The sequence below is a fragment of the Saccostrea echinata genome, unplaced genomic scaffold (assembly GCF_033153115.1).
Source record: "Saccostrea echinata isolate AGI-Se365-2 ecotype Australia unplaced genomic scaffold, CSIRO_AGI_Sech_v1 ptg000086l, whole genome shotgun sequence".
In the NCBI taxonomy this organism is placed as follows: Eukaryota; Metazoa; Mollusca; class Bivalvia; order Ostreida; family Ostreidae; genus Saccostrea; species Saccostrea echinata.
Window position 1 is genome coordinate 3,134,600 of NW_026889835.1, and position 137,837 is coordinate 3,272,436.

Below are 137,837 nucleotides of genomic sequence, written 5' to 3' on the forward strand. Positions count from 1 at the left end.
GGTCAATTCTGCACGGTGATATTTCATTCGAATTAAACTCTCCGTGTGAACAGGGCATTACTTCGCATTAATTTACTGCGAATTATACTTTCCGTGTGAACAGGGCATTAGAATGTTTGAACATGATTTTTGTACCAAGGCTCCAAAATTTTGAAATCAAAATTAATAATTATTTAATTTATTAAAGGGCTTCAACATAAGGGAAAAAGAAGAAAATTGTACAGGTGTTTGGCAATTTAGTGCACTTAAACTGAAAACTGAATCCCGCAAACTGCATACAAATATCATACCCCGTTAAGTTATATTGGTCATCTGCAATTTGTAATTACTCCGAAGTGAGGAAGGATAAGAAAACTTTATATGATAAAGAGTTATTGAACACATCACATGTCTTTTTTCAATGATAATTAAAAACTTCTGAAATCTATTTAATGCAGTCGAGTTTTTTAATTGTTGTTATGTGCGGCCTCGACTCGATTTACCGGTACCCTTTTCCAACACAAATTTTACCTTGAAATTAAATATACATTACATGAAAACACTTCATATATTTAAAGGGAGTATAGATGAAGTGTAATGCTAGATAATTTTATCTTAAAAAAAAAAAAAAAAAAAAAAAAAAAAAAACATTCAGCTGACTGATATCAGTGCGTCTCTGTTTGGCGGAAATACAAATTTGCTGTTTATTAAATAAAACATGATAATTTATGAAAGAAATGATAAAAATTTTATTTTGAATGATCTTCAGTCGATATGTTCACCTTCTTCTATGAAGATCAAAATTTTAAGTAAACAACACTTGAACAGTGATGCTCGCTGCGATGATTGGTTTGCTTTAAGTAAAATTTTAAAAATATTAATTTACAAGGTAAATTCTATATGGCTCGTATTTAATCAAAACATACATTGATTTAATGAATGTAGTGAAAGGTGTTTTGTACAATACCATGGATTTAAAAATAAGACGAGTAATTTTGTTTTTTCATAAGGTCTGTTAAATAAAGAATTAAATGGCCCCTACAGATAAAGTGCAGCTTTCAGGTCCCTAGTAACCTTTTTCAAAGTGGGGGAAGGGGGGGGGGGGCGTAGTGCGGGTCTGGCTTTTAATATGAGATCAATTCAAGAAGAAAATTCGACAGATTTTGTTGGCATCCGTCTTTCTCAAAAGTTTTAATCCTTAGCAAGTTCATAATCATAACTAGAAAACTTCTCTGTCTTTTGACCAGTTATTGCACATCTTGCCAGTTGGTGATACTAGTAGTTACCGAACAAAAATTATTATTCAATTTTTGAGGCGGACCCCCAACTTCGTCTTGGAGATTTTGCACGATTTAATCATTTTCAATCTTTATTAAACTTTACTATATTTTGATATACACCATATATACTTACTTTATACCACAGAATTTTTTATGCATTAAATATTTGTCTTTTTTGCACTTTTTCGATATATATATTCTCTTTTGAATTTCTATTCAGTTTTTCTGTTTGTTTGCACTCTTTCAGATTTTCCCGCTTATTTTTGTATTATATAGATATATATATATACTGAGTTATACACCTGTTTATATTTGTTATGTTGAGAACTTTTGTGTGTGATATGGACAATGGAAATTATATAATAAATACTTACTTTCAGATCTATTACGAACAAGACTGCAAAAGCTGCAACACAGCATGTCAGCCATACAGGGTAGAACGATTAATTTGTTCTGTGTGTGGAAGTAAAGATTGCAGGTGCACGAAGGAAGAAAAAAAGGCCAGACACATCGACCCAAACAAGCCACATAGATCAGACTTGTGTCACAAGTGCCGGTCTGGGTTCCCATGCCAATAATCTAACTTTCAGATGAACATCCCAGTGTAACTCAGTAGATCACATGGCTTTGGAATCAGCTTCCTTCCTCCTTTCTTTTACTGGGCATGATACGTCAACTATGTTTTTTTATATAATAATAACTAATAAGATATTTGGATAGTTACTAATATAACGATTTTGACTTTTTCCATTGAATTGATTGTTGATGTTAAACCTATGATCATTTTATTTTATTTTTTTCTACTGTTAATTTAATTGTATAAATGTGATTTTGTCAAACTTTTGATAAATTTAAATTATATATTTATATAACTAGAGAGTGTTTTTTTTTTTTATATATATATATGAAAGTGTACTGTTCATTGTGCAGATCATTTCTATTGTTTGATAAACCACAACAGGACTCTGTTTAGCTGTTAAGATGATAAATGTGAAGAACTTTATCAATACATATATTTTAAATTAGGCATTAAGCTATGTGGTACTAACATGTAGGTACAGATTTACAGCTATGTGGTACTGTGTGTTTCTTGACATTATTTTCACAATGTCAAAATAACACTTTTATTAACTTGACATTGTGAAATTCAAAACAAAATTTATTTGACAAATAAATTCCAGTACATATTTCACTGTGAAAATGTGATAAACAGAAGGTATCACATGATTGATAACTGTAATTTTTGTTGTTAATGTCGAGGGAAAAGGTAATGACCCTGGCCTGATTTTTTTTTGACCAATCCACCCTCATACAAGTACACATTAATAGTCCCTATATGCATAAAGCTGGTGAAATAATCATGGAAACACATTTCCACTGTCCCTGATACAAGTACACAGGATAATGGTCTTTGATAAAGTTATGTGAAATAATTATGGCAAGATATGATGACTGAAATGCCATAATGACAACAATTTAACCTTCTCCTCTGTCATCTCTTTGCATAACATTTCACTGTGTTTAAAATATTTTACTAACATCTAGACTCCAACCACTCCCCCCCCCCCCCCTTCCTGTAAGCAACAACATCTGAGACAAAGTCAAAAGAGTCAATATTTGACATTGATGAATTCATATAAATATTTCACTATTCAAAAACCACAGATAAAAAGTCCAGTAAAACAGATGTTGAGGGGACCAATCCAAAAACTTTGATACTGGACAGGATACCAGTCCAACATTAAAACAAGAGGCCCACATGCCACAATGCTCACCTGAGTCAATGTGGCACTGCTGTTCTTCATCAGCAGATTTTTCTATTATATATTCCTATGTGAAAATTTTATCCCTATTGTGACCCCACCCTATCTCCCAGTGTCATGATTTTTATAGATGTAGCCTCAACCTACCCCTCAGGGTCATGATTTGATTTGAACAAACTTGAATCTACACTACTTCAAGATACTTCCATACCCATGTGACTACACATGGCCTCGCTATTCTTGAGAAAAAAAAATTTGAGAATTTTTTCGTGTACATCCATATGTTAAACTCTGATAGTGCATTGTATCAGTAGCCCCACACCCTACCCCAGGGGTTCATCATTTGAACAAACTTGAATCTACACTACCTGAGGATGCTTCCATATCAGTTTGACTTATCATGGCTTTGTGTTCTTAAGAAAAAGATTTTTGAAGATTTTTTACCTAATATTCCAAAGTAAAACTTTGATCCCCCATTGTGGCCCCACCCTATCCATGGGGGTCATGATTTTAACAAACTTGAATCTACACTATCTGAGGATGCTTCCATATCAATATGACTAATCAAGGCTTTGTTGTTCTTGAGAAGAAGATTTTTTCATTTTTTCTAGATATTTCTATGTTTAACTTTCATCCCCCATTGTGCCCCCACCCTACCCTGGGGTCATCATTTGAACAAACTTGAATCTACACTACCTGAGGATGCTTTTATATTAATATGACTAATCATGACTTTGCTGTTCTTGATAAGATTTTTAAAAGATTTTTTTCTACATATTTCTAAATAAAACTAAGATCACCCAATGTAGCCCCACCCTAACCCTGGGGGTCATGATTTAAACAAATTTGAATCCACACTTTGTAAAGAAGGTTTTATATAAGTTTCAACTTTTTTGGCCCAGTGGTTCTTGAGTAGTAGATTTTTTGAAAGATACAACTAATTTTTCACTAATTCTTAATTATCTCCCCTTGAAAGAGGGTGTGGCCCTTCATTTCACCCAAGGATGCTTTGTGGTAGCAAGTTTGGATGAAATTGGCCAAGTGGTTCTGGAGAAGAAGTCGAAAATGAGAAAAGTTTACAGATGGACAGACACTCTGACAACAGACAAAATGTGATCAGAAAAGCTCACTTGAGCTTTCAGCTCAGGTGAGCTAATTATTGGACCACTTATTATTGTCACATCTAATATTAGAAGCAACTAATTTCTGCCATTAACTAAGTACCTAGTAAAAATGTGCACAAGTTGTCATTTCATATAAAGATGCCTTCCCTATTTCTAAATGCATTTGTTGGATCCTCTCATAAAATGTTAGCCTCAACCTTTAGATTTGTTCAACTTTTTTCTATTGGTTCAGTAAATCATACATTGCCCTTATAGTCAGCATTAACATGGAGTAATATTTTCACTCCAAAATATGATGTACAATAATAATATTTTCAAATTCTGCTTATATGATATTCTTTTTAGAAGTTCAATGTTTTGCAGGGTTCAAAATATTAAATGTCAGCTGAGGATTCATCACTTTTAAAGTGTGATAAACACAATACATGTAAATGATTTATTTATCCTCTCTCTTAATTAGCATCAAAAACATTTTTGCACTGCTTAGCTTACCGTATATACTCGCCTATAAGTCGGTCCGCCTATAAGTCGGTTGTATTTTTTAAGCTTAAATTAGAGGGATTGACCTGCTAAAATACCAATCTTTTTATAACTCGCATATAAGTCGGATAAAGAGTTTTGGACCAAAGTTTAACTCCCAAAAAACCGACTTATAGGCGAGTATATACGGTACTTAGGAATTTTACATCTTGGTAAACAGGATAGGACAAATTACATGCATGTATATTAAAAGAGCAAACAAGTTGAAAAAATGGGATGATAAACTTACATGGACAAAAGTACAAATCATAATGAAACTTTACATTGTTAATAAGTATTGTCTATCTTTGTTTGTTTAACTTGCAGTGTTGGTATTTGCCCTTGACTGTACATAATTTCTATATAAAATACTGATATAAATAGCCAACAAAAGGAGTACAAATATATCATCTAGAAATCCCAAAATTCCAAACACAGCTTCTGGGATAATGTCTAAAGGTGAAATAAAGTAGAATAATGCTGCTAGGAAAATCGCTATAATGCGCAAACGGAACATACATATTAGACCTCCAACAGAGAAGAATTCCCTTAAGGCATGACGTAACAGCGTAGGTAAATCTCGTAGATAATCCAGCAACTGATTAGAGAAAAAGAATAATTAATTAAAATTTCATATCATTATGAAATTTCATTTCATTACTCAATCAGTTTACCTACCAGCCATATATGAATTAATATAATTATTAAATGTAAGTATATCGTACATAATTTGAAAGGGCAGAGTAAAAACCATAACACTGGATATTTAATCCAATTTCCTCCTTTAGTTATATTGTCTACTGTAAAATGAATTGCCCTTTTGCCCCCATAATCAAAGATTTGGAGCCATATAGTTTTTATTAGCTCACCTGAGCCGAAGGCTCAAGTGAGCTTTTCTGATCACATTTTGTCTGTATCCGTCTGTATCCGTCTGTCCGTCTGTCTGTCTGTCTGTAAACTTTTCACATTTTTGACTTCTTCTCCAGAACCACTGGGCCAATTTCAACCAAACTTGCCACAAAGTATCCTTGGGTAAAGGGGATTCAAGTTTTTTTCAAATGAAGGCCCACGCCTTCTTCCAAGGGGAGATAATAATGAATTCATGAAAAATTAATGGCATCATTAAAAAATCTTCTTCTCAAGAACCACTGTGCTTGAAAATATGAAACTTATGCGAAAGCATCCTCAGGTAGTGTAGATTCAAATTTGTTCAAATCATGACCCCTGGGGGTCGGGTGGGGCCACAATGGGCGATCAAATTTTTTACATAGGAATATATAGGAAAAATCTTTAAAAATCTTCTTTTCAAGAACAGGATAGCCATGACTGGTCATATTTACATGGAAGCATCTTCAGGTAGTGTAGATTCAAGTTTGTTCAAATCATGACCCCCAGGGGTTGGGTGGGGCCACAATGGACAATCAAAGTTTTACATTGGAATATATAGGAAAAATCTTTAAAAATCTTCTTCTTAAGAACATCAAAGCCATGATTGGTCATATTTACATGGAAGCATCCTCAGATAGTGTACATTCACGTTTGTTCAAATCATGACCCCCAGGGGTTGGGTGGGGCCACAATGGGTGATCAAAGTTTTACATAGGAATACATAATAAAAATCTTTAAAAAACTCTATTTCTTAAGAACAGCAAAATCATGATTGGTCATATTTATATGGAAGCATTCTCAGATAGTGTAGATTCAAGTTTGTTCAAATATGACCCCCGGAGGTAAGGTTGAGGCCACAATGGGTGATCAAAGTTTTACATAGGAATATATAGGGAAAATCTTTAAAAATCTTCTACTCAAGAACAGCAAAGCCATGATTGGTCATATTTAAATTGAAGCATCCTCAGGTAATGTAGATTCAAATTTGTGCAATTCATGCCCCCCCCCCCTCCCCGAACCACTTTTATTTTTAAACTTTTCAACCTTTCAAGACTGAACTGATTTCTGCTTTTTCCTAGCCATAGTGCTCAGGTGAGCGATGTGGCCCCTGGGCCTCTTGTTCACTCTGATTCCCAAAGGAGGAATTTAAGAGCCTTCTATACACTAAAGACTTCTGATTTTGTGGTATTTTTATGCAGATAGATATCTGCCCTTAAATGTAGAAAAAAAAATAAATTGAAATGTACAGTTTATTACTTAAAATATGTGATCAAATCAAGCATTCATAACATTTTAATAAGTCAAGATGAATAGAATGAACAATTCATTTTCAGGTATTTTGCCTACTTAGATAAACAACAGCGATTTCTGTTCATCAGTACTTTGCTGTCTTTGAACATTTACCTTAAAACTTGTGAACATAACTCAAAATATTTTCCATGAGGATTTATGACTCAACAAATGAGAAAGTTTATTGACTTTCTGGAATTCTGAGGACTTGCTCATAAAACTTGGCTAGAATTCTTTGGGATGATATTATAGTATTTACCATCTCAAAGTTTTAATCAAGAAAATTTCACATCAGTTTGAATTGATTTGCCTCAGTATACTGTATATTAAAAATGAAATCATTGACCTTAATTTGATGTGTATTTACGGAATTTCATTTATGTAAATGCTCGTCAGGAAAAGAAGGTTAATATATAAGCATTGTGGCCATAAACCTTTTGTAATTTATTTATTTATTTTTTTTGAATTGTGGCAGTACATGCTCTCGTTTTTTTTTTTTTTTACAAGGAGGAATAAAACAAGAAGCTCAAGAAGCTGAGTATAATGCAACCCTGTAAAGGATCTATAAAATAGCAATTTAATAAGAATATAATAAAACAAGAGGCCCAGGGGCCACATCGCTCACCTGAGCACTCTGGCTAGGAAAAAGCAGAAATCAGTTCAGTCTTGAAAAGTTTAAATATAAAAGTGGTTCAGGGTGGGGGGGTTGGGGGTTGGGGGGGGGTTGATTTGAACTAACTTGAATCTATACTTCATAGGGATGCTCTTGAATTAATATGACAAACAATGGCTTAGTCTTGTTAAGAAGAAAATTTTTATTGATACACATGTATATCCTTTGTATTCCTTTGTATAACTATGATACCCTGTTATGGCCCCTTTATTCTCCTGAGGGGTCATGATTTGAACAAATTTGAATCTACATTACCTGAGGATGCTTCCATTTAAATATGACTAATCATGGCTTTGCTGTTCTTGAGAAGAAGATTTTTAAAGATTTTTCCTATATACTCCTATGTAAAACTTTGATCGCCCATTGTGGCCCCACACTATCCCCAGGGGTCATGATTTGAACAAACTTAAATCTACACTACCTGAGGATGCTTCCATATAAGTTGCGTATTTTCAAGCATAGTGGTTCTAGAGAAGAAGATTTTTAAATGACGCCATTAATTTTTCACGAATTCATAATTATCTCCCCTTGGAAGAAGGCGTGGCCCTTCATTTGAACAAATTTGAATCCCTTTTACCCAAGGATATTTTGTAGCAAGTTTGGTTCAAATTGGCCTGGTGGTTCTTGAGAAGAAGATGAAATTGTGAAAAGTTAACGACGACACCAACAAGGACAGACAACAGACAAATTTTGATCAGAAAAGCTCACTTGAGCCTTAGGCTCAGGTGAGCTAACAAAAACTGATAGATGAACATATGTTGCCCAAACAGAGAATTAGTACAATCAGGGATCAAGAAAATACAAATGTGCATTGAAGTGGTAAATGTTTTTGCTTGATGAAACATTTTGAGTTAATTTTCTTCTGAACATTGGTTGTTACATAACGACATGTTCATTTCTTTAGAAAGGAGAAAACAGCTATTGTAGATGTTAGTGTGAGGAGAAATGTTGGTCTGCACTGAGAGAGAGCCTTCAATTGTCGAAAATTATTTCCCATGCTTCATTCAAATAACTGTAGAACAGGTATTCTATAAATACAATAGCCGATCAGATTGGAAGTCTGCATAAACACTGGGTAAATATGTGTTTGGTCGATACACATGTGATAAATTCAATAGGCATGACAAATATATACATGTAATTATGTTACTAATGTACATGTACATATATTCATCGTAATACAAGAGTTTTACAGAAATGGGAGTCTCTCACTCTTAACTAATCATTTATGTAATGTAATATTATTTCTATATGTTTCAGGTATCAGTCATCCTTAGTTAATTAAAGAGTTACTCATTGGATGATGGTTATTATTTATGACTGATACCAGTTCTACACAATTTGACAATTTTGGTACAAAAGACGATCTATACTCCCCAACATGCCAACGTTAGAGTGTCCTGTATTTGGATGTGAGTGGCAGTCTCAGGACCTGGATGCAGCTTTTGCCGCAGCGATGACGGCAGCCCTCCAGATCCACGATAGAACTGTTCACCAGCCACAGGCCCAGCCAGCAGCTGCCGCAGCTCCCAAACTGAAGTTGGACTCACCCACCATAGCTGCTGGATGTGACCCAGACCAGTGGTCAGCGTTCACTCGACAATGGGAGATGTACAAGGTGGGTATGGCCATTGCCCAAAACGTCATACCCACTGCTCTGTTCTACTGCTGTGACTCAGACCTTCGGACCGACGTCATGCGTGACCAACGAGGTAACATCACAGACATGCCAGAGGCAGACCTGATGAATGTCATTAAACGGCTTGCTGTGAAGGATGAGAGCACATTGGTACAACGCATTAAGCTCAGTAAGATGACATTAGCACCTGGTACCAGCATCAGAACGTTTTTAGCCAGTCTCCGAGGTCAGGCGTCTCTCTGTCAGTACAAGGCCACATGCAAGGAGGAAGGGTGTAACCACATTTACGACTACAGTGATGAGATCATAAAGGACAATCTGGTTAGAGGAATTGCAGACCCTGAAATTTTGTCTGACCTGCTTGGTGATCCTAAGACAGACAGAACCTTGGAAGAGACTGTTTCCTTCATAGCACAGAAGGAACAAGGCAAAGTTACACGGAGTGCAGTTGGAGATTCAGCCGGTGCGATGTCGACAACGACCCATAGCCAAACATCAGTACAAGGACCTGGAGGCAAGTGCTGGGCATGTGGTGGACCTGCCCACGGACAAAGAAACGATCGTCGAGCCAGACAAAGAAGTTGCGAGGCCTGGACATCTACATGTGCCAAGTGTAAAGTTAAGGGTCATTATACCAAGTCATGCAGCAAGTGTTCAACGTGTGGTGCCTGGGGACATCGTGATTCATCGTCAAGGGCTTGTACACAGGGACGAGGACAGAAACTCCGCAATCAGGGACCATCACAGGAACCGACGAAAGATGCTGACGACAAGGTTGGTTATGTCTACGACCAGCTATGTACCACATCAGAACAATATCAGAATACAGCACGTCTTGAACATCACATCTTCGAAGGAAAATGGATAGCTAGGCCGTCCAAACCTCATCCGATGCTACTGGTTAATATGACACCTTTGGCCGAGGACCATGCGTCATTTGGACATCCAATCAAAGATGTTACAAGGTTCAAAACGATACAACTGACCATGGTAGCTGACACCGGATGCCAGAGTACGATAATCCCATTACAGACAGCCAACAACCTGGGAATTACCAGAAAGGACCTAATTCCAGTAAAACTCGTTATGCGAGGTGCCATCAAAGAAAACCTTGGGGTTATTGGAGCGGTTGCAGTTGATGTGAGGGTCAGAGATGGTTCCAAATCTACACGCATATTATGTTATGTATCTGATGTCATGGAAAAAGCTTTCATCTGCAGGGAGGCACTGGTTTCTCTTGGAATAATTCATGCAGACTTCCCAAACCATCCCGTAGACACATCAGAGAGTTTTGCTTCTGTAGAAGATGAGACTACCTGCTCCTGTCCCAGACGTCAGCCTAATCCACCTCCACTACCAACAACACTACCACCAGGCTTGGACGCTACTGAAGAAAATGTGGATGCATTAAAGGAATGGCTACTTGATTACTACAGTGCTACAACTTTTAACGTATGTGAACATCAACCTTTACCGCTGATGAACTGTGAGCCCCTAAAGCTTCACATAGATCCTGATGCCAGACCAGTTGCTGTTCACAAGCCAGCACTGGTACCCATCCATTGGCAGGATAAAGTCTATGCTGACCTGGAGAGAGACGTAAGGATTGGAGTCTTGGAGAAAGTTAGCCAGAATACCCCTACAACATGGTGTTCCAGGATGGTAGTTACAGGTAAAGCTGATGGTACGCCCAGAAGGATGGTAGATCTTCAACCACAAAACCGTCACTCCGTACGCCAGACCCATCATGTACCGAGTCCGTTTCATCTAGCAGACAGGGTACCTCAAGGTATGAAGAAGACCGTTACTGACGCTTGGAATGGATACCACTCTGTACCTATTCGAGAGGAGGACCGTCACTTTACCACTTTTATCACACCATGCGGACGGTACAGATACAAGGTAGCTCCACAGGGATTTATGGCCAGCGGAGATGCTTACAACCAACGATTTGATGCTGTCATTACGGACTTCAAGAACAAGGTCAAATGCGTGGATGACACTTGTATGTGGGCAGATTCTGTTAAAGCAGCATTCTTCCAGACGTGCGAATGGTTAGACCTCTGTGCTCGGAATGGTATTACCCTCAACCCGAAGAAGTTCCAGTTTGCTAAGATATTGTAGATTTTGCTGGACTCACAATTACTCCTACAAATATACGACCAAGCACAAAGTTCCTAGATGCAATCAGCAACTTTCCCACACCATCCGACATTACCGGTGCAAGAGCATGGTTTGGATTGGTCAACCAAGGTGCCTACGCGTTTGCCATGACTAAACAGATGAAACCGTTCCGAGCTCTATTGAAACCATCTACACCGTTCCATTGGACGGATGAGCTAGATGAACTATTTACAAAGTCCAAAGAGGTTATTATCCAGGAGATGAAGGAAGGTGTTCGTCTGTTTGACCCAGCACGCATGACCTGTCTAGCCACAGACTGGTCCATTGATGGTATTGGCTTCTTCATGATGCAGAAGTATTGCAGCTGTGCCAGTAAGACCCCAGCATGCTGTAATGACGGATGGAAGCTTTGTTTGGTCGGCAGTAGATTCACCCACCCAGCAGAAAGTAGATACGCTCCAATCGAAGGCGAAGCCTTGGCTGTTGTGTACGCACTCCACCAGACAAGATACTATGTGCTCGGATGCGAAGATCTCATTGTCGCCACTGACCATAAACCACTACTCCAGATATTGAACGACCGATCACTCACTGAGATAGATAACAGACGTCTCCTTAACCTGAAAGAAAAGACCCTTGGATACAAGTTTACGGTGGTTCATGTACCTGGGAAGAAGAACCTTGGTCCGGATGCAGCTTCCAGACATCCAGCTTGCCCCCCAGATCGACTGGTATTACCTGGTGATGCCACAGTAGACAAGTCCCTTGACAGTTGCTCTGCCAGTTGTCGTGATACACCCACCAGTTTCGGCCTATCTACTGAGGATCGAGATCAAGCTGATGATACCTCCACAGTTGCTGCCGCTACAACTGCATTAAATGCCAACATCATGGTTGTAACTTGGGATATGGTACGTGAAGCCACAGCATCAGATCCTACGTATATTAGCCTGCTTCAGCAGATAGAAGAAGGGTTCCCAGAGGATTATAGGGATTTGCCACTGGAGTTGCACCCATTTCATCGTTTTTCTGGCAGTCTATGCTCTGTTGATGGTGTGGTTCTCTTGGGACAGCGTATAGTCATTCCACCTGCCTTACGTAAACCAGTACTCAATGCACTTCATGCAGCACACCAAGGAGTCTCGTCGATGCGTGCCAGAGCCATGGACTCGGTGTATTGGCCAGATATCACGGTGGATATTGCCAGGACGAGGGACCAGTGTGGACATTGTCACCAGATAGCTAAGTCAAACCCCATGCAGCCACCTACTGATATAGTTCCTCCTGAATATCCTTTCCAGAAGATCTGCAGCGACTACTTCACCTACAACAGTAAGGATTATGTTGTCGTTGTGGACAGGTACTCCAACTGGCCCATGGTATACAGATCGAAGTCTGGAGCGGATGGACTGGTGAAGCGCCTTCGTGAGACGTTTGTCACATTTGGTATCCCAGAGGAATTAACATCAGATGGAGGTCCTCAGTATACAGCTGGAAAGACACAGGAATTCCTGAAAGCATGGGGAGTCAGACATAGAATCTCATCAGTTGCAAATCCACATGCCAACTGCAGAGCTGAAGTTGCAGTGAAGATGGTAAAACATATGCTTGCGGACAACATCACAGCCAATGGTTCCTTAGACGTGGATAAGTTTCAGAGGGCTTTACTTATATACAGGAACTCCATTGATCCAGAGACGAAGGCATCCCCAGCCTTGATCCTGTTTGGTCGTCCGATCAGAGATGCCGTACCAATCGTAATGGGTAGATATTCGCCTCATGATACATGGAAGGAACTGATGTCGAGTAGAGAGTTAGCTCTTGCCAAACGCCACTCAAGAGAGCATGAAAGATGGAATGAGCATACCCATCAGCTACCACCACTGCAGGATGGAGACCATGTGTATATCCAAAACTTAATGGGCAACCACCCAAGGAGATGGGAACGCACTGGAGTTGTTGTTGAGGTCCACCAATACCACCAGTATGTGGTACGTGTAGATGGCACAGGAAGGGTTACGCTAAGAAATCGCCAGCATCTGAGGAAATTAACCCTGTTTAACAGCAATTCACCCAGTGCGATTGAAACGATGCCGAGAATGCCACAGCCTTCAGAAAAGACTGTTACAGATGGTTCATCCTCGACTCAGAAAACATTGACTCTAAATCCATTGAAATGTAGCACACCACAACCTTCGCATTTGACTCCCAGGGTGGATGGCCCTTCTGTTCCACCACCTGTTAACCATGATTCACCTGCTACATCTGGAGAGGTCTCACCTGCAGTCGTGACCCCAAAATCAACCGCTAAGTCGCGTTTATCGCCAAGACGACTATTGACGGACAAGGACGAAGTCGCTCCTCCGACAGAACATGAAGACAAACCGAAGGTCACACGTTTACCCCGCGCTCTGGCTCGTCTTCAGCCGCACAATGCACCTGGAAAGAAAGAGTTGTTGACGCCTGGAAGACCACGCCGCAATACTAGACAGGATTCCATGGATTCTGCAGAGAATAACTGATTATTGGACAGTTCAATTGATCTTTAATTACTAGTGACTGAAGTACAGTTGTGATATGAAACATTCCGTAATTTGATATTTGATTTATACAGACCTTTTAAGTTTTATTAATGCCTAAAAAACTTGTCCCCGGGGTAGGAGATAACTAATCATTTATGTAATGTAATATTATTTCTATATGTTTCAGGTATCAGTCATCCTTAGTTAATTAAAGAGTTACTCATTGGATGATGGTTATCATTTAACTCTCTCTCCTAACTTCATAAAATTTCAGCAAAACTCAGGTTGCTAGTCTCAGAGAATGGGCTGTCTTTAAGACATTGCGACAAATATATAATGGTTTCTCAATTCTAAAGAAATGGGCATGCCATTATGTAACTATTGACGTTTGATAAGAAAGCCCAAACATTCCATTCAAATGAAAAATTTTACCACTTCAATTCGCATCATTGTAGCACATGATACACCCATCAGATATTGTTTATTTATCATGAACAGATGAGTTGTGTATGGAACAAAATCATGTTAACCTTGGTAAGAAGATTTCAATGATTTCTCTATTTCTAATGTTTGATGAACATCTCTTATGCTGCAGTTATTAATTAGAAAAAAATAGAATATAAATCCTCAAATGTTATAATACAAATGCCCAATCTGCATTCCAGTATACTGTTTATGAAAGATGAACATTATCACGGCCTAATAAAACATTCATTTATAATTAAACTGACAAAACTTTTGCATTCATCTGTCATCTTAGTGAAACACATGACACTCGACAATTTTGTTGTTGGGATTTTAAAAAAAAAGATATTACTGTAGATTCCTTATTTTACGATAGTACTTAATATTGTGAAATGGCTTTTTTTACGTCAAATCAATAAGAACAATAATCCACAAGCAAACGGTTGATCAAGACATTTGACATGGATTTCAACACCATAATAATAAAAACGAGTAATTTTATTTCGCGAGTGGTGCTTCTTGTGAAAATACTTATTAATTCCTGTGTTTATTTAGGAATCTACAGTATACAATTTCAAATTAATCTTTTACATACTTTATACCAAATTAATTTTGAAAAAAAGTCCGTAAACCAACTATTATTCATGTCAACTTTTATTCGCGATTAGTCAGGTTGAAATCAATCTGCGACGATTAATTTTCGTGACTGAGGAATTATCATATACAAATACAAAGCAAAATAAATGGTTCACGGCGATTAATATTCATGAGTTAAAGTAGGTCGCGAAACTCACGAATATTTCTCGCACACGAATAAAAGTTGGTTTACAGTATTTTAATTTGACAAATTACTCTTTCTTTTGTGTGATAAACAAGTTAAGTCTTAGCATATTTGTAGTACATGTACAATATTATTAGATATTTATGTCATTATTGTAAGAAACAAATGAATTGTTATAAAAAATATTGTATAGCTTTATATCATGAAAAAATAAACATTTTTGATGTAATATTCAACATTACTCTTACATTACTTGTAAGGATTACCTCCCCTAAAATTTATCATCTTTCTTAATCATTTTGATTAAAGGTCACCATGTCCATGACCTTATAGTAGGGCAAACCACATCTTCTACTTAAGATGCATTATGTGTCCAAGTTTTGACAATTCTAGGCCAAATAATTTTCCAGTTATGAGCTTAACAGGGTTTTGCCATATTTGGCTATATGATCATGATTAAAAGTCACAGTGATCTAACTTTTAAGTGAGACATACCCTCTACCCAAAATGCATGATCAGCTAACAAAGTCTGATGATTCTAGGCCTTGTAGTATTTAAAGTTATGAGCTGTATACAAAAAACCTAACAGAAAGACAGACAGACAGGCAGATCTGGACATCTGGATGGACATGATTACCATAATCATAATACTTTTATGTCCCATGATAGACGAGCACATAAACAGTTGTCTATAAATCAAACTGATGATAATGCTATACAAAGGTTTATATATACAGAATAAAGATATATACATTGTATATATATATACAAGAAAATAATAAGAAAATTAAAGCTTATTAATGACGTCATAGTCATCAAAATGCAGAAATAAGAATTTCCTGTAGGAAAAACCACCATGTTATTGAAACATCCTATTTAAAAACTTATAATACATGCTTCTTCATTACAAATAGGTAGATACCCTTTACAGATAAATATCAGTGAGGTTTGTTGACTTTATCTTCGTGTTTATGTGAACTAGCAATTATAAGACAGCTAACTGATGAATAATAATTAAGAATTCAAATTACATGTATCAATTTCCTATCCTTCTTAAGAAAGAACAGTGTAGTATTTAAAAAACAAGAGACCCATGGGCCACAATGCTCACCTGAGTCAGTATGGCCCTCCTATTCTTCAATTTTTTCCTCTATATATTCCTGTGTAAAACTTGGATCACATATTGTGGCCCGTAGGAAGAGAGTGTGGTCTACATTTGAACAAACTTGTATCCCCTTGATACTCTGTGCCAAGTTTGGATAGTGGTTCCGGAGAAGAGGATGAAAATTTGAAAAGTTTACGATGATGATTGCAACAACAACAATGACAATGATGGACAACTGACAAATTTTGATAAGAAAAGCTCACTTTAGCCTTCAGCTAAGCTGAGCTAAAAAAGAACAAGAGGCTATTTTCCATAATAGATTTCCATAGACAATTGTCCTAGGTCATTAATTTCCCAATGATGATATAAAAGTTTAGGAATACAGTGTATATTCAACTTGAGATAATCAAGTAATTGATGCATTAATTACCCTTTACAATATTGCAGGCTGATTCTATCGAAGATGTATTTAAATGATCAATAAAATTTATTTTCGTAAGTACACTCTTCACGTCTCTTAGACATTCAAGAAGGGTTTCATTTCATTGTCCTTGATTCTAGATCCAATCATATTAAACTATTAAAAGTACTTTTTGTATTATACATTAATAATGCTTGTTTATTTCTTTTATACCTTACTCAAAACGAAATAATTTAAAAGATCTATAAGATAAGAAAGTAGTGAAAGATATCAGGGGATTGCTAGTAAATAAAACGGGGATAATTCCAGCACTGTTCTAATTAAAATTTATTATTTTTTTGTGAAATCTGAAAGACACCGAATATTTAAATCTCAAATTCATATTCGAATATCAACACATCGAATGAATATTGGAATGTTCGAATATTTGTCGACATAAATTGGGGATGTTGAATATTTGTCGACAAAAATTGGGGATGTCGACGAATATTTGAACATTCAAACTAATCACTGACTTCAAACCGGAACATTCAAATATTCGTCGACATCCCCAATTTTTTCCAATCCCATGAATAATTTTGACTCCATATTATGACCTCATTCTAGTCCCAAGAGGGTAGGGCTGGGACGATTCAGGGTTCAATCGATTCGGTTCGATTTCGTTAAGAACGATACGGTTCGGTTTTTTTCGATTCGGTTCGTTTTAACCTAAAACAGTCTAAATATTTTTCATCATAAATGAAAAATGATAACCTCTGCTTTAAAAACTGATTAAAATCCTTTACTCCAGTCTTCACAAAAACTTTTCTGAGACACTAACAAGTGAGGCTAGTGAATTTGACATTTTTACTAGCTAAAGTAAAGTTAAGACTACTAGCTCATAAAAATAACAAAATTTGAAACCTTTGGTTGTATTATTATATTCCATTTCATATTGAATTACTCTTCTTTTCATATTTCTTCTGCTTATTTTCTCATTTTGTATTTTTCTTCTGAGTAAATGATAAATAAATTAATCAATTATTGTGATATCTACATGTATTTTCCATAAAATCGGAATGGAGGAAATTCGGATTAGTAGAAAAAAAGTCGACCGTTTTCATGGTTTTTCGAAATAAATAAATAATATAGAAGTGCTAAAAGAATTAGATAGAAGAGATATGAACAAGAGAACCACACTTCTTTGATTTTTTTTATTGGTTGGGGATTTAAAAGCAAAACTTGGAAAATACCTGCTACATGTACTTTTTCACTAGCCCGTCGGGCTATTTACTAGCCCATAGCAATTTAGACTAACCTCTGTTGTCAAAGTAAAGGGTGTTTGTGGGGAAAAAAAACTAATCACTGACTTCAAACCGGCACAATCATTATAACAAGAGGCCCATGGGCCACATCGCTCACCTGAGCACATTGGCAAGGCAAAAGCACAAATCAGTTCAGTATTGAAAAGATTGGGGGGGGGGTTGAATTTTAAACTACCTGATGATGCTTCCATGTCAATATAACAAATGGCTTTGTTGTACTTGAGAAGATTTTAAAAAAAAAATTCTCATATATTCCTTTGTAAAATTTTATCCTCCATTGTGGCTCCTCCCTATCCCAGGGGTCATCATTTGAACAAACTTGAATCTACACTACCTGAGGATGCCTCCATATCAATATGACTAAACATAGCTTTTCTGTTCTTGAGAAGAAATTTTTTTTCTATATGTTCTTATGTAAAACTTTCAATCCCCCTATTGGGCCCCACCCTACCCTCGGGGGTCATCATTTGAACAAAATTGAATTTACACTACCTGAGGATGCTTCCATATCAAAATGACTAATCATGATTTTCAGTTCTTGAGAAGAAGATATTTTCCTATATGTTCCTATGTAAAATTTTCGATCCCCCATTATAGCCCATCCCTATCCCCTGGGGTCATCATTTTAACAAACTTGAATCTACACTACCTGAGGATGCTTCCATATCAAAATGACTAATCATGGATTTGCAGTTCTTCACCAGAAGATATCTTCCTATATATTTCTATTTCAGACTTTTATCCTCCATTGTGGCCCCACCCTACCCCCGGGGGTCATGATTTGAACAAATTTGAATCTACACTACCTGAGGATACTTCCACATAAATATGATCAATCAGGGCTTTGCTGTTCCTGAGAAGAAGATTTTTAAAGATTTTTCCTATATATTTCTATGTAAAACTTTGATCCTCCATTGTGGCCCCACCCTACCCCCAGGGGGTTAGGATTTGAACAAACTTGAATCTACACTACCTGAGGATGCTTCCATATAAATATGACCAATTAGGGCTTTGCTGTTATTGAGAAGAAGATTTTTAAAGATTTTTTCTACATATTTCTATGTAAAACTTTGATCCTCCATTGTGGCCCCACCCTACCCTCAGAGGTCATGATTTGAACAAACTTGAATCTACACTACCTGAGGATGCTTCCATATAAATATGACTCATCATGGCTTTGCTGTTCTTGAGAAGAAGATTTTTAAAGGTTTTTCCTATACATTTCTATGTAAAACTTTGATCCTCCAATGTGGCCCCACCCTACCCCCGGGGGTCATGATTTGAACAAACTTGAATCTACACTACCTGAGGATGCTTCCATATAAATATGACTCATCATGGCTTTGCTGTTCTTGATAAGAATATTTTTAAAGGTTTTTCCTATATATTTCTATGTAAAACTTTGACCCTCCAATGTGGCCCCGCCCTATCCCAGGGGGTCATGATTTGAACAAACTTGAATCTACACTACCTGAGGATGCCTCCATATCAATATGACTAAACATAGCTTTTCTGTTCTTGAGAAGAAATTTTTTTTCTATATGTTCTTATGTAAAACTTTCAATCCCCCTATTGGGCCCCACCCTACCCTCGGGGTCATCATTTGAACAAAATTGAATTTACACTACCTGAGGATACTTCCACATAAATATGATCAATCAGGGCTTTGCTGTTCCTGAGAAGAAGATATTTTCCTATATGTTCCTATGTAAAATTTTCGACCCCCCATTATGGCCCATCCCTATCCCCTGGGGTCATCATTTTAACAAACTTGAATCTACACTACCTGAGGATGCTTCCATATCAAAATGACTAATCATGGATTTGCAGTTCTTCACCAGAAGATATCTTCCTATATATTTCTATTTCAAACTTTGACCCTCCAATGTGGCCCCGCCCTACCCCCGGGGGTCATGATTTGAACAAACTTGAATCTACACTACCTGAGGATGCTTCCATATAAATATGATCAATCAGGGCTTTGCTGTTCCTGAGAAGAAGATTTTTAAAGATTTTTCCTATATATTTCTATGTAAAACTTTGATCCTCCATTGTGGCCCCACCCTACCCCCGGGGGGTTAGGATTTGAACAAACTTGAATCTACACTACCTGAGGATGCTTCCATATAAATATGACCAATTAGGGCTTTGCTGTTCTTGAGAAGAAGATTTTTAAAGATTTTTTCTACATATTTCTATGTAAAACTTTGATCCTCCATTGTGGCCCCGCCCTACCCTCGGAGGTCATGATTTGAACAAACTTGAATCTACACTACCTGAGGATGCTTCCATATAAATATGCCTCATCATGGCTTTGCTGTTCTTGAGAAGAAGATTTTTAAAGATTTTTCCTATATATTTCTATGTAAAACTTGTGATCCTCCATTGTGGCCCCACCCTACCCCCGGGGGTCATGATTTGAACAAACTTGAATCTACACTACCTGAGGATGCTTCCATATAAATATGACTCATCATGGCTTTGCTGTTCTTGAGAAGAAGATTTTTAAAGGTTTTTCCTATACATTTCTATGTAAAACTTTGATCCTCCAATGTGGCCCCACCCTACCCCCGGGGGTCATGATTTGAACAAACTTGAATCTACACTACCTGAGGATGCTTCCATATAAATATGACTCATCATGGCTTTGCTGTTCTTGAGAAGAAGATTTTTAAAGGTTTTTCCTATATATTTCTATGTAAAACTTTGACCCTTCAATGTGGCCCCGCCCTACCCCCGGGGGTCATGATTTGAACAAACTTGAATCTACACTACCTGAGGATGCTTCCATATAAATATGACTCATCATGGCTTTGCTGTTCTTGAGAAGAAGATTTTTAAAGGTTTTTCCTATATATTTCTATGTAAAACTTTGACCCTCCAATGTGGCCCCGCCCTACCCCCGGGGGTCATGATTTGAACAAACTTAAATCTACACTACCTGAGGATGTTTCCACATGAGTTTCATCTTCCCTGGCTTTGTGGTTCTTGAGAAGAAGATTTTTAAAAGATGATATTAATTTTTCACTAATTCTTTATTATCTCCCCTTGAAAGAGGGCGTGGCCCTTCATTTGAACAAACTTGAATCCCCTTCACCCAAGGATACTTTGTGGCAAGTTTGGTTGAAATTGGCCCAGTGGTTCTTGAGAAGAAGTCGAAAATGTGAAAAGTTTACAGACGGACGGACGGACAGACAGACAGACGGACAGACGGACAGACGGACTACAGACAAAATTTGATCAGAAAAGCTCACTTGAGCCTTCGGCTCAGGTGAGCTAAAAAGTATTAAAATCATGAAAACAAGCAATTCTGATCTCCAATTGGCGGCCATTTTTGATTATACGTGTTATGTAAATTTTGAACCGAACCGAACCGAATTCCGGAATTCTGGATCGGTGCACCGAATCGAACTGTATGAACCGCGGTGCACCGAAATTTTCGGTGCACCGCACAGCCCTACAAGTGGGTCATGACTTTACCTATATATTCCATTTATGCATTTGATCCCTTAACGTTGCCCAGTCTTGGGATGTTAAGATTAACTACCTTCACAATCTGTGAATATTGTTTTATGACAACTGAAGTTTTTTAGTTTCACTTACAGGTCTGGGCTCCCCAGAGAAGCGTCGATTATAGTCTGCAATCTTGTTTAGAATCTCTGTCTTCTCTGGACTTGTTTGGAGATGTTCTTCTTCAGTGAAATGAATGAGTAGAAGAGTTACCTAAATTGGATAAAACGTAATCACTTTTTTCTCCAAAGGTATGCCTAAAGTTTGCAATGCAACTGGGAAAAAAGGGATAAGGGCACACTTAAAAATGATGTTTTCTTGTGCCTTAAATTTTTTCCATGCAGTCAATGATATGTTGATTCCTTCTACTTTATCAGTTTTTGACTTCACTAATTTTAATTTTTATTCCAGACTAAGTAAAATTAAGTCAGCAACATTTTCTGCTCAATATTGCTGGTACATTAACATATTTGTTCATTTTGGAAAATGTAATATGTTACATGTATACCCTTAATGTTCATCAACCCTCTAAATTCACTCTTAGGCCATCTTTATAATATTGTCTGTCTGCTCTCTCCCAACCTACTAAAAATGGCCTGATTCAACATTTTTGGAATCTCCAGAAAACATAATTTAATTTATTCCTGAATTTCTCATCCTGTCAACAAGTATTCTAATTTTATTAATACCTTTGATTTTATTAGATTTTGAAAATTAAGAATTGATATTAAAAATTTCAGGAAAAATTATTTTTTCCCTTCTTACCAACCTACCCAATTTTTTAACACTGAGTTGGGAGAGGGCAAGCAAACATTTTATTAAAAGATGACCTTGTATAAAATTTTGCTTAAATACTAATGATTTTCCTAAAGGAAAAATTGAATCTATAATCAAAATGCACACAATTTCAGCATACTTTATATGGGAAATTTGACAGATCAAGAAATGGCCTTTTAACTTGACAATTTCTTAAAAGGAATACTGTGAAATCATTCATTTTTGTGCAGTTTTCGTGGTATGAAACGATACACAAATTCATATCCCCCTCGAAATGTGAAAACTGTACACTGCAGTATAATGTTTCTCCCTTAATCATAAAATTTAATCCCCTTGATCTAGTAACTTTTTCTCAAACCATGAACTTCAAAATTTGACATATGATTTTACAGTTATACATGTAGTCATTTATTTCTTTGAGAGTAACCTCTCTTATCAGAGAGTCAATGAACCCTTCCTTCCTTATATAGGGGAAAAATTATTATTTAGAGTACCTATTGACAATATGTAATCTAGTTATCAGCAGGTATTCACAATTTTCAACAATTTAAAATATATTATAAATTGTATTTCATCTAAGCCAACTTTACTTAAACTTAATCACCGGTACTTATACAGATGATACTCATAGATTGTATCTTGCAAATAAATACAGGTTTGTTACCTTGTAAAAATGAATTCATTCAAAATATATTAAGTGATAATAATGTAATGTTTATTACCTGTTGTCTACACACTGGACACCTAACAGCTCCTAACCATGTGCCGTGCTGCCAGTAAGTGGTGATACAGGTACCTGAAAAAAGTTTGATGTTACAATATTCTGTTGATACAGCCCACAAAAGATATTTAAAGCCATGACACACACACACACACACACATATACGTGTATGACGTGCCGACTGAACACCTTAACTTCCCACATGCAAATGAACACTTTTTGTAAAAGAGAGTTAGAAGGAAGAAATGTTAATTTTTATACTAAAAATAACAACTAAACATCGTATCAGACCTAATATGTATCAAAAAGGGTCTATTTCATTCCTTGATTTTTCACTTACCAAGTGAACACTAAACTGATACACAACCAATTGAACACTTTCATTTACACACTATCAACTGAACACTTCCAAAGCACACAGTCAACTGAGCACGTCTGACACACACTGTCATCTAAACACGTATAATACACACAGCCAACTAAGCACATTTAGCACACACACTATCAACTGAACACTTCTAAAGCACACAGTCAACTGAACACGTCTGACACACATTGTCATCTAAACACGTATAATTCACACAGCCAACTACGAATGCTCACAGTTAATTAAGTACGTTCAACACACAGCCAACTAATCACTTTCTTAAAGACATGGTTAAATGTGTACCTCCAACACACAGTCAACTGACACACACAATCAAATAACCACATCAGATGCACGCAGTCAACTAATTAAAACATAATTAAAAGCATACGATCAACAATACCATCTCCAGATAAAACAATTTAACAAGATAGAAATATTAAGTTGATCTGCCTCGTTAACATAGTCAGGTATAAGTATACGTATTCTTTATGGACAAGATTTAACACATCATGATCACCGATCAACCGAATCGCACAAAAAAGTGCATGCCCACTTATCTGTTTTGATTTCTCATAGTGAGAACACTTACAGTGGAAAACGTTTAATTTTATCAATTGAAGCACAATAATATCAATAGAAATGAATCTTTTTTGAGAATTTACTTTGAAAATGTCCATAAATTTATTTTATTCTTAATTTCAGCACAGCCAAGAATTGTAAATAAACATAATTTGAAATATATAGATATATTAGACACGTTTTACTTTCCCATTTTTCCGTTTGCCCATCTTTCATTCACCGTGCGTTCAACGTCGGCTCACCATGAGCTAATCATCCGCTGTCGGGTTCACCGTACATAAAGCATTGTTTTGAACATATTTTATTGAGTACATCAAAAGGATTGGAAACAAGTTCTTATAACTTACTAGTTCCTCTCCATATATATATTACAATACAGTATGTCATGTAAATTAAGAAAAATAAAACAATTGATATAAGTGAAAAAGCAATCAAATAACATATCAACTAGAGAATCTACATGTTTCGTCAATAAAATTTATGAACAGTAGCAAAAATACTATTATTTATCTGTAAAGGCAAATTAACATCACCACATAATAAAAGATTTAAATCAATAATGACCAATTCAAGCATGGACAAGCGATTGAAAAGATTACTTCTTGCAATAGAATAATTTTGTTACACATGTTACACATCTTCATGTTTTCCTCATGAATATGAAGGACTATTAATAATTTCGTTTATACGGATCATCGTTTAGTATACAGTACTGTCATAGCTTAGTATGAATGGTATTGGTATCTCGCTTACCGAAAGAAAAGTACATTCGTTTGGTGGATTTTTAATTTTTTTGTTATCAAGTTTTTGTTCGAAATGTATTGATTGAGATGGCTTTTCTGACCTCAATTTTAAATTAATCCCATTGTTTTGCAGTATCAGATACGACGGAATTTTTAAATAATTCTAATCTACATCCTGTAACTATATAATCTTAATTGTTTGTCACGGGTATTGTATATGGATACATGAACACGCTTATTGGGAACACTGTTGTGCAAATATTCAGGTACTCATCCCTTGTGAATTTGAACATACATGTAGTAGTCATTTTTGCAATATATCGAATTTTAAAGTTTCCCAACCACTTTCAGAATAAAGTGCTTCTCTAGACACAAGAATAGTCCTGCTACTACTCTAGGGGTGGTAAGTTGTACTTTATCAAGCTTTTCAGAATCTTGTTTAGAGCAGCCATCCCAAACAACTGAAGCATATGCAAGCATAGGTCTGATAAATTTAAAATACAACTTTGATAATAAGTTTTTCCAACCCAATTTGAACTTCAATTTTTTTCAAAGGCCAAGTTTTTTTTTATTAGCACTGCATACAACACCAACAAAAATAAAATCAGACCTAATATGTAAAAAAAAAAGTTATTTCATTCCTTGACTTTCCAAACACCTAGTGTACAGTTTACTGATACACAAACAATATAAAACTTTCATTTACAAACTATCACCTGAATACTTCTAAAGCACACAATCAACTGAGTACGTCTGACACATACTGTCTATAATACACACAGTCAACAAAGCACATATAGCACACACACTATCAACTGAACACTACTGATACACACGATCAACTGAGCACGTCTGACACACACTGTCATCTAAACACGTATAATACACACAGTCAACTAAGCACATTTAGCACACACACAGTCAACTCATCACTGCTGATACACACGATCAACTGAGCAAGTCTGGCACACACTGTCATCTAAACACGTATAACAGATATATTAGGAAATGTTCTACTTTCCCAGTTTCCGTTAACCCACCGTTTACAGTGTGTTCAACGTCCGCTCACCATCAGATCATCATGCGTTCAATGTTCACAGTTTTGCGGTCAGCGATCACCATCCACTCGCGTTAACTGTTCACAAAGCACTGTTTTGAACAATGAGTACATCAAAAGGATCGGAAACAAGTTCTTATAACTTACTAGTTCCTCTCCATATATTACAATACAGTGTGTCATGCAAATTAAAGACGACGGACCTAATTCGAAATTTTGCGCCACTGCGCAGAAAACGGCGCATTTGCCTTGAATCAAATTGACTTAGTCATGTATTGCAAAAGATAAAAAATATACCTTTTTAATTCTTTTAAAGATATTCAAACGTTTCCTCTCATTTAAAAATATCGTAAATAGTTCGATTAATATTCATTTGTTAATAATACAAATAAATGATTTATTTGGCCAAGGTATTTTCATTGAAAATTTCCTCAAAAATGTGTCCTACACCTGAGTTTTATATGCCCCCTGAAAAATCAAAGCCGATGAACCATTTATTTTTGGGCATAATTTGCTGGTAAGTTGTCTTGTTAACATTCTCCTTTAATATGAATAAAAATTCTATTGCAGAATTTTTTTCAATGATCACTCTAATACCCTACACTGGCAATTTCCCATTACTTCCTATAGTTAGTATCGATTTCCATCGCCATCTTTTGAAACGCTCCCTATTAAAAATCTACATCGATGACCATATGATTTTTTTTTATTGATTTTAACTCAACAAAAGTCAATTTACCTCATATCAAAATTTGAATAAAAATCTATTGCAGAAATTAATTAGGTCTGTCGTCGTTAAGAGAAATAATACAATTGATATAAGTGAAAAGCGATTATTTAAATAACATAACAACTAAGAGTATATATATCTAAATGTTTCGTCAATAAAATTTATGAACAGCAGCGAATATTTAAGGAATCACTGTCTAGTTAGTAGAGTATGCCAGGGCATCAACGATAGTTGGAAACGTGGGATAATTTGCATAACGGGCGAAGCCCGTTATGCATAAATTATCCCACGTTTCCAACTATCATTGATGTCCCTGGCATACTCTACTAACTAGACAGTGATTCCTTATATCTCCATTTCATTTTGAAATAAAAATGTAAATTTAGATTTTAAAAATGTAGACTAACAGATTTAAATTACACACACATGTCACATGTCAATTTCAATAGTTCCCGCCCACTGACGTCAAACAAAAGACAGCCGCACGAGAATTACATGCATATTAGGCCTTCTTAGCTCCTGACCTTTCGCTTGGCGAAATTTGCATTCCTTTAGAATGATCAGGAAATTAACTTTCCTAACTTTCAAAGAGTTATCACAGAGAAAACAAATAGAAATGGAAATATACTGTTATTTATCTGTAAAGGCAAATTAACATCACCACATAATATTAGATTTATATCATTAGTGACCACGTCAAGCATGAACAAGGGATTAAAAAGATTACTTCTCGCATTAGAATAATTTTTGCATGCAAAGAAATGGTACACATCACAAGATAATGACACAGGTCTATAATCGGAAACCACAAAAGCGCCATCCTTTTTAAAAAGAGGAATAAAATTCATGAGCTAATTTCCAAAAAGTTGGAAAAACCTTTTCTAACGAAGACTTTCTAAATACCATGTAGTACGTGGATTAACAACAGTAAAAAGTGCAATCAGGACCAATAGCTCTGTTCACGGAAAGTATTGATATATTATCTAATACTTCTTGTTCATCAATGATAATATTGCATAATGCATCATTACACACATACATATTTGGCAGTGTTTCATTAGAATCATCATTAGAGGAACTATATGAAAAATATGAATTTAATGCTTCAGTCTTGTCAAAGTCTGAATAAGCTACCTGTCCTAAACTTTGATCAGTAAATATTTGTACTGCATGGTGGTATTTCGTTAGATAATTTCATATTAAATGAATCTTTCATCAACTTCCAATATAACTTATTGTTATATTACTTGAATCTTCCAAGTAGGTTTCTATATTGTTGTAATAATTTGATATCGCATTTTTTTCATATTGTTAACTAAATTTCGGACCTTTCTATTTGCGAACCAATCGGAACCCTTTTTAGTTTTTTAGCGCTTTGTTACGAAGACGGTTTTTAATTCTTATTGTTTCACGTGGCGCTGAATCAAACCATGGCTTGTCACGAGGACAAACGGTTATAGTTTGTTCATGTATACATTAATGAACACAGGAAAGGAATTCCGATGTAAAATTTTCAGCTGCAAGGTCTTTAATTTCAGCTTCGTTGGTGCTTTTAGTCCAATCACAATTTTCGATTAATAATAAGAGAATTTTGTTTTTGAAATCTGAATTGTTATAAGCCCACACTTTATACTTGTATGAACGATTATAATTTATACTGTAAGAAAGCGAAATATAAGTTGCTCCATAGTCACTAATAGAAACTTCTATTGTTGGAGAGCCCGATTCGCATACTTGAATGTCAACAGATAAAAGAATTGGATCAAGAAGCGTGCTCGACGTGTGTGAAGTTCTAGTCGGTTCAATGTTAACAAGATTGTGTGTTGAAACAATTTCACGAATTATGTTTGTTTGTGGAACATTAAGAAGATCTACATTCACCTACTAATAATATTTGAAGTTCGCCTACTTTGTCAATGCACCATGTGAGTTTAGTCCAAAAACTTCTATGATAATCCCAGTTTAGAGGACGACATATGCAACATAAAAAGTATTTACAAGTATGTAAATGTTCTTTGTATATTTAATTCGAACGGTGCTGAAAGATTAAATTAAAATACATGTACGACAATACGCAGAGATTTCAATTGTTGCGACATTTTAATTGTTATTATTTCATAGACGACAAATTATTGATAGAGAAAAGATGATCTCTATCGATTAATTAGCCACTTGTAGCATAATTACGAAAATATCCATTTCTAACATGCTTTTCAGTTACTTTAGAAATACATGTAAGAACTAGTTCTGAGAATTATAGACAACGTTATGGATTAAATGTTACGATGTGAGTGTACGTATATTAATAGTATGGTTAATAAGGGGAATCAGCTCTTCTACTTTATTTATAGTCTATGGTTATAGCGATAAAAGTTCCCTGCTACATTGAACCAATATATTTGCCGTTCAATCAACTCATTTTCTGAATCATCCATCATGTTATAGTATTTACAATATACTAGTAATTTAAGTAACATTAAAAAAAAAGTCAATGAGTTTTATGAAATAAAAGGTCTTTATCTAAGAAAGATTTTTCTATGTTATTTGGCAATCATAGTTCGAAATACACATGCGGTGGTGAAAGTGTTGATATTGTCGAAAAATCATGCGTTTACCACACCTTCAATTCAAGCGTCATGATCATACCAAGTGTTTATTTCCCATGTATTTTTTGATAAATAGTTAGATCTGATAGAGAATTGACCAAGAAAAAGGTGTCAAACTGGATATACTTTGGCTTGACGAGACTTTCACAGAAACACAGTACTAGTGTCAAGTGATTTCGATTGACAAACCTAGCACGTGGACTTAGTACATGAACTTTAACCAGGAAAAAAATACAAATAGGTTGTGACGGTCAAACAGTTATTAAAAATGAGTGGGACTTATATTTTAAATAATTAAAACTTAATAACATTTGTTTGATACACATAAATGCATTGGAAAGGGGGGGGGGGGGGGGACAGAATCTCTCTCACACATATAAACTACTACGTGCCTCTTAATGAATTCTTTTTGGATATTTGACATTTCAGTTTCATTTATAATAACGTTAAAAAAAAAAATACGGAATATAAATCTCAGTGATCACACGAAAATCCATAGCCATATAATTTGTCTGTTTTTATAAAACTATGACAGCATATTACTTGAATATCAATTTCTTAAAATTTGAATCTATAATAAAATAATATAGATGCCTATTTGTATAATCTTCTTCGAATATCAATCACGGGGAGGGGGTGTCGATGTCCAAAGGTATATATCTGCTTAAAAATAATCGTGGATAATAGAAAATTATGTATAATTTCTGTGACACATCCACAGACTTATGAAAAAATATTTCTGATTGAGACTCTTTTTCATCATTTCACACCGAATCGCCTTTGAACAGAAATGTGCTTGTAATTCATCTAGTAAATCGGCCATCTACTGTTCTGAAAGCGATGTAATGATTTTATGGACCAAAAAGAATAACTATGTCTATTTTACAGACTAATTCAGTAACTGACAGAGTTCGATATTTGTGACTATGTTTCACGGGGATCATTTTTCTGTAACTAAATAGCCTAATTTATTAATTATATCTGTGTAGAAATATTGTGAAACATAAATATACTACAATATAATAATAATATAATGTAAAATGTATCATGTAATAATATTCTACAATACAGTTCGGATTATAAATACCTTGGCGTACTATTCCATGAAAAACTTGGTTTCCAAAATAATGCCGATACTTTGTCAAAAGCAGGTGGACGTGCTTTCGGGGGGATGGTTTCCAAAATTCGTTCATATAAAGATATAGGGATTTCAACTTTCGAAAAACTTTTTTGAATTCTGTAGCACCAGTTTAAGACTCTTGTAGTGAAATATGGGGCTTTCGAAACTGTCACTGCATTGAGATGGTACAGATCGAATCGCTGTACGATACCTGAACCGTTTACTGACAATGGAGGACAACCGTATAACAAAACATGTTTTCTTTTGGGAATTAAATCAATGTAATAAATATAAATGGACGTCGCAAATTAAACTTCTGTTTGAATCAGTGAATTCTGAACATGTTTATAATAGGTTATTACTGTTTGACATTGTTGAATTTGAACGAAAATTGTTTTTAAATTATGAGAGTGAATGGCTAGTAAAGATAAAACAACTACCTAAATTACGTTTGTATAAAGATTTCAAAAGACACTTTAATACTGAAAACTACCTTGAAATGAATGTTCCAAAATTTCAAAGATCTATTCTTGCTCAATTTTGATGTGGAATTTTACCAATTAGAGTTGAAACTGGAAGATATAAAAGAGAATCATTTGAAGATGTTAGTTTTGTTCTAAACATGAAGTAGAAGACGCGTGCCACTTTTTATTACATTGTACTAAATATTCGAATTTCAGAACATATTTATTTTTTAGCATAAAATGCAACCCCACTTTGTCTATGTCAGATCTAGAAAGTGTAATTTTCCTTTTAACAAAATTTCCTAGGCAGACCTCAAATATTTTTATCCATTATACATGCACAGGCAATCTTTGTTGTACAAAAAACACTATGCGTAATATTTGTGTATATATATATTTCATTTATTTTTGTTTAAAGTGACATGTAGATCAGATGGGCCGCGGGTGTTTGAATATTTAATTGTTTTTAATGTGTCTCATTGTACTGTATAATGCATGTCACTATAATAAATGGTTTACTTACTTACTTATACATATATAATGTACTTTTTTTGTTTAGTACCTAACAAAAGAATACAATGGAATTCTTACATGGCAAGGAAAACGTCCGAGAAATTCCGAATAAATCGTTCATCTTTCGTTCACTTTGACCTCGGAAATGGAATACTCGTAAGTCTCTGGATTTATCCTACATTTATAACCCCAACCGGAAGTCTTTGTATCCCATTCAAAGTCTTATTTTGTAACGAGGTGATTTTCGTGGAAGAGATGAGTGGTTTACAATAAAGAGGCTCGACCAGAGACGTCCGAAACGATTAATTTGACAAGGAAAAAGTCTTTCGAATCGAACGATGTCATTTTAAAGTAGGTTAATGATTGATATATAAACAAAATACGAGCTTGAAGCGGGGGTGCCTGAAATTGAGTTAGGTACCTTGCGGTAAAAATAGGTAGGGGTGCCTACGAAACAAGTGCCTGTGTCTGGTACTGAAACCCCAAAAAAAAAATAATAAGAGATGAGAAATATTCTGACTGTGAAATTTCGTAACATTTACTGTGGCTAAAACTTTATTGTCGACAAAGAATTAATCAAGTAACATCGTTCGTGTAGCGTGCATAGTCTTGTATGTATTCCAATTTTAACTTTGTTTATTAAGGAATTTTAAAGTAGAATAGCCAAGGTAGAGTCCCCAAGACGAATATAATATATACTCTTTGTGATGATATTTCGATAAAAAGATTAACTAGAGGTACCGTGGGCACTGAGCTCACAAATGACCCCCCCCCCCCCTCGCGACAAAGCCTTGCATATATGATAGCACAAAGTCCTTTTTTAGTTGAGGGAAACCCCAGATATCTGTCAATCAGAACATGAAAAAGGAGGTGCACAATGGTACAGTGTATACGTAATAAAAAAGATTCTGTGAAAGTCTCATTAAATTTTATTCAGTGGTATAGGAGGAATTGCAGAAAAGAGATGGGAGCCCCCAAGTGATACTGACATACACCCCTATCACTATTGTCGCTGCCTTTCAAGCGGGGGGGGGGGGGATCTAAATATTATAGCTGTACATTTTTAAGGATCATCAGAAAACATGAAATCTTGCATTTTTATTGAAATATACGTATATAGTTTTTATCTGCAGAGTTTTACTGTTTTTTTTTTCATGCAAATAGCGAGCTCACAATGGAACCTGTCTGCAAACCTGTCTAATAACCCTAATATGATTCTAGTCAAGTGAGGTATGACGTATATAATGAAAACACTAAATGTTCCTTGACTTATGGAGAGAACGATTATAGGCATTATGCCTGCTGTTCAATCCATTTCATTTGTAATGAATAAATATATCTTAAACTAAACTAATACTAAATGTGAGAGTCCGAAAAAAGGTAGGTATACAGCAGTACATGTTCTGTTAGAGCTCTTTATACATAAGGCCTCAACGGAGCTTACGCAAGTTGGTACAAATGTATATGAACTGGTTTGAGTTTGGAATGGATTTTCCTGTTTTGTTTGTATGTTGTTTAACGTCCCTCTCGAGAATTTTTCACTCATATGGATACGCCACCACTTGCAGGTGGAGAGCTGCAAATTTTGTCCTATACTCGGCACTTACGGCCATTGAGCAGTGAGGGATCTTTTTCGTGCCAGCACCTACTGCGACACGGGACCTCGGTTTATACGATATCATCCGAAGGACCGGTCTCCACGTCCCACAGTGGGATTCGAACCCGCGACGTAAGGATCAACTCCTTACTTCGCGACTCTAGAGCAGACGCTCTAACCACTGCGCCACGCGGGCGACTGGATTTTCCTGAGGCAGAATAGTCTGAATTAAAAAGATTTGTTTAAATAATAACAATCGATTTTATTTCCGATTTATTTATTTTTGCGAACAATAATTATATCTTGTACATTGTTGAGATCAACCAGAACTGTTGAACAGATCATGCTGATGTGCGCAACAAATACGTTACAGAGAGCAAAAGTTAATTAAATTTGATTTTCGATTGCAAGAATTTACGAAAGCCTATTAGGATCAAACTACGGTAAAAAAAAAAATTAAAAGGCGTTATAACGCCTTTTCAAAAGGCGTTATAACGCGGAAAAAGGCGTAATAACGCAAATAAAGGCGTATTTACGCCTTTCCAAAAGGCGTTATAACGCGAAAAAAGGCGTTATTACGCCTTTCCAAAAGGCGTTATTACGCCTTTCCAAAAGGCGTTATTACGCCTTTCCAAAAGGCGTTATAACGCGAAAAAAGACGTTATTACGCCTTTCCAAAAGGCGATATTACGCCTTTCCAAAAGGCGTTATTACGCCTTTCCAAAAGGCGTTATTACGCCTTTCCAAAAGGCGTTATAACGCCTTTCTAAAAGGCGTTATTACGCCTTTCCAAAAGGTGTTATTACGCCTTTTTAAAAGGCGTTATTACGCCTTTCCAAAAGGTATTATTACGCCTTTCCAAAAGGTTTTATTACGCCTTTCCCAAAGGCGTTATTACGCCTCTTTTTTTTCAATACATGACTTACTTAGCCCACGCTGGGGGCTGATTATAATTAGATTTCTAGGAAAAAAGATTTTTAAATGTGTAAAATATTTTCAGTGTTAAACCAACTTAGTCCTTCTCTGATGCCAGACGCTTCTACCAAGGTGTATGGATTTCAGAAATTTTGTTGAAGGCTAATTGCTCATTATACCTATGCAAATACTTTGCCTGTTTTTTACCAAGAGGAGAGAAAAATATTTCAAATTTGACATGAATTTTTAATACGTGGCTAGCAAAGCCCAAAGCTGGTTCTGCCTATATCCTCAAAAGTAGAGTGTTGACTTCTCTTAATATGCATGCAAAATGCAAACAACTGTCTGCGAGATGTGCAGGAATATAGAAAATACTATAATTTATAATATAATTTATAATATTAAAACTATAATCTAAATATTGCATAAATAAAGATGGCTTTGGTTCAATCTTTCATATATTTACTATTTTAAAATAACGCCTTTCCATTTTTGGATACAACTCGATCCTTTTCAAACAGGCCGGTAGTACGAATGGGAGTGGGGGGGGGGGGGGGGTCCCCACCCCACTTTTTGGGAGAATAGTCTTGCTATAGTTTAAATATAAAAAATCATTAATTGATTGCTTGGTCCCTTAACATTTTGTTGCAGTATGGTTAAACTCGGGCAAGTCATTGCATTTAAAAAAAGTTTTACCGAAAAATTAGATAAAGTTTCCCTTCAAGTTTAGGCAGTTTATTTTTTTTCGGGGGGGGGGGGGGGGTTCTTGTTTTTTTTTATGCTTGTCAATTTTATGGGACCCCCCCCCCCACTTTAAAAGCACGGGCCTGTCAAAGACATAATAATGGCCCTTCAAAAGGCATAATAACGCCTTTTTGAAATGCGTATTAATGCCTTTTAAAAAGGCGTAATAACGCCTTTTAAAAGGCGTAATAACGCCTTTTAAAAGGCGTAATAACGCCTTTTGGAAAGGCGTTATAACGCCTTTTGGAAAGGCGTAATAACGCCTTTTGGAAAGGCATAATAACGCCTTTTGGAAAGGCGTTATAACGCCTTTTGGAAAGGCGTAATAACGCCTTTTTTCGCGTTATAACACCTTTTGGAAAGGCGTTATTATGCCTTTATTTGCGTTATTACGCCTTTTTCCGCGTTATAACGCCTTTTCAAAAGGCGTTATTACGCCTTTTTTCGCGTTATAACGCCTTTTGAAAAGGCGTTAGAACGCCTTTTAATTTTTTTTACCGTAGTTTGATCCTAATAGGCTTTCGTAAGAATTAAATTAATGTCGCAATAATTGAATTGATATCTTGAAATAATACTGATCATATTTTCATGTAAATTGGGTTAATTTGTTGAATTTGATTCGTGGAGTCACATTTGTTAAAAAGCACTATTACCATCTGAATGATGATCCCCCCCCCCCCCCCCAGTATGGTATAGAACTTAGCAACAGTCACCATAAGTTATGCACGTAGCATCGTTTTTGAAAATGGGAGACAGCCGGGGAAAAAAAATGACAGCTTCTTTGACCAAAAAAGGAAACTTGTCCAAACTCGAATATCACCTTTCGTGATGATGGTGATGGGGTGGGAGGATTAGGGGGTAGTTTCCAAGATTTTAAATAACATTCGCAACGGAGGATTTACAACGAAAAGTGGGGAGGGAGACCACTAAGTCGATGAACTTTTTCATACTATATTATCAGTTTAAAAAGGGGGCAGACCCCCCTCCTACCCCCCCCCCTCACGATGCATGCTACGTACCTGTTATTTGACAACGGGTGATTTAAAAAAAAATGATGCGTGGAATTACTACGCGTAAGGTTCACCGTTACCCGTTCACCGTTAGATGTATTTGTATAAAATATTTACTATAATTAAATGTTATAAATATTGCATGTAGTTGAAGGGTAACATTGAAAATTTTCACCCCAAGTTCAACCTCGCCTGCGCCTCGGTTGGCAATGGTTTTCTTGCGGTGAAAATTTTCGATGTTTCCCTCAACTACATGCAATATTTATGCAATATTGCGGCAGTGTGTGATGTAAAGATGGTTAACACGGTTTCTAGGGTTAACACATTAACTCGATTAGTAGAGGATTGGACGAACAAGATGTCCCGGGTTTAATCCCAAGCACAAACGGATTTCTGTTACATTTGATGCCCAGCGTTGTGACTGTGTACTCTTTATCGGGTGAATGTGATTGCTCCCGGCTCCGGAACTACCCTACATGTTTTAGCACTCCTTTAGAAATGAGGACATACCTATCTTTGGAGGGGTGCAGTTTTGTATTGTGCGATACACTGATTCCTAAAAGCTTGGGCTAGTGGCTCCATTCCTTGGTTCGATTGATAGAGTATTGGACTGGCATGTTAAAGATTAATTCTGGGTTCAATCCCAAGTGCAGGCACAAATTGTTTTTTTTTTCTTTTTTGTTTGTTCTTTCTTTTTTTTTTAACAATATCTTCAATGAGCTCCATATTTCATCCCTGCAAACGTGCTTGGAACTTTCTATATTTCGGTGTTCAGTAAATTATAATACACGAGGAATTATCAGTACATGTCACTCTGGCAAGACTACAACGAGACTACCAATTAGATAAGTTGAATAAGCCGATTAGATAAATTATTCACGGGAGTTATCTTGTAGCTAGAGAGTAGTATTTTAATGACTAGCAATTGATGACTTGTGAACAGAAGATTATTTTGTTTCAGTTTTCACCATTTTTCAAAACCACCTGAATATTCTGAATATCTTTTTGGACTTCTTCAATCAGTTATTTACAAGTTTGTCCCTGATCAGTAATTGTGTTTTCACTTTCAATTACAATGTATCTATCATAATATTAATGATTGTTTAAAAAAAAAAAACTTTTTAGAAATACATGTACTTACATACGTAGTTTCAAGACAATAAGCATTATAAATTACAAGAAAAAGATCATATAGCGATATTCTGTTTACTGTAGAGTTTCTTGTGGAAACTGGTTATAATCTACATGTATAACATTTGAATGGGCCAAGAGAGACCTGTAGTGGCACATGTTGTTGCCTCTGCATATATTGTAGCTGGCGACATTATATGAAGAATTGAGTTGTGGCACATATTGTCGCCCATCGGTACAAATAGAATATAATAAAGAACTACGCTCTTTGTTTAAGAAATAAATCTTTGGAAAAAAAAATCAAATTTCAGTATCATCATTCCGGATGATTAACATCAGTGTCAGTGTCTTTTGCAGAGTCCGGAACGCATTAATTGTTTCATAAGGCCATCTTTAAAAAAAAAAAATGTTTGTTTGCCCTCTTCCGGCCGACAGGCTAAACATGGCCCGACTCAAAACTTTTTTCAACCTCCAGGAAACGATATTTTTTTTTTCCTTTTTTTTTTTTATTTCTGAATTGTCTCATCCCTTCAACGTGTATGTTGAAATTTTCTGGGGGGGAAACATTTTCCCCACCTACCTACCGACACAGTTTTTTTTTTTTTACTCTGAGTTATAAAAGGGAAAACAACAATTATTCTAAACCTGACCTAATCCTTTTTTATTCCAGTCAAGTTACTATATTCTTCATCATTTAGGGATTCATTGTCGAGATCCTCTGATGTACTTTCTGATTTTAACAAAATATTTCTTCAGTGAGATAAATAATTCTCACTCCAAGACATTTTAACACCCTATTTTATCAGTCAGATGGAAATTTTCAATAATATCTATATCTCTAATCAAACATTCATCGGACATGTGAGAGGAGCACGTACGTGCATTGTCGTGCAATATCACACTATGCTTCAAAAATACATGTACCTGTGTGCAGGCTTCCTTAATTAGGCCAAAATAAAAAAATACCTTTGTTTCCCCTAACGCGACCGACCCACTTAAATCGTGCCGACTGAAAAGTTTTTTTAATAAGATTATTCAAATATTTTTTTATTGTTTATCAACTTTATAAAATACAATTTCATCAAAATCCGTTTTTTATCAGAACGGCAGCTTTTGTTTTACTCTCATTTGGCGCCCACAACATGTTGCCACAGAGGGTTAGTTCGTGTTATAAAACAACGGTGATGTATCAACCTTAATATATATCTTTACCTTATTAGAATCCTACACTCTTGAAACATTTAGTGAATTAAATATACCATGACTAAGGAGTGTTAAGATGGTAATTGCAAATATGTCTTCTAAAATCAACGTACGTAGTAAGCATGGCAAAGCCTGCCTCCTGAGCAGATGAGGGGCCCACCTTGTGTATGCATATCAATATAAATTTCACTGCATTGCATTCGTTTCGATCTAATAAACACTTCATCTATGATTATATTTTTACTATATAGGACCATAGGGGTTGTAAAAATCTCTTTGTATAATTATTTCATCTTGATAAATGTAATTCAGATGTCGTTTCGTCATTTCTTTTATTTATGGGGTAAACTTCGTGACTATAACAATTGATATATGAAACTTTAACCATTTTAGATATGGTTTGGTTGAATTAAATATTGTTTATACAGGTACACTCTTTTCAAATAATGTTGAAATCTTTAAAATTGGCTTATGGTACGGCTTCCTGAGACGTCCAGTGTATTTTTCTTTAGTTAGGCCCTTGAAAATAGGTTGTTTCTTTGCTTTAAAATACCTTTAAAATTGTTGGGTCGACAACATTTGAACACCTGCCTTATGGCCATTGATCATAAAGCATCAATAAGGGATCTTTTTCATGCCAACATCTACATGTATACTGCGACACTGCATGCACCTACGCTTTTTACAGTCTCATTCGACTGACAAGTCTCCACGTCCCACGTCGGGACCTGTGACTTAGAATAAGCTCCTGTCGTGACTCCAAAAACGAAACACTAGAATTACTGCGCCACGCGAGGCCCTTGACATTCTGTCTGTGTAAGCAATCGAAGATGATAGTAGGTTTAAAAAAAAATATACAGATACAATATGGCAGATGAATGAGTTTTTGCGAATCTTGTCTTTTTGTAAAAATTCGATTTCAATAAATTTACGATGGCCTGAGATATTTCACAAATGAATAATATTTGTGAACTAATTTACCATACATGTTGCTTCTAAATTTCATTTGTATGACATTCGGTTTAAAAATCGGCTTCTTTTGTTCTTTCTTATTTATGAAGATATTATTCACTTTTTCAGAAGGTATTTTCAAAACTGCTGTCAAGAAAAAAAATAATAATTTACCTACCTACCTACCCAACTTGAAATTTTAGGATCGGGTTAGGGGAAACAAATATATTTTTAATGATGGCCTTAGAAACAGTTTTTCTGATCTTTATGTGAAATGATCTACAAAAAGCACAATGTGAGATTTTGTATCGATATAAAAAGTTTTAGCATTTGAATTGTCATCATCAGAAGAAGTTTGAAGCTTCATCTATACTTATTCCAATTAAGGGTGCATTTTGTGCAAATTTACTTATCCACAGTGACCTTTCCTCCGATAAAGCCCTAGCTCCGCACTTCGTTATCTTTCCCTTAAGGTTTCTTCGATTGGAAACATTTGTTCGCTTTTCACGTATAACAGTTTATCTTTCTAGACATGATGAAATGGTGTTTTTCCAATATGGTTTATAAAATAATGACAGATTTAACCGACAAAATTAACATTTTTTTTTTATCTTCCAACATTTAATGAACGGAACGCTGATTTATTTTCAGGAACAGTATATACCCACAGTACTTTAAAATTTAATTACAAGAAAAGGAAAGGTAATGGCAACAATCTATATACAAAACGATTTCTTTTAAAATTCTGTATTTATGAAATACAAACAGAAAGTGCAAATCTATATGCTATAGGCCCCCATTATACATCGATAGATATTTACCGAAAGAAAAATCAAACAGAAATCGGAAAAAATAACGCTTAATAACAAGTAAATCAAAATACTTAACGCAATGTACATGCAGATATATCAAGTATATACGTTATCAATATATCTTAATTATTAAAAAAAGTTTTCTCCCCGAGATTTAACACGATATAAAAAAAATATATATTGTACCTCTACTGATTCTGGCCAAAAAGAGTAAATGACCCATTTTCCTGATTCTCTGAAAATATGTTTTGTATTGATATATACATGTAATAAAACAGTTAAAGTCTATCATACAGGGTGTTTCATAATATGTTACATTTTGAATAATGTAAATGTTGACAAACACAAGGAAGAGATTCAGACAAATATTTTCATTTTGATGCATGTACCCATTAGATTCATTTTGTCCAATTACCAACTAAAATATTAAACTGTAGCTGAAAACTCGAAACTTTAATGAAAAGTAGCGAAATTTCTAAATTGTGTCATTTTTGTTACGTTGAATTCCACAAGTCAAAACTCACTTAACACATAATGAAAATGATCTCGAGCTCTGCCTATTTCAACTGCCAAAGAAAGTCTTGTTTTTTTTTTAAGGTGTCACACATTTTTGCCTAGACATTTCTCATCTGAAGTTTTAAATTCCTTTCGAGCGCATTCAGTGTCTGTGGTTTATGATTTTAGACCCTGTTCTGAAATTTCCAAAGGAAAAAGCACACAGATTGAGATCTGCTGAATGCAGGGGTGTTGCATTTATGGAAATTTGTAAGTTGATTGCATAATTTCTTGATATTTCAAAGTTCAATGTACTCTGTAAATGCTGATATTGCCAGCATTAATTTCTTAAGACATCTTCCTGACACTTCTTTTAGGAGTTTGCTAAACTTTATAGAGCCCCCATTTCACCAATAAAATCTGTTCGTTAATTCCTATTTATAATTTTTTTCGGGGGGGGGGGGGTTATCATTTCATTTATCGCATGTTGCAAGTCCCTGTTCTTTAACCTTGTTACTAGTCTTCTGACTAGCATTCAAGAGAGCTCCCATTATTTGGAATATTTCGCTTGCGATTTATATTTTGAAAAAAAAAAACTTTACTATTCGGCAAAATGTTTTTAAGCTATGTCCATTTCCAAAAAATATTCACATTATGACATTGGCGTTGATGTCACAATTAAACATTCAAATACCATGATTTCTATGACTTTTTCACATGGAATAAAAATGCAGGATTCAATGTTTAAAATGATATATGGTTTGTGTTATAAATATGATAGGTAAGAAAAATATTTAGATTTAAAAATGTAACATATATTTTGAAACACCCTGTAGAAGGAGTCAACAAGATTCTAATTCCCCTCGAGCAAGCCAATATTTCCCTCGGCTTCGCCTCGGGAAATAGGCTTGTTGGGGAACTGAAATCTTGCTGACTTCGCCTCGGGAAATAGGCTTGCTCTTGCATTGGGAATACATGTATATCTTAATACTATTGTCGTCTTAAATGATTGATTAGTCGTGGAAGAAATATGAAACTGTTCAATTCGAATAACCTTTTACAATATTTTGTAATATATGTAATAGTTTTCATTATCATTATCATCGACTACTACCAATACACGTTCCTGGAATAATTTTTTTGGTGAAATATTAAAATCAAATCCCTAAGTAATAACTCCAATCTTTAAATAATGAAATGAGATAAAAACGTTTTAACTAAAGTTGTTACAAATAAAAAAAATAATCAAAGGGGTTTGTATTGAAAATAGGTCGGCCAAATGGAAGGGGGGGGGGGGGGTAGATCGAGTCATATGTTTTGGAGGGTGTGTATCATTACCGCTACGTTTTCAAAATTTTCATTACCGCTATATGTTATCTCGTGACCCCCCCCCCCCCTGTAAACCCGCAACCTACCTTAATTACGTTTTCTAGTAACGTTAAACACATATGGCTGACACGGCGCGATGTTTACTGAATTGAATTTCATTTATGAAAGGTATTAAATATACATCTATGCCTATGGAAAAATATTAAAATTAAACAGCAAATCACATAACTTGTTGTGTTAACACACACGCTTTTGAAGAACTTCTTGTGACTATTGTCAACAGATGCAGTGTACTCTGCACACAAAGTAAAACACGCTTGTAGCCAGGTGCCAGGGACGAACAATTTTGATATGTTTTAAAGGTAATTCATTGGGCGCACTTGTTTTATAAGCCTGGTCAAGCCGGTTGATACTTCCGGAAGCGGGCAATTAACTTGTTTCAAATATTTTTAAGCCGCCGGGTGATCAGAAGTAGCCCGGATCGCCCGAAAAATTTCGAGCGGGCAGATGAAAAGCAATATCGCGGAAAATTGAGGTAGAAATCTTCTTGATGGTGAAATATTCGTTTTTTATCATTTGCAGTAGTTTCGGTTTCAATAAACATACAGTACTGAGATGATAAGTAACTTTTACAACATGTTTGTTTCTATTTGCACGACCAACACTTTTTTTTTGTTAATTTTAAAGTTACTTTTCAGTTTTGTTTGTAACGAGGCCCTGTGCTCCAAATTCACAGATTGTGCATGGAATGGATCTAGTAAATATTTAAATGCAGATATATCCACAAAATCGTTGTCCTCGTGCGCTCAGGGAAAATTATTTATTACAGCAACAGCACCGATAACAGTATCAAGCATTTTCCGGCTGAATTCGTTTCAGTTTCAGTTCGTTTCACTCGATCGTTTCAGTGACACTAACCGGGTCATTATGTCATGTGATAAAAGTGAACCGGGTCAATGCCCGCATGTCTGAAACAAGTGGGCCCATCATATCGCATAAATTAAAAAAGTAACATCTTTGATTTTAGTATCCATGGACATACTGAATGTATATAGTTGAGGGTAACATTGTAAATTTTAAAATGTTACATGTACCCTCTACTACATGTAGTATTTATTATATTATAATGAATGTTTTACAAGGCCGCAACTAGCTCAAATTTTTAGTGAGGCAAGGATATTCTGGGGGCCACTGGGGGTCGAGGGTAGTGCCCTGATGGGGGTTCACGGGGGGTCTCAAAACCTGGATTTTAGTACATTAAAGACTTAATCTTTGAAATTTTTCACAGCTTTTTTATTATTTTTTACATGCTTTCTAAACTATAATGAAGCACCTGGTGAGATGGTCTATTTACAGAAATTGAAAGTAAAGTTGAAAATATTATAATGTTAATACAAAGACGCAAATAATTTCAGATCAAAGTAAAGCCATTTTCAATTTTTAGAAAACTCTTAAATTTTATTAAGGCATTGGCCTCACTTGCCTCAATGGTAGTTACATGTACGGCCGTGGTTTTATACAAATACAAATAAAGATGAAGCGCTCGCGCATAGATTCCGGGCGGTCTTGGGGGGGGGGGGGTGATATCACCCGTCGTCAAGCAATGTTGACTGTTGCTAAATTCTATCTGGAAGGCGTGGTTTTGTGACCAAGAGAAATTGCATAAGTCGGTTTCCGTTTTACAAATTTATTGAAACTCCAAAAATTTAACAAAATCTGCAATTAAGGTCGGGAGTCGGTGATCCGAGCGCCTTGACTGCCGCTCTGCAACTGCCAAATATTCTAATATGACAATTGATATAAAGATACAAAGGAATATTTTTAATAAACAATAGAATTAATGGAAGGGAGAAAAATACAAATAGATATCAATTAACGGCTTAATTCAATAAACAAAGTGTCACTTTAATTATTCAGATAAAAGTCACTCAATGGCATGACAGGGGAGAAGGTTTTATGTCCTTGGGGTACATTTCACACGGTGATAGTTTCATCATTCAGAGGGTAACAGTGTTTTTTAACAAATGTTTCTTGAAATTTACATGAAAGTATAAGCTTAATATACCAAAATAACGATGTTGGATTTCCGGGTCCTCAGATACTCACTCTTGCTAAAATCTATAATGTATAGGCCAACGCTACTGGTCTAACAAGCTCATTTCATTCAGCCACAGTAAATTAATGCCTTGTGTTACGTCTCTGGGCGAGCAGGGTTTTTTTTCACATTGAAATCCAATAAAACTGAAAACAAAACTTCTCAGAAATACAAATAAATTGACAAGTAATACTTCCTTTAAAGAGAAAAGACTGATACTATCAAAACAAAGCATGCATTAACTAGTTTTAAGCTCTACTTGTCTATTTTATGTGATAGAAAGATTTTATGCAATGGTACTGTCCGTCATTTGTAAGTCTGGACTTTCAACTGTCTAATCTACTTGTATTTTCAAATTGCTTCTCCTCCTAAAGTTCTGTCCGATTTAAATAAAACTTGGAATACATGTAGAGTACACTAAGATACACATGTACACTCAATTCTTTCTTTCACTTTTTTATTTCAGTGAACGGTGTTGCCATGGTCACAAAAAAAAAAAAAAAGAATTTCTGTGATGTTCAGAAATGCAGTACGATTTCGCCAATCTTGTAAAACATATATTATAGGTATAACACCATGATACACATTAAAATTGCACTTGTTAACATTGTAGTTGTTATCTACATTGATAAAATCCCTTAAATACCACTGGATCTTGATGCATACAATGTCATGTACATTCTATAGAAAAGAGGTAGGACACTAATTTAATACCCAGTCTTCAGATAATGCGTTATTCATTGAACTTTTTGGTTTTTTAAGGCGATTTGGCACTGAAACTCGTGCTTAATTATCTTTGTTTTTTACTTTCATTTTGAAAAAATAAATGATGAATTATTCTAAAATAATGAATAAAATCAAGGCACTTCAACTCCTGTAGCATTACATGTAAGATTGAATTTAGTGAAAAGAGATTTTGTGGATTTGTGAACTTGGCAATGTGTTCTCGACAGAAAGAAGTGATTTTTATAGGTTCCTTAAGTATTTCCAAAATTTCTTTAATGGGGTGTGCTCCAAAGCCCTGGTTCAATCCCACCTGTATCCAACCTTATTAAATAATATATTACTTTTCTTTACACCTTCCATCAGTATATCGTACAAAGTGGAAATTTTGAGAAAAAAAGGGAGGAGGTGGATTCTCATATCAGTACCCAAAACGTGAAGCGAGGGGGGGGGGGGGGGCTTAACATTGTCACTGAATCCTTTCTCGAATGTAGATTTGATATCCTCAATATCACCCATGAAATTTAGTACCCTGACTTTTCGAAAAAACCACGCGTGGTCCTTCAGTACCGTTTTATCCTTGAATAAGGTAGCGTTATATCCTTGAATAAAATAACTTTCATGGCCCCAGCCATCACAATCTCAAACTTCACCACATCCCCAGCCATACGTAATTTCATATACAATTCACTAGTTCCTCATAAACACCACGTTTTAAAGGAGAGTCGCAGGGAGATTTTGGCAAATTTGGTTAAAATTTGAGGCATGTTACCGGATATTGCAAATGCAAACAGAATTTTTTAAGCTTGGTTTCAAGTTCTAAAAAAAAAAAAACTTTTGACCGACACAATCAAATACATAGATATTTCATAAAATGAATACAAATTAAATTTACTTTATTAATTCATTTATGTAATGAGAATATTTAATCACATTAAAGAATACGGGCTAGGCTAGGAGATCAAATAATAAAATAGACTGATACATGTATATTTCAATTTTGGTCCTCAAACATAACTTCCACTGAGATTTGAAATATGAATAGTGCATACATGTATCTTTACATATTTTCAAATTTGATAAAAAAAATGATAAAAAAAACCTCATTAAAAAAAGTACTTGGAACTTGAAAAAAAAACTGACCAGAAGGCTCACTTTAATCTTTACAAAATAATTTCATTAATAAGTCAGCTAAGTCTGAACAATATTTGCATGTAGTATACTGGTTAATATAGATATAGATATTTGCATGCCACGTACGACGAAGTACAAATTCAAATTTCTTCTCAAATAGGTAAAAACCCTTACAAAGACTTCAAAATGAAAACTGGACCTTTATGACAATAGCTTAATTCATTTTTTTCCATTAAAATCATTTATTATTTTTAAAAAAATCAAACTCGCTGTGTTTCTTCAGAACAGCTAGGGTTTACTTTTATGTTCTGAAAATTATATGAGTGAAAATCCAGTACACTGAAGATGCCAAAACCCAAAATGCTTGCCTGAGTCATTTGTGTCTATTGTTCTTAAAAAGATTGTTTTCAAAGATTTTCCCCTCCATATTCCCCTGAGAAATGTTGACACCTGTATACATGTAACATTTAAACCTAATTTTAGTCCTTTTCTAACCCCAATGTCCATAATTTAAACAAAATTAAATGTTGACACATAGATACATGCAAAATGAAAACCCTACTTTTAGGCCTTTCCTAACCCCAATTTCTATAATTTGAACAAAATTAAATCCATATGATGTTGTAATGTTTGCATATGACTTTGATTTATGTTAACCTGCTAGTTTTTCACATATACATATTTCGATGCAAAACTTTTAACCCCCTCTGCAGCTCTACGGCAATGAAAAAAATTGAATCTATGCTCATTAAGAAACTCTTGGATAACATTTGTCTTATATGACCAAATAGTTCTTAAAATGAAAGTTTTTAAACGACATTATCCCATTTTTCATACTTATTCATTATCTACCTCCCCTTGAAAAAGGATGCAGCCCTTTATTTTAATAAGCTTTATTCCTTTTAAGCAGAGATACATTGTACAAATGTGGTTTACATTGAACAAATGTTAGAAAAAAATTTAGAAAATGTTGAAAGTTAATGGAGGACAAACAGTCAAACATATAAATGTTGCATTGTTGGATACCAGAGACTTCTTTTTATCAGAATTGTGCAATGTCATTAATTCCCTTTTGGATCAGGTAAGCTAAATTCCATATCCATGTTTAGCTATGAACCTTAATTACTGTTTAACCAGGTGTGTTATATCTCCTTGAGGTAATTACACCATATACAAATGTAATTTTAAGGCAAATCACTTCAATATATTAATACTGTTAATACAGGTACAAAGATCTGAATTCCACTGGCAACTGTCAAAGGCAATCAAGTCTCACTTATAGATGAATCAGTATGTTTTTAAATGTACTTTTAAAGCTTTAATTCAATTGTCACAGCAGATTTGGTTTAACTTCCAAGAAATATTTTCAGCACTGGCTGCCATGGCTCTCTCAGTTGGGCATTCAAGCACTCAAAATGGCTGCATGATTTATTTTTTCTGACGAACACAAGGAATTTTCTTTTATCCTGGTTTTCTTCCTCAGTCCACCATCATGCATGCATCTATATTGAAATTAAATTTAAATGATTGTTTAATCATGCATGTTTAAAAAAAAAAAACTCCAATAAATTCAAAAATAACAATTCTGAGAGTATTGCAAAAATCAAAAAGGCTATATATATAAATTCTGTCAAAAATCAACAAAGTGGAATGAACTGCAAACTTGATCTGTAACTTATCAAGGTACATATGCAGTCACATATACTAAAAATCAGCTAAATACACATGTATCTGCAAGTGTTTAATAGAAAACAAAAAATTCAAGAAAACCAGGTGACGAAGACTGACAGACAGACTGATGGACAGATAAGGGGGAAACCTGTAGTCCCCTCCGTTTCACTGGTAGGGGACTAACATAACAACATATGGTGTACAAATATTTTGGAGACTCTCTGGAACAGTAGTATATTGCTTAATTTTAGAATGAACATCATAAAAATATTGATCTTAGGCCATCATTAAGAATATCTTTGTTTCCCCTAACCCGACCCTAAAATCTCAAGTTGGGTAGGTAGGTAATTATATGGTAAATAATTTTTTTTCAGACAGCAGTTTCGAAAATATTGTCTGAAATTTAATGGAATAATACCTTTATAAATAAGAACAGTACAAAAGAAAGCGATTTGTAAACAAGACTATCATACAAATGCCATTGAAAAGCTTAATTTAAGGTAAATTAAATTCACAGGTATTATTAAATTGAACTTGTAAAATATTTCACGCAAGTGTGAATTATTGAAATCGAATACTTAAGAAGACAAGATCCTCAGATCGCAAAGACCGGACATTCGAGTATTTTTCAAACCTACTATCAGCTTCCAGTGCTTAAAGCAATGTACTTTTTCAGTATTTAATTGAACCAAACCATATCTAAAAATGATTAATATGCCATGCATAATGATTGCTTGTTTGTTTGTTTGTTTGTTGTTTAACATCCCTCTCAAGAATTTTTCACTCATATGGAGACGCCACCACTTGCTTGGAGGGCTGCAAATTTTGTCCTATACTCGGCACTCAGGGCCATTGAGCAGTGAGGGATCTTTTTCATTGGAGCACCAACTGCGACACGGGACCTCGGTTTATACGGTCTCATCTGAAGGACCGGCCTCCATGTCCAGCAGTTGGATTTGAGCCCACAATGTATGTGGAGGCCGGTAAGACTCAACTCCTTAAACCACGACGTTAGAGCAAACGGTCTAATCTTTGCGCCACGTGGGCAACCCATACACAATGTCATAGTCACAAAGTTTAACCCATGAATAAAAGGCATGAAGAAAGGATGTCTGAATTATATTCATTAGGATGCAATATGCAGACATATTTACAACTCCTATGGAACATAGATGAACTGTTTATTAGATAAAAACTCAAATTAAATAAAATGCAGTGAAATTGATTGATGTGTTCACAAGGTAGGCCCCTCATCTGCTCATGAGGCAGGCCTTGCCATGTACTAAGTACCTTTAAGTTAATTTCAAAAGACGGGATTGCAAATACCACCCAAACACTCTTAAATAGTTATGGCATATTTTATTAATGAAATTTTCAAGCGTGTAGGATTCGAATAAGCTAAAGACACAAGGTTGATACGTCACTGTTGTTGTACAACACTGCAAATAAAGTATTCCTATGTGACCACATGTTATGGGCACGATTTTGTTTCCAGCAAAGGCTTGAAAATCACAGTAAAACAATATCGGCTGTTCTGATAAAAACAGATTTTGATGAAATTGTATTTTATAAGAATTGATAATCATTAAAAAAATATCTGAATAATCTTATTAAAAAAACTTGTCAGTGCAATTTAATAGGGTCGGTCGCTTTAGGGGAAACAAAGGTATTGTTTATTTTGGCCTTAGTACATGCAAATTGATGTGTCATAATAGAACATGCTAACTAAATAAATTAAAAGGAAAATCCCACTTTTCAGAGCACAGTTGTAATAAAAGGAAGAAGTGTGGAAAACTAAATGGGACAGACTGACAGTTAGACAGTCAAGGAGTAAACCTATAGTCCCCTCCAGTTTTACCATCAGGGGACTAATAAAATAAGAAGTTTACACAACCTTAAAAGTTAAACATGTTAAAAGACCAAACTTTTTTGGATTGAGCATTTTTGTTTTAAAAAATGATAATTTGGTGATTCAAACAGAATTATAAAGTTGAAAACTAGATTCAAATAAAATTTTAATGAATAATGAGTAGAGAAAATATTTTTTAAACATTAGAAATTTTAATCTTATACCCTTTTTAGCAAATATTTTTCATCACTCGAATCATTCTTGCTATCATGGCAGATTATAGGGGTGGGACAATACACAGATCTTGCGATATGATACATATCTCGATACATATAGCATGATACGATATGTATCTCGTTATTATGATACATTATAAAACTATTAGAAAAACTTACCATTTTTTCTTGACAATAAATCAACAAATTATTCTATATCAAATCATATGTGATTTGAAATTAATATTTGAAGTTCATCAATTTCACTGACTAAATATTTAAAAAAAAAACAATATTACTTGTACATAGCCAAATGTCTATATTAAACAAATTGTTTACAAATAGTTGTGTAGTTCACCAAGAACACTGACTTAAAATTCATTTAAAAAAAAAAAACATCACATGTACATTATTATTAAGTCTGTAACAAAGTTGAGTTTACAAAAAAAAAAAAAAAAGAAAAGAAAATTAATCCACAATTTGTTTCAAAATTTCAAATTCTTGAAATTAGAGAATCCATGCTTTGTTGTGAGCTGTTAGTGCCAGATGGAGAAACATCCTGCAAGGATGCTTAAAAGTTAAAATGTTTTACCCCTTATCTATCATTTATTAGTTCTAAAGCATGTTGTCAATATCAATATCATCTCTTCACTTACAAGCCACCATTTTACATTCTCAATTTTTTGATAGGTAGTTTGTGTATCATTTCGTACTGATATTTTAGTGCAATTTTGTATCATAAACCATATCTTAGCAAAATATATTGGTATGTATCGGTGTATTTGTATTAGTGATGGGAATCGGTAAGAATTTCATAATCGATGATCAGGTTACTGTAACTAACTAATTATCGAATATAATCGGACACTAACAAAGTATCAATTTAGATAATTAAATGGTAAGAATGGGTAAATGAATTAAATGGTAAGAATGGGTAAATGGCTACTTTTCTGCATATGTATATGTTGTTATGGATATCAACTGAGTATTAATTATTGAGTGTGTATCTGTCTTTCTTTAATTTTTCTGCATACACTGTACAGATATAAACTTACGTCCATACCCAGGAACATGCTTTGTTACCCAGGTATTGATACAATTGTCTGTTCGTCTGTGCCATAAGGATACACAAATAAGTTAATAGATAAGTCGTGGCTGGAATATTCCGTCTGAAAACTAATTATGCTTGTAAAAAAAACAAGAGGCCCACGGGCCTTATAGGTCACCTGAGTATCATGTATCAACTTTGCCCTGAGCCCTGCCCTAAAACCAGAACCTTGACCCAGGGGGCATAAAATTCACAATTTTGGAAGAGGCACTCTTACTCATCATAACTATATTTCTTTGTTCATTGGCTTATACCCAGGAGAAAAGGAGAAGATTTTCAAAGAATCATTGCATTTTTTAAAATGTAATCATTAGAGCCCCCCCCCCCCCAAATCAAAACCCCTGACCCAGGGGCCATGAATTTCACAATTTTGGAAAAAGCAACCTTGTGCACCTTTACCATGTACTTAGTTTGTTTAAATAATACCTAGGAGCAGAGAAGAAGATTTTCAAAGAATTAATGTATTTTCACTATATAATCAATAGAGGCCCCCTCCCCCCTCTAACACCAGAACCTCTGACCCAGGAGCCATGAATTTCACAATTTTTTAAAAAGGCATCATTACTTGTCCTACCATGCACTTAGTTTGTTTAAATAATATCCAGGAGCAAATAGAAGATTTTCAAAGAATTAATGCATTTTTCGTTATATAATCAATAGAGCCCCCCCCCCCCCCCCAACACCAGAACCTCTGACCCAGGGGCCATGAATTTCACAATTTTGAAAAAGGCATCATTACTTGTCCTATCATGCACTTAGTTTGTTTAAATAATATCCAGGAGCAAATAGAAGATTTTTAAAGAATTAATGCATTTTCACTATATAATCAATAGAGCCCCCCCCCCAAACACCAGAACCCCTGACCCAGGGGCCATGGATTTCACAATTTTGGAAAAGGCATCAATGCTTGTCATAACCATGCACTTAGTTTGTTTAAATAATACCCAGGAGCAGAGGAGAAGATTTTCAAAGAATTAATGCATTTTCTCTATATACATGTAATCATTAGAGCCCCGCCCTAACACCAGAACCCCTGACCCAGGGGCCATGAAATTCACAATTTTGGAAGAGGCACTCTTGCTCATCATAACTATGTACTTAATTCATCGGCTTAATACCCAGGAGCAGAGGAGAAGATTTTCAAAGAATTAATGCATTTTCACTATATATTCATTAGAGCCCCGCCCTAACACCAGAACCCCTGACCCTGGGGCCATGAAATTCACAATTTTGGAAGAGGCACTCTTGCTCTTCATAACTATGTACTTACTTCATCGGCTTAATACCCAGGAGCAGAGGAGAAGATTTTCAAAGAATTAATGCATTTTCACTATATATTCATTAGAGCCCCGCCCTAACACCAGAACCCCTGACACAGGGGCCATGAAATTCACAATTTTGGAAGAGGCACTCTTGCTCATCATTACTATGTACTTAATTCATCAGCTTGATACCCAGGAGCAAAGGAGAAGATTTTTAAAGAATTAATGCATTTTCACTATATTATCATTAGAGCCCCACCCTAGCACCAGAACCCCTGACCCTGGGGCCATGAATTTCACAATTTTGGTAGAGGGCTTAATGCTTATTACAATCATGCCAACAGTTTCACTGCTTGATGTCCAGGAGTAAAGAAGAAGATTTTTAAAGATTGCATTAATTTTGATGGATTTAGCCCCACCCCTCAGGCCCCAGGGGGGCAGGGGCCATGAATTTCACAATTTTTACTCCCCTTCACCCATAGATGCTATATGCCAAAATTGGTTGAAATTGGTTCAGTGGTTCCAGAGAAGAAGCTAAAAATGTTCAAAAGTTTACGACCGATTGACGACGAACGACAACAGACAAAAACAGATAGCAATAGGTCACCTGAGTGACTCAGGTGACCTAAAAATAATGATAATCCGATTAATCAAAATAAAAATTTTGTAACCGAGCGCTTGGATTATGCCAGCAATCAACAGATTTTCGAGTATAATCAATGATTGGAACGCCACTAATTTGTATATCATCCCACCCCTAGCAGATTAAAATTTGAAGAAAATAATTATTAGATGTAAAGGTTGCAGGGGCTTTTTAATGAAAATATTGTGTATAGGAACTTTTTTAACATATATATATATATATATATATATATATATATATATATATATATATATATATATATATATATATATATATATATATATATATATATATATATATATATTGAGATTATTGATTCTATAAATAATTTTTTAAACATACCTTATTTGAAATTCATAATGATTGAAGAATGCATTTATTCCTAACAATTTTACAGTGTCTGAAAACTTTTAGGATTTTTTATTTATATTCTATAAAACACATATAGAACAAAAGTAAAAATTAAGTGATATGCATCAATATATATCATAAAACACAAGTCAAAAGATTGTCATGATTAATTTTTTTTTTTTTTTGCATTTCAATACTCATTTCAATACTCATCACTACTTTTAATTAAATGAATCTTTAAAGGACTATATTCTGTAGTGGCCAGTATCTGCCCCCAAAATAAAACTTTGATGGAGAAGTCTTTATTTATGTTCTAAACCAGGTGGATATTTGCAGACTTCAAAGCATTAAGTATTTTTATCAACTATGACATCATTAGTTAGATATGACGTCAATAAAATGACGTAAATTCTAAATTGCAATGATTTTGAGAGAAAATAGCGTATTTTACGTCGGTACTTTGATTGGAAATTACCGAGCGCAGGTCTGCTCAGACTAGATCTTTTGATATAATGTGTAGAATGATAATATCAATGAAATATGTGAATATGGTACCTGAGCAGGCTTGCGCTCTATAAATACTATAGTCAAAATTGAACAAACTCTGTGCATTTTGGCCTCTATTTTAAGAATAATGGAAATCCAAATAGTTTGTGACGTCACAGAGACAAGAAAAGCCAACTAATTTTTCCAATTTCATAATATATTGTCTTAATTTGGATTATTTTATACAATATATGCACTTTTTCTCATTTCAAGAGATTTTCAAAATTTGACTATCATGGGGGCAGGAATACGCCCTTGCCGTATATAGTTCTTTACTCTAGACTTTTAAATTTTTGAATGAGAAAGCATTTATGAGATTAGACTCAAAGCAAAGCTAGTGGGCTGACAACAAAATTAGAGGCCCATGTGCCACAACACTCACCTGAGTCACTCTGGCCCTGCGGTTCTACAACTGATTTTTTCCCCAATATACATATATTTTGATCATCTTTTGTGGCCCCCCCTATAGGGGCCATCATTTAATAAGAAATAAATCTACCCTACCAGATGATGCTTCCACATTATTATGTTTCATCATGGCTTTTTTGTTCTTGAAAAGAATTAAGCATTTCAAAGATTTACCAATATAATCCCTATTGTGGCCCCACCCTACCCCCAGGGGCCATGATCTGAACAATTTAAAACCTACACTACCTTTAGAAAGCTTTCACCTTATTTTTGTCTTTTCTAGTCCAGTATTTCTTGAGAAGAAGATATTTAACATGTGTAAAATTATTCCTTTATATTTCAATGTAAAACTTTGATTTCCTATTATGGCCCTACCATACCCCCAGGGGACATGTTTTAAACAGTTTACAATACAATCTACACTACTTCAGGAAGCTTTAACTAAATTTTATCTTTACTAGTCCAGTAGTCTTGAGAAAAAGATTTTTAAAGATTTTTATCCTATATATTATAATATAATGTTTCAATGACCCCATTAGGACTTGGACGATACAATTTTTTCTATATCAATATGTATCACGATATTTAAGCCAATACGATATATATCACGATATGTTTAATTGGTTATAAAATCTCTTTTTTGTATTGAAGTAAACAAAAAAAATCACAAATAAGAATAATTTATTCAGAGAAGTTGTACATCTGTTGTAAACCAAAATTATTTTACACAATTGGTGTTAATTGTTATGTATTTCATATTAATATTTAGCATATTCATTTTATATATAAAACCCAAAAGGGTCGCCCGCGTGGCGCAGTGGTTAGAGCATCTGCTCTAGAGTCGCGAAGTAAGGAGTTGATCCTCACGTCGCGGGTTCGAATCCCACTGTGGGACGTGGTGACCGGTCCTTTGGATGAGACCGTATAAACCAAGGTCCCGTGTCGCAGTAGGTGCTGGCACGAAAAAGATCCCTCACTGCTCAGTGGCCTTAAGTGCCGAGTATAGGACAAAATTTGTAGCTCTCCACCTGCAAGTGGTGGCGTCTCCATATGAGTAAAAAATTCTCGAGAGGGACGTTAAACAACATACAAACAAAAATAAAACCCAAAATGTTAAGAAAAGAAAGAAAAACATGTAAGAATTTTTTTTGCGACATTTGATATTTCTTCATATGTATTGATATTTCAATATTTCTTCATATGTACTGATATGCACATCGTCCTCACACAGAATTGATATTATCGATATGTCAATATATAGTCCCAGCCCTAGACCCCACCCTATTTTTGCATTTCTTGATTATCTACCCTTGGAAGGAAAGTTGGCTCTTCATTATAACAATTTACAATCCCAATTACCCAGGAATGCTTTGTAACAACTTTGCTTAACATTGGCACAGTGGTTCTTGAGAAGAAGTTGAAAATGTGAAAAGTTTACAGATGGACGGACAGATGCTGGACAATGTGTGATCAGAATAGCTCACTTGAGCTTTCAGCTCAGATGAGCTAAAAACTGGAAAAGGGGGAGGGGGGGGGGGTGTTAAGACATACATGCACCTTGTCCATTAGCTTTCATGAAAATTGAAATTATATGTATAAAGTTAAAAAAAATCAATGTGGGAAGCTACATGTAAAAATTAGTTAAAATTAAATGGTAGTAATCAAAATTGCTAGGTCATTAACAATCAAGATAAATGTTTAATTCACTTACCAATAATGAGATCCAAGTTCAAAGCCATATTTCCATTGGTTGATTCTTAATTGTCATCAAAAGTCTTAACTCACACGTCTTCCTTCAATTTTTGAGAATCATGATTTTTGTTCATTTTGTCAGTTCAACAGTATTTTCCTGAACTTTGAGGAAGTCTGAAGAAAGTTCTGAGGATTACACTCTACTATTCTTTTTTTTTTCACACTCCCATGGACTTTATTCTGATGTGTCATATTTGGTTTCTCACAGTCCTTAAATCTTTCTATTGTGGTTACATGCTTCCTTTAAACTTGGTTGATTATCATGTGTTCAATGATCCACCACAAGCTGTAGAACAGAGGTCCTTCTGCTTAAAGGGTTGTTGATAAGAAATGTTCATAACTGAAAAGACAAATTGATTCCCATCTATTAGAATGTTGCAGACCTTTAATGAAATATGAAGATTACAAACAGTATTTAAGCTCAAAGGTGCAGTGAAACATTACTAATTGTGAGTATAGCAAACATAGATCTCTAAAACATCAGAGGTGGGAACAAAAGTCATGGAGGAATAAGCATCCCCTGTCAACTAGTTACACCTGCTGCGAGCTCCTTGTCATAATAGGGTGAATGGATAAATCTGTAGACAATTCAGTATGAAAATAATGGCCTAATAATTTATGTATGAAAAACATCAGTAAACATTTGACTTATCTGTAGACTGTATTTGTTAACAAAGTCATTGTATCGATTACAGAATTTGCAAAATGTTGGCTAAACCTGTATCATCAAATTATTTACCAATAGCTTGCCTCATTTTAGTAATTATTTGTACATAGTACACATGTTCTTGCCCTTTGAATCAAATGGGAAACAAACTCCATATGCAGGTGATAATGCTACATAAGTAAGGGAAGTTAATAATAGAAAAATTAAAGGTGTTGTATTTATCAGAAAATTTAGTTGTTACTTTGCCATTAATGTCTTTATCTAGTAAAATATCCAAATATGAAACAGATGTATCAGCCTCTGTGGTGTCTTTAATTTTGAGGTCAAAGGGATATACATGTGAATGAAAAAAGTTAAATATAATGAACAGTGGTCAATCTCAAAAAATCTATAAACATGATGAACAATACAAATCTGTGAGGAGCTTGGGATAAAACATGGACCCCCTGGAAATCATAGAGGTGGGATCAGGTGACTAGGAGGAGTAAGCATCCTCTGTTGACCGGTCACACCTGAACATATTAATGTAGGAATAAAAATGAATAATTACTGTCAATTGATAAAGCGTCATCAATATATCTAATCATGTACCTGTAGTATGTATAGGACAGAAAATACAAAACATAATTATTTATAAAACAGTGTATTTTTAACTTAAGCTCATAATATTAAAAAAAACCTACATTTCAAAAAAATTGAGGAGGACTAGTGGCTTTCATTTGTTTCACTGTACTTAATCATGTACCTGAGCACCAACATATGGCATGTGGCTTAGTTGTGCTATTACGCATGCATCAAAATTTTTTATAATTAAAGCTTTGCTTAGTGTTCATACGAAGTCAATGCAAAGAAATTTGATGCACAGTAAATTAATTTGAATTAACTAATTCACATTAAATTCTCCGTGTGAATGCAGTTTAATTTAAAGCAGCAGTAACTTACTATGAATTAAGCCCTCCTTGTGAAGAGGACATTAAATGTACATATCTCATACGGTACATCATCATCAATGTTTCACAACCAGTTAATTACATGTATTAATACATATTCTTCTCAGCTGTCAAAATCACATTTCCATAATTAAAATGAAAGTGAATGTTAAGTTGAATACCGATCCCGATTAGAATCAAGACAATTAAAGGACTGTTACACTAAATCAAAATGTTTCTGGTCCAGCTAGGATAAATAAATTGAACACTTTATTTGCATGTGTTTTCTCACTCAAGTAAACAATGTGCAGAGATTTCTGTTCATCAATACTTTAATGTCTTTGAATATTTTTTTTAGGGTGTAAATATGCCATGTACCCTATTTTGAACATGTTGAAATTCAAGAAAATGAAATAGATCTGATTAGCTCATTATTATACCTAGAGTTATACAATATGATTTTCTCATTCAATTGTTAAGAATGCTTGCATTAACTAAAATTCAGTAACAGACTGCTAGGATTTCAATTTATTAAATGTTAGATCCCAGGGCGAATTAGTCTCTATCTCCATAAAAATACCATAAAATCAGAGCTCTTTGGTGTGCAGTATAATATACTAGAGTTTTATTAATTTGTATGTGAAAACTGAGATTAAAATAATCATGGGGAGTAAAATATTGGGGGGGGGGGGGGGGTACAATCTTTCAGATTTCTTCTAATTCCATCAAAAAAAATATAATTATATAAAGAAAGCTTAATTTACGCAATCTAAGAATACACAGATGATAACATTTCTTGCTCATTTGAAATTATATATTAATATATTTGTGGCACACAGACTTGTTCACTATCAACAACATGTTTACCTTTTAAATTAAATTTTAATAATCTGATTAAGTGGTAACAGGTACTCTTTATTAACAAACTTCTCAGTACATAATTGATCACTCAGGCTTACAGGGTCTGCCAGTCAATCGATATCAAATATTAACAGAGTCCCTCTGAAAGATTATGAGGCCCCTTATATTTTTTCTTGTATTGTCTTGTCTTTTATTGTCTTATTTAGTATTTTTAATACACTTATAAATAACTTGTTCCTTAATACTACATAATGATTTAACTTGAGTTTGGTCTGAATTTACTGTGCCTTTCCAGTCACTGCACTTAAAAATACTAAATGCATCTGCTGTACATTTTTACTCACATTAAGGTGTTGGTTATATAGAAGCACAAATTTTCATGTGGATAAAATTTCGTTGATTTGTTATCTGTGAAGGTATTGTGGGCATTAAATTTCATTGTTACGAATGTAACCTACTCATTATATTGTTATGTAAAATTTCATGTGGGATTTAATTTCGTTGATAATTGTTAACAACAAACAACTGACAAATTCAAGGAATATTTTTGTTTTTACATTACACATTGTATATATATATATATATATATATAGCTTCTCTGGCCTTTCTATTGATAACGTAAATAAATGAGCAGAGTCATCTAGTGTGATTACATTTTTTATTACTTTGAGGGGAAAATTCATAAAACCTGTTGAACTTTTAATTTTTTTTAAATTTTAGTTGCCCCTATAGTTAATCCCAGGAATATGGCCTCAGACCAGTGAGTTTTCATAAAGAATTAATAGATCCAGTTTTACATAATGCCAATATTAGCCTCTGAATCAGTAATTTATGCATGACTAATTCCATTGTCCAAAAAAAAAAAAATGAACAAACAAACAAACAAACAAAAATGAGTTTTCCCTGCATTTTCCAGTGCCTCATGTTAGAGTGGGTGGGAGTTAGAAAATTTGCAAGATTTCAAACAGCTACAAATCTCTGTTATTTATATCTCTATGACACCCTTGATGACAGAAAAATTTTGAAGGATTTATAAATATTGTAAATGTTCAATCATAATTCCATATAACATAATTACTTGTATTCTCTGCAGTTGGAAAATCTTCTCTCTTTTTTAAAATCCCTGAATGGAAGTAAATCTCTTCAATTTGAATTTCTGTGGTTGCATTATACCCCAATAAAAACATGTATATTGTATAGTGTGTACCCTTCCTTCTTTGTCTTTTTTACGTTTTGCTGAAAATAAGTGTGCACACAATAAAAGAGAATTTACAGTAGTATGTATTTGCTTAATATATTAATAGTTCATTACATGGTATGCCCCGACGACAACAATGGCCAATGGTATAGTATTAATTATCTGTCCTGTTTATTATGTAAAATACTAATTGTGAAAATTATCGGTATGATAGTCAGTTGCAAACATTTTTTTTCCCCTATTTAAATAAATTTATTTTACTTTTTATCTGCACTATTATTGGACTATTATTGGTGAAGATCTTTGTCTTTTAAACTGAACCTTTAATTTTTTTTTTTACTATCACAATTAACTGATATAACATACAGACTTAATTTTAAATTTATTGATCCTCCCAAATATTTGCCCATCTTGGTTCAACAGACTGTCGTTAAGGTAAAACACTGATTCACGACTGTAGTATGAAACAATACAGGAAAAGGTATACAGATCATGCTGATAAACAAACACATCATCATGAACTCAGATCATTAGAACTTCAGGTAGTGTTTGTTTTTTTTTCCTGACATGTGACTTTTCAGTATTAAATGAGTTAATATTATATAATTGCATTCATACCATGAACTTCTCCCTGCTGTGTTCTGAGTAGCCATGAACATTGATAATTTCTGATCCGAAATCAATGTTTCTACATGTTCTACATGTGTTCTACCTGAAATGTATTATAATATCAGTTTTAAAACATGAATTCCATGATAAATAAATAGGAAAATATATTCTTTAATTACTGTAACTTAGTAGAAGCTGCATATTATTCAAGAATCATCACAGCTACATTTACATATTTTCTCAAAATTGTCCCAATGCAAAAATGAGTGCATGTCAATAAAACTGACAAGTATCCAGTCTTTAAATTCTCATACTACATTAGAATTAGGGCATGTCACTGAATAAATGCACAGCATGCCTTTGACATTAATTTCAACTTATACAGCTGCACTATACCCTCAGTTTGCCAGGGCTAGAAGACCACGTTGGTGCAGGGACCTATACACGCTTAACAATTATATCACTAGGCCTTACGTCCCTGGGAGAACTTCAGAAGCAAAACATCTTAACCCCCCCCCCTCCTCTTCCTCATTTAAACGTGCAGGAATTATTTCTAATATTACGCCTCAGTTGTATATGTGGGGTTTTTTTTAGTTGACAGCTTATTATGTACACAATATTAACAATGATTTAGTAGCCCACGTACCTATATATAACCCAGACTGAACGTTTCCCAGGCCCATAACACATGGCGTGACCGACTCTACTTTCGTTTTTAAAATGAAACCTTCGAACTTGACATGACACATAAGATGCGAAACATAAGAAAACATTTAAAAATTTCAGACAGCATATTGTACTACATAATGCAAAAGATCAACGTTGATTCAATAAAATTGAAATATGCTATTAGATACACATGCACGCAGAAAAAGTTTTCTCCGCGAGCTAGTACAACATATGCTAATACGGAATGTGTTTACCTTCACATACAGAGACAGAGATATACACTGTAGAAAAGATTTCTTTAATATGTTTTTACTACATTAAACTTTTAGCATATTGGTTTTAACCATTTATACTGCAACGATGCACATTGTAACTATACAGCCTATACCATAGGAAAATTCTTGAGTAGACAATGCCGTTATGTCATAATATGGACCCATCTTTACCCATTAATTCATAAGCTATATATATTTAATACATTAAATTTTATTTATTTACAGATTTTTACTTACCTTTTACAAAGTTTACTTCGTCCCCATGTACATGAACTAAGTGTGAAACAAGTACTGTATTATGATGTCATTTACGACGTCATTTGATGAAACGAGCATGCGCACTCGCAATGTGTGTAAGTCTCGCCGAGAAGAAAAAACGATGGATCGGTGATCATCTTATACACACTCATTACACAGATCTCATGAATCCGGTCAAATTAACACATCATGTTTTTGAAATCGGATGCATCCTAGGACAGTTTCTAGTTGATTTATGACAAAATCCAACTGAACACCACCATTTCGTGTTCATTTGGATTTTTGCGTGTTCATTTAAACGTGTGCCGTCTAAAGCACGTGTTCAATTGACAGGGTTTACAAACACACACACACACACACACACACACACACACACACACACACACACATATATATATATATATATATATATATATATATTTATATATATATATATATATATATATATATATATATATATTTATATATATATATAAGAATTCGGGGATTACATTTACCTTTAAATGAAGGTCAACTAAAGTGAAGATTCTTACCACAAAAAATATGTCCACAATTGGTTTCTATTCCATAATGTGTATTGCCTAAACATACAGGACAGTCAATTTCTCCTGGATTGCTACGGACCCTAGCAGAGGCTTGTAAATGTTCTCGAGTGGATCGAACATTTTCCTCACTGTCTGGATGAATATTCTGAACATTGTCACTGTAAATACATGTAATAGCAAATTTATGAAAATTTCCTTTCAAAATTAACTTTTTACAATTATATGTATCATTTGATTTTGATGTGGTAACAAAACACCTATTAAATATATAAAATATTGAAAACTCTTTTAACATTCTACCTTTATAAAATATTGAATTAACTGAATAAATGTATGATTTTCAATTGGCAAAATAAGATGCCGTAAAAAATCTATACAATGAATTTAAATATTTCCAGTCAAAGTTTTAGATATGTTTGAAGCACATCATGCCTTTTAATGCCCAAATTCAATGTATTCAAAAAAAAAACTTGTAGGGGTTTGATTAAATCTTACTAATTTCTGTTTATGATGTACACAACCATTGGTGCAAGAATCCCTAAAAAGGCACCAATTCCATATAACACTTCATCTCCAACTCCTTCAATTAAATGTGTACTTCTCAGGTATGACATATTTTATCCGTTGTTTGTTACAAATGTGAAGATTGAGTAGCCGAAGAATGCTAAAAGTAAAAGAACACTGTCACTGTCATTCACCACGACATATTTGCCAACCTTTTTTATTGTTTTATAGATCTTATTTTAATGTCTGAGTCATTTAATAGTTCTACGTGTCTAGAAGTCTGTACATTGAGTGAGATACATATTATTGCATCAGAGAATTACAGAATAAGAAGTGTAAGCAATGTAAACTTTACCTAAGGCTAATCGCAATTTGGAACCTTAAATATGTGGGTGATTTTTCCACTTCTTAATCCTCTGTTTTAAATATAAACATAATTGATTCAATATGCAAACATCGATGTGTTGACAATCAATATCGAAAGCGAAAGTAGAGGATTCGTCTAAATAAAGAAAAATGTTGCAAGTAAAACAACATAGTTTTATTTTTAAAAAAGGTTCATAAATAATCAACTTATCTTACTTTGGATGATTAAATTTTTTTTTAATATATTTTTTGCATTAAAATGTATGATTTATGGTCTTTCCGATAATTTTATTTAATTGATTTAGAATAAGATATTTATGAGCAACATGTTTTTTTTTCTCCATTTTTGAGTCCTTTTAATCTTAATATTTATTTTAAAAAAAAAAAACATTAAAAAAAAATTATGATAGAAGAGTGTCTCTGGAATAACAAAACACTATATAGTTTGTCAAGAGTTGCTTCAGTTTTATACTTATAATTTTTTAGTCATTAGTGTCAACTATACAGGAAGTTTACGTTTTTATCTCCCTTGCATCCACCATTTGTCAATTTTTCTCAGTCCAACCCAAAAAATGGACAGAGAAGAACTATGCGATAGTCTTATCACATGGGTAAGATGCAATTTAGCGTTTGAATTATGTATTTTAATGATTTTTTTTAAGGAAATAGAGATGAAATGTTTTGCCAGGGACATAAACATTGTAGTATGCAATTCTCTACAGCTGTAAGAGTAAGTTCATTTTATTTGGGCAGTTAGCAGTGTGATATTCTTTAAGCAATGTACCATTCACTGTGATTTCAGTGATGAAATGTAAATTACAGTAAATTGAAGAACACCATATGTGAATTCAACTTTTGACACATTCCAGAAGTATAGAACTTGTCCATTTGTATAGAAAGTTGGGAAAATATGCATGCACCACTGTGCACTAATCTGTTGAATGAGAAACTATATTGTGCAGGATATGCTAAATCAAATTTGATTTAACTTGAACCTTTTCATAGAACTATAATTAACATGATGAAGTGAATCATGGCCATAGGAATCAGGAGGGGGAATGGGGTGGCCATGCCCCCCCCCCCCCAAATAATTGTGCCAATTTAGTGTATACTATAGAAAAAAATGGATACTTTATGCTTGTGCCCCCTCAATGATAACTTTTGATGACTTTTTTTGCTTGGTAGTCCCCCCCCCCCAACTGAAAAAATGTTTGATTGCACCCCCAAAACTGAAATTGCTTCCTACAGGCCTATGAATGGCTGACCAAATTAAAAGCAAAGTCATGATCTGCTTTTATGGGGTTTTCCATACATATTGTTAGACACTCTGAGACATTTTTATGTTCAAGACATCAAGATTGAATAACTACAGGTCAGGACCAAATACTCCCTTTGCTATATTCCCTGGTTTTCAGCAAATTTAATGATATTCATTATATCCATATGCTGTAAAAGTACTTTTTTCCAGATAGGATAAGTAATTAATGCATTGTATACAGTCACAAATTTTCTGCAGAAATTTGTCACAGTGTATTAAAGTGTGCATGAAAGACATAAAGAGTCAATGAAAAAATCTGCATAGTTTTCTACTTGTGGATTGAACAGAAATTGTGATCCCATGGAATTGTGATCCCGTGGAAAAAAGTACATTTACACTTAGTATAATATGTATTTGAAATATCCATGGTGTTAAATGTATCCATGGTACTACTATGTATTCAACATATCAATATTTAAGATTCCAAAGTTCTACTTACTGCCTTACTGCATATATTTACATTTAGTTGATGTGTACTTGAACTGTTTTATGTTTCAGATGCAGACATTTGATATCTCTGCATCAATCCATAAAGTGGATGATTTAATTGATGGGGTGGCAATGGCACAAGTCCTTAATCAAATGTAAGTTGCCAAGAAATGTCAAATTCTTCCAAAATTATCTGAAGTTATTTAATGTTTAAAGAGACTGTATGTTTCCAAGTAGGACCAAGGTTTGGAAAATTGTATTAGAAACCAAACAAATAATAAAAATACTTACAAAATATCTCAGTGTTGTTCATCAATATATAGAAACTTCCAGAGCATATTTAATACTAAAAAATATAACCATCTTCTTTAACTTGATAAAAAGACTATAAAACAGATGTAAGGTTTATAAACATGTACCTGGTAGTAATTCAGATGCAGTACATGTGTATGCTTCATATGAAATATATCAACTTGAAGAAATATATATTTTGTATATGTTCTCAGAGCACCTGACTATTTCAATGAAGGCTGGATGTCAAAGATCAAATTTGATGAAGTTAAAAACTGGAGGCTGAAGGTATTAAGAGTAAAATTGGAAGTTTATTGAAGAATTGTAACTGCATAAAAATCATGTAAATTCTTACAATGCATTTCAGTCGGTCATTTTCTGTTTTGAAAGATGATTTCTGAACAATTTTCTATTATAAAAGATACCCCCCTTTTTCCCCCCAATGTTTGGAAAATCTTGAAAAATGAGATATTGTTATATTTATATGTGATTACTTTTCTAAAATCTACTAATGACCAAAAAGGAGGAATTAATAGAGAACCATTACATGTATTAAGTGAATTTAGAAATAATTTTCTGAATAGCTTACTGACTGAATAGCTCTGTACAAGAACTTGAGGGATGAAGAATCTTAAATTTTGATGAGCTCTGTGATAAACAAACACTGTGACTTTATAGAATAGTGGACACAAATAAAGTCTGTATTTTTTCAAGCACTTATTAATTTTTTTTAACAATCATTTCAGGTCAGCAACTTGAAAAAGATATTAAATGGCATCTTGGAGTATAATATGGAGGTAAGTTTTATCATCAATCAAAATGGTATTGTTTGCTTTCATGAAAAATATATCTTACAGACGGTCTTACAGCTTAGTATGTCCAGTACCGGTAATCTTTTCTAAAATTACAATGAACATGTATATTAATTTGATCGGGAGAAGTCAGTACATGTATTTGAAACTGCATGTCAGCCTGCATGTCATTTGCTGAATAAAGGTGTATAAATGCAGAACCTGAGAGGTACAAATATCTGGATTCTGTTGATGCATGAGCAATATAGAATATTTCTTATTTTTTCCTTATACAGGTTTTGGGAATCCATATACAAAATTTTCAAATGCCAGATGTCAGTGCTATTGGTGAGTGTGTCTTTTACATAAAAGAGAAAAAAGGCTTTAATTATTTTCCCATGAAAATAATGACTTAGATTATGAGATGTTAATAGAATGATGGAAATTATAAAAATAATCACTGCTGAATTATATATTTTATTTTAAGATTAATCATTTTCATGAGATCATTAATATGATAATAATTTTGATGAAGGGATTAATTATTTCTAAGATGGCTTCCATTTCTTGAAAATAATTCAAATATAATATAGTATTGTATTATTGATTTTTTTCTCAGAATGATGAGGCTTTCCATTCACATACTGCACTATCTATCTTTCAAGAAGTCATCTTTTAAATTATCTTAATCTTTGTTCAGGTGAGCGCAGTGACAAGGCAGAGCTTGGTCGACTTCTACAACTGATCTTAGGCTGTGCAGTCAACTGTGCAAACAAAGAGGAATACATTGGGAGGATCATGTCAATGGAGGAGTCTGTACAACATGTTGTCATGAATGCAATCCAGGAGGTAAAAGAAAACTGAACTGCAAAAGAAAAAGTGAAAAGCAAAAAAAGTTTTGTTTTTGTTTGTTGACAGAGAGCATCTGCTGCTGATTTTGACACCACAAAAGTCACTATATTTGTAATTATGCTTTTAAGGTAATTTTATGTTTGTTTGTTTGTTTTTGTAACAGTTAATGACAAAAGAAATCAGTACTGGAATAGAAGGAGATACAGAATTAGGAGATCAGGTATAATTCAATCTTAATTGATAATTACCTGAGATGTTTATTAGTAAATACAACATAAGATGTATCATTACCTGTCCCTATTTTCCTTATTTTATATAGCATATATATCTCAATCTGGAGGCATAGACCAAAAAGTGTCCATGATATCAATTCTTTTTAATTTCAAAGATTTCAAAGATGTGCATGTGTTGATTAAAAAAAAATATACGATCCACATTATGGTAGGGGCTTTGATGTAAGGGAGGTATTTACAAATGCACATGATTTTGCTTTCTTATCTAGTTAAAGCGTGCTGTTGATGATTTAAATAGTGCCTTAGAAGCCAAAGAAGAATTGACTCAGCGATGCCATGAACTGGATCAACAGGTAAACGTACTATTCTACTTTTGTTTAAACCTAATTCAGGTATAGGGAATTGAGAAGATATTGATCGTCTTGAAAAATACTTCAAACTACATGTATTTATCCTTTATTCTCTTCACATTATGTGTTCATCTGTGTTATTAGTAAATTCCTACTGTAGTTGTTTGTATGGACTGAACTGTTGTGCTTCTTAGTACTATAAACCAACTTTTATTTGTGTGCAATATATACCTGCGAGCTTCACGACCCTTCTTTTACTTGTTAATATTTCTCACCACAAAACATTTATTGTATTCATCTAAAATGTTTCCTCAGTTGTAAATATTAATAGCGACAGGTGAATTTTATCGCAAATCTTGCTTGAAAGTATACACTACGACCGAAATAGTGATGTGTTGAGTGACGACACCGTTGAATCTGACTGAAATACAATTGAATCTGACTGACATACCATTGCGAAATCCAACAAAGAATCTGATTGGTGCATTTTTTATAGGTCCGCCCACATTCTCAAACGTGGAATGTTTCCAAGAAAGACAGAAAATGGGCAAAAGAGCTTACGTATTTTCTTTTGGTGAATAAGTGGGACGATGCATGCAATACCTTATTAAAGGATTGTGAGTTTTGGTAAACTGTAAAATGATCTTGCAAATAAAATTTGTGCCAAGACTGGCAGGAGTTGACTTCATACATCTGTACATGTACTTCTGCGAGTGAAGAACATGACCGTTTTCCTTCCGTTTTCTTCTTCAGTACATCAATAAAATTAAACGTACTTAGATTCGGTGATTATATTTTTTTTAATTATTTATTTTTTGACATGCAAGTATATATGATAATTATTTTTTTTTATAAAGAATATATAATTTATATTCGCCGTTACAGTAAAAATTGCACTGAAAAAACACACACACACACACACAAGAATTTCGAATTTTCTGGTCGCTTGTTTATTGCCATGACGGCCGTTAAAATGGGTATGCAGTTGCACACACACATTTGAAACATGGTATTTTTGACAGTTGTGGCGGCAATAATACAGTAAACTGTTGAATAATTCCGATGTTTCACGTGTGTTTTACCAGCTATGAATATATACTAGTAATTTTTCAATACCAAGTGCTCCGGTATCAGCTGGGTATGCTAAATACAATAATACCCGAGTTTTCAATTTATTAGGGCTTGCCTTCCCAATGTAGTAGTTCACTTGTTTACTCACTAGGGACTAGAACATAGAGAAAAAGATTTTTAGTGCGCACAGACTATTCATTTAAAGAACACCGAAAATGGAAAATGCCGTTATTTTATTGCAGAGGAAATCGGCAGATACAACATGTAGGATTAAACAGTTTTTTTTTGTCATTGAACAATATACATGTACCATATGTGAAAGGAATATCACATGCTGAAATATGATTTTATGGTTTGTTTCTTTCTTTTCTTTTTTTAGTTCAAAAAGTCAACGTTGGTTTCCGACCATCAAACATGGCTATTGGCTAGGCCGATTGTGTGAACATTTTACATTAGCTGTCTCCAGAACTAAGCCAAAGGTTCACTTGAACTCTTCTCATTCAAGTATTCTAAATTCTAACATCTCATTGGCAGGTTGCAGCATTGTTAGAAGAAAAACATGCCTATCTCACAGAAAATGAAAAATTACAGGAGCGAATCAACCAATCAGAAAACTTCGATGATTCCAGGTACAAATTACATTCTAATCCATATCAAAGTTTGCCATATGGATTTTATGCTTAAAACAATGCATTACAAATACATGTATATGGGGTAGGATTCATTTAAATTATATATGCTAAATTTAATGCTATATATTGTAGACCAAAATCTACCAGATTTGTGACCCACCAAAAAAGTGGCTATACAGTAGGGATGTAAAGATAGTACAGAGAAATTCTTTTTAAAATCTGATCAAGAACATATGGGTGACAGTCAATTTGATATACATGTACAACTGTCCCCATGTAGCATAGATTCAAGTTTGGATATGTTATTGAAGTCATTTGTGTGACCACAATAGGGGACCAAAGTTTTATGTGGGATTAAAACGGAAAAATCAAAGATCCAAGGTTATTCATTTGAGCATCATGGCTCATGGACCTCTTGTTTTTGGTTTCAAAAATCATTCTGGTTTCTGTTGTAACTGTTGTTGTAGCATCTTTGAATTTATTCTGTTTTTATTAATACGACAAAAAAAATGCATTCAGATAAATGCAAAAAGTACAGCCAAATTTATCTAATAGATTTATCAAATCTTTAAATTTTTCTTCAATGTTTGTAGCACCCCTGCTGGGAAAAGGTTCCTTCAGCTTCAGCAGCAAGTGGAAGCCCTGCAGGAAGAGAACTTTAAATTGGAGACCTGTAAGTCAGATTTGTCTTAAAATGCTTCAAAAGTTGTTTTTTTTTTCTTAAGATCAATGTTTGTTTTGCAATGGTCCATTCTTTACGTGATTTTAAGTACTTGTTTTCAACAGCCAAAGATGATATGAGGATTAAATTTGATGTCCTGTCCAAAGAATGTGCTGAATTTAAGCAAAAGGTTTGCCACCAAATTTTATTTTCACATTTCGGTACTGTAAATTATATTAGTGAACTTTATTTACACATAATTTCCAAAGACTGTCATGATGTTAAATCAAATTTTTGCCAACAAGAACTGATTATTTAAATGTATCTATCAGAGAGTATGTGAAACTAAGTCTTGAGAAAAATTACTCTCCTATCACATCTATTGTCTTACAAAATAAGATTTAAAGTATGTTCCTCTAGTAAATTCATCTTCAAATGAATGAACACTGAAAATGAGCAGTCCTGTAATTAACAATGTTATTTATTATTAAGTGTCTTTGTGATAAAATTATAACGATTTGAGCAGAATTCTGAGTTAACTGCTGTGGTAGATGAAGCCAGGTCACTGAAGGATGAAGTCGATGTCCTCAGACACACGTCAGAACAAGTGGTAATTCTTAAGCTTACAGTCTCTTTTAAATACATGGAATTTAACTGGAACAACCCCTTCCTTTACTATTTCATTTCATCACATAAGTAAATATATGTACATGTACCGGTACATATGTTTCATTCACATATACTTTTATTTGCAGACAAAGTATGAAGCAATGATTGATTCATACAAAAAGAAACTAGGTAAGTGAACAGACTTTCTGTGTTGATTTGGATCTTCAGACCTTGTTTCCATGTTTCTTTCAGTTGCATCATTGGTACTTAGATAAGAGCATGGTACCTTTATATCAGGTGTACCCATATTATATCACATATTAAAATACACTTAAATTTCCTGAAAATCTTAGTGAGATTAAATTGTGTTACTTTTTTTTCTCCAGAGGAACTGAGTGATTTGAGAGGTCAGGTCAAACTATTAGAGGATAAAAACACAAAATATATGCAGGAACATTTAGAAATGGAAGAGGTATTTTTAAATTTTATTTTACATTCCTTTATAGCTTTAAATAAAATGTAGGAATACACATGTAGTTTGCTGGTTAAATTTTACAGTTGTGCTACCAATTGATAAATATTTTGCTCCATACCATTGCAGAAAAAATAATTTTATAATGGAATTGGAAATTGCACAATTCAAACAAGAGTTAGATTTATTTTTCATTAATGAAATGTTTTCTTAGGAGTTACGGAAATCCAACACTGTCAAACAGCAACTGGAAATGTACAAGAGACAGGTTCATGAACTTCAGAGCAAAATGTCAGATGAAACAAAGCGAGCAGACAAGGCAGACTTTGAGTGTAAAAGGGCTCAGGAGAAATTAGTGGCTCTACAACGAGAGAAAGAGGTGGGATATCTGGGTCATACGTTAGTTGTTCATAAATACACACAGCATTTTAAGATGAAGCAGAGAATGTTACTTTGATTAAAAATGGGATCATGAGAGTTTTAGGGAACTTTCATAAAATTGTATATTAATGTGATTAAAATGAAGGAAGGTGACAGGGAATGTAATGGAGCAATTCTGAATTACATGCAGTTTATTAAATATAGATATGACAATATTACTTGTAAAAATCTTCAGCTGAACAGATAAAAATAACAGCTAAAAACATTAATAGGATAATGCAAAAAACTCTAATTTAAAAGATTTATAATATGTAAATTAACTTCTGTCTAAATGAGTTAGAAATGGTGTTGATTATTGTTGTAGAGAATTGCTACAGAGCGTGACTCTCTGAAAGAAATGAATGAGGAACTAAAGTGTACTCAGCTTCAGGGTATGGAGGGTGGGGAACCCTCAAACCTCACTCAGACCCCCAGAGTGGAGATGTTGTCCCTCCCACCAGAAATCAAGTAAGTTAGAAGTGAAAGATGCTGTATTTAGTTATATATCTATAGGAATAGTAAATATACATGAATATCAGTGTACTGTACATGTACTTACATGTACATGTATTTTGGCACCTTTGGCTCTATCCTTACTGTAATAATTCTTAAAGAACACCAGAATATAAAAATAATACATGTACATAGAAATATTGATCACTAAGTCATTGTTTCACAAAATGGTTCCTGACCTATATGGTATGTTTGAATAGGTAAAAAGTACAGTTACAGTACTTAAGTAATTTTTCAAATGAAAAATCAATATTTAAGTAAACTTTTACAATACACAATAAATATGTCATCAGAACTGTGTTATTGTGGAATGATGGATTTTTTACAAGATGACTTGAAATATTTCAAGTAAGAGAGCTTTATAAAGTAAGATCTTTACACGTAAAACAGGGAAAAGATGTTGAGGTTGGAGCACGAGAATAAGATGTTGAGGATAAAGAGTTCTGGGTCAGAAGAGGAGGGATCCCAGGTGCTACAGTCCATGCTGGACGACGCCAACAGTCGTAAGAACGAGCTGGAGACAGAACTCAGGTCAGGTCATGTTATTGATTGGTTCCAGGAACTTTAAAGAGCTTCCATGCATTTCTTTTAAATAAGCTGCTCTTAAAATGATGAATGATCAGTTTTTTTTGGTTTTGCCATATGATGATACAGTGTTTATTGTTATAGCTTGTTTGTTGGACTCTGAATGATGTTCTTAGACTTTCCTGGTCATTTTTATCATTTTGTATATTTCACTTTTATGACCTCTGTTTATTAGTGGTATGTATGTAGAAGTTATAACCCCCACAACAAATTGTAGGGGGAGACAGTATAGCTCAAAATGCAAGGTGAAGCCCAGCGCTTACATTAAATCTCAAGGATATCCATTCCAAACTTGCAGATATGGTGTACCTGTGAATATTTAATAAGATGCATGCTTTGTTGTACCTTGTGGAGATATCCATCCCATTATAGCAACATTAATTGGTTTTGTACTTTCTAGAGAATGCATTGTTTAATTCAAATTTGGGGGAAAAAAATTTTAAAAAACATCGGGTATACAAATTACAAAAATATATATATGAGGAGTGAATGAAGATTTTCTTTAACATGCAAATGAATAGTATTCATCTAATTTAAAAAAAAATTTCTTTCCAAAGTAAAGAGCTAGGTTCACTTTATGCATAAAATGGCCCTGTCCTTATATCATTTAATTGACTATCACTCTCTGACCCATTTCATATATCAAAATAAAGTAGAGACTTAGTGCTTTCATTTCCTATAACAAAATTTCTTTTAGAGAATCCAGGTATTGGAAAACAGGATTTTAGAAAATGCAATGTTCTTGAATTTTGCAGAAAACATATGAATTTGACTACCTTCAGCAAAGAATTAAATTACGAGCACAGCCCACGATCCAAAAATTAAAAAACATGTTTTGTGATCTTCAGAAATAGATCTTTCATTATATAATTGCATATTTTGGATCAGAGATTGTGCTCTATATGAAATATTGAAAAAATACCTCAACTTTTGGCCATTTTTAAGTGAATTTACAGAATATGGAAAAATGACGCATTTTATGATGTCATAATGCATTGACTAGAGAGAAAAATACGTCATGTTCAATAGATACAAGGTCATCAAGGGTCCAAGTTATAAATACTGCATTTTCAACCAAAACTGAGCAGTTTCCATTTTTCAGAAATTCTCAGGGCCAAAAAAGGCCCCAAGTGGCTCTTGCTCTTTGCACAAAGAGGATTACATCATTATTGCTATAAAGGCATGAAAAGTGTAACTGCTCACTTAAAACCATGCACATTTTTTTATTCAATTTCTCTCCAATTTATATGCTATGAAGAATTAAATGACATCCTAATTTATCTCACATTAAGACTGAAGAAAAGATAAGAGGTGTGTTGAAAAACATAGAAGTTACGTAGACCTATGTAGCTGTATAATATTGAAGAAAATGCTACACTAGCCTCTGGTGGAGAGCTAACATAAAATTGTATTTATACCAAATCTGAACTGGCCGTCTTACTTCATATCAATTTTGACACATAATTCGTTGTTTTCTCCATCTCTGGAAATAAAATGAATGTTAATTCACTTTAATTTAGCCAAACTGTATCAGCAATTTATTTTAAATAAGATATTTACACTCAAAATCTGATGCTCAGTGGCTAGTATAGTAGTTAATTTATAAGGGCTCTATATCTTGCACCTATGAGCAGGCATAGCTGGTACGATTATGAATGCAGCTATGATAGAAATTTCCATGTTCATGTAAATGAACAGAATATTGTTGCTGTATTTGTAAAGGATGCTTTCAATTAGATTTGATACATGGAGAAAGAGAAATCGTGGGTAAGGTAAATTTTAATGTTGACCTTGTATTAATATTTGTTTATATGGTATACAGAATTGCAAACCAAAGAATCATGGAGTTAGAGGCTCAGGTGGAGGACATTCATGAAAATCAGAACACTGTGTCTAGTGAAGAAGTGGCGGACATCAAGAAAAAGTTAAACGAGCAGATTCAGAGGACTCAAGAAAAAGACAATGCGCTGTCTAAAAACAAAGAATTGCAAGAAGATCTTGAAAAGAAATACAATGAACAGTCTCAGAAAGTGCAAGAGTTACAGGACTTGCTAAATAAGAAAGACAATGAAATGAAGCTGATGGAGGCGCGATACAGTAAATATTTAGAAAAGGCCAGGGCGGTAAGTAATTTCTCCTTTTCTGTGACATTTCCTCTCCACTTTGTTACTTTATGTAGAAAGCTGGGTAAGGTTTGAAATTTACACGCTTTGTCTATAGATATGGAAAATAGCTGATTGAAAGAGGATTCAGAAAGAGTGTCTAGAAATAAATCATTGTTGTACTACATGTCAGGATATGTGTTCCCATCATTTAAAGCTCTTGATGTCCAATATGGTCTGTCAATCTTTCATTTCTATATGCTATATTATTTTACGAAATTGAAAAAAAATCATTTTTACTCATTATATACCTGTTATTTCACGCATAATATATTTTTAAGGTTAAAGTCACAAAATGGTTTCTGGAAATAAATTTTAGTTTTCACACTATATGAAGTATACAACTTTGATTTTGCTAATGATTTCTGAGCGTCGTGTTACTAAATAATATTTTTGGCTCATATTATTTCATAATTTTCTCTACCATTTTTTTTACAGTTATTTGTCACTGTTGTTTAGACTACAGTACTGATTTAATACTTGTGTCCTTTCAATAAAGAAAATAGCAAAAAGAAATTGTTTTTGACAAAAAGGGTGATGTCGCCCCCTTTGCCATACTATTTGACCTTAACCATTGAGTTATGACATTGGAGTTAAGGTCATAAAACATCTTTAGCTTAGCAGCAACAACATATCAAGTTGTATACAATATGTGATGCATGAAATAAAGAAAAGATAAGTTTTTCATTTTAAGAGTTAGTGTATATTTACTGTGAGCTATCTTTGAGAAAAAATAATGTATCAAATGAATTAAATTAGCATAGGACAGTGTCACAGTAATATTACTCTATCAACATTTTTAGTATATCTTCAGTGTGTTATGTAACTAAGTAGTTTATATCTTAATTTTGTTTCTTTATTTCAGTGCATGTTGTATTTAGATTAATTGATTTTTGCCTGTTATCTGTGAGTTAAGCATGTCTGTAAAATCTGCATTGTATCCTTTTGTTCTAATATTTCATCATTATAAACATCTCAGGTGTTTAAAGCAATTGACCCCAAACAAAACAGCAGCACATCGGCTGAAGTTCAAGCTCTGAAAAACCAGCTCCACGAGAAGGACAAATACATAGCTCTCATTGAGGTAAAAGAAAAAAAAAACAAATATAGTGAAATTAACATAATTAGTTAAAAAAAAAAAACATTTAAACCACAACCTTTGGAAAATAGTATATTAAAAAATCAAAGTAAAATTTACATTTGCCAATGTTTGGTCAATAATATTAGTACCAGTAAAGTTGGGATTATACCTGTTTAACCGCATGGTGTCTCATATCACCTCTGAACTATTTCTCTGTGTTCCTATATGGTTGTACATGTATTTACTTTGGAAGGCATGATTATATTATTGATTTGGAAGAGAGAGGCTTAGAGGAAGGCAAGGCAATCACAAATTGTTAAATTATAGTTTCTGTGTCTGCCTACTCACAATTTCTCATATATGTTTATTGTTTAGTTTGATTTAGAGGTAAAATTATAGAAACTGTGAAGTGAAATTGTAAATATATAAATACCGGTAAGTGAATATGTCCAGAGTGATAATGATATAACTGACTATGAAGCATGTGATAAATCTCGAATAGATGGGCTCTCTGCTTTTGCTAATTAGTGTGTGATCCAAATTTATCCAATGTAGACTATCAAGTCATATTCACAAAAAATGATATTCCTTGTATAAAGTTTTTTTTTTGAAAAAGGATCATCTTGATATAAATAAATGTAGGATTCATCTTCTGCACCCACCTTTATCTTATAAGTTCAAAAAGGCAATAAAATCTGGTGCTAATATGAAACTAAAAACTAAAGAGTGTGTGAACTCTTGGTAGTCAATTTACATTTTATGAATTTCAAATGATAGAAATATGTTATTTGTTTTAAATACCAACTTCATGAAGTTTCAATGATTTGTCCAAAAGCATGTTTGATGCATGATATTTCAATGCTTCCTCTTTGATATGGCTAAATGCCATTATATTTTTATTTGTCACTATATGCATATGATTCAATCTCATTTCAGGGAGTTTTGTTTTTTTCATTTTGATAATTGATGATTCACTTGTATTTTTGATTGGTTGTAGAAAGAGAATGAAAAAGCTAAGAGTATACGTGATCAAGAAGAAAAATACATAGTTTCTGCCTGGTATAACATTGTAAGTATACTTATTGACACCCAAAGGTTACAAGAAGGCCCACCAAGAAATTGTTTCTTTAAATATATACACCATAATTGCAATGAACATGAAGTAAAAAGAACAGTTTTGCTTCTTTCTGTGTTATTAATATTGTTGTATTTGTCCTATTTCTGTTGAATAGAAGGTTGTTCCATAGCAAAAGTGCAATGGGTGAGAAACATTGACGTTTTTGTTGTTTCATGTTTAGGGCATGCAGTTGAATCGCCAAGCAGCAGAGGAGCGTTTAAACACTCAAGGACAGTCATTTCTTGCCAAACAGCGACAAGTGCGCACCACTCATAGAACTCAGTCCATTCCAAACTCAAATGCACAGAGGTGATACAACCTGGCATGTTAGCTTGAAAAACACATAAAGGGTCACATATAAAACTGGAGCATAGTGTAGACTCCCAGAGCATGAATTTAGTATATGCTTATCCCATTACTACAGGTTGTTAATCACACATCCCAACGTTATGCCTGATAAAAGACGTACATAGACACAGAATGCTGTAGGTTGCCATGCTTTCTTAACTGTGCTACCACATGATCAGCCATCTGCAATTAATTTTGTCATATATTTTGTAACTACAATATTGCTCTGTACTGCATGAAACTATACATATAAATGATAGTATGTCTATTTTTAGCTCTACTGGCCAGAGACAATGAGAGTTTATGTATTGGTTAGGTGTATGTCATCCACCAGTGCATCTGTTTGCTTGTTTTTTTTAAATGTTACTCCTTCAAAAGTTTTGGGTGTATTTCAAGAAGACTCTACACAAGAAAACTATAATAATACAAGTATGCACAACAAGACTAAATCATGAATATAAATCTGTTGACTTTTTAGGTCACCTGAGTCACTCAGGTGACCTATTGCTATCTGTTTTCGTCCGTCGTCGTGCTGGTGTGCGTCATGCGTAAACTTTTCACATTTTCGACTTCTTCTCAAGAACCACTGGGCCAATTTCCACCAAACTTGCCATAAAGCATCCTTGGGTGAAGGGGATTCAAGTTTGTTCAAATGAAGGGTCACGCCTTCTTCCAAGGGGAGATAATGAAGAATTAGTGAAAAATTAATGGTATCTTTTAAAAATCTTCTTCTCAAGAACCACTGGACCAGGTAAGATGAAACTGATATGGAAACATCATCAGGTAGTGTAGACTCAAGTTTGTTAAAATCATGACCCCCAGGGGTAGGGTGGGACCACAATGGACGATCAAAGTTTTACATAGAGATATATAGGAAAAATCTTTAAAATTCTTCTTCTCAGGAACAACTAAGCCCTGATTGGTCATATTTATATGGAAGCATCCTCAGGTAGTATAAATTCAAATTTGTTCAAATCATGACCCCCGGGGGTAGTGTGGGGCCACAATGGATGATCAAAGTTTACATAGAAATATATAGGAAAAATCTTTAAAAATCTTCTTCTCAAGAACAGCAAAGTCATGATGAGTCATATTTATATGGAAGCATCCTCAGGTAGTGTAGATTCAAGTTTGTTGAAATCATGACTCCCGGGGGTAGGGCGGGGCCACAATGGATGATCAAAGTTTTACATAGAGATATATAGGAAAAATCTTCTTCTCAGGAACAGCTAAGCCCTGATTGGTCATATTTAAATGGAAGCATCCTCAGATAGTGTAGATTCAAGTTTGTTCAAATCCTGAACCCCCTCCCCCCCCCCCCCCCCCCCCCCCCCGGGGTAGGGTGGGACCACAATGGATGATCAAAGTTTACATAGAAATATATAGGAAAAATCTTAAAAAATCTTCATCTCAAGAACAGCAAAGTCATGATGAGTCATATTTATATGGAATCATCTTCAGGTAGTGTAGATTCAAGTTTGTTCAAATCATGACCCTGGGGGGTAAGGTGGGGCGACAATGGACGATCAAAGTTTTACATAGAAATATATAGGAAAAATCTTTAAAAATCTTCTTCTCAAGAACAGCAAAGTCATGATGAGTCATATTTATATGGAAGTATCCTCAGGTAGTGTAGATTCAAGTTTGTTCAAATAATGACCCCCGGGATAGGGCGGAGCCACAATGGAGGATCAAAGTCTTACATAGGAATTTATAGGAAAATTTCTTCTCAAGAACTGCAAAGCCATGATTAGTCATTTTGATATGATCGTAGTTTTACATAGAAATACATAGAAAAAATCTTTACAAATTTTCTTCTCCAGAACCACTGGGCCAAGAAAAATGAAACTTATCTGGAAACATCCTCAGGTAGTGTAGATTCAAATTTGTTCAAATCTTGACCCCCAGGGGTAGGGCAGGTCCACAATGCATGATCAAAGTTTTACATGGGAATACATTGGAAAAATCTTCTCCAGAACCACTGGGCCAGGGAAGATGAAATGTGGAAACATCTTCCGTAGTGTAGATTCAAGTTTGTTAAAACCATGATCCCCAGGGGTAGGATGGGCCACAATGGACAATGAAAGTTTTATATTGGAATATGTAGGAAAAATCTTGAAAAAAATTCTTTTCTCAAGAACAGCAAAACCATGATTGGTTATATTTACATGGATACATCCTCAGGTAGTATAGATTCAACTTTGTTCAAATCATGACTCTGGTTTCTGGGGATAGGGTGGGGCCACAATGGACAATCAAAGATTTACAAAAGCTCCTTCTATCAGTTTATTTTATACTCTATGGATCTTATATGGATTGTTGTTTTATACTCAGGTGACCGTTAAGGCCCTTGGGCCTCTTGTTTGAAAGTAAATGAACAATGTCAGGATTACATAGAGTGCTAGAAGTGGAACTCTTTCAAAATGCTACTCCTCTTACAGTTTTGGTCTGATTCAATAAAACATAGTACACCAGGTACATACTCTGACTATTGGTATACATGAATCAAGATATGGTATTCTGTCATTCAGATTTTGATTTCAACTTATTGTCTTGCTATTGTTGCTGTATTTAAAATAATGTGTGAAAAATTTCAAAAATGCTATGTCTTGCTGCAGTTTTGTCTAATATTTAAATAAGTTGATTACATTAAGACACATCATTCTGTATTATGATTTTTGTTTTTTATTAGAATTGCTATACCTACTAAATATAGAAAACTTTTTTAAAATCTTTAAAAATGCTTTATAAACTTGCATAAGACTTTGGTTTTGTTTGAGTAAAACTTGGTACAGGTTTAAAAATGTAAAAATTAAAAACAGTAGATACTCCCACAGTGGCGTATATTCCTTTCTGCTAATGTGTAGGCTAGTGTCATAGATTTAACCTAAGGCCCAAAGTGTGGGAAAGCGAGGAGTGGGTCGTCTCCTCTCCATAGGGATAGGGAATTGAGGGGGGGGGGGGTTCAGAGGGAGCATTTTTGCGAACTCAAAGACATCTGTGATTGTCATTTGACCAGTGAAAATAATATTATAAGCATATTTTCAGTTTATATCATGATATGAAGACCACTTAACAAAACTGAGAACTTTTACTCTTTTACTCTGCTTAGAAAATATGGAAATTCCTTACTGAATAATCCAATTAGGAACATTCCTACTAACCAAAAATATTTTCACCAATTTATTTTATTTCCTGCACTAATCATGGACTCCTGTTGCTGTCGATGGTTTTGAAATTGTCTGATACAGACTTAGTATATCACTTGAATTTTGGCTTTAAAAATTCCAGTTATAGGAATTAAGAAGTATGTTATTAATAAATATAAAGTAAAACTGTAAACGCTGGATAGGTAAAGTGCGGATTGCTAAGTATGCTTTTTTTTTTGGCATTTGCAACAAAATAAAATTAATAGATAAGATTTATTGTCAACTGTTCTCCCTCTTTTTTCAACCAAATTTTTATCCCTGAGAAAATGATGTGCAGGCTACAGCCTTTTAGCCTATATGGAATATATGCCACTGTCCCAGGTATGAATTTTAGACTGTTATGAAGTGAAACCAGTAGAGCTTCAATGTCATCAGAGACATCTGGTTAAATTGTGGTCACATCTCAGTTGATAAATTATGGATGTTAAGCTTAAACACCTAAATATTAAAGGAGATAATATTTGATGCATTTTGCTTCACATAATTGGAGATTTGTTTAAAAAAGGGAATGTTTTTTTCTAGAACTCTATATATGATAACTAAATTTGGCTTGCCAAAAGGTGGTGCACAGAATGCTTTACAGTCCTTTGATTCAGTGAGTGTATAAGATTATGCATGCTTTATTCTGGTGTAAAATGAAATCAAAATGGTAATAGTCACATCAGATATTGTTGAGGAAAATTTATTAAACAGCTTAAGTGCATAACATTGAATTTTTTTTTTTTTATATGAATTGTGACTTTATTGAATTGCACATGATGAAAAGGAAATGTTTTCTGTCCAGTGTTTGCCAAGGTGAAATAATATATTGTGTGCATGTAGGAGTTCAATTTGTTTTGAAAAAAAAAAGTTTATTCCCAATAGATTTAATGCTAAGATAGATTTATAGTTTATCTTCCAGATATTTGATCAACTATTTATTTTTCTTATTTAACTGTATTGTCATATATATCTACTTTCACTGAAGTATATTTGTGTAAAAATGTACATCCCTCAGAATCTTGTGTCAGTCTTATATTTCTTTCAGAATTTGAATACTTATCTCTTCAGCTAAACATTGTGAACAAAGTTGGAAACATAAGTTCAATTCAGAATGCAATAGATACAGTTGAAAAGTATCATTCTTCAATGTCGAATGTTTTGTAATTGCAAAATTTTTCTTTCTTTTTTTTTAATCTGAATAGTGTAAATGGCTTGGATATCTTGATCATTTTACACTGTAGTTGTACTTTCAGTCAATTAGCCAAGGTACATAATGTGTGGCAAAATTGTTTTTAATTTAATTTCTGTCAAAATGATGAGTCCTTGACATTTCAGAATGCACAAATGTTAGCTTTTGTTTGAACTTTTCACATCTAAAGATTTTGGTATATTTTCTGTGTAATTTATATATATTCATTATGGCAAAACATTTTGATTTTCACTCAGGGATGTACATTATTTATTTGAACTATTCTGTAATCATCTTTCTGTGTTTAGTGCATGAGATAACATATAAATTACATGTATAATATTAAAATCATAGGCAATTTTTATGCAATTGAAATAAAAGAATAAAAATGGGGAATGTAATCTAACAGGATAAGAGAAGAAAGTTTGCTTTTTTACTTAACTATAAACAAAGAAAATTTGATGTACATTGTATGTTTTCTGATAGCACATTGTATTAATGTAGAAATTTTGAAGAAGTTATTTATACACCCAAAAATACTCATTATTTCCTATAATAAATAAGATATTAAGCAAATCAAATTGTTTTCTATAGCATTTATATTATAATTTTATACTTGATGAGAATTCTTTTTTTTTTTAATTCACACATAACCTGAAGTAATCTGCATTTCAAATTGGATGTGTATGAATTTTTAGGGATATGATTGTAACAATTTAAGCAATAATGGAGCTTATTTTCTTTGGTTTCAGTGACTTTCTGGAGTACTGATCTGAAATAAGTTGGTCTGTGTTATGTTCAAGCACCATAGAATCTGTATTGAGCTGTAAGGGACACAGTTCCACACTTTTCATACAAATTTTAAACTGAATGCCTAGGTTGTACATGTATTTCATTTGAGGTGGGGGGGGGGGGGGGGGGGGCAGAGGGATTATACAAGCAATGGTCTGTGTATACTAGTCTCATTTGCATTCTTCTTACTGGAGGATTTGGAAAAAAATATTTGATCATGTTACTGTGGATACTTGTATTACTAAATTTTAAAAATTCAAATGAATTTATACAGCTGGCACGACACTTATTCCAGTACATGTTCATGCCTTGGAAGAAGTATTATAGTATGTGACTATGTGTATGTATTAAATACAAGCATGTTTTATGTTTTTCAAATGATTTTTTGTTTGTTTTTATTCTTTGGTAATAGTTTCATTTGGACCAAAGAGAGGTAACACCGTTTTCCCATCTTTGACTGTACCAATGCATGGGCCTAAGTACCAGTATTTATTATATATTTATTTAATAAGTATTAAAGTGTCTGGGAAGTAGATGATAAAGTGGTATTATATATTTTGTTTAAGTATTAAAATATCTAGAAAAGCAAGTTTTTCCAACAAAGTCGATTTTATAAAGGAGATATTGCCAAAAAACTGAAAATTTTAAAAATATACACCTTTACGATACCGAAAACGAGGCTATTCCTAGCTAAAACGGAAGTGACGTCACAACACATCAGTTTCCGCCATTTTTAGAAAGTCTTCTATTGACCTGTGCGTGTTTTCCGGCGAATAATGGCCAGCAAAAGTGTCGGACGCATGTGTGTTGTAGCGGGATGCAGCAAAAGACAGTCAGATGGCGTGTCGGTTCATGTTTTCCCCAAAGATGAGCGACTGCGAGCGGCCTGGTGTCGTTTTGTGAAGCTGACGAGGGCAGACTGGTCTGGTCCTTCGAAATACACCGTTATCTGCAGTGACCATTTCAACGAGGATTGCTATGAGGTACATTTCTCGCTCATGAAGGACTTTGGGATCCCAGCGAAGAAGCGTCTACGCCAGGGGTCCATACCAAGCATATATCCCAAGCGGAAAAGAGACCAACTGAACGATGCGTTCCTGGAGTCTCCCCATGGGTATCGGGTTCGTTCGCCCTATCTACCTGTTCGCACGAGTCCGTTCGCGCAAGGTCCGTTCGCCATTATTCTTGTTCGCCCTATATCTCGTTCGCCCTATTATATATACAGTAAATAATAAATATCAACATTTATTATTAATTTTATTCAATATTTTACGACTTGGTGTTTTTTTTTCCAAATGTTACTACAGAATTTTTTTTTATTTACCGTAATCTTCAAATTTGATATTTATGCTCTTTACATGCTTAATTGATTTAATTATACTTAATTATGTCACTGTAAGTTTTGAAAACAATTAAAGGACTGAGACGTTAATTTCTGTTGGTCTGCCGGGTCTTTGATAGGACAGGTATTTATAGTGTGACCACATGCATACGTCTGTTGTCTCCCGTGTGCAATTTATGAACCAATGTACATACAATTTATTTAAAAAATCCATTGGTTCATTATTCAACTTTCTGCAATATAAATAAGACGAACGGACCCTGTGCGAACAAGTTTCAGGGCGATCGGACTCTGGGCGAACGGGAATGAGGGCGAACGGCGTCAAGGGCGAACAAGTTTTAGGGCGAACGAACATACAACCCTCCCCATGTAAACACCCCTACTCCAGTACGAGGAGCCCATGCAAAGCGTGAGAGGAATAGGGTTAGTTTTTTTTGTTCTATTCTATTTTGTTTTAATCTATAAATGGTGGTGATTCGATAATAAAAAAATATTAACTTCAGAAATTTGTAGACTTTTGGTGAGAAAATTCGGAATAAGAAAAAAGACCTCATCTGCACTAAAAATGCTTTCATGTTCTTTGTTTGTTAAACAGAAAGTAAATTACACTGGGTATTCACTGAAATATCTTAAACTTATTCAAATTTATATTATTTGTTTGTGTTAAAATTTGTTCATTATTTTATCGCAGGTATTGGCAGAGCTGCTTCATGACAACACAGAGGTTGAAGAAATACAGGAAGAGTCGCAAGACCAGGATGAATGTGTTGGGATCCAAACAACGCCTGTTCCCTTTCCCACACCTGTTTCGGTATGTTATAACATATTTAAGAACCAAAAAAAAAAAAAAAAATAGAGAGAAATGTGTAAATTGTTACATTCCTTGCACCTTAGCTTTATATAATTATGTTTACACAATATATGTAGTACTAAACCAACTGAAAAGAAAGAATGATTTTATTAAATTTTCTCTTCTTATTCCACATGCTGATGCATCTTTGATTTATCTTTTTTTAGGCCATTATTTAAAAAAAAAAAAAATCCTAGATTCTCATCTAATTCTGTCTCAATTTCTTTTCTGTTAAATTCTTCATCTTGATTCCGATTGGGATCGGTATTCAACTTGCTATTCAACTTTCGGTTCTAAGTCCCATGAGGACCATGAATGTAAGAATGATTTTTACAACTGATAAGTTGGTTATTACTGTATTGCGTATTAAACAAGGATAGATTGGTGAGGATCCGATGTGTAGTAAGAGATATGTTTATTTAAATTGACATCTCCTATGACTTTTGTTTGGGCATAATTAAGATAACTCTGCACAGATTGATTAGGTCAACAAAAATATACGAAATAAAAAATGTAGTATAAATTTGTCAGCTTGCCTCATTTAAGAAAAAGTTCAATGATTATTTTGTTAAATATAAATGATGTTATCATGCATCTTGTGCATTATTCACAATATCATGAAGATTTATTCAGTTCAGATATAAGATTAAAAGAGATGGTTATTACATTCTTCATCGCTGTGTTCTTCTGAATTTAAATTACTTGACCCTAAATAAGTAATAACCAAATCTAAATTTCCTGCTTAACATGTCCACAATACTAGACTCTATGCAAATAAGTCCATATGTGTATGAGTAAACTATTATGAAATAAAACAGAAACTTGCACTTGTTCTAAATTTAGTGAAAGGAAGAAAAAATTGTATACTATTCATACGAGTATTATTAAAGAAAAGAGATAAAAATATTGCTGTAAAGTATGCAGGCCACAATTATAATTCTACGGATTACTTATTAATCTTTTTTCTGTTCATTTTAGGAGGAGAAAAGTGTGTCTATGGCATGTCAGACAGAATCAACACGAAAACGTAGCGTAAAGATTCAAGTTGCTGCAAGGAATAAGGAAAAAGGTACTTATTCGAAGTAACTTGTTGCAACATAAGATAATAATATGTTGTAATTGTCATTCTTTATTCTTTGATTATTACTGCAATATACCTGGTACTCTCAATCTGATTCCCCATGGCTAGTTTGGCTTTTTTTTAAAAAACATTTATTATATTAGAACATGTACATTTATGGACTATGACCCCTAAGCTGGTATTGAAAGACATACATTCAGGGATTATTACATATTTACTCATTGATGATTATTATAACTGAATTATATTATGTAGTATCGTTTATATACCCCCTTTCACCATTTCTTTTTAAATTTTGAAAAGAGAGGAAAACATTTAACTTATCAGTACCTAATTTGTGTGTAGTATTCAATTTTAAAAAATTGCAAGTTCATATGCATAAGACTAATTAGATCATTGTTCTTCCTCCTAAATATAAATTTTAAGAGAAAAATCTTGTTTTCTCACAATGACATATAATGTTTATATGTAATTTGATAGGATTACAAGTTGACCTACAACCCAGAGTTCGAAGCATTGGTATTCAGGTTGATGTACGAGATGATTTGCCTGCTCCACGTCCACCTCCAGCACCTGTTCCTGTTCCTGATTCCTCTAGTGGTGAAGAGTCTATCCAGACGGAGAATGAGACTGCCTCATTGTATGAACCTTCTGGCACTAGTTCAGATGATTCTCATGTACAGGATACCAAGTAAGTGATTAGGCTATGGTCATTGATCAGTTACCTAAGAATTGCTTCAAAAAGTTTACTATGAAGAGAAAATGAATATGTTAGCCTCAATTCTTTTGGCAATTTTTATTTCCCTGTAATTAATTTAATCTTTTAAAAATTGTAGCACTGAAGCACCCTGCAACCCCTTGGAAGACAGGAAGTTTATCATCTCCGAAACCAAGCTGCTTGAGCTGTTCAGTAACTGCAGGAGGTGCCACAAGTATACAGCAGCAAGTGTACAGCAGGTGCTTGGAACAATGGTGAAGATTGCTGTGGAGTGTGAGTTCTGTGGGTTTACCTGGCAGTGGAGCAGTCAGCCATTCATTGGGAATATTCCTGTTGGGAACATTGGGTTATCTGCCGCCATACTGTTTTCTGGTGCCCTTGTGTCCAAAGTTCTTCGTGTGCTGAACTGCATGGGGGTTGCAACCATTACCAGAAGAACATTCAATTCCCACCAGTCAGCCATTTTGTTTCCTGTAATTGCTCGTGTGTGGGACAAGCACCAGCAGGAGTATGCAAGTCGAGCTTTGGAAAGAGGAGATCCTCTGGTTATTGGTGGAGATGGGCGAGCTGACTCCCCTGGTCACTGTGCAAAGTTTGGCTCGTACAGCACCATTGACCTTGAGGAAGGAATTGTCATTGATATCCAGCTGGTTCAGGTAAACAAGTTATTTCGATAAATATCTGCACTTTTTATTTAAATTAAAGATGAACTGTTTTAAAAAAAAATATATTATTTTATCATTATTTTAAATAAAACAATCACTCAAACACTGCTGAAAAGATTCAACAAAGTATACATGAAAATAAAATGCTAAAAAGGATCTAATGAGGGGAAAAAATGTGTACTAACTTTAGGTGTTTGGTTGAAGTTTTGTGAAGTTAATGAAATCTGATTAAATTTTGTAGAGCAATGAAGTAAAAAACAGCTTGGGAATGGAGAAGAAGGGATTAGAGCGGACTATTGCCTGGATGAAAGACCAAGATTTGGAGATTGGTACGATAGTGACTGACCGCCATGTCCAGATACAAAAGTGGATCAGGGAGAACTTGACGGAGACGACACACTATTATGATGTTTGGCATGTGGCAAAAGGTATTCTTTTTCTTTTCTTTCTTTACCAGTATTTGAATTGTATGTATTTAAAGACATCTTTGTACAGAATCAACATTAGCTGATGTTTAACTTTTATAATGACTTCTACTGAGTTATCTCCAAAGTTATTATTTACATGTATGATTTAAAAAGTTATGAATGTAAAAGATGAAATGAAGCAGTTAAATTATGATTTTTATATGCCCATCTTAAGATGGGACATATTAATTTTACTCTGTAAACATGGCTTCCAAAATATTTTCAGGTCTAAAGAAAAAGATCCTAGCTGCATCCAAACAGAAGGAGTGTGAGAATCTTGCCAAATGGATCAAGAGCTTGACCAACCACTTGTACTGGGTGGCAGCTTGAACACCTGATGGGAATGGGGACTTCATGTGGGCAAAGTGGGAGTCTGTGGAAAACCATATCCACAATATTCATGAGGGCCACAATGACCTCTTCCCATCTTGTGCCCATGACACGTTAGAGGGTGATGAGCAGAAAAAGAAGTGGATAAAACCAGGTAAAACCTTATTTTAGAATTGATAAATAATTATTACTTTCTTTATTGGCAAATTTCATAACTGCCTTGTTAAAGGGAAAAATCCTGTACAATAAGTATACATTTTGTTTTCATAAAGGAACGAAAGCCAGTGAGAAGATTTGCGATATTATCCTGTCCAATCAGATGAAGAAAGATATACCCAAGCTGTCCCCACTGCACCAAACATCCCAGATTGAGGCTTTCCATAGCACTATCAATCACTTTGCCCCCAAGATGGCTTCCTTCTCTTATCATGGCATGTACTGCAGGTATGCTTACACAGTAATATTGGATATTTTTTTATATCATTTCTTATTTAAATTTCTACAATACAGAAAGCAGATGGAGATTTTATTTATTGTAATCTACAAGGTTAAAAATTTTATGTAGGTTGATGGTTGCTGCTCTCCATTTTAATGAGAACTCTTCAAGAATGCAGGCAGTTACAAAGGAGGGAAACCTGCAGTACAAGATCAGCTTTCCCAAGTTCAAGCATGGCGAATATAGTGTTCGCATGAAGACTGTAGATTCAACGTTTGGTAAGATGCTTTTATTAACGCACCTTTAAGAAAAAAAAAAATTGTAAAAGTCCCTCCTCATTTAAAAATTGAACAACCCAAAAAAAAAATGTATATATAAATAACAAAATATGTTGAATTTAATTTTATTCAATACCAAGCAAAACACGAGAATGATACTTGTATTCATCAACAGAGATAGAGTCCTCAATATTTTACAAATTTTAAATATTGTCTATGCATTTCAGGGTATGCATCTGATTTGATGACAGAGACTCTACGATACGTTGAGGTATCATCCCGGACACCAGCACCCGCCTTTCCACCTGCGCTCTGTTTGCCTCAGTTGCAACCACCTCCTCTGTGCAGTGATTTTCTTCACCCTGAAAAGGAGGAAGCAGTGTTTAATTTCCAGTCTCGGTTTGGGAGGAAGGAGACATCTGTGTAGGAGATTCTAGCCCTTGTATACATAGAACTGTAAATATCAGTTGTGGATACTCATACTGTAGTTTGTCATAGTCTGTTTGTAAATAATTGTATAAATAGTGTTATAGTTAGCATTTACTTGTAAATTTGCATGTAGGAAAACAAAAATAAAATTGCAAAAAAAAAAAAAAAAAATGGGAACAAAAAAAGCAGGGTCCACGTCCCGTTCCTGGGTGCAAAAAAAATTGTTTACCTATGTAATCAAGATTTTTTTTGTAGCTGATGCTTTTATAAATTTTATTGTAATATGTACACGAGGCTTATGTTTTGTCAATTATTTTGAACTGCTTTTTGCTTGTATGTGTGACTAGACAAGGTTGTTTTCTGTATCCTATGCTTAACCATTTCTCATTTATAAGATTTATGCTGTGTAAACTTTATATTTATTTAATTTGTAAAATTGATAGTAAAAGTTGATAATATGGTGAATTTTTGTTAATCCAAAATATAGAAGTGGCTTACTCATTCAGGGTCTCTGAATCCTTGATACTCTTCAGAACTGAAGGAATGGTGTATCTTTGTAACTGCACAAGAGGGAAGTGGGACACGAACACTCTTCCCCAAGTAGCCCCAACACCAACGAACAAGCTGACGATATGCTGTATATCTGTTTCTTCTGTAATTGAATAAAAGAAAATCATGTTATCATGCACTTGTTATTACTTGTGATAGTCTTTGTGATTTTCTTCAAATGCTTTATTTCATTTTTGGAACAAATATGTAAAAATTCAATAAAATGTCTTACTGTTCAATGGTCTTTTGCAATTCCCCATACTGGGAACGATACTGATAATAGGCTGTCTCCAAGACGTAGATGTCGAGACAAACAGATTGGAATCCAGGGTGTTCTGTAATGCAAGGCAATTCTTTCTGATAAGATGTTCTCTTTTCATCAATCCTGGTGATTTCAGTGCAGCATATACTTTCTCTGAGTGTGGGTTTCGGAGTACAGAATCCACAAGTGCACCTACAATATTCAAACATGATTACATGGAAGTTATATTAGACACATCTTCGCAAGCCAAGGGTTTTCGGTCCACTTTTCTCCCCGCGAAGCAGACCGAAAACCCTTGGCTTACGAAGATGCATTAGACATAATGATTATTTATCAACTTTAATCTTTAAAAAAAAATACTCCAGAAGTCCCATACATGTAGATAATGTGCATAGAGCAATACAGTTTTTGTTTTCAACTTATCATCAGGTATAAAGCATGGCCGTAGGAAGGGGGGGTTGTCCCCCTCAAATAATTTTGCCGATATCTAGATTACTATAGAAAACATAGCTACTATATGCTTGTTGCTTGTGCCCCCTCAATGAAAACGTCTGATGACCTTTTTTTTTTGCTTGTCAAGGAATTTTGGTAGTTGATAGTGCCTCCCCCAACTGAAAATGTTCAGCTGTGCCCCCCCCCCCCAACTGAAATTGCTTCCTACGGGCCTGTAAAGGGGCAAAATTTTATTCTCAGAGTTAGAGGTTCTGACAAATTTAGTTGTCATCTTAATTTTCTGCCATCGCAGAAAAAAAAAAAACATGTCCAAACTCCATGACTATAGAGACCAGAAAAGTTGACAAGCTACAAAGAAGTAGTAAATTCTTTGGGCGTGTATATACCACTTTTCAAGATCAGATTAATTATTTCCTTCTCATTGAGACAATTTTCAAGAATAGATCTAAATCTGCTAGCCCATAAGATTCAAATGGTCGTCCCGAACGAATGTTCAGCCATGTTGCATGGGTGTAATTTACATGGCCTCATTTCTCGCAACATTTGGCTTATATAGTAATATTTTTATTAATTATTATTAGTTCAGACCATGCGAAATTCTATGAGTATAAAATATATATTTTTCTTTGTATTATACCAGAGAGTTTTAACGTGAAAGTCATACCAGTCCGTATTGCCGAGCCGCTGTGGGTTGTCGACATCGTCCTCACTTGAGCCATCAGATTCACTAGAATCACTCGCCTCAGGTTCAAATCGATAAGGGGCTACATTCTGGAAATGTTCTTCTTGTTCTTCGAAGGATGAGGCCTCAAACGACATATGTAGGTCGATATCGGACGCAGAATCGGAGGCTTCGCTGTTGTTGTTTGTACTCGCCATTTTGAACTTGATGTGATGTGACGTCATGCGGGGTTTTTCGCTATTTATGGTAAAACCGGAAGTAGCGTTGATTGGTTTTAGACAGGTGCGAGAACCGCCTACTTTAACCCGGAATATCTCCGTTATCGTTGCGAATCTGACTGTAAAACTTACGGAATGTTTTTATTATACAATTCTACGTATTTTAAAACTAGCATTGTTTCATACTTCCCAGACACTTTAATGCCTTATGACTGTGATTAGGGGAAGGTGTAATATATTATGTAACCTCATTCTGTGAATGTAAACGTAGAAAAATGGGACAGGATATGATATGTTTGATAATAAAAAATGGAATTTTTTTTCGATTTTGTAAAGAGTATTGTTTTTCTCGGTCATCTTAATGAATATGAGAATGGTTTATTAAACACACACCCTCACACAGTAGATTGTTTTCCACCATTTGGATGTTTCTGATCCATTTCACGCCTCTAAGGCGATCAAAAACAAATTCAAAGATCATTTTGCATATATAAACATAATAGAATGAGAAAATTTATCATTTAATGAAAATAAAATTTATTGAAATCTTAAAAATAGAATTTGTTCATGAAATTTATATAATTTATGAACGGACATTCAGGAGTTGGGTTGTTTGGAGTTGTCATACACACCAACAAATTTCGAGGATGAATGTGCAAAAGTCACCAAAATTTTGCATATTCCGCATATTTTTCATGGACTATTGATCATACATATTATTCTGGAGAAGTGGACAGACATAACTTATATGGAACATACCCTGTACTTGATCAGTAAAAGTCATGCCTTTTTGGCATCATCGACACAAGTAAATCTAATATGCCATCTTGCCAGTGCAGTCCAATTTGTCTATGTTATGGTGTCAACACAAGACCCTCAAACGATCTTGCACTCCGCAAACCAATTGCGCCCCCCCCCCCCGATACGAAGTACAGGGACCAGAAGCGTAGATAGCATAATACATGTCTTAATTCATTAACACCCCCCCCCCCCCACACACACACACACACACATAACTAACTACCAAAATATAACGAGTTTCTTTTTTCTCGGAAAAAGAACTTTGAGTCATATTGAGATACACATGTACATGAAATAAAAATTCATTTTGCTAGAAAAGATTTCAATTTCAAGCTACAATTTGAGACTTTTTTAATTAAAGAGCTATCTTTCCTGCAGGCTGAGGAGCGGATATCCTTAGAGAACACTGATACACTGCAACGACAAAAGGCAGACTTCGTAGTGTAGATAGAAGTCTTACGCCAAACTGACCTTTGGAGAGAAAGTTCGAATCATATGTGAAGCTCTTATTTTTTTCTTTTCACATACCTGTAAAAAATAACTAAAAAAATTATTTATCAATAAGTTTTTTAATAAAATAAATGAATCAAATGATTGACAATACAGTTTTTAAAAATATATATATAACTTCTTTAACTTTTAGAACTAAAAAGTGTCTTTTCTCAAGGCGGGGTGGGGGGGGGGGGATTGCACCCCTCCTTTTTTATATACTTCCATGAAGTGTGATCATAACTTTCAGGCATTTTCTATGAAATCTTTACGCTTCATTTAACATTACATTCATTAATCAGTTTGGGTATGTAATGCCATGCTTTCAAATAAGGGAACGTATTCATTATGAACAAGTTTTGAAAAGATCGATATTATAATTTTTGTATGATGGTGCGTTAGCAATTTTATCTAATGTACGGTATACCAATGTACACCCTGAACTGTGTTCAATATTATACAAATGTATCCCTTGCTTGAGGTCGATCCATACATATACGGACTTCACAGAAAAGCATATCGACCGAGCTCAAAGTGCGAGGTCGATATGCTTTTCTGTGAAGTTGATATATCTGTGGATTGACCCCATGAAAGGGCTACATTTGTCATTATTTTTTTTTAACAGAGATTGCCAAAACAAAGTTTGATAATAATGGGAATAAGCCACCAGTTTTCTCTCTCGTCTTTTTTAAACACATAGAAACTAGAGATCAAAATAAATTAAGCTGTTTAATGTAATTGTGTTTCCTTTATGATGCAGAATTTTAAGTATTATTTTCATTTTTTATTGGATTTTCAGTATATCTATTAGTTTTAAATATAAAAGTAGATCCTCAATCAAGGCATTGTTACGTCTTATCAATTATTATCAATTATGAATAGATAGGAGATGAAGTTTAATATTTTTTTTCACAAACGTAAAGTCATATGAACTATTGTGAAGTCAGCACTATGAAGATATTTCCACTTTTAGAAACATCAAGTCATTGTGCGTTTCAGAATCTTTAAATAAGACAAGTCTAAATGCTGTTATATTCTTGATCATGTGATCAAGTTTGAGCCAATCAGAGAGCGTGGAATAATAGTAACAAAAATGATGGACGAAGTATTTTTTTTAAAACGTACATAGTAGGTGATATCTTTGGGAGACGCGTGCTTTGGTTTGGATATTTTTTAGCTGAATAAACAAGTCTTGAAGGGGGCATCAAAGTTCAATAAAAAACAAGATGTGTTTGTGAAACACTGATGCCCCTGTATGGCAACTTATAGCAAAGGTTAAACATTCTCATATGCAAATCAAATATGTTGCTACCCAAAGTAAGGTCTTGTCTTGAGGAATATACCTGTGAAATATGAAAGCCCAAGCAGCAACAATTGAATGGATATGGAAAAGGTTAAAGTTTTTCAAAAGTTAGTCAAACATCAAGGTCAAGAGGTCAAAATTAATGGTGCCCAAGGAAAGGCCTTCTCAAAAAAAAATACACATGTGAAATATGAAAGCCGTAGCATCAATCGTTCAAAAGTTATGGCCAAGGTTAAAGTTTTTCAAAAGTAGATCAAACTCCAAGGTCAAGGTTACAATTGCAATTACAATTACAATCCAAAGGAAGGTCTTGTCACAAGGAATAGACATATAACATATGAAAGTTATAGCACCAATTTATCAAAAGTTATGGCAAAGGTTAAGGTTTTCCAAAGGTAGGTCAAACCCCAAGGTCAAAGGGTCAAAGTTGTTGATATCCAAAGGAAGGTCTTGTCACAAGAATTACATATGCGAAGTATGAAAGCCCTAGCACCAAACGTTCAAAAGTTATGGCCAAAGTTAAAGTTTTTCAAAAACTCCAAGGTCAAGGACAAAAGGTCAAATATGATAGTACTCAAAGAAAGGTCTAGTTACAAGGAATACACATGTGAAATATGAAAGCCATAGCTCCAACCAATCAAAAGTCATGGGCAATGTTAAAGTTTTTGCGGACAAACACAGAGCTAGACAGACAGACGGACGGTAAGGGCAAAAACTATACACCTCCGAATCTTCGATACGGGGGCATAAAAATATTTTTGAAATTCGATCATAATAAAGTTATAACTTTCTGACAGGAACAGTAGGTAAATTTTGATTTCTTTACCCAGTGCCATTTTGAGATCGCCACTGTTCCTGTAGAGTAGGCTTTTCCCTTTCAAATCTTTCCCCCGGAAAACTGGCTCCAGAGTAGACCCCCCCCCCCGGGGAAAGGGCTCTAGAGTAGGATTTCCCCTACGAATATCCCACATCAGATTCAATTTTCCGGGAAGAAATCCTGTGTAATAGTTATAAAGTGCGATTTTCCCCCAGAGCCGATCCTATGTGCGAGGGGGGGGGGGCATTGTTACAAGTATCCCTTCTTTAAAATGGCGACCATGCAGTTCCATTGAAACATACGAAGTATGGAAATTGAACATATTTAAATCTCATTTTTCTCAGCGACTGTCCAATCAATCCTTTTGAAGCATTAGAATTTATTCTTTTCATCTGGTCAAACTGGTGTCTGAAAAAAAAGTACAATGTAATCGGTTGGACAAATTTTTAACTGTATCCATGGAAACAAAAAAGAACTTTTTTCTCTCCAATTGTATTTTAAAACTACCAAAGCCCATTGAGCTCATTTTTGTTGGTAAACTTTTTTCTGAACCTGGACATCAAGAGTTAAACTGTTGGCATGATTATTATGAGCAGTGAGCCTTAACTAAACTAAACTTGTGAAACTCACGGCCTCCTGTTCAAACCTCATAATGGGTCAATAAGTTGGTTGTATATTGAAAGTACATCTGTGAAAATCTTAACCCATAGACATCCAGCAAGCAAATTGTTTGCATGATTATAATGAGAAATTACTCCTTTACAAAAATGATTTAATTCATGCAGGCCCGTAGAACGCGAGGCCGCCCCCTTTTTCTGAGTATAGTACTTTTTTATAGTAAATTTTCATTTAGATGCTGCTGCCCCCCCCCCTCCCGGCCCCCAACACACACACACACACACACTGTTTCTTGCGGTAAGGTCGGGCACTGGCAAATTCCAAGAATTCAAAAAAAAAAGATGTACAAAAAGTAAGAGAAAGGTCAAACCCCCCATCCCTCCCCCATGAAATAGAATTTTCGAGTCTGGTCAGTTTAGTTTTTTTTGAGGGGGAGGGGTTCCCCCCTTTTTGAACTTTTTTTGCGGTAAGGTCGAGCACTGGCAAATTCCAGGATTTAAAAAAAAAAAAAAAGATGTACAAAAAGTAAGAGAAAGGTCAAACCCCCCATCCCTCCCCCATGAAATAGAATTTTCGAGTCTGGTCAGTTTATTATTTTTTTTTTTTGAGGGGGAGGGGTTCCCCCCTTTTTGAACTTTTTTGCGGTAAGGTCGAGCACTGGCAAATTCCAGGATTTCAAAAAAAAAAAAAAAAAAAAAAGATGTACAAAAAGTAAGAGAAAGGTCAACCCCCCCCCCATCCCTCCCCCATGAAATAGAATTTTCGAGTCTGGTCAGTTTAGTTTTTTTTTTTTTTTTTTTTTTTTTTGAGGGGGAGGGGTTCCCCCCTTTTTGAACTTTTTTGCTTATCAGATTTGTTTGGGAGGTTGCCCCACCCCCCAACACACACACACACTTTGAAAACCGACAAACCGGGTCTGTCATGTCCCCCCCCCCCCCAGCTAGTGAATAGGCCTCAAGGCGAAACTAAGTTGGTCGTGTTAAAATTTATTATACAGCGTTCCATATCATCTCCATACAGCGTTGTATATCATCTCCATACCTTAACTTCTGGAAGACCAATTTTATGAATATGAAAGTGCTTATGATTAACGAGTCTGAACCCTTAGAATTCGAGTATGAGTTTTGGGACAGGGGTTCCTGTTTGTTTCTTCTTATTTTTACTCCATTTCATGGTAGTCTCCTTTCATGATCGTACAAAAATGGTATAGAACTCGATTGAAAAATCATTGAGAAACCAAATTATAAATTCTCTTTACTGTAACATAAACCAGTGGGAATACCCATCTTTATAAGAGCAATTGTGTTATTGGGACGATTGTAAAGACATTCCGCACTGATTGCTAATTGGAAAATTTAAATAACCTTGTTGATATCATATATCAGGCCCATTGATTTCAGATCAGTAGGAATTCATTGGACACAACAAAACGGGGGCTATGTGACACCGTCCTGTTGTCAGTTCGACATAGATCGCTGATTGGAATAAGTGTTTATTTTTACATCAGATCCATTTATTTAATGAATGAGATAAGAATGATATATCAGGGCAGTCAATCGTGTCCCTTTTGCCCAGTGTTAAATTGTAGAGGTAGAGCCCGACCTCTTTTTAAAGGCTTTTGAAAAATTAGACAAAAGAAAGATGTACGTGTAGGAGAAATTGTGGAACTCTTACATACACTATGAATAGGAATTTATAGACTGTTTAAAAATCCATACAACGAAGAATTATGCGTGGAAAAGACGGATTTAAATACGTTTATCTGTGGGACATGTTTGTGCTGGTATAGGAGAAGTTTAAAAGGAAAATATGGGTCATTATTGACTTTTTTCTTTGTGAAACACTGCGCAAATGCATCAACAATTTCAGGTATATGCCCCGTTGATTCATGGAACATTTCAAATGTAGTCGTGCTTGGGTATCTGTGATCTTTTTGTGGTGAATGTAATTCTTTTGCTGGTCAAGTTCTTGAGTATGAGATATGGCGACATCGCAAAATCAGGAACCGGTCTCAAACGGATTCCAGAATGGCAATAGTCTCACAGAGCGTATGAATAAATACAAAGTAGATGATGAAAAAGATACAACAGAAAGTAATTCTTCCGGGGAACAAAGTTCGCCTCTCTTTAAGGATGAAGCAGAAAGACTGAAACATTTACAGAAGATCCGAGCTTCCCCTACCAGTTCCGCGGCTTCCAGGATTAAAAATAAGACCCGAAGTTATGAAGTTCTGAATCTTCCAAATGGAACGCCGACGTACGACAATCTTCGAGTGTAAGTATTGGGTTCATTTAAAATTATTTAAGTAGATGATTTGCTAATGAACTTGGTTCTTTGACATTTGATTTCAATGAAAGATCGGTCATTATTCGACATTTTTAAAATATATGGTACAAAGATTTTAAGATCATGTCAAATATTAAAATTAAATATTAACTTCTATCCAATAGATTCGGCATGAATACAAATAATGAAGAAGTCGACGACATTTTCAAACATTTTAAAATGTTTTGTGCCCTATTTAAGATTGTTAAGATTGTCGTCAATTTCATAAGTTTTAATATATTTTCTGAAGTCCTATAAATTATCAATTACAGGGTCCAAAGTTCAGCACCAAAGATCCCAGCAAGGGCAGCAGCATTAGGTAGGCAAAAAGTCTGATCATCATAATCTTTAAGTTGATTTATTTTTTTTTTTTAAAAGACGAAAATACATTATTTCCAAAATAAAGCTTTTATCAGTTGCTATTTTAAGAAACTTCGCAGATTATATTACATTACTCAGATGAGTTTCTTTCATTTACAGCCGATCTTCCCCCATTAGTTATTCCAAAGGACGGGAACCTTCAGAGTTTCAGTGTAGATGAAATGGCTACATTTTTTAGATACATGAGGGTTAATGAGGAAATAGTTCAGAGACTTCATCGAAAGGAAATGGATGGTAGGAAGTTCGGGAAACTCAAGGACAAAACTCTGGAAGACTTACAAATCAAAAACCCCATCCTGCTTCATTTCAGGGACAGATCGAGCAAAGATCGAATCGGTTTCATGTTATAATGCTTTTTACTGGAATGGAAGTGATTAGGACAAATCAATACGTGATATTCTCATAGTGCCTGATATTATTGCAGATATTTACATTAATAATCATAATATATCATTCATTAACAATAAAATTAAATACTGCATTAAAAAGTTCTGCTGAGGGGCGATTTTCTGCTTTACGGTGACAATATCGGAGTTCTGAGAGAGGTGAACAAAAGTTTGAATTAAATTCAATTGTATAAGAATGTCCCTTGCTCTAAATTTCTTGTATCAATATTTGTTGTATTTATGTACCCATCATTTTTGTTCTATTGGGGGAGGGGGTTATCATTTTCAATGCTCGCAGCATCTCTCGTTTATATTGGTGTGTGTGACTTGAATGTTATTTACTTTAGTTATATACTGTACCTGCAGTTTTACTTTTAAGGTCCTTCAACATACTCTGTCTATTATTTTACGTCTTTGTGTTCATATCCATTATCCATATGTTGTTCGACTTTCTTTCACAAAGAATAATTTCTGCGGGAATGTTCTTTAATAAATACCTCCGGTAAATGCATAAAATTCTAATCACACGATCATTAGCAAGAAAAGCTCTTGTCAGTACAATCTTTCCCAAAATATCATCTGCAGATCAGATTTCATCCTTTCATGTTGAATTAAAATGCTTTTTTAACAATTTTATTTCTTGTTTCAAAACAGACAACATTTCTTTGTATAGCCTTTCAAATAAAACGCAGGTTTATATGATGATGTATAGATTTTTGTCTTGTTTTGATGAAAGATAATGCATATTTCTTCAAGCGATGAATTTGTTTCACCACTGAAATTCTGAAGTGTCCATGTTTTTCTTCAATTTCTATTTGACTCCCTGTTAAATGGATTAAAATGTTAGATTTCTATATAAAGAATAGGTCTTTTAGAAATACTTAGGGTAAAAGACTGGCAAATAACTGAAACAGATTGATTCAAAAAATATCAATAATTAAGTTTTAAATTCTAGAAACATTTGTTTTTGCAAAGAGACATTAGCATTCTTTAATTCCTCAGTTATCCAAATTCTGCAAATCACGTTGTCACTTGATGTGCTCATTTTTAACACGTTGACTGTCTGAATGCCCGAGGGTAGTTTTCTCCAATGTTGGTCCTATAATCCTCGTAATCTTGAATGTGCTTCCCCCTCATTCTATAGAAGTGAAAACAAGTTTTTGTGGTGAACAATGACAAGAATGTTGAAAGATAAAGAAACAAATACTTAGTCTATTGTTCATAAATCGTTTGTGTGTTTGTGAAGTCTATCTTTTAACCAAATAATTGGAATGAGGTAAAGATAATTCCCAAATTTTCCCTCAGTTTAGTAGAAATCTGCACATTAGGGTGTAACAGAGTTCTTAAAGAATACGCACTGTAGAACAAACTCCTTTAGAAATTTAACATTCATTTTTTACGAATATCGGTCAGCCATTGTAAACTTTTGTTGCGAAACAAATCATCTGTAAATACAAAGAAATGTGAACTTTTTAAACAAGATTTATTCAAATGTTTCAGAATAAATAGGTTTAACAATTGATCTACAATTCCTTTAAATTTTTATATTAAACTGTTAAACTTAGACGCAATTTTTTAACAAATGCAAATTACACTTTCTTTGGTGCTGATATAGCTTCTCAAAATACAATTGAAAACCTCGGTACAAACTGTTGCAAGAAGCTGATTATTGAAGTATGAATTTTAACTTAATAATGTTTTATCAATTAATGAGTTGCAGAAGTTTATTTCCTTTAGGCTCTATGGAACAGAAGATTCGGACAGACATACGTGTACTACCAGAGTGTGTCCAAACTGTCTGTTTATTTCTAATGTCAAGACGGTACAGTACAGTGTACCAAGAAGAAAACTTGTTTTCCTATCCCCTTCTTTTTAGATGTGTCGATCTGCAAAGTATAAGAATCAAAATAAACAAAACAAAAAAAAAAAGAAAAAAAAAGAAAAATGGCCAAAAAAGAAAATAATTTCTCTGATGATCTTTCACGGATTGACCTGTTTCTGGCAAAGCTTCCAAAATCACATTGTGATCCCTGCCTCACAAATAAATGAAAAGAAACTCATGCAATGTTTCATGTTATAATTAAGCACAAGAGTTACTAAAACCTTGGGTCTTATAATACGTGTATTGATAGCTTTTTGTGGTTGAAGTCTATTTTACTCGCTGAACTTTTTTGTTTTATTTTAAAACTTTTACCCATTTGCCACAGTTCTCCGATGACTAAGTTGATACCCGCCTTCGCAAATCGGTGTGTCATAACAAATGTCATGAGAAGTTCCTCGAGTAAATCCAAACACAAAAGAAACCTACACTTATTAAAAACTGACCTCGTTTCTTGAATGGTTTTCAGGCCTGACTGACTGCTTTCACGCATGCTTGGGCATGAATTCAGGTTGAACGAATTTTCGTCACAATAACACGACAGTCCTATATGTATAAATAAGACCGGTAATTGAAGTAAAATGGCAGAGTATGAAAGAAGTGCACCCCATATGAACGGACACGTTAACGGAGCGATGACCAACGGACACTCGGATACAGAGACGGACAAACAGAGCGAGAGCTCTACAACATCATCAACACGTAACCTCACCAGGTAAGACAGCACACCTGCGCACGTGCAGTGGTATTTTGTTTTTCTGAGACAAAAAGGATACTTTGGTACAATGTATCTATAACTTAGTTTTACTATTTCTATACGAACCTGAAAACAAACACAAAAAATAAAATATATTTCAATCGATTTTTTGTACTAGGTGATTTGCTTTATCGCTGTATTTTATCTTTTTGTGATATAAATATTTAAACTTTCATATTTTATAAAATCTTTCATCCTACATTTTCCTATTTGGAAATTCAAATTGTTCAAAATCAGTGAAGCTGTATTAGACCAGATCGGAATCCAGCTAGACAGGTTCTATCTCTGAGGACCACTAATGGATTATTTATAGTTTTCAATACACATGCAAATATGGCTGGACGGGTATGCAGATGGTGTGTACAAAAGAAAAGGACAATATTTGTACATGGCTCTTTACTTTTTTTTTTTTTGGTTCGTAAAAAATGCACTTACTCACTGCGTTTACCCCAACAAAGAACGGATTGGATGTCGTCTGTACCTGAATGAGACACGGGTACAGTGTTAATGGCGTACAATAACACCTTATTCTACACCTGTTTTATTTCAGAAACAACCTGTCTGTCACCTTGACGTAATCAATGTCATCTAAACCCACCGACAGACGATACTAACTGATCACAAAGCTCTATCTTTTCTTCATCTTTTTCTTTTACCAAAACGCAAGAATCAGCTAAATAAGTAGTAAAATTCGCCACATTGAAAAGGGGAGATATATTTCCTCTGTCAGTGTCTGTGGTTCATCGTTCATTGTCTTGTCCAATGAATCTCTCGTTAAACATTTTTTAAACTAAAAATGTCTTAAGCTAAAGAATTTCAACGTTAAAATAAACACAGCTCATTCCATTTCCTAAGAAATCAAATCTTTCTAATTTTCGAGGATACTCTATTTAAAATTTACTCAACTCTTGTACTGTTTAACATTTCTCACGCTTTCATTGCCAAAAATTCTCCTCCAGACACCCACTTGATTACTTTTAAGTCATAAAGCTACTTTAAATTAATCAAGTTATACCGAACAATAACTTTTTTAAAAGCATTTAAAAATGTTAAGATTAATGCAGTCTACTACAGGACCCTTTATCTAACCATATGGATTGGTTACTTTTCATTTTACTGTGTAACCAACCGTTGACTTCATTATTTCAATCATTTGTAATTTAGTTTGTCCCTTTATGTTTGTCAGTGTTCATATCATTGCCTTCGGACCTAGAATTAGACCATAGTATTGGAGATCTTGAAGTTGCACCTATTTTTTTCAGGAACACGGTATCATTTTAATAAGTAATATGCAAGCATATCCTAGTGCAGTTTTATGTTCTTGAAAACCTTCCGGGGGAGGGGGGGGTAGGTAACGCAGGGTTAAAATGTGATTATTTGAAGGCGTGATGTTTTGGAAATCCCAGAATAAAGTACCCACACAATTTGGACACCATTGATTACTAGATTAAAGATAACGAAGATTGTAAAGTCATGTTTATTGTTTAACTTTATTGTGAAACAAATAGATAGGTGCAGTAGATTGTCGTACGTTTACCACGATAATGCCTCCCTCACTAATTATTCGCCACTATGTAATTAAGGAATGTCATTTAACTTATGCATACCACCTGTCTTTTATTTTCCTTTTTGGTTTTGTTATTGTTAGAATTACTCGTGAATGAACGCATAACGACACAACCCACAGGAATTGGATTTCGAAGGCGTAATTCAAAAGCCATACTGTAAAAATTCAAGAGTTAAGATAAATAGACGATAGCCAAAGGATGTTTGTTTACAAATAGCTTTAAAACTTGTATGAAACGGTGTGCTTTTGACATGCTGTACTTGCAATTAGCATAAATGATTGATAGAAATCCTTTTTAAGCGAAGTTAAGAAAATGAAACATTTACATTTATAACAAGCAGATAATAAGTTGATATTTCCCAGGGATTTATCAGCCTATTTTGGGAAACACCATTTTTGGGGAATTGGGAAAAAATTATCGGCTTTTTGATGAAATTGGGAAAAATTAAAAATGTTGCTTAAATCATGTATTCAGGCGTAATTCATTTAACATTTCAGCATGAACTCTAATTTGGGCAGCCAAACAGACAATTATATATATGATCCAACTTCATACAAGATCAATTATGAATAACAGACTAATAAAAGTAAAATTGACTTCATTGAGTATGAAGTGTTTATACAACTTAGGGTAGTACATGTGTGTATGAGATTCCAATTTAGGTCATTACAGAATCTGTTTCTGGAAAATATAAACCTCCTGCAAGTGTATATTTTCTCAAAGTCCTCTTTTAATATGTATTAATGCATTGAAAATATATTTTTCTATTTGAAATAATGCCTACAGTCCTTACCATTCATTCGTAGATCAATTGAGTATGTAGAAATAACTTAATCAATCTATATAATTACACAATATCACCATTTTCAGAAAAACGGAGGAAATTCGGATTAAAAGTTGGCGATGTTTTTACAGTGTTTTTCAGAAATTTTCTTTAAAAATGGCTCCAAATGGTGCATTTTCCAGCATTTTAGATTGAATTAGTTTTTGGCCACTTTTTTCCTAGTTGTTTTTCAAGACCGACCTACCCAAATTTTCAAGAAATTGAACAAAAAATTAGAATTTTAGGATTATTTTTAACTTCCATATTAACTTGGAAAATGAGACTTTTCTAAAGAAAAAATTAAATGTAAAATCTGACAAAATTAGAAATATCGCCATTTGCTATATAATAGGGTATCCAATTCTTCATTTTAAAATGCACGTCCAACACAGTGTCGCATGTGAAGCTTTGCCTACCAAAATACAACTGCATGATGTGCAATTTTCCAACACTTAGAATATTCGAATTCTGTGTAGAAACCCTAATTACTCTTTTCAACTACTTGACTATACTGTTCATATAATTTTTAATATAAACACATAATGATATTTCATATTGAAGAATAAATATAAATTATTTTGGAAATAATTGGAATTATTGCTTATTCATTGGGGGGGGGGGGAATTATAATTTCTAACATAAATGCACTCTTTAATTCTATTTTTTTTTACCCACTTACCTGCCCTGAATTTGAAAAAAATCCTTGAAAAACAATCAATAAAAAAGTGGCCAATTCTTGTTTTGACAGAACCTCTAATTTATACGTATTAGTTTTACCACAATTCATTATACAAAGTTGTAACCGTTAGTTGGGTTTTATTCAACAACATTCAACTGTAATTTAAAAAAAATGCAGATCTTTTGCTTTTTAAAATTGCATTGTAACTTCCTTCTACAAAAGGAATACTTTCAATGTGCTTTTTGGTACAGGTCACAACGTATTTCAACTAGTATACATCCCTGATGTATTAATTCATCCCTGATGTATTAATTAATTTTTTCTTCTATTAAATAATAATCACAGTTTATTCATGTAGTTCAATAAAGAAAATAACATTCAATTATCGAAGAAAGAAGAAAATTCTCCAAACAATATTAATTTAGCCAAAACAAAACCGTAATAACTATGTGCAGTTTTGGTTGTTAGTGTATGATGTTGCGTCATCACTAGCTGCACGGACTATCATGATCTCTGCATGTACAGTACTGTTGATTACCTGTATATTGTGTGCGCTCAAGCGGAAAGGGATTTCGCATGGTGACTGTTTATTTCACCTCTTTGTATAAAACAATGGGCTTGGATAGAGTCGCATTTATGCAATATATTGTTAAAATGACACTTGTAAAAAAAATTTTTTTTGATCGGGCGGGGGGGTTTTCCCGAACCCCCCCAAAACCCCCTGAATCCGCCACTGTTTTTAAACGTGTTATGACTGTAGTTTTGCTAAATGACTTAAATAGATGAAAATTACAGACAATCTGACAATTTTCCTTGTGTTTTTCCAAGATAATTAAATATAAAAGCATTGTTCACCAATTGGGAAAAAACACTGCCAAATTGGGAAAAACTGAACTCATTTTCAATTGGGAATGGGGCCGTATTTCGGCCCCTGAGAAGGTACTGATAAATCCCTGTTTCCTCTTTTTATGTTTTGCATTGAGTACAAGTATATGTTAGATTAATTATTCTTAAATGTTTGCAGTAGAGATCTACCTCCAGTTCCAAAAATAGAAAACCCGCCCCCGCTCCCCAAGGATCCTCCTCGAACAGAAAAGCTACCACCTAGAATACGAACTAGCAGACCACCTACCAACAGTAAGTGCCATAGCAATTGTGTAATTTTCGTTTCTTGCCCCGGATTTTGATCCAATTTGTTTGCGATGATGGGTGTGCGTACACGAGTCTTTCGTCTCAAGAAGCAGTTTAGATCGATCTGTAGAAACATTTTTATCTCAAGAAAACACACACGAAATTTTACCAAATAGTTTTGAAATATCTTAACATTGAATTTCTTTAAAACATAACTCATAGAATTTAAATTTGATCCACTAATTGTGGAGATCCTTTACATTTCTTTTTAACTTTTACCAATATACAGCTAGAAATGTTTGCTATATTTAACATATACTGGTAAAGGGAAAGGGTGGACTAAGTTTTCAGAACTTTTGCCAGATCCCAGTTCCATATGTTGTAGGAAAAATTTGTTCAAACCAAGCAAACGTACATAATACTAAATCCAAATTTATTTTCCTCGTTTTTTATTACAGACATATATTTTACTGACAATATGTCGAAGGGATTGGACATAAGTTCCAAAAAACTTTGGTAGTCTTCTCCCCATATATACAATCTGAATAACCATACAACATTTACAAAGATTTATAATGATATACATATGTATACAGTGTACATTAAAAAAAATCATTTTATAGTTACTGAATATCAATTAATGGGTGCATTACATTAGTGCCACTTTTTTCAAAATAGTCATTACCGCTACATACTTATTACCGCTACAAAATACTAGTAGTTTGTTTACATTACCGCTACATTTATAAGTATGCATTACCGCTACAATGCTTAGAACTGTTAGCCAGTGCTTAATGCAGATACAGATACAACGCATACATGCATTAAGACCCGTTTCCCCTTCTCACCACGGGGAGGTCAAAACAGGATCTTGAACAGGGGGGGTTTATTAAATTAATTATTTTTAAAGCCTTAGCCATTTTGTAAAAGACACATTTTTTGGTGTTTCATCTCCATATAGAATTTTTTAACGTCCCATAGTATTTCGACTACAGGCTGAACGAATTACAACTTTAATTGTTTTTTTGTTTTGTTTTTTTTTTTACTGCATTGTAAATGAATTATTATAGAATAGAACTTATATTAAATGTACCATCGCTGGCAGATTCGAGTATGTACTATGTAGTGGTAATGAATTGTAGTCGAAAATCGTCTTCTTGATAAGATATGATAACGGTAATGAGCACCCGAAATTTAGATGAAGAATTTGAATTTTTTCCAATGTAGCGGTTATGTTGAATCATTAATGATAGTGATGATTATAATGACAATGCTAATAGTTTCAAAAGAGGTAATGACAAATTAATATAACATAAAACAAATGCATACCTAAGCTGTTTATAATTTAAATTGATCTTATTAGATACTATATATGAAGAATACTTTTTTTCAGCGGTGACAAAATTTATCCCCGAAAATGAAATAACGATACCAAAAGACGGAAACCTGTCGTCCTTTAATACAGAAGATATGGTGACCTTCTTCCGCCACATGGGGGTCGAGGACAGAATTGTGAATCATTTACAGAGAAAGGGACTCACTGGGAAAAAATTCTCCTCCCTTAAAGACGCTGACTTGGAAACAATTGGAATCAAGAACCCGATTGTGTCATATTTCAGGGACAGGAGCAAACCCAGCAAAAAGAATGTACCTTTTATACTATAAAAGAAAATTGTCAAGTCAATGAATATCCTTGTATAATATCGGCACTAGAGAAATATGAAGAAGTGGGTACGGCATCCTAACTTATGGTGCTTTCTTTAATTCATGACGAAAAATCTTCATTACATCAGAAGATTCACAGTGATATGATATTAACATATTCCAGGATGTGCAATTCCAGATGGTATGCAATACGTTATTAGGATATATAGTAACAAATGCTGTCTTTTGAAATCTACAGACAATATTGTGTAAATTCTATATTTTGGTGATGTCCATATTTTTGTAATGTCCATTGATGTTATGTGCCAAAGATTTGTATATAAACGAAATTCTTTTCATGACAGGAAAGGGACAGTTAAAGCATAAATATACTCATTATATACATGTAGACAGTAGGCACAAAATATAGAAATGTTTTACAACAATAAGCAAGGGATTTAAGTCTTTTTAACCATGTAATTAATTGGCTGAGTTGTACTATATTCTGAATGGTGTGGAATTAACAAGATTTAATTAATTCCTTGATTACATTATAATACGACACAGAACTTCCATGTCTATAGCCTTTTAACTACATGAATAACTTATGCAGCTGTACATTTTTCAGAAAAATAAATGGGACTAGTTTAATTTCTACACTGGTGTCAATATTACAAAAAAATAAGGAATTTCTATCGAACTAATGTCCTTCCAATACCCAGGATGCATCTGGTAAACGTTTCCTGTGCGAAATCCGGCTGTGATACCTCAACTATACAATAGCGTTATGAAAGAAAGTGATGTGATTCTTGTTAAATATACTTATATATAAATTTGCTCATTGTTTACATGTATGATTATGTATACATTCTTTTGTATCTTATATAACCACGTGATGTATTCTCATTATATAATTATTTTATTTAAAAAATAAACGACAAACAATGCAGAATTGGGTTTTGAATCCTGTCTTGGTTCTGTAAGACTTGACTTGGTACTACAGCTGAATCAGTTGCAGTAGGCCGGTACGGCACGTCAGAGTGTCAGCCTTCCTGCTTGTTTGATCAGGGACCCAGGTCTAAACTCGTAAACTTCTCGACTCTGTGTCACCTAGCTGCAATAATGTAGCCCTCTCCGGTTTTTTTTTTTTTAAACCGGATATTTTCAGGAGAGGGCTACAATTCCACTGCATCTCCGTAATGGTGCAAATATATTTTTTAGATACGGGCGACTGCAGGCAAAATAAATGTTTTTGCATTCAACTTACTTCCAATGAGACGAAATTTTTATTCACTATCAACATCATAGCCCTTTATACGCGAAAACCAAGTAAAATAAATCTGCGTGTTTACTAGTCGTTCTCCTGAGCAGCCATGACAGTTCTCGCGTGATGTAATGAGACTTGCGCTTGAAATTTAGAAATACTTGATAAAGTAAATGTCGGTATTGATAAATGTTTGTGTTGTGTGACATCACTAAACATCGATAAATAAAAGCATTCCATGGGATATTTTTTTTTCATAAACAGTGATATTTATGCTTAAAATAAGGGAAATCCTAAACGATCCACTCCCCTAGATCCCGTACATAGTACATAAACGTTGACAATTTAAAGTTGCAGGTGTAAAACACTGAAGATATGGAAACATTTATTTCTAGTCGGTATTAGTAGATTTTATCTTCAATTTTTGAGGATTTCCCATCGAGGTGCAAAAGTCTGTCGAAGTTGCCAACCTTGTTCTCTTTTAGTATTTTCATAAAAGGTTAGTTTTAGGTTATATTACGAATTTTCAATTGTAAATTACAATACTTTGTGAATGTATGATAGAAAAATATTTTATATATAAAAAAAAAAGTCGAAGAACGATTGGGGTACGGAACTCGGAAGGGGGGGGTCTTGTCCCCAAGCACCTGTGTTTCGAATGAGATAATGAATGTATCTTCAAATGCTTTCGTCCAACCTCTTCCTTTTTTAAGAAGTCTGAATGCATCGGTCGGTAAAATTATTACAACACCCTAGCTCTATTTTAATGACTAAATGCACTGTTCAAGGCTGAAAAAAAAAAAACACGTGGAATTTATGGAAATACGAGTATTTTATATACGTATAGTATATTATTACATATATATGTGTATATTATTAGTATTTTATATACGTATAGGAATACGTATAGTTTATAATATTGTAAGTCTTGCCTTAACGTGTGGACATGAGAGCCGTAGGGTCTGCAAATACGTAAAGTTTTAGACTTGTACATGTATAAGGCAACCTTACCGTATGTACCGGCCCAACTTAAAGAATTTCAACAATGGCTCAATGGCTTTTCTACTTATCACTACATTATTATATATTACTGGTATTTCAAAACTATTTTTCAACAGCACTTACAATGTAATTTATCAAGACAGAAAATATGCAAGTCCGTACTCTTTCCTGATGGAAATACAGGCCCGTAGGAAGCAAATTCAGTGGGGGGGGGGGGGGGGGCACAGCCATACATTTTCAGTTGACAGTTGAGGGGGCACTACCAAAAATTTCCTGACAAGCAAAAAAAAGTCATTTTTTATTGAGGGGGCACAAGCATATAGTATCTATGTTTACTATAGTAATCTATATATCGGCAAAATTAGGGGGGCACCCCCCCCCGTGCCCCCCGATTCCTACGGCCATGAAATACACGTCATTAAATCCCTGCCAGAGAAGGGAAAGGTGTATAATGTAAATAAATTAAATCAATGAAAAGGAAAGGGATTGGATTATCTCAGCTGGACACCCCTACCACAGAAACTGAAAAGTGGTACACCGGATTTTAAAAAAGTTTGAGTTATGACCAGTCACGTACGTTGACTGAACAACGTAAATACTAATTCCAACTTTTGAAACTGAATTTTTGGCGCCTTTTATCCAGGAGCTAGATTTGCTATCGTGTTTGATGCATGACTGGTGACATGTCGCCTGTTGTCACTTCATAGTTAACGATGGATATTGAAACATATCGTCAAACCGGATACATTACAAAACAGGTCAAGCAAAGCTTGTCATGGATACCCCGCGACCATGTTCAAAAGAAGAATTCAGAGTGAAAAACTTTCTTCTGGATTATGATCATCCGCGTGATTTTGTCAAGTTTCAGGTAAGAAACATACAAAATCAGCTGTGTTCACCAGTCTGATTTATAAGTTCATGGGTCAATACTTTGTTTACTATAAAGAAAGAGACACTGATTGCAGAGAAATGTAGTTTTCTGTCTAAACGAGAATGCGTTCATTATTTATCGAGTGAAGGTAAATACAGAATTTAATACATAATAAGCTATCCTGTAAATTTTATATATACTCCACCTAGCAAATTAAAAGTTCACACTTAATAATATCGATGTCTGATTACTGATGCATGAGGTAACTCCGAAACCAGATTAGCAATTCTAAGGTTTAAGAAAAGCAAATCAGCCTATGGTTATACAACATCAACAATAAGAGATCTTGAGTGATCGCTAGGATTTTTTTTCGCTTGAGGATACTCTTTCCATTTAAATATATTAGTATATAGTTATAGAGATGAAGGATGATGTTTTCTCTGTGGAAACTATACATTCAGTTCAGGATAAGGGAAATTTATTCCGGAAGTAGACACTTTTGTTCCTATCTTTCGCTCGTATGTAATAGTTGGGTCTGTTCATCCGTTTGTTTCTTTTTTAAACAGTTTTGTTTCCAGACAATATCAGAAGAAAATCCTTTATCTTTTTATCGTAACTCCTTATGACTTAAAGAAGACCCCTATTGATTTTGAGGCCAAGGGTCAGAGGGCAAGCCTGAAGGTCAGAAATTCATATATAGCATAAAATAGTTTCCAGATTATGGCAGGTAATGACTTAAGTTCTCTATTCAACAAAAGCTTTTTGCAATGAAAATTTTATATCTTAACTTCCTATATGATTTTAGAAAATTTCTAAGGTCAAAAGCCATGGTCGGAAAATCGTACTTTGCATAAAATGCTTTCCAGATGCTAATGGAGCTTTTGCATTGAAAAAGGATGATTACTCTCTCAGCTTAAGAGAGACCGGAGTGACCCCTATTGATTTTAAGGCCAAAGTGTGAAAGGTCAAAGTCACAAAGTTGTATATGGCAGGAAATTGTTTCCAGATTCATTACAATACTTTCTGTAACCAAAACATGACCCCTGTAGATTTTGAGGGAAAAGGGTCAAGGTCACAAACTTGTATATTGTTACAGACTGTTTTCAAGTTATATCACAACTTCTGTCCTTAAGTTGAGGACATAAATTTCTTGAATTGCCTTGTATTAATACTCAGTAGCACCAATATCAGCAAGGAAAAAAAACATACAAACGTTAAAAGTTTGGTGTTAGAACATCTGAGCTGAGGGCTCCATAAGGTTCTTCATAACATTTTCACGATTTCAGTCAATTTGTCAAATTAATAGCCAAATATTACCTGTATTTAAGCCAATATTGTCAGCGAATTTTTCAAATTCCACCATTAAAACAGCAACACCATTTTGATGTTATATGTATATGTATCTACATGTTTATTTTAAAATTGGACAGAAGTAATATATTTTACCATTTCTATATCTAAGCACTGTGAGACAATACTACCTTATCTTCTGTGGCGACTGTTCTGGGCTGTATACCACTTTGTCTGTATCATACTGACCGGGGTCTATAGCTGGCAGTGGGCAGGCGATGACCCTCAACAACAGGTCAAATGGTTCATCTACCTTACAGACTGGTGCTATTTTGTCCTCACCGTCTCGACGCTTGTGGATGCAGCCTGCGTCATTTACGTTTACTTTTGCCGAGTGGACATTAAAAATGGTTTAGAATATAATACAACCTCCTTTAAATTGATTTACATGTACATTGTTCTTATGAAGACATTTTGAGTTTTTCTTGTGATATAGTTAAGTGCTCATAAAAATTTTGGCCCACTCCACACATACTGAAATTAGTTCTTTTTTAATTCTGTTGCTATCAGGTATTTCAAATGGCATGACATGGTACTTAAAGACGAACTGGGTTATCTTCAACTTCGCAAACTCTGCTGCTATTGTTGTGACATTAATGTACTGGGGACTTGTCTACAGTGGTAAGAACCTCCTTTCTAGATCAGCCCTCGTTTGCGAGTCTTTCCTGTATATGTGCTCCTTGTGATATAAAGAAAAATGTAAAAACAACAAGAAAATGCATTCTAATTATGGTCATTCAAAAATTATAGGTATATTTTTGAATATGTAAGTCTGAAATATTTTTTGTAATTTCTCGTTCTCATCGGGAAAAATTCCCCGTGTGCATATCGCCAGCATTAGATGTCGATAACTTGCCTTTTTTCGATTTACTACTGCCCTCTCTACATAAAGTGAAATTTTTGAAAGATTCTTACAGATGATCATCTATTTTTATTTTTGCAGGAGGATCGGTGACTGTCATAGACACATTAACACACGGAGTGAACGCGGTCTACGTTCTTGTCAACGTCAGCGTCTCGGCCATTCCGATCCGAATCTATCATTTCTTCCACGGTGTGGTATTCGGAGTAACGTATGTCATTTTCACTGTGATATACTATGCAGCTGGAGGGACTAATCACCAGAATAAATCTTACATTTACTCTGTGTTGGATTGGGATGATCCGGGCATTACTCTAGCGTACTGTGCAGCAGTTGGACTTGTTGCCATGCCCCTTTGCCATCTTATGATTTACGGCATTTACGCTTTAAGGCGATGTCCATGTAGAAAAAACAAAGAGACTTCACAACCAGTCTAAACATTTTTAACAAATTAGAAAAAATTCTAGTTAAGGAAGCTCTAAACACTGCACACTAAAAAGTTCTATTTGTAGGGTAGTTTTATTGAGTTAGAGTGATCTGCCCTTAAAAGAAAATTAGAATAAATGGGAAACTACAGTTAATGACACAATTTCTTATGAATTAAAGTATTCTTAATGTTATGTTAGACCAAGATTAAGTAATTGAATACATTATTTCCATTAATTTTCCCGATGCAAGTAAACAGCAGTGATTTCTGTTCAAAAATAGTTCATTGTCTTTGAACATTTTTTCTGCAGAAATAAGGCAGGCACCCTATGTTGAAAATGAACTAGATATACTGAATATATGAGCACCTTTATATGATATATTTTTCTCGAAGTCCAAAAAGCATTTTTCATTAGTGTTTAGAGTTTCCTTAAGGAGAATCAGGTTCTTGATATACTAGTATTCAATTAGATAGATTTCCTTCGTAACACTGCTTTGCCTCAAAATGAATTTTATTGACAAGCCAACAATCAAATCATCAGACGATATTTTTGATCAGACACAACCGTAAATAAGCATGTTTTCTGTCTTATATATGGTAAATGTTGACAAAATACATTGTAATTGGGGGTAGGGGTACGAACCCCTGTGCTCCCTTCCAGTTACTCAGGGCTTATGGTATGCATTGGCTTTTATTTCAAGTGGATCACCATTTTCTGTCAGAAATATACAGTGTATTATACTGGGTATTGGTATCCCCTCTTTTAAATGAAATCGCAACCCAGGAATCAAGTACTATATTAATTGCAACCAGACTGAATTAATTTTATTAACCTTTTAAGGGTATCGTTCTAAAAATATATGAATACAATGACAGTTAATGCAATGAAAGACAATTCAAAATAAAGTTTACTTTTGTATTATTCATGTCTTATTTCTTAAAATTATAGCCATATTACATTTGTTACATGTTTAATGAAACAAATAAATAGTTTCATGATGTTCAACAATACGTTACTTTTCATTATGCACCAAAATATTTATAAATATCAATAATTATGATAGGCCTACATATTGACACAAAAATAAAATGTATACAATACACATTTATTGAGTGGGGTCGAGGGCAAATGCGTTTTGTCGGGCCCAAGAACCAAACTGTTTGACTGAGGCCAATAGTTAAAAATATTGAGTAAAGGATGACTGCACTTAACGCCTATTTTTGGGTCTTTTTCGGTTGCTTCTGTTGCTTTTATATCTAAACTTTATTTCACTTTTGTATGTTTATGAAAGAATCCTGTCAATTTGGAACCAAATTTAAATCTTAAAATGATTGTAGACTGTGATACAATAAAATGATTCAATGTTTTTTGTCCTTACTGCTTTCCAAATATAGTGACTTTACACTTACCTGCCCTTGATTGAACATTAGATATGCATGAGAGGTGGAGCTAACATTGTAAGAATGGCTCTAAAATTAGACTTGATAAATAACAATGACATGTTTGGAAAAAAGAACGTGATCACTCTTTCCAATCTCCCTCTCCATTCTGTATGGCACAAATACACTTCTGACAAAAGCTTCAAAACAAAATTAACAATATGAGCATGTCAATGTAATTAAAGCAGATTATATCTCAATGCCAGATGATTTAATGTGTTCGAACACAATGTCCTAGTTGGCACAAACATGCTACCTTACAAGTCACGTGACGGAATTTAGTATTCACAAAGTTACCTGAGGTAAGAAATCACGTGGAGAATTATAATATTCAACATGTCAGAATCCAGAATCAACACAGAGAGCGAATGTAAGAAGAAGCAGTTTTTTTCTCTTTTTAACCATGAGCGCATGTTTGTCTATTAATCTCCTTTTGACATATTATTATTTATGCAAATATACAACTACTGTTAAAACGTAGAACAATAGACAAACATGCGCTGACTATGTATAAAGTCAGTAAAAAAGTGGGCGTCCTCATTATCGAACGGAGATTCAAGAAATTGTGATGACCCCTGCCTTTGAAAACAGATTCGAACTTCGTAAATACACACTTTTATTAAACGTAATTACATAAAGTTGTAGATTGGATGTTGACCATTCTTGCAATGAAAAGAAAAATTCATGTTTTGAAAGTTTATTTTGTCGCAAATTTCGTATGTCCTTAAGTGCAGTCATCCTTTGGTCAGGAATGAGATTCATGTGTACAACTTTGGGGTTAAGATTAATGAAATTCCAGTAAAAAACGATTATGGTACAATACGGAATTCTGAATATTAAGTAGTGCGAAATTCACTTGTACTGGTATCGTAGGACGTGTATAGGACACCTAACTGGATTGTAACAAAGTTCTATTACAATTATTTTTTTAAATAACTCTTGCATTTTTTGTATCTTAGATTTAATATACTCAGAGTGAATAATATCTCATTCAATTAATAATAAACTTTTGCCAGACATGGCACCTATTTATAACCCCGCCCCTTCAATGAAACAAGATTATTTTCCATTATGCGTGATTAAAGGCAAGTAAAACACCATTGATTTTAATCTTACTCCATGTGGGAGAAAACAAGATAAGTTGTGACCTTGACTGGAAATGACATGTTAGGGCTAAATTACACATTCCAGGTGTACGCTTATCGCCCCAGGTATATACTGTCAGAGTAAAAACAAAAATGGCGGCATCCGAAGAACAAATGATGTCGTCTGGGGTTGTTGTGTTACAGGAATTCGTGGAGATGTTTCAGCTTCCAAAAATTAGTCAGGTAGTGGGTGGACAAGGGTTAAAAGATGCCCCGTTCGGTGTGGGAGAGGCGCTAATGTTGAGGACGCTGGCAGTGGAAAGTGTGGGCTTCAGATTTTATGATGCGGATGCAGGCTCACGGCGCGAGGTCAGAGTGCCCGTTGACAACAACTTCAAATTTCATGTTGTGCAGGACTACAATTCACCTACTCCAAAGGTTTATCCGACTGTAGCAGATTTGTTGGAAGACTGTCCGACAGTTTTCAGGGCGAATACGGAAGTTATGACCAAAAATGGTAGAACATTGCAATGTGGGAGTGTATTGAAATTTGTTCGGAAAATACGGTCCATTATCGATAGAAGTCTTTGTTTAGAGTGTAAAGATTCTGCTGGAACAAATCATAGTTTACCATTGACTTCTCAAGGAAACTTTACGGTTACACACGACCCATCATCATACACTCTACAAGATATTATCTCTCTAGGTGCAGTGGAAAGAACTTTAAGACTTTCTAATGAAAATAAGAAATTTGCTGTCGTCCGGGACAGTCGTAGTACTGAAAATGACGTCACGAGTCATTTACCGGTTTACGACAATGTTCAGACCAAAGATGCTGCACTGTCACGAATAACCGGTCTACCTCTTACATTCAAAGGCAATATTTACATGCAGCGGCCGGAGCTATTTCTTCTTGCCTCTCCCGCCGATGATTTCGAAGTGAGATGGAAAATTGCATTAGATTCAGGACTACATTTCACAATTCCTGAAGAGGAGAAAAATGTTGACTACGAAGAACCAATCAAACCAGAATTAGTGCTAAAACAATTTGTTGAAGAATTTGAACAAGATTTTCCTGTAATAGCAAGAGTTGGCAGATGTGATCATCTACACGAAAAATTTCAAAATTATTTGACAGAAAACTTAGAGGTGCTTGTTCACCGAGTTGACAAGGTTGAGAAATTATTGTGTAGTATTTCTGATGAAAAATTTTGCATTAGTGAAAGAGTTAAAGGCAGATTGCGGAAGTCTTTGACGCGGTTTCAGTCACTGTCAGAGCTGATGTCAATGGATTTGACAGAGGAGGAAGTCAAGATAAAAATGATGGAGGACATAGCAGCCGACGTACCTGTGCATTTCTCTCTAAAAGCAGGTGATATTATCATCTTTAAGAATTTCCATGTCTTCACAGTGAACGTAAAACTTGGAAAAAAGTCGTACGGGAAATTTGAAGTTGTTTCTTGTGAAAAAATTCTTGAAGATGAAACAAAACAAAAACTGCAGCTACCGTTGGATCTTGAAGCAGATTTCATTAAGCTTCCAAAACTTGGTGAAGAATCTGGATTTGACATTAATATGGTTTTCTCGAAATCTATCAATTTACCATTAACTGTTGATTTTATTCCCACGTGTAATACAGAAAAGTGCTTTCTACCAACCGATCAAGATATGACGATAGAAAACTTGGTAATCGATTCTGTCGCGGTCATTTCACCAATGCCTCGTAGAGAAAACGGGCGGGAATCTGCGCTTAGCGCGCGATTAAAATTCTGTCTTTTGCTTCCACTGAGAAGTGACATAAATCTAAGATTAGAGGAGAGGTTGCAATTTCCACCAAATTATTTTATATTCCCAAGAAGACACACATGGATAGAAGAGGACGTTGAAAAACTGTCGGAGGGTGAATACGGGTTTTTGACAAAATATAACGATAGTGCGTATGAGGACTATTCATTTCGACAAGCTTTTTCTGAATGTGATCTCAAAGGCTATAATGATTCACAATCGTAAGTACCCAGTAATATAAAGCTAATATATGACAGATGATTTCAAGTTCAACTCTTGTTCACTTTTGAATTGCATGCTTCTAATGTATTTCCAGTGAAAAATCGACAAAGAAAAGTAGTAAAAAATTAAAGAAAAAAGTTCGCTCTGCAACAGAGCTCCAACTAGACAAGATTGACCTTGATAAAGTGACCTCTCAAGGTCGATCGAGAACTGGAAGTGAGAGTGATCTCGTTACACATGCTGTCAGACAGGATATTGATGGTAGGATTTTGATCAAAAATTGAATATTTATAAATTGTTTGCGAATTTTTACAGAACTATCTAACTTAATTAAAAATCACCCCAAGGGAAAACTAAATGTGCTTCATTTTAACTTCTGAACTTTAGGTTTAACTATTAAATATTACCATTTGCAGATGAAAACATATACGAGACATTTGAACCTGGTAAAAGGAGAAAGGAGCGGAGAAAATCAGGTTTGGAAATTAAGTCCTCAAACTGAAAACATTGATGATAATAGAACTTTAGTGTAATGCTTAAATATTTCCTGTATTAAGTATGGTACGGGCCATTAATTTTTCATCTGTGGTATACTTTACATAACAGTAATAAATCCATAATTATCCTTCAATGTATGCACCAGTTGCATGGTTGCTGCATATATCAGGTGATGTGTATCCACATAATTTGAAGCAGGATTTGTCTATTAATACCAGCTAACTGCTTAGCACAATAGGTACATGTATCCCCACCAAACTTGAATGCTTTCCGAGAAGTATGCTTGTTAAGCTCATTGACAAACATGCTCCAGTCATTGACTGTTTAAGCATAGCATTCCCAACATCAGACTCGATGGGCATTTTTAAAAATCTGTATCTGACAGTATACTCCATATAGCAAGGCCTAGATTCATGTTTATCTTAACAAAAATTTTAAGAAATATTTTATGCTCTTTTTAGTCAAACCTCATTATATTGTAAGGATGGAACCAAGAAAAACTTTCAAGACATTCAGTATTCCCAATACTGAGGTTAAAATTCATAAATGTAGTTAGGACTTCCAACTAACTTTGAGATATCCATGGTATTTAAGATAACGAAGTTCAACTTTATATTTTTTTTTTCAGAAACATCACTCAAAAGTCGGATCAAGAGAAGAGTGTCAAAAATCTTCTAACAAGCTAGTCTTGAAGGCTCCAAATAAAATATTTATTTCTATTTACTCATTGATTCCAGAAGTCTGGCATATTTGTGGAATTATTTTGATGTACCAACTCACAAAAATAAAAACAACCGAAACAAATTAGTTAATTTATTGGATTTATGTTTATAAAACAGTCTTTTCCCTCATATAACACAACTTCACTTCTAGTTTTCCTCCTGCAAAAAAAAAAAAAAAAAAAAAAAAAAAAAAATTGAAAAATTAATATATTTCCCCAATGCAAAATCATCTATACTAAATAAAACATACAATTTTTAACACTTTTGAACTATTGCTTAAAAATTTTTTTGATTAAAAAAGAAAGAACAATAAATTTGTATATTTGTCTTCTATCTACAGAGAAATTGAAGTATTGTCCTCAAACAGTTGTACATTACTATTCACATACAATTCAAAAGAACTCGGATCAACTATAGAGTTTCACTTACTTTGAAATCATTCATCTGACCATGTAACTGTGCCATCTGGAGTAACTATGGTAAATGCTCCATCTTTGATGAGCTTTTGTTCTAGTTCATAGGGGTCTGTTTTGCTGAAAGATTTATAAAGAAGTTGTTATAAAACCAACATATGTAATCATGAGCTCCTCAAATGACTTTTTGATGAGATCTTCAATAGAAAATAACTAAAAGTGTGTATACAAAGTGTACAGATTGTTTAAGAATAGTGCAATTTTAAACAAGAAGCTAATGAGCCTTGACAGTCACCTGAGTATCCCAAGTTTTTATGACCAGTTTGGACACACCTGGAATTGATTTGGACTTGCATCACAAAAATTTCACAGTCTGGTGAGGACTTTATCAGTATTATTTTCATGACCCTGTAATCATTATTTTATATTCATGCACATTGCACCTAATCTCCTAGAAGTTCAAAAGAAGAAAAAGGTACACTGAATGATAAAATTCCAATATCCTAGCCCAAACCTGAGGCTTGATCCAGAGGGATAATTTTTGAAATTTTTTGTACAAGGTTAGGTGCTCATTACAATCATGCACAGTCCATGAGTAATGAAGAAAATTTCAAAAATGTATTTTATTTTCAATATAAGAACAGCTTAGCCACACCCTGGAGCCTGAATGTGCCAGGGGCCATGAATTTCATTTTTGGTAAAGTGCTTAGTGTAATTCCAGCAGTTCGTCTGCCAGCTAGATGTCCGTGAGTAAATAAGATTTTCAAAGGTGTGGTGTATTTGACCAGCTAAGCCCCATCCTGAGGCCTAAATAGTGGACCAGCAGGCATTAATTTTATAATTTTGGTAAAGGGTTAGTAATGTTTGAAATCTTGCAACCAGTTGTGCTGGAAAAAGACGGTTTTTGCATTAATTCTGATGGTTTTGGACATACCTGTCTGCCCCCAAGAAGACCAAGACAAATGAAAGGATGTATTCATTATTACAAAAGAATTGACCTATAGGAGAGAACAATTTCCCGGAAAAAGTGACATTTAAAAACCAATCTTTATTTGTTGTTTTCTACCGTATATATGTCTAAATTTTTCAAATTTGAATTTTACAACTAAAATTTATTATTTACAACTTCACAATAAACCTCCAAAGTTGGCCGAAACACCATTTTGTCCGTTAAAGCGTTGATTTTTGCATAAATTTTGGCCTAGAAGTCCTTCAGGGCAGGCCTGCCCCTAAATAAAATTGTGATATTTTGATAGGTTGGGATGTAAGGAATAATTTAAGATAGGATTTTTTTAGGGGCACCCCTGCCCTAGGGTCGAAATTCACAAAAAACCTACAAAAATAAGTAAACTTGATTTTGACAATCTGCTTCAAATTTATACTGTTAAATCTTGTAGTCAGAATAGCTCATTTGATATATACGCTGACTTTTATATCGTGGGTACTTTATTTTTAAAGTCGGGGGTTCGAATCCACCTATTGCCACACTTTTATAGTTTTAAATTTTTGCCTTTTCAAAGACTATTTTAATTTTTTATAGGCTTGTGTATGTTTCTTCAATTATCTATCCTTTATGCATTCCCATTTTTGATATAAGAAACACTAGAGAGAGAGATTAAATCATAACAATTCATTGTACAGTTGTCAGTCAGGCAGAACAACTCTCAGTATAGCACACTTTCTCCGAGGACAAGAATAACTCGCTCTGTGTTACTCGATACAGGTATTCTCGGCAGCATTGAGCTGCGATGAATTTCAATTGTATATATTCCTTAGAATTTAATCACATTGCTTTTATTCTGTCTGTGCTACTAATGCATGGGTTACATGTAGTACATGAATGTTACGTATTGCTTGAATTATTTGAGCTTAATATATTTAGAATAACATACATGTACTTTTGTTTTCAGTCAATGTTTTAAGATCTTAAGTTTTGAAACAGTAGGACTACATATATCTGTAACTGTACTCCCTTGGATTTCATTTAGGCCCATATGATTTGCACACATTAATTGCATGTTTTTTTTATATCCAACTGAAATGTGTTGTAAAATAAATAGCCTAGACATAAAAAATAGAGTTCCAGAGACAGTAGACATTACCATTATGTACAATGAGAAGTAAAGAAAAATATCAATTATTACATTTGGAGATAAACTCAGAATATCAATGAAAGTGTTCCTCCTACCTCTACTCACTGAAATAAAGATTTATGAAAAACAAATTGTTACATGTATTCAGCCTAATGTCATTAATCGGAACGGAAATCGACAAGCTTTTTGTAGAGAAAAAACCAAGCCTGGCCCTATAGGTCAGATCCCTATTTATACAGAAGTGAACCTTTGTAATTTTTGTTCCCCTTTACTCACAGATAGTATTGACCAAACACTGGTTGATGGTTGAATTGGTTCAACTGTTACAAAATGCCCAAAAGTTTATGACTGTAGCACAATGAATGAAGGGGCACAAAACAGATGGCAACAGGTCACCTGTGTTACTCAGGTGACCTGAAAAGTGAAATTCTGTACTGATCTGGTTATTAGAGAAATAAAACATAGATATGTCAACAATTTACTTATATGATTTAAGTATTGTCTGTGCAGTAACCAATTTATTTATTTATTTTTTCTTGCATACAAATTTGTTTTATACTGGGTAGATCCTTTTTAGGACATTGATATTGTGTATGCACTCATTCTCTGTACTTTCAAAATGCTGGATACATGTATATGCATTATAATTTAAAATTATTTGCAAAAGTATATTTGTGAATATGAAACGCTAATGTAGAGCAAGGAAGAATTTCACTGGTGAAGGAGAGATAACCTCAACATCACTGAAGAAACTGCAACATAATGATAGCCGACTCACTGTTTAGCTACTCATAGTATTTTAAGGCATTCTTTTTCTATATGAGTTATACGTACATACACAATTCTCATACCAACTGAAATACATTGACATAAACATGAATGTTGGGTAAATTTTCTTCATGTCACCTATTTATAAGCAGTATCAAGATTCTTAACAATAGCATGTACTAGTTCACCATAGTTTTCATTATGCAGAGGTTCATAGCTAAATATCTTGCTTACTGACATCAGAATCTGAAAGTTAATCTGTTCCATTATAAGCATAAAAGTGAAAATGTCCTTCACAACTATGGAAAATGTGACAATACATGTCATTCAAACAATAAACATTTATTAGTTATCAGAATCTAAAAATTATTGTGGAAAAAGGTTGCAAACCAAAATATCAAAAAAATTATACTGTAATATATGAAGTATGAAAAGACCCTAGCAAAACAGTAACCCTAAATATACCCTAAACTTTATGGAGAAGCTTGAATATCATTGGGAGAATCTAGCATTGAAGCTTCTTCAGACAAGTTTTACTTATGATTCATCAGTTTGAAACTCCATCTGTGGCTATTAATTTTTGCAAAATGAAATGAGGAAATACTCTTCATAACTAGATGTGATTTTACAGTACATTTAAGTTTTGATTCCATGAAATTGTGACCCCATGGAAAGAAAAGTACGTTTACAGAAGTTATTTCCCATAAAAACCTCCCTAACACTTGGGAATGTGGTGAGCTGTAAAAAATATTCAATGACAAGATTTGCATATTTAGAAAAGGGACTTTACAGGGATCGACATTAACGGTTGTCCGATTGCCCGAGACAAGTAAATTCTCAGTCGGGCAAGTGAAACTGTCAACTTACTTGTCCGATCGGGCAAGTGAATTTTTCTGATAGAAATGTATATTGGTATCTAGTTTACATTAATTGTAAATAAAACAATAGATTGAACACGAGATTTCCGCCAGATACGTGACTGACATTGCTCCCTTGGATTTCTAGATTATATTGTTCATTAAAAATCGGGTTCGTTATTCTTTTTTATTTCATGTTAAGTACGCTCTACATATTACAACTTTGTTAACTACTTAATTCATTCACACTGACAGAATATAACATGACCTATCCTGATCAAGATATGTATGTTTCATTGCAACTATCTTCCTTAGCGTTGCATCAATCAAAATTCACAAAACAAAACGATCCTACCCAAAATGATTTTTTATTAAAAAGGAAACAGATGGTTATTGATGCATTGCAGTGTGTGTTTACAGATTAAATTGACAAGGAAAGTGGCAGTATACATTTATGTCCAAACGTACCATCTAAATTTTTTCAGGTACCTCAACTTGCCAGATTTATAGTAGTGTATCTGTTCACACTTTTACATATCATAATATGTACGGCAATAAATTATTTTCCTATTTGGGCAACCAAGTTTTGCATTCGGACAAGTCAAAATTTCAGATCGATTGCCCGAAGGGCAAGTGAATCTGAAAGTTAACGTCTATCCCTGCTTTATGTCATGAAACATTGTGAATTCTCGTAAATTTCCTCTAATTCGTGTATCCCCAAGTTTAAACTCCATGTTCCAGGAGCATAAAACTTAGATGAGCTCACTTTTCATCTCTGTCTCACTTTTTCACAATAAATTCCTTTTATAAAAGTGAGACTAAAATCAAAAAAGAGTATGTCTAAGTTTTATGGCCCCAGAGCAAAGTCTTCAACCATTTGCATATTTAGGAGTTTGAACACTTTTTGTAGTAAATTATCTATATACTGTATTTTTTAATATCTTTACCTGAAGTAGTCAAGATGTTTGTTTTTAATTTGCCTGACACCATAGTAGTACACTGGAATTGTTCCCAAAAATGACAGACCAACAATGACTGCCATCCTCTTCTTGACATAATCAGCAAATAAATTTCTAAGTTGTGGTTTGGGTAGTCGGGCAGCCATCTTAAAAAAAAAAGGAAATATCAATAAACTTACTGATAAACTGAAATTTAAACTTACTCAAGATACTACTGTATTTCAATCAATTATTTTCTTCTTCCCACAAAGAGCTTGCAAAATGCAAACCACAGTTACATGAATATGGTCACTGTAACAAACTCAAAAAAAAAAAAAAATGTGTTTCTAGACATATCTTCACCACAGAACACCTCCAATATAGATGCACTGTATCAAAACATAAAAAATCTGTCCTATATAGATTTTGTGGAATATAAGCTAAGTTATACTAATAATAAGATTACATACTCTCTTAGTCTTTTAAATATTGCTGAGAGTGTTTATGCATTGCAACTAAATAAGTAATCCACACAATCACTGAATAAAAACTATAACACATTTTCTCAACATTATTTTTTCTAACTTGAAATTTATCCACATTATTGAAATTTAGAATTTTGCAAAATGTTCATGGTGCACATGTAGAACAGCCAGTCCCTGTTTATTTTGCTGCATCACAAATACATGGAACCAACCTTTATTGTGAAACAGTGAACTATGTCAATACAATGTATTACTTTTAAAAACAACAAGCACTAACTGTAACAGGGATCGTTACAGATGTTCCCCAAATGGCTCCTCTGCTCCCTTGTGGTGCCCCATTCTGCCACTCCCTTCAACTTTCAATGAATTTGGCAATACTTTTTATAATAAACTTTACTTTATTTTCCAAAGTACTATTTTTGAATAACAATGCAGATAAGTACATGTTGCCATATATATGAGTATTAGGCAATCAGATTATGCATGTTTTCAAGAATTGTCATTTATATATCATCTTATGTTATTAAATAGGACTACGTCTCAAATTTCAAAGAATTTCATTGAAAACCAAGAAAGATAAAAAAAAAAAATAACCATAAAAAAACTTCTTACCCCCTAAAATTGTTAAACATTACCCTAGGGTCATCATGATGCAGAAAAAATACGAAACAAATTTTAAAAATCAAGTCCATTGTTGTTGCCCTGATAGAGTTTATTAACTCACATTGGAACTTTCTAGGAATAAATCATTGTTTTAATTTCCAAGTGGCAGTAATTGGAATTTCAACGTCAACAATCTATTAAAATTTTTTGAAAAATCCATCCAATTCTTAACAAAACAGGAAGTCTGAATAAAAAATATCTGACATGGCATATTGGGAGCCAGTCAATGCGCCCCCTAACAAAACTGTTCCGGTCAAAGCGCCCCCTAATTTTGGTCAAAGAGCCCCCTGATTTTAGTCAAAGTGCCCCCTAAAATTTTTTTACAGTAAACCGCCCCCAAATATTGGTCAAAGCGTCCCCTAATATAAATTTAGCTGGGCAATGGTATCATTCTTTTTTGGGTGGGTGGGTGGGTGCTTTTTGTTAATTAAATGATACCGGCGAACATTCTCAAAAATTTCTTGTATGATAAAAGCATTTCTGTTCTATATTAAAATAAATCAAACAAACAAAAGTCAACCCTAATTTGGAAATGTTTCTGAGAGATTATTGAGAAGGCATCCAAGTGGCAAGAGTTGGGTAACGGTATCCATATTTTTTTAGGGGGGAGGGGGATAATTAAATGATACTGGCAAACATTCTCATTTCTTTGGAAATGTTTTCTATAAGATTATTCAAACTTAATATTAATCTATTAAATATTTCATGGGTCACACTGAACAAACAAAAGAACTAAATAGCATAAATTAGTAAAGAGACCAAATTTAGGGGGCTTTTTGCAAACGAACATTCTATAAAAATATCTAAGGGGTGCTTTGACCAAAATAATGGGGCGCATTGACCAAAATCAGGGGGTGTCCATTGCTAAGTGACAGTTTCGAAACGGAGTTTTTCTATAGAATTATATTAGGGGGCACTTTGACCAAAATCAGGAGGCGCTTTGACCAAAATCAGGGGGTGCTTTGGCCAATACTTGGGGGCAGTTTTGTAACATCGTTTACTGTAAAATTCCTTTAGGGGCGCTTTGACCAAAATCAGCTGGGGGTGCTTTGACCAGAATCAGGGGGCGCTTTGACCAATATTTGGGGGCGGTTTTGTAACATCATTTTACTGTAATATTTCTTTAGGGGGTGCTTTGACCAAAATCAGGGGGCTCTTTGACCAAAATCAGGGGGAACTTTGACCGGGATGGTTTTGTTAGGGGGCGCATTGACTGGATTTCGGCATATTTATGTCAGATTGGCTTTGTCAAAAAGGCTAATGATGGTAATAAAAAGGTGAGTGAAGCTCAAATCATTAATAAACAGTTTTGTAAACTGTTTATCAAACAACTTTCACATCTTTCATTGACATGTATTCCGTGAAACCCAATTGGAGGAATCCGTAAAATGTGTAAATAAAAGAAGTACAATTATAGCGAGCGCAGCGAGCAGCGCGAAGCGCCGCTCGTCACTGCGAGCTCTAACGACAACGCCTGGGCGAAGAGAAAATTCGGACTACTGCACATTCATTCAATAGAATTTTTTTCCGCAGTAATTCTGACCCACAATGCATCGCTTCTTGTTCTCGCTGCTAACTTCGTTCACGCGGTGACAACAACTAAAAATTCACACAAAATAAACTCACCTTAAGTTAATGGATATTGCATGCAGATAGTAGATTAAACGTTCTTTGTTAAAATATTTGCACTTTTTAAACTTTGTTTATGGAAATGCAGCTAACATAGGACGTCATGTGACGTCACAGTCTAGACGTTCCAAATGTCTCGTGCGGTTTGAAGAGGCGGATCATAATAATGAAGTGAACACTGCGCTCGCCCCAACGGTCGCACCGTCAACATATTATTTTACTTTCATTTTTAAAATATCAAACCTAATATACGAACTGAAAGCAAAACCAGAATATATTTTGACCCTCAAAAATTCTCTTTCACTCCCAAAAGTTTAATTCGAAGGGTCATAGTGACCCTTGGTTTTCAAAGTTAGCGGAAGCACTGCATTATGTATATTTTTTTCATTTCCATACAAAAATTGCTATATTAAAACTACGAAAAATGATTTAAGTGACAGATACACAATCGAGGAAATTCAAAACTATTCCGTTTGATTTATTCAGTTTACATTTAATGCAAAGAAAATCCTCGACCGAAAAAAGTTTTTGTGACATTTGAAGAAAGGTAATTTTTATTTAGACAACAAGATTAAACTTTACTAGGATTGCTGAACAAATCAAAAGAACTGTAAATCACGTTACCTTTCCTTTGACTTGGTTTGAGGAACCCAAGGTCGTACGGGTGTAAGATAAGTCGTACAAAGAAATTCATGAGGAATAAATTAATTCGTACGGAAAAAGTAAACATCAGGGAAGAACACTAGTACGGAAAGCAAATTTCTGCCCTCACTTGTCAGAAATACGCCATCTCACCATAAGAAATGTTCATGACTTCAATTTTTGAGAGCATCGCAAAATTTATTGTATGATAGTTGATACAAAAAAGGAACATCAAAGTGATCAAAATCCCATCACTTCTCACTTTGTAAAGTCACCCACTGACAATTTTGCAAGATATTCTTGATTTAAATTCATAGTACTATTACATGTTCTTAACACAGGCACTTGTTTCGCTAATAATATTTTAACCCAGTGTATAATTATTATACTATGGGTCCAAAAATTTATTACCGAAACAAGTGCCTGTGGTTCTCATCAGTATTCATTACCTGGGGTTTTGAACAGATACCAAATGATGAAAATCCATGTGTTATATCATACATTACTGTACATTTCTCAAAGAAAAATCAACAAAAATATGTTTTGGTAGGCGTTTCCTCAAAATTTGAGTTAGAAAAGGTCTACATACAGCATCATTATGTATTATAAAAGTCGCACAAAGACCCCTCAATTATTGGACCTCTTGAATTAAACATTATATATAAATAGAGACCTAGTTCTAAGAAAGATTTTAATTTATCAAAAAATATGCTTTTAACAGTATACTAGTAGTATATAAACTATACAATGGTTATCACTCCATGCTTTCATTAACTAAAAAAATGTATTTTTCATTCGTATGCGCAGACGTCGCAAACCACAGTTCCGAGTCCACAACAGGTGATGATAGAGAATTGATGTGAATAACACGTGGGTTACCGACGATAGTCATGCACAATCAAATGGAGCTAGAAGTCATACATCTATCGGAAATCGTGTGACAATACGGTGGAAATGGTCATTTTTGACAACTTTGGTGAAAAACTGCTATACATACATGTGTAGATGTTTACTTTCATTATTAATTAATCAGATAGCGTACAAAAAACAGCAAGTGTATTATAGGTTAACTAATATATACAAATGTATTTCAAAGATAATTATTTTCTTGTTGAGTTTTCATTTCCCTTTTTTTACCTGTCCAACCGTGGGATTTTCCCCATCAGCTTTACAACCGTGGGTAACCCCCCCCCCCCCAGCCCCTCCACAGCTTAATTGAACGTTTGTTCCACCCACCCCTTCTAAAAATTTACAGTTTAAACTTAACGATAGTATCTTTTTTTATTTAAAAAGTAATTTTTGGAAGCATGCGACGTAACAAAGTGGGAGGGGGTATCCCCATTTTGTCATAATTCTATCCTCCTATATATTGGTAGTTTTTCAAGGATGAATTTGTATTTGCTTCACAAATGTATTTAGGTTTTTAGAATCAATTTGGGCATAAGCTAACTCTTTCCTTGCACATTTTTTACAATTTGGGGAGAGGGTGAAGGGATTCTACTTTTTTTTTTATTTTGCTTTTGGATGCATGCTATATGTGTACATATAAAAGGCGTTACAAATAAGAATTTATAGATAGTGATATCTTATGACATATAAAATAGTCAGCGTTCAATGTTACAATACTTACATAGAACCACTATAAATCACCGGAATACACACACACACACACCCTCCCTCACCCTCACACACACACACACACACACAGATATATATATATATATATATATATATATATATATATATATATATATATATATATATATATATATATATATATATATATATATATATATATATATATATATATATATATAATGTGCAATGAACATACCTGCATAATAAGAAAAAGTGAGTATAGGTTTAAAAAAAAGTAATAACTTTTAATAGATTTGTAAATGTTATAGTCATACCCTAGCTCTTGTTATTGATAGAATAAAATGAAGCGAGATGATATCCACGATTTCAGACCTAGCAAATATAATACCCATATCTTCACATATCATTGAAGGATAATTATCAAATGTTATCACAACTATATTACTTATTTCTTTCTGAATCTACTTTGTCTGGCTCTAAGGAAATGTAATGGTTATGTATTTTTCCCCTTCCTATATACAGTTAAATATTGCATTTCCCTATGGAAATGGAAGAAAGATTTACCTGTGGAATGAGCCGAAATTGATTAAAATCACGAAATACTATCCCAGCACCGCCATGGACACCAGGTCCCCATGGCAACAACTTATTAGTGTCCCATTACCAGTAGTGTTTTGTCCTGAACAGACTTATTGAAAGTTGATTTACAAGCCGCGCGCGTGCCTCCATTAAACGACAAGAGACGCTTTCTGTCTTAATAATTAAAGAACCCCAAACCAGCGTTTAATGATGTATTTAGAGAAGTTCCCGCGTTCTCGGAATCAATGGCGGAAAGAAAAGAGGCATCCCGCTCCTTGCGTTTGTAAGACATATTTGCTATGTACAACACTGAATTCCTTAAAATTATCCCATGGTTTATGACTATAACGGATGCATTCATCATAAGTAAGTATCCAGTAAAGCGGACAAGAAAGTACAAATTGTCTTAAGCCTTTGAAATGAATTTCCTGTAACCTTTTTCCAAAGAATATTTTTATCCTGCAAAAACCTAGCATTAGTTGTAGTCCCACTAAGAGCGACAGGATGAGATTAACGTGTTTTCCCCACAAAAACTAGTATGCTGAATTTAAATCAATTGACCATAAAATCTTTTTGAATCAAATCTTAAACGAAACACGGTCCTATAACAAGAAACCTAAAACGATAAATTTTTCATTGATTTATATTTCTAAATGAAAGAAGTTCAGTCCAAAAAGGACAGAATTCTACATAATACCAATTACCCAGTACATAGTTGTGCCTTCAGTACACAATTTACTATCTAATATCTTCAAAGGAGAGGAAAAAACTACGAAAGATTCCAGAAAACAGATTTCACTGCAGACTTTTCAGTAACAAAGGGCCATAATTCCGACAACTCAAAAAGTTAGAATTCTCTGCAAAACAGTGTTATAAATTTAAATCAAACACCTAAAAATTTCCACTTAACAAAATCAAGAAAACAAAATTTTCCGAAAATTTAGTTCACTGAGGGTGATCATTCCATAGAGCATTAAGACTCCTGCAAAATTCAAAATCGGTTTTACCATTCTTCTATGCACAGCAGGGAAGCAAATCTTGATTAATTTTCGTCGATTTTTTTTAACAATAAAGACTATCATTTCAATAAAAATGGTCCAAATCTCACAAAACTCAAATTTGATTTGCAATTAAAATCTTTGTCAACCCATTACCTTAAAGCACAGGTACTTGTGGACAGGACCCCCCCCCCCCCCCCCACAATATACCCCACGGGTCAAAAAATATTTTTATGTATTTTTTTTCATAAATTATTCTTCTAGTACATATTTACAATGTATTCCATAAGAAATATCCCAAAAATAACGCAGAATTAACGTTTTACTAAAAAATCATACCCGCAGTCTCTATTTTATAATACCGCGGAAACCCGAGTTTCTCAGGTTATGACAGACCACTTTGACCGACCAAGATCTCGTATGGTCTCACGTGACAAAAATTTTACAGTTTGGTGCACTCTATGTATAATCATAATCACATTCACGCAACGTATCTCCTAGATGTTCAGGAATAAAGAAGCTAAGGTACAATAAATGTACATTACATTTCAATATATGACCAAGTTAGCCTCATCCTGGGACTTTATCTCAGGATTCTAGACCAGGGGACATGAATCTTATAGTTTTTTAGAAGGCTAGCTACTCATTAAAACCATGCAAATGGTTTGCATGCTAGTTTTCTATGAGTAGAGAAGAAGATTTTAAAAGGTGTAATATACTTTCAATATACGACCAACTTAATTTCAGAACGTTGGTAGAGAGCTTAGTGTCAATAGTAAAGAAGATTTTTTTTTAGGTATAATATATTTTTGATATATGTAAGGTCAATTTAGTCCAAACCTAACATAAATGTTAAATCCAGATGCATCAATTTTACAAATTTGGTAAAGGATTAAGTACTATGTAACCATACAAAAAGTTCGCCAACTAATTATCCATGAACAAAGAATATTTTCAAAGCTGCAATATATTTTCAAAATACATGTACATGTATGGCATCGCCATGGGACTTGAACCATGGGCCAAGGGGCCATTATACTTTTGCAATTGCGATAGAGAACTGTTTTGAATTATTTATTTTGTCTACCGATTACACTAAAGTTTGGTATACATGTAGACTATACTAAAATACATAATCCCATATATCACATATTTTTTTTACCACGACAAACGGTTTGCCATGGTTATTAAAATAAAATTATCTGTTAATTCTTTTAAAATGCTACTTCTCCTACAGTTTACATCCGATTTTGTCCACAAGTATACTATTCTTAGATAAATAATTCTCTTTCTGAGTTTCTCGGTTATTTAAATACAATCATCGACGTTGCCATGTAATTCTATAAATAGAGAAATTTCTTTGAAATTCTTTCAAAACATTACAGTTTTGATCATATTTCAATTAGACTTGGTACACAAGTAGACTATTCTAAGATACATCTTTCTTTATTATAAGTACACATCAGTAGAGCTACATTCTCGTCAGAGACTTCTGGTTCTGGATTGTAAGGTTTGTTGTTAACGATTTGATACATTACGTTGTATTTGTTCTGTCTGTTTTCTGTTGTGGATTCCATATGGATGCTGCGTACTCTAGCTTTGGTCAAACTTAGCTCCGATATGCTTTTTCTTTGACTGGACAATATCGAAGGTTGCGCTTCAGGAATCTCAACACTCTGGAGGCTCTCTTGTAGATGTTACCTATATATACGTTGTACTTCAAGTTGACACTGACGTCAACGCCTAGATGTGGTTGTTGATGTACTATCTCGAGTGACTCCCTTTTCGTGGTGTAATTGAAGGCTCTTTCTTGCTGAAGTTCCAAACTCCAAAGGATTTTGAAAAGTCCAGTATTCTTATATCAGCTTGCCTTCCTTTGTCTACATGTTGAGCGATGTCATCAGTTATCATTAGCAGCTGGGATTCGCATGATCGTCTAGCTTGAAGTCCATGTTGATTTTCATGCAGGTTGTTCCCTCTATCTAGATGGTCCATGATCTGAAAGATGCGATGTGCTCTAGCACTTTAGATATAGAACTGATGTGAGTGATACTTGTCTATAGTTTGCTGGTCTTATTATATCTCCTTTCTTCTAAATGAGCATTATGTTCACATTTTTCCAGTCTGCCGTTTTTCTCCCCAGTCCAATAATTGTTGGAGTATAAACGATAGTACTGGTGTTATGATATCGGCTGTATGTTAGTCAAGAATGTGGCGGATACCTGGTATCTATCTGGTCCTGCACTTATTTTCTTCTCGTTTTGGCGCCGGAGGCTCTTTCTAACTCCTGAGTCTGAGATGATGATATTGCTCATCTAATGTATCATACAAGTCTGACATAATGGTGTTTGCTTTCCCCCATTTCTAAACTGTTCAAGTGATCTTGGCAGACTTCGTTGGTTTGGGTGATGTTTGGATGGCTAGTGTGTCGTGGTCGCTCATTCTGATTGGTATGCAGGTACATGTATAAACCTTAATTTTTTGAGAGGGTTGGATGTGATGTTGTTTATAAACAAGTCCGAAGTCCTATCCTTACATGTTGGCATTGACTTGGTCAAACCCATAACTGAGAAGCTTTTATCTTGAGAACTGATTTGATATTTTGATTTGATTTGATATTTTGGTCATGTATTGCTTGAATCTGGCTTTTGTAAAATACCATGCAATGTTTACCAACCTGGTGACCCTTCAACCTGACCTTTGACCTACTCTTCAAAATAGTTCAGAACCGCTCGGCCACTTTCAACAAAATATGCCACAAATCATTCTTAGATAAAGAGGATTTAAGTTTCTTCAAACGAAGGGCCACACCTTCTTCCAAGGGGAGATAATTAAGAAAAATAGCGAAAAGTAGTAGGGGTAATTTTTAAAACTCTTCTCAAAAAACGAAAACAAAACACTAGGCCAGGGAAGATAAGACTTATGTAAAAGCTTCCTGACATAGAGTAGATTCAATTTTTTTTTTCAAATCATGACTCCTGTGGGTTGGGCGTAAATACTAGTATATAAGAAAAGTCCGTGAATCAGTGAGAACCGATCGTGGAACGGGCTACACCACCCTTTCGGAGGCATTTGTCCTAAATCCACAAAGCAATCATTTGGATCACGAGATTCATATTAATTGAACATATAAGTGTCCAATAAATAACCGGTATCATTCATTAGGGAACTGAGTTCTGTGAAATTTAATGTAATAAAGCAAAAGACAAAATAAATGTAGGAAAAGATTGAATCCAATTTTTCCCATTGTTCTCCCTGCGAAAGTTATTTTCATCATTTCATCCCAACAGCACATGTTTATGGGAGGATATTTTCTTTCATTTTCTTTCATTGTCTTTTTTATTTTCTCTCCGATGTCTCCAAAGGCAAATAACCAGAGATAGTTTTAATTTATATCCCATCTTCATCGATTTTACGTGTCATATTGTAAGATTAGCTTTAAGGAGCAATTAGGGCAGAAAAATGATACATTTTAACATATCCATATGGAGAAAAGGATGCCTCAATGAAAACAGATTGGAGTTCATTGTCAGAGAACGGAAGCTAAGCTCTAACGATGCCCGGACGCACTCGTGCAATCGAACAGGGCTCGGTAGGTAGCGAGCGGAGGCGAAGAGACAAATTGTAAAACCTTTGCACCCATTATTTTTTATCATAAATCTTTCAAAACGTATTTTACATACGTTCAATTTTTTAACGTTTGTTCTTTCGTACCAGCTTTTGTAATCCTTGTGCAGTTATTAGAATTTAGTATATATCATAGCATTGCTGAAAATGCTTAATTTTAGTTTTCAAGAAGATTATATGAAACTTAAATATAAAACAGATAACGTTTCTTAGTGAAAAACTTGACTTGTCGGATCCAAAACCAAACTGTTTGCCCCTGGCCATTAGGCCGAATATATTGTAAATCTCTACCTACATGTCATTATTTTTTACTCCATCTGTTGCCCTCTTTTGAAAAACATTATCTGATTGTATATCTGTGTTTCAAAGATACACAAATTAATTTTTTTTTTACTGCGGGAAGATCCAACAGGATATATGTTAATCATGTTAATTCAGGTATAGAGCGAGAAATGCGTTGTACTAAAAATATTGAATCATATTTACATCCACGAATATTTTCTCCTTTCTTAATTTCTTACGAAAGTAAACACAGTCAACTTGTAAACTACATGTAGAACAGTTTATAAAGCGATTTCTTAAGAATATTTCATTGTTAACTGTTTCATGGCTTTCTACCAATGCAACATACGGATCGATAATACAATATTTTACGTACACTCACTTCGTTTATTTGAAGTAATAAATAAATAAAGATATAAATATAAACAATAAATTGAGGTTTTTTTTCAAAGTTTATATGCCTCCCTCCCCGCAAGAAAACGTTTACTGGATTAAATCCCCCCCCCTTTTTTGTTTGAAAAACTAAAACCCCGATCGGTGATTAATACACGTTCTTCTAATTGTTCATACAGTCTTTTAAAGGATTCATAACGTCATCTCTTTTTGAAAATAATATTCAATTAGGTCGAACGTTTTCAAAGAGATTGTAAAGATTACTACAATATGAAATAATACCTGTTTAAAACACTTACTGTATACAGGGTTATTTTCACCCCGTGTTATTTTCGCCCTTTCACACTTGCAAACAATTTTGGCTTGTTTTTAATTCGCCCAGTCACAGTTCTGTTAAGAAATAAAACTGTCTTCTTTAAATTCGCCTTGTCTTAAATTCGCCCAAAAGTGTCTAGGGCGAAAAAGGCAAAAATAAAGCAGAGGCCAAAATTTCCCTGTATCAAGATTTTATTCGTTCTATATGCCAACAAGACTGCTATTACCTCTTCTATAAATTAACATTTGGCGAAGTTTAAGAGCATGAGGTAATTAGAAATCTTCTTTCGTCAATCTACTTGTAGATGTGTCGGTCTGACACCAATTCCCCAACCCCAGCCATTTTGCAATTAATTCAAAAGTCAAGGGCCTTTACTGTGCTAAAATAAGTCAGCTTCAACAACAGTCAAAGTCTGTTATTCCTGGATATTTAACCCCTAAACACAAAGTTTGTTATAGTCAAACCATGCCTTAGCAGCCCACAGCAGGCTTCGAATCATATATTAGTAAAATATTACACGAATTCCAATGTACCATTTCTCCATCCTCTCATGAAACAAGAATAAAATGACTTATTTTCTCACCAATTTCACCAGCGCTTCAACTAATTCTTTGTTGATTTTACGAAAAAAAAATTTAGTTTACAAAAAGGCCCATGGGCTACAACGCTCACCTGAATCACGATGGTCTTGCTGTTCTTCATGAGCAGATTTTTTTCCGTATTTATTGCTATGTAAAACTTTGATCACATATTGTGGTCCCACCTACCCCTGAAGATCATTATTTGAACAAAACATTAGGATGCTTCCATATAAATATGACTAATCCTGGCTTTGCTGTAATTGAGAAGATTTTGAAAAGATTTTTTCCTATGTATATATATGTAAAACTTTGATCGCCCATTGTGGCCCCATCCTATCCCAGGGATCATTATTTGAACATGAATCTACATTATGTTATGAAGTTTTCAGGTGTTTCATTTTTTCTGGCCTTTGGTTCTTGAGAAGAAGATTTTTAAAAGATGTCATTAAAGTTTAATAATTCTTAATTATCTCCTATTGAAAGAGGGCGTGGCCCTTCATTTGAACAAACCTGTATCCCCTTCATCCAAGGATGCTCCGTGTTATTTGAAATTTGCCCAGTGATTCTGAAGAATAAGATGGACAATGGACAAATTTCAACCAGAAATGCTCTCTTGAGCCTTGGTCTCAGGTGAGCTAAAAAATTAAAACATTTTCAATTAATGAAATTTGTTCTTTTTTCTAATTTTAGCAAATAAATGAAATATTCACAATTCTGTCTTGAGACTTTCATTAGAATTAGTATATTAGTTTGCTTTTAAATGTTATTTCTATAATAAAGTAATAATGGCTGCCGGGAGTATTTTCTTATTATTATAGAACTACATTTAAAGGTCAAAACACAATAGACATATACTTTGCATTGAATCAAATACTAGCTTTTTCCTCAGTGTGCTATGAATACGTCTGTGATCATGGTAGAATTAAATGCAGATTTTAAAAGACGTGTTAATGTAAATGCTTGCTATGTATCATCATTTTAGTTTTGAACTTTTACAATTCTATGACTTTTGTAAAAGCTGCGAAGAGATAAATTGATGAACTTTCTAGTCATGTGGGATAAATGCCGATATAAACTATCGGTTCTGTTGAGTTTTAATTCAAACCCAACATATTGCAGAAGAATGTCAATAAAACAGGCGATTTGTCGTGGTGCAGTGCCGTGGACACAAAAAAGCTTCCCCCCTGCTGGAGCGTAAAGCGACCGTTGGGGACTGTCCTGGCAGTATTAGACGAGTAATCATTTGTTATAGAGAGAGAACGTAATGCGCTTTATCGAGTTCTAAATCAGATTATATGGGCGGGAGAAGAACCAATAAAACGAGGTATTACTCGGGACATTCCGCGCCGGCCGAAGTCTCCAGGGAGAGTCCGATGTCGACGGACGTGTACGATACGTAATGGCGGCTCATTATCACCATTAACGGTGTGCTAGATAGTGCTAATGATACATGACGACAGCAGAAATGTCTGAACTTCTGTGGAAATCTTATCATCAGGGATCCGCTGTAAATCCCGTGATTTTGGTCTGGCTTAATGTCATTTGTTTTAAAAACAACATAAGTGTATCTTTATATAGGATTTCCCTCATTGAAATTTTTTCTTCAGCATTGGACAGATATTCTAATCCACCAAACTGTAAAGTCAGAAAGGCAGGAGATAACAGTAGTTAATGCTTTTAAAATACATTCTTTGAATTAATATAAATGAAAGAGTTTCAGAATTTCAAGTATCTATGAATTTCTTTAATCGAAAGATGTTCCCTCACATATTTTGCAGATGTTGCTTTTTACGATTCATTTTTTTAATCTCGTCTATAACAAAGTTATTGTCTTAAGAATTGTCCACTTCTACACATGTGACCTTACCCTTTCAAATGACCTTGGTTGACAATTTACGCCACTGTGTCATATTAAACATATAAAAACTGATAATCTCTACCACCTCTATCATTTTACACCATAATATCTGATTATCACTTGTGTGAAAAACATCCTCTGGTCACGAGCAGTCCTTGTTTTAAGAGTAACCCTCTGTCTGCAATTTCAGCTTTAATTCATTTCAGAAAAATAAATTGATGATTGAATGACCTTGACATATCATTTTAATTAAGGATCACATATAACCTTTACCAAGTCCGAGCTCCATTAACAGACATAAACCAGCCAGTCGTCTTTGCTCGTGTACTGTGTCCTTGACCCTGACATCGAAGGGAATTAGTTGATACATGAGTAGATTATATCGTTTTTACTCTCATCTAGGTCTTCAGCCCATAAGCACTAAAACTGTGAAGTGAAACAATGTATCCGATGTCTTGCCACTGGCGGATTTAGAGGAAGGCGCCTCCCTTTTGTGACCGTAAGATTAATAAATCAATTTTTTGGTGTGGGTTATTACATTAATTATACCTCAAATACTAGTATAGCTAAAATAAGTCAAAATCTGCCCCCCCCCCCCCAAAAAAAAAAAACACTAACACGTGATCTTCTGGGGGCTTTGCTCCCTGGGCCCCCACCCCGACCCAAACTGGTTCCCCCTCCCTTTTCAAGATTCCTGGATCCGCCCCAGCTTGTCATGTCAATATTAAGAGTCCGTTTTAGCAAATTGAATTATTCTACAGTTGATTAGTAAAGGAATTTGTTTAAAAAAATTCTCTGCTTCTGTCTTCTAGAGTATGTACTTAAAAAACTGAATTTTTGAGAACTAGGCAATTTTAGCATATATTATTGTAATTTGCCTGCGAAAGTCAACATCGATTATCAATTGGGCATGTATCTAGATGTAATTTTCACGCAGAAAAATCAAAATTATCGAAATTAATTCGCACTTCACCAATATGTAATTCTATGATTTTCCAAATCATAAAAACTTAACATGTTTCATACTCCTAAATACAATTTTATCACATTCCAATGTCAAAGAAAATAAATGTTAATATATAAGTCCTTGCATCTTATCCAGAATTTAAAAAAAATAAATAAAAACTCTTCTATATCCTCCTGTATTACTACTTAGCTCTACTGGTTAGATACCAGAAGAGTTTAGGCGCGGATTTTGGCTCCCGGCGCGCCCCCTCTAAATCGAACAAAAATATTTCAGATATACTCCGGGGTACATCGATGTGGGGTGGACACAACTGAACAGAAAATCCTTGACAAGCAAAACCAGGTCATCGGACACAATTATTAATAAGGGGTAAACTTAAGGGCACTCTTGAATTCTAGATATCTGTTTGCAAACAATTTTTTTTCAAAATGCCACTCCTACTGTTTTGGTCCCCTTTCAATATACATGTACTGTGTATCAGTTTTAAATTTTGCTGAATTATGTAACCATGGTAAAATAGAAATTTCTGTGAAATTCTTACAAAACGCTACAGTTTTGGTCTGATTTCCATATAACTGAGTACATATTATGTTGCGTACATTGAGGTACATAATTCTACTTATCGGTTTTGATGAACTGTGTTTTCATGATTACTAAAAATAGAAATTTCTGTGACATTCTAACAAAATGCTACTCCTTCGATCTACAGTTTTAGTCCCTTTTCTATATAACTGGGTACACAAGTAGACTTCACTAAGATACATAATTCTGTAAATCGGTTTTTGATATTGATGCACGGCAAAGTCATGGTTATTATAAATAGTTTCTGTGAAATTCTTTCACAAGCAACCCTGCCTACAGTTTTAGTTGAATTTTTAATAAGCAAACTAAGTTAAATTATTCTTTATTTCATATTTTCATGTTGATGAACGTCTTTGCCATGGTTACTAAAAATAGAAATTTCTGTGAGATTCTTTCAAAAAAGCTATTTTTCCTACAGTTTTGATCTGATTCCAATAATTTTTTTTCTGAAATAGACAATACAATGACACATAAGTTTTTATATAAGTTTTTGTTTTCGGTGAATAGTGTTGCCATGGTTACTAAAAATAGACATTTCAAAAAAAATTCTTTCAAAAGATTATTCCTCCTACTGTTTTGGTGCAATTTCGATATAAATTGGTACACAAGTAGACTACTCTTGACATAAAAAAGAGACTAAACCAGGATCATTATTTTATTTATTGCTGTTGCCATAGTT

At 34.3% G+C, this 137,837-nt stretch overlaps 8 protein-coding genes, 1 long non-coding RNA gene and 1 pseudogene across 13 annotated transcripts; 7 read left to right on the forward strand and 3 right to left on the reverse strand.

Moving 5' to 3' along the window:
• Window positions 1-4,568: 4,568 nt before the first annotated feature.
• Window positions 4,569-61,975, reverse strand: LOC133177100 (E3 ubiquitin-protein ligase RNF170-like). 2 transcript variants are annotated; one of them, XR_009719603.1, is made up of 7 exons: window positions 61,882-61,975; window positions 61,518-61,686; window positions 61,011-61,180; window positions 22,887-22,960; window positions 21,481-21,600; window positions 4,815-5,263; window positions 4,569-4,633 (listed from the first exon to the last, which is right to left on the reverse strand). XR_009719603.1 is itself a non-coding variant. In XM_061312193.1 (6 exons), the coding sequence occupies exons 2-6, from the start codon at window positions 61,634-61,636 to the stop codon at window positions 4,982-4,984; spliced, it is 765 nt and encodes a 254-aa protein (XP_061168177.1). In that variant the 5' UTR covers window positions 61,637-61,686; window positions 61,882-61,975; the 3' UTR covers window positions 4,569-4,981. The 2 variants fall into 2 exon arrangements, 1 of the variants encoding a protein (XP_061168177.1); XM_061312193.1 differs by having other exon boundaries at window positions 4,569-5,263.
• On the reverse strand, window positions 46,084-59,776 carry LOC133177104 (uncharacterized). Of its 2 annotated transcripts, none has more exons than XR_009719604.1 (3): window positions 59,285-59,776; window positions 54,971-55,351; window positions 46,084-46,708 (listed from the first exon to the last, which is right to left on the reverse strand). It is a non-coding gene; the product is annotated as an uncharacterized LOC133177104 (long non-coding RNA). The 2 variants fall into 2 exon arrangements; XR_009719605.1 differs by lacking the exon at window positions 59,285-59,776 and adding an exon at window positions 56,621-56,698.
• A 423-nt stretch (window positions 61,976-62,398) lies between the features above and the next one.
• On the forward strand, window positions 62,399-81,119 carry LOC133177136 (protein Hook homolog 3-like). Of its 2 annotated transcripts, XM_061312241.1 has the most exons (22): window positions 62,399-62,503; window positions 63,709-63,794; window positions 64,146-64,218; window positions 64,677-64,727; window positions 65,018-65,069; window positions 65,422-65,570; window positions 65,737-65,793; window positions 66,076-66,159; window positions 67,762-67,856; window positions 68,453-68,532; window positions 68,646-68,710; window positions 69,047-69,130; window positions 69,276-69,318; window positions 69,516-69,601; window positions 69,816-69,980; window positions 70,347-70,489; window positions 70,925-71,065; window positions 72,942-73,242; window positions 74,261-74,365; window positions 75,360-75,431; window positions 75,661-75,788; window positions 80,960-81,119. In XM_061312241.1, exons 1-22 carry the CDS (start codon window positions 62,465-62,467, stop codon window positions 80,976-80,978), a joined length of 2,118 nt encoding a protein of 705 aa, XP_061168225.1. In that variant the 5' UTR covers window positions 62,399-62,464; the 3' UTR covers window positions 80,979-81,119. The 2 variants fall into 2 exon arrangements, with proteins under 2 accessions (XP_061168225.1, XP_061168226.1); XM_061312242.1 differs by lacking the exon at window positions 74,261-74,365 and having other exon boundaries at window positions 62,450-62,503.
• Window positions 81,120-81,775: 656 nt separating this feature from the next.
• LOC133177066 (THAP domain-containing protein 10-like) lies at window positions 81,776-84,967 on the forward strand. The gene is made up of 5 exons (XM_061312157.1): window positions 81,776-82,120; window positions 82,684-82,764; window positions 83,033-83,152; window positions 84,170-84,260; window positions 84,753-84,967. Exons 1-5 carry the CDS (start codon window positions 81,776-81,778, stop codon window positions 84,965-84,967), a joined length of 852 nt encoding a protein of 283 aa, XP_061168141.1.
• Window positions 84,968-85,078: 111 nt separating this feature from the next.
• On the forward strand, window positions 85,079-87,640 carry LOC133177091 (uncharacterized; annotated as a pseudogene).
• LOC133177092 (uncharacterized) lies at window positions 87,436-89,955 on the reverse strand. Of its 2 annotated transcripts, none has more exons than XM_061312185.1 (4): window positions 89,524-89,955; window positions 88,377-88,598; window positions 88,094-88,247; window positions 87,436-87,528 (listed from the first exon to the last, which is right to left on the reverse strand). In XM_061312185.1, the coding sequence occupies exons 1-3, from the start codon at window positions 89,763-89,765 to the stop codon at window positions 88,094-88,096; spliced, it is 618 nt and encodes a 205-aa protein (XP_061168169.1). In that variant the 5' UTR covers window positions 89,766-89,955; the 3' UTR covers window positions 87,436-87,528. The 2 variants fall into 2 exon arrangements, with proteins under 2 accessions (XP_061168169.1, XP_061168170.1); XM_061312186.1 differs by having other exon boundaries at window positions 87,452-87,585.
• Window positions 89,956-95,091: 5,136 nt separating this feature from the next.
• On the forward strand, window positions 95,092-97,038 carry LOC133177001 (uncharacterized). The gene is made up of 3 exons (XM_061312077.1): window positions 95,092-96,061; window positions 96,385-96,431; window positions 96,593-97,038. The coding sequence occupies exons 1-3, from the start codon at window positions 95,769-95,771 to the stop codon at window positions 96,841-96,843; spliced, it is 591 nt and encodes a 196-aa protein (XP_061168061.1). The 5' UTR covers window positions 95,092-95,768; the 3' UTR covers window positions 96,844-97,038.
• Window positions 97,039-99,103: 2,065 nt separating this feature from the next.
• LOC133177038 (uncharacterized) lies at window positions 99,104-105,792 on the forward strand. The gene is made up of 3 exons (XM_061312125.1): window positions 99,104-99,473; window positions 103,610-103,722; window positions 105,110-105,792. Exons 1-3 carry the CDS (start codon window positions 99,340-99,342, stop codon window positions 105,379-105,381), a joined length of 519 nt encoding a protein of 172 aa, XP_061168109.1. The 5' UTR covers window positions 99,104-99,339; the 3' UTR covers window positions 105,382-105,792.
• A 2,495-nt stretch (window positions 105,793-108,287) lies between these two features.
• LOC133177041 (protein rolling stone-like) lies at window positions 108,288-112,078 on the forward strand. The gene is made up of 4 exons (XM_061312129.1): window positions 108,288-108,494; window positions 109,960-110,197; window positions 110,358-110,468; window positions 110,791-112,078. Exons 1-4 carry the CDS (start codon window positions 108,402-108,404, stop codon window positions 111,144-111,146), a joined length of 798 nt encoding a protein of 265 aa, XP_061168113.1. The 5' UTR covers window positions 108,288-108,401; the 3' UTR covers window positions 111,147-112,078.
• Window positions 112,079-113,717: 1,639 nt separating this feature from the next.
• Window positions 113,718-116,973, forward strand: LOC133177035 (uncharacterized). The gene is made up of 4 exons (XM_061312120.1): window positions 113,718-115,667; window positions 115,763-115,929; window positions 116,085-116,144; window positions 116,795-116,973. Exons 1-4 carry the CDS (start codon window positions 113,815-113,817, stop codon window positions 116,842-116,844), a joined length of 2,130 nt encoding a protein of 709 aa, XP_061168104.1. The 5' UTR covers window positions 113,718-113,814; the 3' UTR covers window positions 116,845-116,973.
• Window positions 116,974-137,837: the final 20,864 nt, after the last annotated feature.

Excerpts from the sequence above, each read along its gene's own strand:
- LOC133177035 (XM_061312120.1), top strand. The coding sequence starts at position 113,815 with ATGGCGGCATCCGAAGAACAAATGATGTCGTCTGGGGTTGTTGTGTTA. Across the intron at positions 115,930-116,084 it reads TGTCAGACAGGATATTGATG|ATGAAAACATATACGAGACA; the intron begins GTAGGATTTTGA and ends TACCATTTGCAG. Across the intron at positions 116,145-116,794 it reads AAAGGAGCGGAGAAAATCAG|AAACATCACTCAAAAGTCGG; the intron begins GTTTGGAAATTA and ends TTTTTTTTTCAG.
- LOC133177041 (XM_061312129.1), top strand. The coding sequence starts at position 108,402 with ATGGATACCCCGCGACCATGTTCAAAAGAAGAATTCAGAGTGAAAAAC. Across the intron at positions 110,198-110,357 it reads CCGAGTGGACATTAAAAATG|GTATTTCAAATGGCATGACA; the intron begins GTTTAGAATATA and ends TGTTGCTATCAG. Across the intron at positions 110,469-110,790 it reads CTGGGGACTTGTCTACAGTG|GAGGATCGGTGACTGTCATA; the intron begins GTAAGAACCTCC and ends TTATTTTTGCAG.
- LOC133177001 (XM_061312077.1), top strand. The coding sequence starts at position 95,769 with ATGGCGACATCGCAAAATCAGGAACCGGTCTCAAACGGATTCCAGAAT. Across the intron at positions 96,062-96,384 it reads ACGTACGACAATCTTCGAGT|GGTCCAAAGTTCAGCACCAA; the intron begins GTAAGTATTGGG and ends TATCAATTACAG. Across the intron at positions 96,432-96,592 it reads AGCAAGGGCAGCAGCATTAG|CCGATCTTCCCCCATTAGTT; the intron begins GTAGGCAAAAAG and ends TTTCATTTACAG.
- LOC133177136 (XM_061312241.1), top strand. The coding sequence starts at position 62,465 with ATGGACAGAGAAGAACTATGCGATAGTCTTATCACATGG. Across the intron at positions 63,795-64,145 it reads GCACAAGTCCTTAATCAAAT|AGCACCTGACTATTTCAATG; the intron begins GTAAGTTGCCAA and ends ATATGTTCTCAG. Across the intron at positions 74,366-75,359 it reads AATACATAGCTCTCATTGAG|AAAGAGAATGAAAAAGCTAA; the intron begins GTAAAAGAAAAA and ends GATTGGTTGTAG.
- LOC133177100 (XM_061312193.1), bottom strand. The coding sequence starts at position 61,636 with ATGTCATACCTGAGAAGTACACATTTAATTGAAGGAGTTGGAGATGAA. Across the intron at positions 22,961-61,010 it reads TTGTGGACATATTTTTTGTG|GTACCTGTATCACCACTTAC; the intron begins GTAAGAATCTTC and ends AACTTTTTTCAG. Across the intron at positions 21,601-22,886 it reads GTCCAGTGTGTAGACAACAG|GTAACTCTTCTACTCATTCA; the intron begins GTAATAAACATT and ends TATCCAATTTAG.
- LOC133177092 (XM_061312185.1), bottom strand. The coding sequence starts at position 89,765 with ATGACGTCACATCACATCAAGTTCAAAATGGCGAGTACAAACAACAAC. Across the intron at positions 88,599-89,523 it reads CGGCTCGGCAATACGGACTG|GTGCACTTGTGGATTCTGTA; the intron begins GTATGACTTTCA and ends TGAATATTGTAG. Across the intron at positions 88,248-88,376 it reads TTGCAAAAGACCATTGAACA|AAGAAACAGATATACAGCAT; the intron begins GTAAGACATTTT and ends ATTCAATTACAG.
- LOC133177038 (XM_061312125.1), top strand. The coding sequence starts at position 99,340 with ATGGCAGAGTATGAAAGAAGTGCACCCCATATGAACGGACACGTTAAC. Across the intron at positions 99,474-103,609 it reads TCAACACGTAACCTCACCAG|TAGAGATCTACCTCCAGTTC; the intron begins GTAAGACAGCAC and ends AAATGTTTGCAG. Across the intron at positions 103,723-105,109 it reads TAGCAGACCACCTACCAACA|CGGTGACAAAATTTATCCCC; the intron begins GTAAGTGCCATA and ends ACTTTTTTTCAG.
- LOC133177066 (XM_061312157.1), top strand. The coding sequence starts at position 81,776 with ATGGCCAGCAAAAGTGTCGGACGCATGTGTGTTGTAGCGGGATGCAGC. Across the intron at positions 82,121-82,683 it reads AGTCTCCCCATGGGTATCGG|GGCGAACGAACATACAACCC; the intron begins GTTCGTTCGCCC and ends AACAAGTTTTAG. Across the intron at positions 84,261-84,752 it reads TGCAAGGAATAAGGAAAAAG|GATTACAAGTTGACCTACAA; the intron begins GTACTTATTCGA and ends GTAATTTGATAG.